The sequence below is a fragment of the Magallana gigas genome, chromosome 2 (assembly GCF_963853765.1).
Source record: "Magallana gigas chromosome 2, xbMagGiga1.1, whole genome shotgun sequence".
NCBI lineage: Eukaryota > Metazoa > Mollusca > Bivalvia > Ostreida > Ostreidae > Magallana > Magallana gigas.
In genome coordinates this window covers 10,083,304-10,201,991 of record NC_088854.1, presented here as the reverse complement: position 1 = coordinate 10,201,991, position 118,688 = coordinate 10,083,304, and the positions used below count along the sequence as shown (strand labels likewise).

The following is a 118,688-nucleotide window of genomic DNA, read 5'->3' as shown; positions in this document are numbered from 1 at the left end:
TAGTGAGTGGACATCGATCCTCCCCAATCTGTTAATCTGGATCGCCAACGATAGGGTGGACTAATTCGAAGTACATGTAGTAGCATTGTGTTCGATAAGGAATACTCGCTAAAGTGCTCGCTCTAATGCTTCAGCGATATAATGGGTACAGATAAGGTGACCACAAAAGAGAGATACCACCCAAGATCAATTAAACAAAGACAGGTCTATTTGAGAAGGAGAGAATGATAGAAAAATACAATTGCACTTTTCACATACTCATAAATAAAGTTATTTATTTGTTTACTTTTTCTTTTCTCATTTCTCCCAATTACGACAAATCCATGAAAACCCGCTTCTTACGATTCAAACTGCAGAACAGGCATCCCCCCAAGTGTATTTGTTTACCATGTTGAAAATGCTTGCACTTGTATTTATACACGGCATCATTTAACACCTGTATTATAGATCCTTAATAAGTGCCATATTTTCTAGCTATACAAATGTTGAATATATTGTATTTTAAATTAGATACATGTATATAAATGTACCTGAATTCTAATACAACTCTATAAAAATGAATGTCAAATCGACAATTTCCTGATTTCAAAGCAATCGATACTTTTATCTCGCTGAACTTCTAAATATTTACCTGTTCGTGTGTTGGTGGTTTCAATATGCTCACCAAATTTAAAAGTACAACAAATGTAAACAGGTCTTCTCAAACGAATGCATTTTTATGCATCTAAAGAAAAAACCATAAGTAAACAAATTACTCAGGTAACGATTAGAGCAAAACCTTTGTAATTCCACCTATTACGCCGTTGATCGCGTAGAATTGAAAAAAACCATGAAAATGCTTATTCTGCACATTGTTGAGTCTTAATTTTAGGCAATAAATCAATTCCACTCAAACCTGGATGATTATTCTGTCATCATAATAGATGTGTACCTAGCATGAGTTATGTGCCTTCTTAAAACTTTGGCATTCACCGAATAGTCTGTCTCTTCAAAGGTTGTTATTCAAATGACGTAATTCAAACGTTAATACAAAAATATATTTTGCAGTGTTTCTTTCTCATTGTTATCAGGAATATTCATCGGTTTACGAAACCTCACAATTGAGTGCAATATTGGTTCATTTCTGCATACTTAGTCTGTTTTCGGACAATTCTTGATTATTGTCACGTAAATGTAGAGAATGCGTAAAAATATGACGCCCGTTGACTTATGAATCATGCACAGAAATGTTTGAACAACGATTTTCAAGACAAATTTGTTAAACATAACCCTTACCATATCAATTCTAGAGAAATTGGAATGTCCGAGATGAAATAAATTTAGCCGAGACAATTTGAAAAAAAATCGATCAATTACGTAACAAGGCTCCAGACGAGTTTGATCCGGCTTATGTTTCTCCATTCTGAACGGTGTTTAGTCTAATCTAAAGATTTGAAAAGCTTTTGACATCAAGTGATTACTTGACTTTTGTCATTTGTGGGCTCGTATTGGAGGTCCTGGAGTGAAAGGCTTACAGAGCAAACTCATGCCTGGAGGAGAATTATAAGTGATGCAGATATATACAATTTTTATAAATTACAGGGGAAATATCAGATTTTGAATACATTAGAACCATTTTAACAACACCTTGGACTTTGGGTAGTTGTGCCAAACAGCAATGTGAATTAGGCCTGTCTATTTCATTGCTGGCCACTCAGCCATGGCTGTTTGAAATCGTCAGGATTTATCTGGCTTTTAAGCTAAACCTACGCAATCGGTGCATATTTCACTTGATACCGCGTCATTTTTAACTTGTTTTGACGCAAGAAATAGATAGCTACGTCCTACCGAAAGTCCATTGTCTTGTTAAAATGGTTCTAAACGAATAATTTAAAAAAATTATTTATTTGTACATAAAATAAACATCCAACTCCAGACCATGATAATTGTACCTAGCGCAAGGACTTTGCGGATATATAGAACCATTTTAACAAGACCTTGGACTTTCGGTTGGACGTAGCTATCTATTTCTTTCGTCCAAACAAGTTAAAAATGACGAGGTATCAAGTGAAATATGCACTGATTGCGTAGTTTTAGCTCAAAAGCCAGACAAATCTTGTCGATTTCAAACAGCCATGGCTGAGTGGCCAGCAATGAAATAGACTGGCCTACGTCACATTGCTGTTTGACACAACTATCCAAAGTCCAAGGTCTTGTTAAAATGGTTCTAATATATGTACATACACCTATGCAATCATGCTTCTACCAATTTGTGTGTACCTCAACATGAATTATATGGTCCCTGCCTCATCTAATTCAGACGACGATTTCTACTATTTTCTTAAATGTGGGTTTTCCACGGATCAACTAAAATTGCATTAGGCCAAATTTTCACGGATTCACAGTCAATTGCTGACCGAATTAATGTATATAGATAAAAAAAAATGCGTACTTTCACATTGTGAACATGTGAGCAAGTCCATCCTCCATAAAGGACACTTTTCCATGACATGTACCTATTTCCGTGGTCTCAATGTGTAATTTGTTTGTTTTGTTTGTCTACATATTGTACCTAAAGCCTCAAAATAATATCACTTGGTGGTTTGAGCGAATAAATTGAACTGAATTTAAATATTTCTCTATTTATAGGCTGATAAATAAAAATTGTCTTGTGTAGTAAAACTACACAGGAAACAAACATAATACGGATACTGTAAAATGTTTTATAATTTCATGATTATAAATTGTATTATTGCACTGTAATATCATTATGTCTTGTAACTAAGAGCAAAAAATCAAGGAAAAATTACAGAAAGAACAGATTCATGTATCAACAACACAATAAACGATTACACATACGTATTAATTCACCAAATATGATAAGATTAGAATGGAAAGTATTGCATTACATCTAATAAACGTATACTAGTACTAAGTTTTTTGTGTTTATAAGATATTTAATGTATGAATATCCGTAGTTATATGTCGTTTAGTGAAAAATAACATTGTATACCATATAATATGATATCCACATGTAAGGGCACATCAGTCTAAGTAGTTGTGTGGCAGATGCTGAGAGTAAACAAAGTGACAAGCACCCTTTATCAAGCAGTATACATGTACTGACTGAGCCTGTGTCAATCAAGTTACCATAATGATAAAAAGGTGTTAGATTAGTGTTTTGCAATGTAGATAGTAAACACACTGTTGTTGTTGACCATTAGAACTTTGAACCGCCTCGGCACCTTTGTCTGTGACAATTCTCACTACTAGTATACTCTGTCCCGAGTTTTTGCTTCCAGCAATTTTCGCTTGATATTTCACTAATCATAAATACCTTTGTGCTCAAACTAGGTTCATCCACTAATATGAAAAAAAAATGTCCAGATTGTCTTTTTTAAAACGCCCCCTCTACGGCCTCATGTTTAAATACACCCCGCCCCCCAGAAAAAGTCTACGGAGATTTTGCATTGCATCAGCCATGAAATTGCCCGGATGATAACGTTGAAAAATTGTGCGAGGTATTCCGAGTGAGTTCCGAATAGTGAAAAGATGTAAAACATTTTCCATTATAAATCTCCGTAAGAAATTTGTTTTCGTTTCTGTGAACTTTTATGAGTTAAAAATGATAATAGGTTAATGAATTTATCAAGGAGTTTCCCTTTTATTGATTTCAACTGTATTTCTTTTTCAAAAATGTGGGGTTTTTTGTATTAAAGATTCTCAAAAAGTGATGGAAGCAAATACTTGGGACAGACAACAGATCTTCAATATTGGTTCACTCTCGTTTCAAACAGTTTAACCATATTTCCAATAAACCTTCAACAAATTTACTTCTGGTGTTAGATTTACACTCTTTTGGGAGATAGTAAGCTAGAATTGTGATTAAAATTTTCATCGCTAGGTGACGTTAAAGATGTTTATCCGTTTTATTATTAATGCAATTAAAAGAGCAGGACGGGGTGGTGAACACTAGCCCTTTTGGCATAGAGACGCGCGTTTTTAAAAAACCCAGTAGAGTAAAAAAGACATTGTTTTGCTACAACGCATCGCTCGCTTTAGGGCGACAGAAATCCCCAACGTCTTAACTTATTCAAAATAATTTTTCCAGTCTTATATTAGAATGTTTAATTTCAACTAGGTCACAAACAACAAACTAAGGCGGATGTGATGGTCGTTAGACTGCATAGTACAGGGAAAAGTTTTGCTCACTTTCAATTCCCCCTCCCATTTGCCCTCATTTTCCGTGGGCAGATTTAAAATTAAGGTTAGTTCACATTGAAACAAAGGCTTTTTATATATACATGTATATGTAGTCAAAGCGTCAGCGATAACGTCGACAAGCTTCGAACTTTGACCCCTGCGTGGCGGCCAGAGCCTTAGAACAATGTTTGATGCTAGTCACATTGATGACAAAAATACCATTTTCAAAATACACTGTATCCATTAGTGACAGCACCCATTGGCACGATAACCTCGAATCCTCGATTTAGTTTTTGTGCAAGTTTCCGTTAGTTCCAAGATAAACATTATGTCTTGCAAAAGAGCCAGTCTTTCAAAATAAACAACACTGGACGTGCACTCATTCAACTCGATTAATAATACAATTGCAACGAATCGAATACAATAAAGCAAAGTGAATGATGGCAAATCAAAAAGATCTGTGCCACAGTTACACAGCACTAGTGCCAATTTGCAAATAAATCTTCAAACAGCTATATATTGACACATAAAAAGCCGAAATCAGGCCAACATATGAAATTGATTCAGGATGCGCTCAAATACATGGATGCTGATAAATGTATTCTGTATCATATTCAGAACTAAAAGGCATATCATTATGCTACAGCTGTTACGTTAATTGCATAAATGCTCCAAAAACATTAATTGAATTGTACTATGTCGCAGGAGCACACATAATTTGACTCAGTTTCTATTAGGTACTGGTGACTTTGACTTTGAGTAGTTTTATTCCCCATTTCTACCAATATTCAAGCAATTTTAGGAGTTGATTTTAATCAACTCTCCAATGCAGTTACTCTGGCAAACTGAAAGTGAAACAGTGTTTAGGCCAAAGCACAAATCAGCATCGCTGACAATGTATAGTTCTAATCGATATACTCGATGTAGTGTATTCTAAAGACTTGTTTTCAAGGAAACTTATCCATAGATACCTTGTAAATTGTCAGATTTTAAATTTTACGAACAATTTAAATATTAATTGTAGTCGGACATTGTATGTATTCCTACGCCAGAGTTCAATATAGATGCTCGACTGTCTCCGTAAATCTCCGACAAGCACAGAGTCTCTCTCGCTTGTCGGATATTAACGGAGATAGCCGAACGTCGATCTGGTTGAAGGAGACTAGAATTCAATATTGCCTGAATCCATGCAATTTCTCAGAACTATTTCGATTACTGATACGTAGTTTGATGGAATTAATTGTTTGAATATTACACAACAAGATTCATATGGGGTTTTCACGAGATTCCTGTCGGAGAATTTATATAATAAAAATATGCGTAATTCAAATAATATAGGAAAACGCTTACCATGCAAAAAAAAACCACAAAAACAAACAAACAACAAAAACATATTGTTTATTTAAAAAAAAAAATCGATAAAATCAACTCCCGTTAGTACTTCAGTACTTTGATTATCAATTAGTGTCGATGACCGATCTGGTCGATTAGTCGCATATAAGCGTTTTTTTTTATCCCGAAATTTTTATTGCTAAGCATTAATAATCTATATTTGTATATTTGAACAATATACCAGCATATATAGAACATAGGTATTTTTGAAAGGATTACTTTTTGAAAATTATAATATTAATTTCTAGTTTACAAAGCTTTATTAATTGTTCAATCTCATATCAAAATTATTGCATGTCAATCCAGATTTAAAACTCATATTGGAAATTATCAAAGAAGGGAAAAAATAACTATACTGCAATCTAATACCGCATGAAAAAAAAAAACACGCCATAATAATGGTCTGATTATATTGATTAAACTAAAAAGTAGGTTCTTTCACTAGAGGGAATTCCATCACACCTGATTCACTTCCGCTGGAAAATGGAGATTTTTCATTATTTCATCTTTAGAAGGAGGACCCAAAGGGGTCGTGAATGTCACAGCATCTCGAATGATACTTCCTTTGTAACATTTCAAAACCAGAAAGGGCTCCTCAGCCGCTGAATGAATGGGATACTGAAATAGTATTTGCTGAGTGCAATGAACACGATCTCTTTTGATTGGCCTCATCACGGACTTCTTTACATCATCATTAATGTCGGCCTCGACACCTATATGGCTAGTTAATTGACACGTTTTTGCGTTGTGTGCAGTCCTATACAGTAAATCAAACATCTAATTGAACTGATGAGAAAGGATTTCGTGACGGGTGGGGTTGGATACAACACAGAACATTTTTAATTATATGTAATAGATTTACTCCCCCCCCCCATCTCCAAAAAAGTAAAAACAAAACCCAACCACCAAAAGTAAAATACTAGCATATACGTACAAAATAAATGTACATGTATATACAAAATATGCTACTAAATAATTACCAAATACATACAATTCTATATCAGTTTTATGAAGTTTATGCCTAAAACCAGTAGAACAAAATATACTGGCAATACATGTACATGTATGTATACTAGTACATGGAACCTGTGGCATCAGGTGGGTTGTTTTTTTTTAAGATTAAGTTTGTTAATGTATATGAAATAGTTTGACTACAATATGGAATTGAAGCAGTTTTTACCAGTGTCCATTCATTTTACGGGGAGAAATCTGTTCCCTTTATTGTTACAGCATTGTTTGATACAGAGAGCCTGTGAATAATTCATCAGAGTAACCATGTAGAAAACTAATGGATTGGTGTAAAGTCCTTGGAATTCAATCAAGAGTGTTTTGCTGGAAATGCAAAAGACTTTTATTCCATATTGTAATTTATTGAGATATTTGATCAAGTGTAAAGCACTTTCAAGTACTTTTCAATTATTCAGCCTTTAGCGACAGTCTCTGTGGAGCACGGGGTATCATTAGGGTGAAACACGCCGAGGGTGAAGACACCCAGGGGTAGGGACCGAACGGTCATTGACCTCAGATATCAGATGTATGTTGTTTAGTATGCTGCAGAGAGAGAGAGAGAGAGAGAGAGAGAGAGAGAGAGAGAGAGAGAGAGAGAGAGAGAGAGAGAGAGAGAGATTGCTTTATGCAATTCTGATTTTTTTTTTGAAGTTTCATAATAAGGATGAAAACGCTTATAGCTGTGATCACTGTACATATACATGTATTAGGTGCAAGTAATTTTCATGTACACAGTCACCACCACACACCACTTTATCAACATTGATTAGATGTAATTTACTGTCATCCATTCATTCAGAGTCATTTTTTGAATCCATTACAAAAATACTCGTAAAGCCACTTTATATCTTGCCCTCCAGTCTGAATACTTTAAGTTAGAAAATATTGTTCCTAAAATGAAAAGGGGTTAATATTTGCAATGACAAAAAATACAATTATATCAAAGTTGTTAACCGAGCCAAAATACTTTTAAAACAAAACTGTCATAACTTTTATACCAGAAATTGAATATAACTACGTGTATTTAACTTGATAAAGACATTTTAGCATTGTTTGAATTTGTCAAAATAAACCTTTATTTGATAACCTCTATAACTTGTAATTCCCGTTTTCATTATGAATTGCTTAAATTCAAACTAAAGAAATTACCTAAACTCGAGTAATCTTTTGTTATGACTCTTCGAATTTGTCCATTTTCGATGTTCTGTTTACTGCATAATCAGATTGCATTTGGAGAAATAACGGCTGTTCTCACACCAATATCACAGCCAGAAGCGAACAGATCGATGGAGATTTACAAGGAAAAGGCATTTCTGGTTTTTGCAAATTTCCTCAATCACCAAAGGTTCGGTGGTAGTTATCGCTTACATCTCCAAGATAACTAGCAAACTGGAGACGGGGGTCGTAAAAATAATATTCAACTTTGATGCCTCTAAAGTAATGAAATTAACTAAGGAACTTTATTAGAAATTGGCGTTTCATCTCCATCAAACATAGCGTTAAATATTTTAGTAAGGTTATTAAACGATTGGCGCATGTAAATATAACTACCCCTGTAATCTGGACTGCTTTTGTTTTGCTAGGCATGCCGGGAGACAAGCGTGACTTCAAGAATGATTAACCCATTTAAGATTGCACGTCCTTTGCAATGGTAAGTCATTGACCATCTGGATGGCACGATGAAGGAACTGAAAGAAGCTGCTCTTGCAATAGTTAAAATACTAGAATCGCAATATGTTGTTTAATGAATTTGCCGTTGATAAATTTGTAGTTTTTCTATTTTTCGATGGCATAAAATTGATGTAGTGTTTTAGAGGGGGTGGCTTGCACAAGAATTATTGATGTTCACTTACCGAGTGTTTACAGGAAAAGTTCCGACCTACTTATATGACTATCACATCCTTTGAGAAAATGTAATATTCTTTGGAAATGCCACCACGTTAATATGTACATAAAAGGCTAAAATATGGATTTCGATTACAACTAGTCAGCAAAAAACTAATAAAAAATAAAAAATAATAATAATGTTTTTTTGTGATTGCAATATTTGAGACAGTTAATTTGTCATAAAAAGTTAATGACCGTCAATTTTGGCAAGGAACCAGGATTTCCTTTTAAAGGTTCACAATGAAAGATTCAGAATATAGATCATATTTCTGAAGCAAAGGTGTCGATCTGAAATATTAGGCTTTTTATTTCGGTGTAGTTTTAATGTCTTGTGTTATTTGATACCGGGGTTTTGTAGTACACCAGTTTCAAGGTCGAGGATATCTTGTTCAGAAAAAAAATAAAAAAAATAAAGTAGGGTGATTTCACCATGCATCGGATGCCCTTGGCTTTTTTTTTTCTTTTTGACCATGCTTCAATTACAGTATACTTTGAAGATGAAGAAAATTTGTTTTATAAGTTACAGATTTTCCCATTGCTTAAGATCATTGAAAGGAAATTAATGACACTGTTTAAAACAGAGGGAAAAGCAAATTATTGCAATATGGGGTTTCGCAGTGGAACAGATAACATTTACCAAGCATCGAACAACTACACAGTAGAGATTAAAAACAATAACAAATTTTTCCTACTTTCATGCAAAAATTCGGAGGTTGTGATAACCTAATATATTAAATTGATATTAAGATTTATGTTAATGTAAACTTTAAATTTGCAGTCAAGAATTGTCACTGCATGTAGTGCTTCTCTTTAAAGTGGTATGAATTCATCAGTGAGGGTTTTTTTTATCGTGCCAGCACCTACAGGAGCCTTGGTTTTTAAAAGCTGTATACAAAATTCAAGGTACTTTTGACCTCATCTCAGTCATCTCCCCGAGTCAGGGGTTTCTGATCCGCACCTCGCCTCACATAGAGAAGGAAACCCAGTATATAGGTAAAAAAAATTCTCAACAGACTTGATTTACAAGTACAATGTATTCGTTTCTGTACATGTGATGACGGGGGAATGTTTGCGCTATGAAACAGGTTGTATTAGGTTGCAACTCTGATTAAGTAACATATTCGTTACAAAAATAACACAATTTCCTGGTAAACATTACAAGTTTGTCCAGTAACAGAAGCGTGGCGTTTTGATCTGTGTGTTAAAATCCATCTTCCACAAGGTCATTCTTGCCAATACCCAATAACAACAGTTTTTTACAGAAGTTTAAATTTGTGTAAAAGCTACAAACATCTTTTATGAAGGAGAAGAATCTTTTTCATATTCACTTTATTTCTAATGAAGAAGAAACGCTGATGCTTGAAGCTGCAAAGGAACATCGTTATTTCAATGTGCATACATCTTCTTTGTCGATGTCACACGGTCCCCTATGCGTACTTTGGTAATGTGACCCAAATGCGACAGAATTCACATTTGTTGGCTCAGTTATTACAGTTGATGATTTATTGATGAAGATCACATGACTTATCTTGATCATTGTATCATGTTCATCCCCAGACCCTGTAAACGGACGGCGCCAGCTTTAGATGCTACAAAGTGTGCACTAGGAAAATCTCAAATTAGCAACATATATTTTAACTCACCGCACTGCTTGACTTGCTAGTTTGAGATTTTTTTTAAATACTGTCTCACTTGTTAGGTGAACAGGTAGATAAAGCTTGAGGTGAGTGACTGGAGACAGATACTGATGAGCAGTTCTTGGCTAATCATTGCATCATATATTGAAAACAACATTTTCTTAAGTTTTGTAGTTCGGCAACGATGTACGCCAAAAAAATAGGACATTAGGTGAATATTGACAAAAAACTGGACACATTTCCCGTCAGATTGACCAGCTGGTGTTAGATGGTGTTATGTCTCCATAGCCAAGCAACGGCCCAGCGGGCATTTCAACGTTGAAACAACGTTGTTTCAACGTCAGGCATCAACGTTGAATCAACGTTGAAATAAGGTTGCATATGAAAGTTGAGGCAACGTTGAAAATGTAACGTTGTTTCAACGTCAAAATTCAACGTTGATTCAACGTAGAAATTGTGTTGAAATCAGGTTTAAAATATAGATATGACAATGAAAAAAAAGTTAAAATTAAGTGATTTTTGTAAAATGTTGTTTATAAACATATCGTCTTTTAATACGTTGTGCTGTTTTATGTGTTTTGACACTTTATTAAAAAAATCCAAATGTAGAAAGTCGGCCTTTATTTAAGTCCTAATAGTATTTGAGTATATCCTTTGCTAAACAGCTTGTGCATAAAGTCCTTGTTAAAAAGTTGAACTTGCAATTGGCATTTCAACTGTTTTAAATAAGGCTGTAGGAATACGATCACAAAGAAACCGCGTGCATTGCGCCAAATGGTGGCCATGCTTGTTTTCCATGACATGAAACAAAGGATGTCAACACAAAAACGTAGAATCCACAATAGTCAGTTCATCATTTGCATTCTGCAGACTGTTTTAAAAAATAACTCCCAAGATATTCCAGTGTAAAATATAAAATAGTCACAAATTAATCGTCCAAAAGCTAAAATCCCGGCATTTTACTGTACATAAAATCTGTGTAGTGACTGCACGAGGTGTACCTAAGAACTGACTTTCTTTGTTCACCAATAGCGTCTTTAGCGGTCAAGCTGACATAGAGCAGCCTGGTAAATTGCATAACTCCCTTGATCAGCAGTGCTTGCAGTAGTGATTGGTCCGCGCATCCCCTTCTCACTGACCCAGTTAAAATGCAATTAGCCACTTGCTGTACGCACAGCTCAATCTCAAATTTTTTGTATGAAAACATTCTTTTTTTTTAATGTAATGTGAAGTATTATTTTAACTTTTCATTTAAAAGAAAATTGATATTTTAATTGGATATGACAATAATATATTAATTTTATTGGAATATATATAAGATAAAATTGTATTCAAATTAACATTTAATATTTGTAAAAACACGTCATTTAATGCTTCCACTTTACAAAATATAAGTAAAACCTAAATTTAACAAATGATAAGGAAGTTTATTTGAAAATATGTGTTCAGTTTCATTAATATATTAAAACGTTGTTTCAACGTTGAAATGTGGTTGATGTCTTCAACGTTGAAAATAAGTTGGGTCTTCAACATGGAATCAACGTTGAGTTATGGTTTGGGTTTCAACGTTTAAACCTCAACGTTGATTCAACGTTGAATAATGGTTGATCAACGTTGCAACTTGATTTCAACCATTTCTCAACGTTGAAACAACGTTGCGTGCCCGCTGGGGGAAGGGATGAGAGGTGATGGCAACAACGCGCGAGCAAGAATTACTCTTCATCAACTTTGAATTTAAAAGAGCAAAGAAAAATATGTGTTTGTGACATCCCCATTCAAACTTGAGAGTCAGGGTTAGTGAAATGTTTGAGAGAAACAGACATTGTCATACAAACAGACAAGATTCTGACAGCAGTGTTGACGGGGTTCATCACACCTAGAAATATCTGTCACTCATCACTTGCCGCCAGGGGAGAATTTTGGTCACCGTATTTTTTTTTTCAACCTGAACGAGAATGACAGATCTAGATCGAGTCAAATATTGAGACTCAATACTAGTACCCTTAAGAGGTTTCGATGGTCATGGCCATTTTAAGACTTTATTGGTCTCTTTAAGAAGAAGAGCTCTATATGAAATTTTAGAAAAGCACCCAAATTTAAAAGGTCAAGTATATGGACTTTTTCTTTAGTAAATAATAGTTTATAGCTTAATAAATCATATCTTAAAAGACAGATTTAATTCAGCCCCTTAATTTTACCACAGTTTTTTGTGATTTCTTTGATTTTCGAGTTACGTTATTTTTTTTTTTAATTTACAGTTTTTCATTTTATAATACATACACCACATTCATACACACATACATACAAGTCATGATCTAATAAATCTAGAAAACTATTCAAGTTGATACAATTTTCCATAAGCTGAAATGAATAAAGCTCTTGAAGTTAAATATTAAGAAAAAGATTTTTCCATTCAAACCATCTATCATTATGTTTATCATAAGAAGAGTATCTAATAGCAACACAATTTTCAATTTCATATCTAAGGATTAAGTGACATAGTAGACCTGCAAATATTGGAACTTTTTTGTTGTACAGACATTGAAAAATATATTGTTTTGTATACAGGATCAAAAAGTTGATGACTAAGTTAGAATTAGAAGTAGGAGTCTCTCCAAATAATGTTATACTCATTAAAGCCAATTCTTTTTGAAACAGCATGATATATATATATATTATTGAACATGTTTTCACATCCTGTTCCTTTGCTTTAGATTTATGGAGTAGTTTAGGTGTGTATATATATATATATATATATATATATATATATATATATATATATATATATATATATATATATATATATATACACACACCTAAACTACTCCATAAATCTAAAGCAAAGGAACAGGATGTGAAAACATGTTCAATAGTTTCAACTTCATTATTACAAAAAGAACATGTATCATTATCAACTATTTTTATCTTTTTTAGATACGATTTTACAGGAAGAATTCTAAGTAGAGTTCTATATTGTAGCCACTGTTCAGTAGTATCTGTTGTAACTTTGAAACATACTTTGAAAACATCCTGTAAAATTAGTTCGGAGTAGCCTCTCATGACAATTTTTGAATTCCATCGAATGATTGAGTTTGGAATAATATATTGGACATTTGTATTGATTAAATTATAAATAGGTTTAGTGCATTTCTCGTACAAAAGTAATTCAACACAGTAAAAGGGTAAAGAGGGACCAACAATATTGACATAGTTCTCCTTTGAAAAATTTGAGTCTTTAACAAACTTTCTTACAGCACTAATTATGCTATTATATTGCACAAAACATACTTTGTTCAAATGAAATCTTTTTTCAAATTCAGATTTTGATAAAAATGACCCATTACGTTATTTTTAGTTCATAGAGAATATTTAAGCTAACAGTCTTTGAGAGTTTTCAGCTACACACAATTGTCTTCTCCCTTGTGACTTTAGGCGTGGTCGTGAAATAAATTTTATAATATAGATTCATATTTCTATAGCAATATCTAGAAGTTTCATGGCATCTTTGGAACAAATAATATCATTTGTTAAAGGTGATAAAACATCAATTTCTCATCCGTTGAAAGTTTTATTGTTTGAAATGATTAATGTTACTGTAGGACTGTGTGTATACACCGCCTTTATCGGTACGTTATTGTTATCCATACACGTCTTAAGACGGACGCATCTCTTTCTGAGAATACAATGCATACATCAATTACTAAAACGCAAGTTTGGACAGTTATGAATTATGAATGAAGAATAGATGTATAATTATCCAATGTAAAGGAAATCAGCGTGCGTTTATTTTCCACCTTTTTCTTTCTCAATGTTATGAACAGTCTGATACGTAAACAAATATCCGAATCTGGTCATTTCAATGTGCGTCATGAATATGCAAATGTAACAATTTTAGTAAATTAGTAGCAGATGTCGAATTTAAATGAAGGTCATGGTCACAGTGAGAAGTAAACAAGAGTAAGCGTAGTCACACATCAACGGCCTGTGCACCAGGTTTTTCCATGCCTGATCAATCACAATAGCGTTCCCATCTTTCTACTGAAATATGTAAAAAAAAATTAGCATATTTTGTTAGAAGAGTTGTTGACATCTTAGGATATATATCTATTTAATACTGTTACACAAAAAAATGCATTATCATTTTGTAAACAAAGTTGGCAAAAAGAGAAAGTAATTTCGAGTGGGCTATTTTATTCGATGTACCTACTTTTCTTTGCCATCACACCCAGTCGCCTAAAACAAAAACGAGCACGCTATATATCGATGATGATTTAAAATCTACATGCACAGTCAGTTCTAACAGTATGAAAAAGGATAATACTAAGGCTGAGATAACTTCTCAATGAATTTGAGTCGGTTCATAACCTATTAGTGAAACAAATACGTTGATGATTTTAGTTGAAGAGAAAGAAATGTATTTTCACTTGAGTTTACTTTTTAAAGAGAGAGAGAGAGAGAGAGAGAGAGAGAGAGAGAGAGAGAGAGAGAGAGAGAGAGAGAGAGAGAGAGAGAGAGAGAGAGAGAGAGAAAATACTGTATTATAAATCCGTTGCTTATTGAACAGAAACATTTTAAACTTCGGTTGCATGCTCTGCATATTCTGTTATTATTCAATATATACAGTATATGCATCGATGGAATTGCTTATAATTAGCGTCAGTCATTAGTGAGAAAATATAGAACTTGTTAAAGCTGCTGGTGTATTATTCTGTAATTATCTGGTTTGAACATATTTTATTGTATATATAATATACAAAGGGTTCGAACACAAGTTCTTGCAACTTACTAGGTTCTCACTCTGTGTCTATCTCAAAATGAACGTCAAATGGTTCAGAAGACTTAAATATTCAAAACTGTTCAAGGTAAAATCCATTATTCTTTTTGACAATTGCATAACAATAAAACCTCTTTCGCGTAACTCTTCTATGAAACCCCCAACGGTGATGATTAAGAAACAAGAAGTATGCGCAGATTCAACGAGAATCAAAGAAGTCAGACTACTTATGGGAGTTAACTATACAAATATTGATGATTCAGTGTCAGTTGTTATGCATACTGCATTTTTATTTTTGATTAAGGACACAACTGAAATTAAAACGTTTATTTAAGGCTACATTTAACTTCGTTTCCTCTCCCTCTCCTAACTCTCTCACACTTCCGAAGTACCGGGAAACATTTATAATATCAAGTAAACCCGGTACAGTACATGGTTCTTGAATCACAAACATTAAATCAAATTTCATAATCAAAGGTCTGATCCTCGAGTACACTGTTTGAGCCCTCCCATACCCTCTCCAACCCCATCCCCAAATTGTAGCCCACTCTCAAGAATTGATACATACATTAACAACCTACACAGATAAATAAGTAATTGATCAGCTTTGATGTTCCCACGCTCTGTCAAAAATTAAAATTCAAGGTCATGACATAGATTAAAAACTTGTATAAGTCTTAAGTTGTACATTGGACAAAGGGGATCTGGATTACATTTGATACCCATTGTAAAAACAGATATAATAAGTCGATTTAATTGCAAACCAATATACTTAGGTGTTTATGATGCAAAATTTAAAACGCTGTAAATAGTTTAATTCAATCAAATATTCACAAAACCTTATAAATAGAGATTCAAAATAGGCTATGCCCAAATACCATGGAATAATTGAAGAATCAATACGTTTAATGAATCTGATTAAAATCAGCGTATATAAAATGTGTACATGTTCGTACAGTGGAAAATATTATGCTGCGTTTCAAATTATCGAAAGATTGGAACGGAAATATCTTGACATAATGTATGATCATTAGAGTAGGGCCTGTTTTCCGCTCAGATCAAGAATTATTTCGATTCGTGCCTTGTACGTCCTTTGGTTAAGCACAGTACATTTCACGCCGTTTTTGAACGATCATACACTTTTCATATTTGTTATTAATTAAAAAATTAGACTATTAAATGCAACATAAAATTACCCGACAAGCTCGCGCGGCACAATCAGAAAATTAATTGTATTTTTCCACTCATTTGTAAAAATCTATTCAATATTGACGTGTGTATACTTTCTTCTGAAAGAACATTAATCTGGACCCATAGATCGCCAAACAAAGTCCGACCCTTACATCTAGGGGCAATGCAACCACTAAAAGTTCTATTTCATTGATTACGAACAGAAACTACTAGCAGAAACTTTCAGAAAGTACCTGACATCTAGGGGCAGTGCAACCATTAAAAGTACTACAGCTGTATTTCACTGATTACAAACAGAAAGAACTCAGTCAACATTACTTAATTGGTGGCTTTTTTTTATCTTAGGTGGGAGAGTTTTACAACTGTTAGGATTCCCCAAATTGTGGGTGGAAAACGTGCTCGTCCTGTTATGTATCAGGAGGAAGGAGGGGGTTAACCCTCACATGTTTTCTTTGATGTGCTGAAATGCAAAAACATTGAACAACCCCTCAGCCTTGTGCAAACTCTTTCAAAAAAAACGCATCATGCATAGCAATATCATAATTGATATGTGATGTGAATGTTTTCTTGGTCTACAACCTGTTAGTGGTTAAGTAACACAGAACCACGTAAATGTTTGAGGAATTAGGTGTATGCACTTCTCCACACATCAATACTGTTTGTTTGCTTACAAACTAAGAAATTCATTGATCTTCCTATCCGAATTTCCCAGTTCCTGCGAGAAGTATTTGTACGCAAGAACTGAATTGAGACACGCCTTGGTAGAAAGAAAAATAAAGTTGTTGTCGCTAAATGCTTGCTTTTCTGAGTAAGCAAGTTTGATTTAACCCTTACAGTCGGGGGGAAAATATCGGACGGAAGTTCAATATTAATCATGTTATCTGAAAACAACAACTTTGATTGGTCACGTTGAGGGAAATCGACTAAAATCGTTTACATATGTTTTCCTTGTATAATAATGTATTCAGGTACATAATTTTGCATTGTTCTTCTAATTTGAATAAAACGTCGACTTAAATTATAAATACTTCTTCACGCAAGTAATTTTAAAACAGCAACTTTCAATTTTACCCAACTTTCCTTACTGTCTATCTGTTTATACATCTTTAATCCAATGAATTTGTATTGGATTAAAACCAAGCTCAAAGAAGACGTCGCAAAGCAGCTGAGAGTTCCTTCAAATAGCAATTCCCTTGACAAGCATAAAAGTTGAATATTTATTACGCAAGTGCCAACTCTCCTATCACTAACACACAGGCATACGCACATTATTAAACCCTTTACAGCTTCATTGCGAGGGGATACATAAAGATTGGCCTTGACATTGAACAATCACAAAAATGTTCTAGCTTCTTGATGTTTGTGTATGAAGATAAAAAAAGCAAAAATAAGTATCGTCGCGGGTTATAACATGGAGAGGTTTAAAGAGTTATTTTTTAAAGGAGGAAAACAAGTAAAGCAAAAAATTGCCAGAGTTTTACGCAACTTCAACCCGAAACGGCTGATATACGTGTGCAGAATAGCAAAACAGGATCTGCGATTAATGCGCAGTTTTGCGGGTTACGAGAACTTTTCTTCTCATTGAGGCACGCATGCATCTAAGTATTTTGGTATCAGAATGTTCCATGAAAAAGAAATCGTTTACAGTGTAGAAAGTGAACCTCAATCAAAAACGAAATGTGTGCAAACATATTTTTTTACTATTGCCTTGATAATGTGTTCAATTTAAAATACACATACATGTACACACCAAAATTAATTACATTGTATTTAGTATTTTTATCTCTAAAGTTTAAATATTCGGATCATGTCTATTTATACGAATCTGTTTTCGAGAGCTCTTTACGTTCATACATGATAAAAAAAACCTGAATATCGCAGATTTGGGACAACTTGTTAAAAAGACTGCGAGACGTTGAAAAGAGTTAAAATTGTGCAAGCACATTGAACCAAGACTTTGAGATCGAAGTCCAATTTACACCAGCAATATGAACCTATGAAGAAAGATAGCGACCTTGTTGTAGGGTTTACCACGCAATCGCTGTGTGCTGTCATCTTCCAAAATACCCCCCCCCCCCCACGAAAAAAATAACACCAATGCCATTTTGCAAAATAAAAGCCATTGCCAGTGTACATCTGAGCTCGTAATAATCGGGAGCGATATCCTTTGATGGTCGTTTCCTCATTTTTCACATGAAAGGTCATCCCAACCTCCACCCAGCATCACGCATTCGATCAGCAAACCTCTAATTACACGGAGAGAAAAATTGGCACAGCTGCTGTCGGTCCTAGGGCGTTCCCTTAGCTTCACCCAGACAATGGGACCACTTAAGGCATTCGTTACTTCTGTTTCGTTTGATTAAATAATATTTTTGTACTATATATTTGGCCTTTAACATGTTCCTTGTGATGATATTGATTATATCATATTGACTGTATCAAATTCACCGAAAGGTATTTTTTGTTATTTAAAAAACACAGGACAAGGTCGCTTTTTCACGCCTCGAAAGAGTGCAATGCTGAGTCAGAAAACAGAACCCGGGGGCAGTATTGTAGTTTTGGTCTATTTCTAAATTTGACAAAATGCATGTTTATTAAACGTGGGCGTACATTAAAAACCGTTTACATTATGTTTTCTAATTACCTTGAAGAATTCTGTTCAAGAGACATACATCATGGTTATTTAGTAAAGGTTAATTAGCATACACGTTTTAGACGAGGTAGCCAGATGCGCCGTCAAAATTACAAAATAGATGCTTAATGCCCGTAAAGTTCTGCAGATTAAATTTTCATCTCGACGATCCGATTTTAAATGCTTCTAAAGATTTTGCTTCAGGTAAAGTTACCTGCATAGATTTCAGATTTTTAAAAAAAACTACGCAAGAATCAAAACAATGCCTAGTCAACTAAGGGGGCCATAGTTCAGGCAGGGTCCATATAGACAAACAGTGTTAAAAGTTCATTAAACCGGGGGAGATTGACAAAAGGACTAAGGTGTTCAACTTTGGCCAACATAGGCCATAGGTATTCTGCAACAATCGCCTTGGGTTAGGTATTTACATGTGGTACTGAATCAATGAAACATATTTTTACGGTTAAATCGAGTTCACGCCTTCTTTATTAATTCCAGGAACTGAAGACTTAAAGTTACGTAACATGCCGGCCCCAACCAAAGCCATAATATACACATTTACCTGGTATGTAGGTAAAATTACCAAATTTCTCAGAACTTGACCCGGATATTGGAAATCGTGTTTAAATCGAACGAATTTTCCTTTATAAATGTAGGTTACAAATTAAGACTCAAACCAAATCAAAAAAGGCCAATCTTTTGTGTCCCTACACTTTTGTTCTAGGAAAAATGAATCACTGCGACCTCAAGAATTTAGATTCTTCTTTATACTATCGAGAAAACTTTGTGAAGAATTCGGAAAAACCTTGATGGTTGGGTTGAAGAGCCAAATGTCTCCGTAAGTATACATAAGTAAATAACAACAAAAGGCAATTGTGTTGAAATATATTTATAGAATTATTAGATGTCCCTTTCCATTCCAACACGGCGCTGCTGACGGCTACAACGCCCACGCTCTCCACATTTATGGGAACCCGAAGGTCCATACACTAGTAGTATATAATATATAACAATTAAAAAGTTTTTAAAATATATCATCTTGTAAACGTTTACAACTAACTACTATAACCATGGCAATGAAATCATCTATGAACAATGATTAAAAATAATGTGGAATATCTGTACACAAAAACACAGTCACTTTTGCCATTTGACGAAGGACCGAGTCACGGAATAAAAAAAAAACCAGTCATCCGATCGCTCATTCTATACAAAAACTTGCACTGAACACTTAAAAGTATTAAACTCTGTCCCTGAAGATTTGAGATAATATATTTAAGGAAAAAAATGTAAAAGTAAAAACACTCCTCGATCAGCTTCGAGCAAGGGGAGATCACTGTGGTTGGTAACACTGGCCGTCTTTATCAAATAAAGGATCCCGTACAATGTGTGCGAAATATCTAATGAAACGGGTATCGGCTCGAACCACGTGCCAGTGACGTCAGAGCCATGGCAGCGCTGATCTCCTTCCAGTGAATATCCTCTTGGCGTCTGAAATTCATTAAATAGGACAATAAAAATTTCAAATCCTTTTAAATCAATCATGATCATCAATTTGATAAATTATTTTTGGAGAAAGGCGCCACTAAAGAGTTGAAGAACACAGACAAACTACAAAAATTGATTAAGTGAAATTCACCTAAAAGTCTGTCTTTTGACCTGTTTTTCGTGGATTTATGCGTGCAAATTATAGATTGTTTGTATTTTAAACTAGACCCTTACCTAACATCTCCTGAGATCCTGCGCCTCCTAGCGGCGGCTTCCAAATCATCAATCGGGTCTGAAATTGAAAAAGGCCTTTTAAGAGTTTGTTCTGATCAAAGTTTAACTTACTATGATTTTAAAAGAGGATAAGTTCTATTTTCTTTCCGACAAATCATAAATCTGAGGCACTTGAATTCCCTATCCTATTTCTTTATTGCAGCAAACCATTGGTTTCATCCATTAAAAGTCAATATGAAATATTGGCGCTAAAATAATTGCAGCTCAAGGACAGGCTAATGTGCATTATTTTCTTATGCCTTTTTGTTGATTTTTCGATAAAGGATCATAACTTGAAAATGTATTAAAATATAATAATTTTTCCTTAAAAAATAACACCATCGAAAATTCGAAATGGAGTAAAATTGTCATTAACACTATGCGAACAAATAATAACTTCATGTCTGAATAGAACTGTGATTACTTTCCTTTTCTGATTTATATACTATTCCCAAAATTTTCTAGTATATTAGCTTTTAATCTAAATAAGATTATAAAAAGAGCTCAAGAACTGGACCAGGAAAATTGTATTTTCGATCTTTGGCTCAGGCTGGCAGCATACTGTATTTCCCCTGACATCGTTGGCGGTTGTACCGAGAATGATGTAAAATTGCAGGAAATAAATAAGTTGATAATAGATCTTATCCTTGCATCATGCACGTGCTGTCCTTGACCTTGGTTAATCTGGATGTGTTTCCTCAAAACTCAGCGATTGAAAGCCAGTCTTTAGTAAGGAAGTTTAACGTCAGTGGTCTAATTGACTTGATGGAATTAAAAAAAAATCTTCACTCTTGATATCATAATCCAAGTATGATTCATGTTCGCTTCCCAGTCGATTAGGGCGTGTACATAAAAGCTAATGCATTCTGACTTTAACAAACAACTCTTCAAAAAGTTTTACCCTCTTAACTGAAGAGCTCGTGTTGTGTTTGGTGAACGTACAGCACTGACTACGGATTGTACAGTGTTTATCGACAAAAGTACTATATCCTGGACATGATGCAATATAACAGATCTGCACCCATGAAGGTCGCATATTCTTATCATCTTAATAGGCCTTGACACTTTATATTGCATCTTTTTTTCCATGATCATGCACTAATCGTGGGAACAATTGCCAAACTCTGCACATGTTGCACAGTATACAATAACAACTTTACTAAATACCGTAGGTATTCGCATTCGCAAAAGATGTCATCACGTGTTTAATAGAAAAAAGAGGCAATATCTTAACATCACGTGTTGTCCGTTCGTGACATTGTCAATATTTAATCCGTAGTGGATTAAAAAGGTAAGTAATACAAACAACCTTTCTGAATAGAGAAAGCAGCCCTCCCCCTGAGCTGCAAGACATGTAGATTGTGTGGAGGATCGGGGCAGGGATCAACTACTTATCACTGACTGTGCCTTGTTATTGAACCAAGTATGTGTCGAGTTCAAGAGGTGTTATCTACAGGATAACCTTCTCAAAGTCCTTCACCAATCTCGGGTTAGCAAAGAAGACGCTCTGCCGGAAAGTTTTGCTAGTATATCCAACTGAATAATCATATGCGTGAAACGCGAGGGCTTCACACAAAATTTCACTAAAGAAGTTTGAGTTTGAATTGAACAAGAGCACGGTCTTTAACTTTCAAGTAAAGAACGCGCAATGTCAGCGCACTTTTTACGTTTTTTGTCGTACATTCTTGTTAGTTGACCTTCAAGATTTTGACTAAAAATGCCCAATCCTTATTCTTGTCTGATCCTCTTTAAGAGCAATGATACGGCAACATTAAGCCTAACGAACAACATACACAATTACTTGCATTTCGTACGGACTTTCTGTAAAGATCAATTTAAATTTTCAATTTCTTTTTAAACTCTTGAAATAAACTTTAAATGCGTGTACATGTAATTTTTTTTACATACAACACTTTCTTACCGTCCATGGGGTAGTAAAATTGACTCTCAGCAGCAGAAGAAAACCCAGAGGCTGTGGACATTTCTTCGTAGTCACGTGACCCAATAGACCCTGATGGTTTTCGAGATCGAGTTTTGTTGAAAGCTGACATTTCCATGTCCACATGTGTGCCCGAAGTTTGGTTGCATGTGTCACTCAAATAACGCTGTAGAATTGTCTGTTTAAACTTATTTTGGGTCCCTTCTCTGAAAGGTCTGTGGAAATCGGAATCCAACCCCGGATGCGGGAAAAATCCGCTGGTAGGAGTTTGAGATCTAGAAGGAACAACCACGTCATCAGAGGGGGGTGGGTCGTCTGCTACCGGACTGAAATCTACCCGCGAATTAGGCGAGGGTTTCTGTTCGTCTGCTGTGTAAGTAACTGAATCTTCTGAAAAAGAAAAACAAATATTCAAATGAGACTTAAAGAAAACACTTTTTGCATGCACACACCGGATTTACTGGTTTACCGTTAGAGGGTTTTTATCCTGTTTAGCATCAGGAATTTGTTTCTTTAATATGCCTTTTTGGGTGCCAGTTTTTAATGTATCAATAAGGAACTTTTTAAAAATGATATTATTGATTTCTTTCTGATAATATATTTACACTTCATACAAGAGAGAATTTCATTTTCAAGTAAATCAATTATGGTCATAAAAACAAACCGGTTTTATCTATTAATACAGTATCGTTTCTTTTTATTTTCCGTATACCATCGGAACATTCTCGAGTATTTAATTTGTCCAATGTCTGACTCTAATCTTATCGAGGCACGCAAGAGAATTTAGTATCCAATTCAGAATTGATTGGGAGTAATTTGATGGAAGATTCGCTTTTAATTTATAGATATATCGAACTAGGTTGACACTATGGCTGATGTATGCTTGAGCGTGGCCAAAGAGGTGATTCACAGCGGAAATATTACTGCAGGGCACACTGCGCGGAAGGTCAACGTATTCAGAACGGAATACATAAACCGGGCTGTGACCGTGTAATTAGACGCCGTCAGTAAATGCAACCTAAGCAGAAATGTATATTTCCCGGTCCTATGAAGCCCTCAGCTGGAATACCTACATAGAAGGGCTCAGTTTTAAAACAGCATACAAAAAGATCAAATAAAGGGGATTATATAAAGAAAATGAACCTGACAACATTCACTATCAATTACATGTAAATAGGACATTTAAAATATGAGAGCTTTTCTTAAACAAAGTCCCCGTAAACAGATTTATGACAGAGATACAACGCAAATTTATAACAATGTACCCGAGGGCCATGATGCTCTCGAACGGTGCATCAACACGTGACTTGGAGAGAGAGAGAGAGAGAGAGAGAGAGAGAGAGAGAGACTTGTGTATATGTTTATTATCAATGTGTACATGTAAGCGATCAGTATTATTTGTACAGCTGATGAGCCTCTTTCCTCATACAGATAAGTCAATGTTCGGGCGTTGGTTTGGCCTTGTTTGGGGGTCTTGCCCTCCCGTTGCACAACCTGCCACCCCTTTATCAGTAAACATTGGGATCTTATCTTTACATTCCTGTTTTGTCACCACATTCCTCCCTTACTTATTCCCGCGAATTTTACTGAAGCACCCTATTGAAAGGTATAATGATCATTTTTATATAGGTCTGTGTCTTACCAATTAATAGTGTTCAATTGTTCATAAATCATAAATATTGACAAACGGAAATTTTTAATTAGCAAAAAAAAAAAAAATAATAACCACTTATGTTCAAGCAGTGCAATACAAAAAATCAAAGGCTAAGCACTAGGACGTTTCATAGCATTTGAATGATCGCAAAAGGCGCGTAACCTTGTACCCATTCAACGCCACAAAGCGCAGTAAATTTGTTTGTCATAAAGGTATACCCGCTAACACGCCCTATTGATTGTTTCCAAAAACTCTGCTTACTTCATACCCCCAGTTCACGTTTTTGTAACAGGACAACACGTGTACTTTAAATGGTCAGAGCCATTTAAAAGTTCTAGTTTCACTCAATTTCCTTCAAGGAAACAATGTTTTCCAAAATATTTACTCTCCTCACAATAAAAGCTTTAAAGCGTTAGTTACATGTGTTTTACATTAATTGGACACACTAGAAGCTGTGTGAGTAACCTTTTTTATTTGACAGGAGCCAAGGTCAGATCACAGCTGACGTCACGGCATATGTTGTAGTCACTAGAAGTCAATGTTCTGTTCCTTCGAACGCTTGACTTTGAATATGTCATGCCGCATGATATAATCTGCAAGATCCAACCAGCCGATGGTAGAAGCCCTTGGACTATTCCTAATCCAATATCTTTGCAACATTACACACGTGTTCTATTGAAGATCGATAAATAGGCCTTTGTCTTTGCCATTATGCAAATGCAGTTTAATAAGTGCAAGATTTAAGTCTTTGACAAATATGCGGATATTGCTCACGTCCCGTACAAAGGACCCCGATGTGCATGTCGACACACAGGTCGCTGTCCCTCCCGTTCTTTCACCTTCACTCCCGCGTAAAAGGGAGGCCTCTTATCACCCCCCTCTCCATCAGTCCCTGACCTAAAACTCTAAACAATTTATCTATTGAACATTCCTGCTTGTTAGAAATTGTATTTACTTAGTGAAAATTATTGCCTCACAAAAGAGAGATCATCTAGAGGTGAAGGCTACCTTCTGTTAACAAACTGGAGAGTTACGTGATTTGCCTGCATTCACGTGGACCGCTATCGACAGAATTGTCTTGGAGAGCCAGAGGAGGGTTTTTTTCTATTCACAATAAACAACAGGCAAAGTTTATCTTTGGCGATGCATATTGTGACTCATCTAATACAGAAATGTGGCTGCCTTTTGTCTTCTCCTCAGCTTTGTTACTGATCCAAAGCTCTTGTAATTCCCATGTGTTTACTTTTATAAAATAGACCAAATAGCAATTACATGTACACAGAGAGAGAGAGAGAGAGAGAGAGAGAGAGAGAGAGAGAGAGAGAGAGAGAGAGAGAGAATTTATATATTTATGGACAAAGAACAAGTTTAACACAGAATTTTTTTCTTGGTTAACAAATCTAATTAGAATCAACAAAGAAGAGAAGTTATCTTTGTTATCGTTCCTTCTTTTGACATTAGGTATTTCTTTGTGAGGGATTTTAAAATGAAGATATCAATCTTTTGTCAGGCCGAGTGTATGGAACTTATCTTAGTCAAGGCCGGGCGTTCTGTGCTCTATTAGACACACGGTGACGTGGGGCGTTTGCAAAAGATCATTATTTACCCAGAGGGACCCCGGTGTCAACTTTATCCCTTTTCCCACTCGGTGTACAAATATTTTTTTTTCACCAGATGATGTAATTTTTCTTTAGGGCTAAATTAAATTGGTAACTTTATGTCTACTTTCCTACAGGGGTGAAGAAAGGCTCTTTTAAATACGTGGTAATTTCCTGTCCAAAATGATGAGTAAGGGTGACAATAGTCATTTGATAAGTGTTTCTAATTTTAGCTATTCATAGACAGATGGTTGTGAACTATAATTTCAATTTTTCAAAATGCTATGGGGCAAATCAAATTAGAGTCCGTGATTGGCGGTACAACTGTTTTCATCTGGCTTGATGTGGGGAAGTCATTTTCCTAGCTGATCTTCCAAGAGATTTCTACAGTGAACCGAGAATTTCAAGAAATTATTTACGGAAGAAACAGACACATTTGGACCACATCCAAAGAAATGTTCGGTACATCTCATAAAGCACCAACCCATTCAAATCGAAATAAGGTTTCTGACCTATTTTACCACCCATAATCATTGGTTTTCTATTCTTTCTTCATCTGTAGCTGATTGATGGCTTTTGATTAGGTCATCTTTAAATCAATCTTTAATGGAGTAGTGCGAGACCTTAAGAGTGAAAGCTCGTCAATGGAGGCCAAAGATGTGACGTAACTATCAGTTCCTGGAGCGGATAAATTAGATAATGACGTCGATTTCAACACTTATCATAAAAACAGGCCACAGCTCTGACAGAGTAACTGTTTAATTCTGTGTGATGTACCTATTTTAGACCATCACAATTCCTTTCCCACTCTAATGAGAATGGTAAAACCCCATATATGTTATGCGAATCCAGAATATCACTCAATATCAGATTACTGCTTCATTTTCTGACCTGTTTGTCAATCCTTCTTACCGTTATCATCCGAATCGAAGAGGCTGCTATCATCAGAACTGATGCTTAGCAACTCTGCGTTGCCAGGCACGCTGCTGTTGTACATTTTGACCCGCTTGGACCAGGGGATGTTGTCTCCCCTGACTGCGTTCTTCAGTCTCCGCCTCGCGTTGGCGAACCAGTTTGAGACCTGGGTGTTCGTCATCTGAGATTCGCGGGCAAGGATGTCTTTCTCCAGTTTGGAGGGGTAGGGGTTGTCCCGATTTTTGCACAGCCACTGTTTGAGAGGCCGAGTCATGTTTTGCATCGTCTGCCTTTTCTGTCGTATTTTTAATTGAAGAGGACGTCTGTAAGGAAAAACGAAATTTGTAGAAAAAAGAAAATGTAAAAAATCATTTTTTATGAGTATAATTCAATTATTGGACTTGTTTACTTAAAGAAAACACAAGATTTCCATCTGAGCCCCAGAAGACTTTGCATATATTGTAGAGAGGACGGAGAATTATACAAAATGTCAAACTGCTTTGTCACCTTAAAAAAATTGTGTTTCCAAAAGCGAGCGCTTTTAGTAATTTGACCTAAGTTATAGTTATGAATACCTCAAGGATATCGGCGCGTTGTTTACAAACGCTTCCAATGCATATGTTTTCAAAGGAAACATATTTGAAGGTCATTTTTAAATACAGAAGCAGGGCACAGGGCATGTTGATATGGTCAAAAATTATCCTTAATTCGTGCACCATCTGCATATTAACCATCGAACGCGATCCCATTTTTACAACAAAGAAAATGCTGAAGCGGCAAGAGTAAATAGAGTTGACTTGTCTTGTCAACAAATGCTGAACTTCGGCTCAACCCTAGCCACACATTAGAAACTGCATGACCGAAATGTTTCAGAGGAAAAAGGCAACCGCAAATTAAATAGAGAACTTTGAACCTCCAATTGCCATCCTAGAACAGCGTGAAAAATAACCGAGATTCACATGTTAATTAGTTCTCTCTCATTGCGGTCGATAATTTGGAAACAAGAATGCAAGGTTGGAAATTAACGTGAGTACAATTTTTCAGTCCGTTACACGATTTTCAAGCATAAACATACAGCAAAACTAGCATTTGTTGACTTTATTTACTACCAAATGCAAATGCGAGGCAAAAGCGGCCGTGATGTCTACACGCAAAATTTTACAAGATGCGTACCTAGGTAACCATAATTCATCTATTTATTTCTTGCTTGCTGTAATCTATGAAGTGATCCGTTCAACACTTTCATCAATGGAATATGGCGGAGATCGATCGGAGTGAGAGCCGATGATCGGGTTGCTGAGTCGACAGAAAATACCCGACAACACCTGCGACTGGGGATCTCCGAATGTTGAAAATGACGTGTTGCATCGCGCGATTGCTGAAACAATCAATTGTTGCAACAGAAACCGAAATAGCGAGGATAATCGCCAATACGTTTGGTCTATTTTAGACATTGATCACGTGTATTTGTTCTGTAATCTTTTATAATTTGTCACCATTTATAATCTATACGAATTTCTTTGAGTTGTCTAAATTATAACAAAATAATAATTCTAGGATTAGGATTTAAAGGATTCCATACCATGCCGAGTAAAGGGTTGGTCAACATAAAAATGTGAACGACCCAGGACCACGTATTGATGTTGTTTATGAGCATGGCGAGTGCGCGGACACCGCTATCCGGTCACCGGCGGTTATGTAAACTGTACTTATAGAGAAGTGACCGCACTGTAGATATAAATGAACACAGTAGAGGAGTGACCGACCGGTGATAGGGCGAGGGACCTGTACACAACATACAGATTTATACTGTCCAGTGATGTCAAAGGCTCATTAAATTACCCAGATACCAGTTTCTACGTTGTCATTTCCTTTTAAGTTCTTCCAATACATGTATTGTATGAAACTCAATCTCAATAAAAAAAATTAATAAAATTAAAAATAAAGACATAAACGTGTCGGAACAAAGACTCAACTAAAATAGTGCAAAACATGTTTTCATGTACAAATGTTTACACAACTTCATCAAAATCTCTAATGCTATTGACACATCCCAAGATGTATGAGGGGGAAAAGCCTTCGTCATGCCCGCGCATTTGGACATATTGCATCAAAAGCTAATCTTTTTTCCACCGGCAAAATTTCGTCATGTTTCGAGTACACTTATTAAACGAAGGTAATCTGGGAATCCAAAGTAATCATCTACTCTAGCTAGTGGTCTGGAATTCGCCCGTATCTAATCTGTGATATGTACGTAGCCTTGAGTTTTCAGCTTTGCTCAAGGTCACACCTAATCGGCCCCGGAGACAGTTGGCTTGCGGGACCAAAGGAGATAGTGGCCTCGCACTATTTCCAGTTTTAGCCCTCTTTATCATATACACCTAGTCCTTAGTCACAGCAAACATACTACAAATACGAGAGCTCGCGGGCAAATAAAACAACAACGGGACGTTCGTTCCATAACTTAAGTTTTGAAAAACAGCTGTAGAATATAGCCACAAGTCAAAAGATGTTTGTCGGTAGTTGATTCGTGTGATAGGATTCCTCGATGGGTGAATACCACGATACGAGCGGTGAACACAGCCAGTATTTGTTTGCCTAACCATACACCACTTCTTTTTATGTTTCGTAAAATTTTAAGGGGAACAGGGTCTCAAATAATGGAAAAAAATTTGTAGCATTTTCATTTATCTAATCGTATTATTTAAAATTGCGTTATTGAGAAATACGTGTAAATTAAGGGTTTTCCACCAGTTTTGACACATAGGTACATGCTGACATGTAGGCACGTAAATTATGACCATTGCCGGAAAATCTATATAATAATTACAACACGTGAGATGGTCGTACGTTTCATGTCGCGTTTTACTGGAGTTCATGTCCATACAACCAATTAATTTGCGAAACAAGTGTTTTGCCATACCGGTGACTTATGATTAGTTCCTGGCTCTGATATACACGCTAAAGATTCCCGCTAATCCTAAAGAGATTAAATACTTACATATATAATAATGTCAGAACTCTTAAATAATACAGTGACCTAATTACATAATACGTGAAACAGTTGGAGGGGTTCCCCCTCTTACCTGGACGACCGTTCCCGGAGGATCCGCCTCGCCGACCTGTCCCCTGGACCCGTATCAGTACCCGTGTCATTGGTAGTATCCATTGTGTACAGAAGTCACGATTTACAAAATAATTACTAAATAATAATAAAACTAATCTGTTAAACAGAAAACAAACACATGAGTCGCACTGTCACAGAGCTTTCCATTTACACACACACTAATAATATCTCCTGCGCGGTACGGGCGATAGCAAAAGACCCCCGACACACGTGTATAATACTAACACTAAACTTCGGATGTTTACATGTTCACGACTTTGCCATCAAATATTCAGCGGTTTACGATAGCTATGTTTATACCAATCTGCTTAGTTTGCATTCGGTGCATGTGTTCCGTAAGTGATATGATAATTAGATCTGCGATCTATCGACTAATAGGAAAGCTCGTACTTTAAAACGTCGGCGAGGAACAAAGAAAATCAGCCGCTTAGCAATCGTCGTCTTTGTAAGAGGCGTTTCAATTGGTTGGATTATGCTTGAGCGACTCTATTGAATACACACAAATTGTCATGCGTGTGTGCTGATCTAATTTGGGAGGAGGTGCCTTGACATTGCAGTCATGCATTTTCTACTGCAACATTGAAGTTGTTACTTTTCTTAAAAACTAAATAAAGCGTAAGTAGATATAAAACTATGATTTAGGTTCATGCCTTTCAATAACTTAGTAACGTACGTCGTATTAATTTTTTGTTAAATATTACGAGCTCTTACTGTTAATTACATGTAAGAAATAAAATTCAAGTTAGAGAGAAACTTTTCTTAAATAAACTTATGGAGCCTATATGCATTATGACTTTTAAACTTCACTCGGGTGTAGTTTAGAATGTGTATGCTGAAATTAAACCGGTTCCTCAGTCATCGAGTACACTTTCTCAAGAAAACAATATTGTTGTATAGGATGAAAGCACAGGAGTCTCTTTCAAATGGTAATTACAATTTTAATGCACAATTTCTCGACAAATCTTGATGTTCAATAAAATGACAATGCCTCAATCTTTTTTCTTTTTCTAAGTCTGGTTTTGAGAATTAAAAAAGCTTGTGATTTTCCTTTGTGATATTATTTCCCAAGGAATATCCATCAATTTTCCTTTTAATTTTTGTACCAGGAAGTGTGGAAAAGGTAAAAAGAGAACAAAAATCAATAAAACTAATAAATGATTGAGATCTAAAAAGAGACTAATCACAAAGCCCATACATTTTATACATATTTATGGAATGCCGCCCCTTAATGTACATATAGATATGTGTTGGGATTTTTTCCTTGTTGACAAAAATTGATAATAAATTTGATTTCTTGAGATAATCGCTACAATTCAAAAGTTGCTGCAAGACAATGACATGCATGGGCAAACATAAACAATCTCTCTCTCTCTCTCTCTCTCTCTCTCTCTCTCTCTCTCTCTCTCTCTCATGATCACCAGAAGGTCGAAACAATTATACCAATCTAGAGAGTATTTATTGTATTATAATCAATAATGTCTTACGTAATTCAATATTACATACAAATATGTTACTCGTGCTATTTTCCTGCATTATATTGATCTATTGTCCACACACCGCTGTATACAAGTATGTGGTGAATAATTAACAATAACGACTGATTCTCCGAGATCCTGAGAGAGAGAGAGAGAGAGAGAGAGCTGTAGCTGTTTACAATAATTAATAATTTGGCATATTCAATGATTATACATGCATGTCATCTATACTTGATCGTAAAAGGTAAAACAATCAGAGATGCATAGTTACATACTATTGTCTACGCGGCCTTGCCGAAAAAAAAAACCCCGAAAATTAAAAAAGCAATTTAATTCATGCGTGTAAATGTTGTAAATTTTTTTCTAGACTTCTGCATTTTACAAATGAATGACATGCTGAAGGAAATACATGAGTGCATATTCATGTTCGCTTTGCCTCAAATATTAAAATGGTCATATAAAGGGAATAGTGCGAAGAAGTAAAGCATTGCTCAAAGGCCAGTTATTTCAATGACGAATTTTTGCACGTAGCGACAGGATCGGGAAAAGTCCGACTCAGCAGAACACATTTTAAATTATCGGAATTCTTCTGAACGGATTGCTGCTAATGTGTAGCGAATTAGCTTAAGATCATAGAATTAAACCTTTTCAAGATTTTGTACGATTCATTTAATGCACAATAAGGTATAAAGAACAGTTGACACGCTCCTCAGAGAACACCTTGACACGATCGGGATTGCGGACACCTCTCCGGAGTAAATAGGATTAAAGTCTTCTGCCCCTATAGTCCACTCATCCTTCTAATCCAGCTAGATGTTGTTTTGCGTTGTGGAAAACTTCCCTTTTTAGGTGGGGGTGTTGGGGTGTTTAAGATATATGATTTTAAAATACTATGGGAGATCAATCGTGAATAGAAGCAGGGGATAGGAAAGGGTTTACAGAAAGGTAATTTTTGAGAGAGAGAGAGCGAGAGAGAGAGAGAGAGAGAAACAAAAAAAATCAAACCGTTTATTATCCAATACCATGTTACATCACAGGTTTATTTGAATATTACCTGAATAGGAAATTAACCTTACAGCGATTACACACGCTCACAAAGAAGTCTCCAAAAGTCGGCATGCATGAAGTTCATGAGGATCATCACATTTAACCCCAATTCACCCACCTAGAATATAGATAAAAACCGCAACCCCCCCCCCCCCTCCCCTTCACGTTACCAGTAATCGGTTTGCTTGTTGCTAGCCCGATTACCTGTTTTAAGAAAACAGCTAATGTCAATTTCCTCAGTCTGAAACTTGGCCATATCAGACGCTCGGAAAAGCCAATTTTGTATGAAAGAACAGTCATGATAATGTAGGCAGGAAATGACCGTTTGTAAAATATGTCCACCATTGACCACCAATGTGAGGTAAATGTTAGGGTACTGGATACATTTGCATCTATTGTATAAAACATGTTTTTAAGGAGGCTAAATGGTCAACAAATTAACGATCAGATCTCCCTTAAACTTTAGATATGATATTTTGGGCATAAACTATTATTTAGTAAGGAAATAACAAGAATATTTTAGCGTTATTTGAATGTATTCCTATATCTTTATACGAGGTTCTTCGCCTATAAGAGTCTAAAGCCATATACAGTCTAAAATCATTCCCTCTAGAGGCAAATTACAAAGTTTATATGTCATAGCAAAGTTAAGTAATTCAGAGAATTCAAAACTATCTTTAACAATCTATGCTTAGTGTAACAATACACGGTGAAATATACTCAAAACTGCACGGACGCAGGGTGCCCAGTTACACTCGATTTGAGAAATGACGTTATTTATGATAATAAAATATGAAGTCTGTACACTGTATTATATAAGGAATAAGGAATCATTCTTTGAGTATTATGAGGTGATAATTTCGGTCGGGGCGTGATCAAATCCAATAAAGCCCGAAGGGCTTTATGATAGATTTGATCACACCCCGACCGAAATTATCATCTCATAATATTCAAAGAATGATTCATTATTACTTATATTTATATAATTTTAAGCAATCGTACCATTATATATTTAAATGATAGATAAGCAAACCCCGCTTGCGCCTCGATTTGGCGTCATTTGTATTATGGGTTATATAGTACAAAATCGATACGTAGTGTTATCACAGGCGAAGACACTGGAAAATGTAAATATATACAAGTGTAGCATAATAAAATCAATAAACACACTCAATTAAATTTGAAGATTTCAATTTCATTTTCATTTACTGAAAGTTGTGTATATATGCATATGTGCATTTATGTTTATATGAAAGAAAATTATTAAAATTTATTTTTAAGTGTCCAGTAATGACGTAAACATTTATGCTGTGATAAACTTTAGTTAAAATGACCTAGCAGCTGTCGTGCGCGCGCGTTGTGTGGAGGGGGGGGGGTGTTAAATACTCAACCCCAAGGTTACACAGAAAGTGGTCAGTTCCAGTCAAGCTTTCAGTATTGTCATTCTAGAAAGAGGGTATTTAATTTTCGCGTCGTTGTCATGAGTACAATCTCCTCACCCGCTTCCACACGCAAGCACACGTATAATAGTGTTTGGTTACGATGGTTCTCTGAAGCGAAAGTGCACTATCATATAACAATCAACTTAACAGAATTTCAATTAACCGATAGCAAAGCATCATATTCGCATTAGAAAGCTTATATTTTATTACTAGGTCCATTTACAGTGTCCTGAAAACAGACAGGTAAAGTACATGTAGATACCCGGGCCGGCTATTGGCATCCACTGACGTCACACCGTGTCCTGTTTTCTGCTGGCTCAGCAAAGTCCTGTAAACCCCTGTGTGGATGTGTTGATTGGATTTCCATGGATTTTATTGAACTTAACGACCAGCTTGTATATGTCTTTAGCGTCTATGACTCACCGGGCTTCCAGCTCCAGAATCTCTCGGTCCAAAAGCCTATGCTATATCTGGCAGTCTCCTGCAATTGTTCCTGGGCGCTATCGATTGAGGGATTTAACCCTTCTCACTGAAACCTAGCGAATGTTAAGGACGATATAGCGGGATAAATATTAATATGATTAACCGACGGTGACCAAACTATTATAAATGCTAGTAAGCTGCCCACGAATGCAAGATATTTGCAATATTAAAAGTGCAAACCAAACATATCACCAAATTAATATTTTTTGTTCATTATTCATGATGATTAAAGAGAAAGTTGAGAGATATATTTTTTTATTGAGTTTTAATAAACAACGCAAATAGATTTTTAAAGATTTTAAAGAAGATTGTTATGCTTCTTTAAAAAAAAAATCATAACCAATTTAATATGTGTACCTCAAGGAATTAATAATCGACATGTATACAAAAGCACAAATATCTGAGTCGGTATGTAAAGAAGATCTAGACATGAAGTTACAAAAATGCACTTTGTTTTCACATGAAGAAAATGTCGGTTAAATGTAAAATAATAAGAGGTTTTTTATTGTATGACGCATTGTCAGAATTGCACAACATTTTGTCGGATCAAAGCATAGTTTTCGTGCACTGCATGGAGTATCTTGAAAATGCAGGCTATGTAAACACTTGAGTGCAGGCTAAACAAACAGACAAACAATGCCATGTTTGAAAGAAATAACTATATGTTAACTTCCTCAGAAATACATGAATGTTTCTGAGGCACGTGTCAAATACCGGTAAGAGGAAGACTTCTTTAAGGAAAGTTTCTGACCCAATTTGAATATTTATGCACGTTTAATCAAAACATTTATGAAAGAAACGATTGTCTAAATTCTATTATTGATTACGAGTTGACCGACACCCTTATAATAACAATCCGCACAGAAAATAGGTCCGGGAGAAAAGAAGATATTGTAGGGTAGTGTGGTGTTATCTTCCCTGATAACAATATATCACAGCAACCATTCAATGAAAAACCTAGATTCCGCCATGCCTTAAAAAAATAAATTCAACGCAGCAAAAAGTATGCTTTTTAACAAATGTGAGATTTGAAAATAGCTGATAATTTTTTCAAAGGGACTTGGACACGATTTTAGATCAAAATTTTTCTTTTCTTTATTTTATGTATAAAATGGTTTACTTGCTCATTTTGAGTGATGACAAAAATTTTAATGTTAAAAGTCAAGTTATAAGAGAGATACAGAGGAAGAAATCAATGTTATGTAAACAAAGCTCGAGTCTATTTATTTGTTTACAAATAATGTAAAGTATGGAATTACCTTCTTTTTTTTACCAAATGACTCGTGGCAAACAAGATGAACTGATTTAATGTGTTCATAGATAAATGTAATATGATATTAAAACAGAAAAAAGCAACATTTGATTTAGACTTATACCAATAAAACACATATGTAAACAATAACAAAGTTCGAGCTTTGTTTACAAAACAAAGATTTTTAAACTTTGTATCTTGCTTATAACTCAATATTTGACTTTTAAATTTTGACAAAGCATTAAAAGTACCCATATTAACCATTCTAAACATTAAAATTAGAAAAATAAAATTTTAAATTTTGAGCTCAAATCGTGTCCAAGTTCCTTTAAGGAAGGGGTAAGATTTGAAAACAAATATAGCAATTCATTAATCAAAATATGTTGATTTAAGAAAAGGAAATTCGGTGTTTATTTATTGAACCCCCTCATAAAATAGGTTGGGTATATATATATGCTTTCAAATGAAGGCTTCAGGATCTGTTAATTTGTACAACATCTCCTTTAAAGCAGCACTGCAACTCAAGGCATTATCTTTTGAAGGCTTGATTTTACTTAGATCTGTCTATAAGGTCAGCCTTAACTAGATGAAATTGTACCTTAAATGAAATAATAAGCCATAAACTAGTACCTTAATGATTTAAATTATTTTGTTTTCCCTCCGACTGAAATGTTACACTTCATTGGTTTAAACACGACACGTGATATAACCGTCTGGTGAGAATTCGGCAATATGGTCGACGCTTGCCTACTCCGCACGACATTTCAAAATATTTAATACCCAAACCGCGCTCCGTTACGTTAAACTCTTAAAATATTTGGAGTAGTTGCCCTTTGGAATTTCTTTTAAAATTATAGAGTAGTTGACCTCTGCGGAGGGAGAAAACGTTTAAAATTGTATAGCAACAAAGTTGTAATTACACAATGGTACAGTGAAGACTTTCAGATAGTATTTTTAAAGAGTTTGATTGAATAAAATGGACTAGATGTAAGGCCACTTTAAAATGGATTTGCATAGATCATCGCTTTTTGTGAATAAATGTCTCAATTGATAGTCCTTGGGAAACCAAAACACTTATTAGATTTGCTACTGACTGACTACAGAAATATATTCCCTCGCCGTCTATGAGACGGATCAACCCGATATATTTGTCTATAGTCAGGAAGTGACAAGCTTAATACTAGTACAGTACCGATCAGACCCAACCTAACAGAAAGTTAACCCCAACTACATGTAAACACGAGTTTACTTTCTGGGTTTACTCCGGGTTTACTATAGTGGACCCAGAATAAACCCAAAGTAAACCCAGAGTGGACACAAAGAGTAAACCCCTGATAGCAGACGCTACATGTGTATTCGGAATGTACAAGGGGCAGGAATTATGTGTACAGACAGTAAGATGGTAAGATAACAGACGGGTCTGCTTCACACTTCAATGCTTACAGTTGACCCCAAAAGTAATTCCCGAGTAAACCCCCCCCCCCCCCCCCCCAAAGACCCCGAGTAAACCCAAAGTGGACCCAATTTTTTAAAAAGCACACTCAGAGTAAACCCCAAAAGTAAACCCGGGGTTTAGTTCGGGTTTACTCTGGTGTTAGGTTGGGTCTCATCGGTACTGTAAGTAATTATATCTGACCCAGTTCTCCTTACATAGTAACACAGCCTCCATATGTATAACTTTACCGGCTTGTTTTCTAGTTGAAGAAATCACAGCCTTTCCCTTTCGTTTCGAAAACAGTTTTTTAACATGTTTGTCGAAATTTTTATTGTTATTTCGATATGACATTTATAAACTGTCTATTCTTTGACATTTTCTCAATTTTTAAAACCCTATAACAACCCATTAATATTTTTAATAATAGAATTCATCAATATCTCATGAAACAACCAGTATAAAGTGTGGAACGCCATATATGCCTTATGTGGATATCTAATGTAAAGATTGTGTTTTATTACTGGAAGATGGTGCTTATTATGTGAAGATGGTGCTTTATTATATAAAGATGGCGCTTTATTATATGAAGATTGTACTTTTTATGTGAAAGTGCCCTATTATATTATAGTGCTTTTTACATTCAACTCAGTCTTCAAAAATAAAAGCAGTTATGAGTGATCACCTTCACATAAAAAAGCACCATCATATAAAAAAGCACCGTCATACATGTATAAAAAAGCACCTTCATAAAAAAAAGCATCATCTCCATAAAATAAAGCACCATCATCATATCATAAGACACCATCTTCTCAGGAGATAACCACATAAGGCAGCTACATGTGTGGCGTTCCAAAATATAGAGATAACGTTGCATGCAACACAATCGAGTGTTAACTTAATTTTATAGTTTACATCATGGCATTAAACTAATGACTCATTTATATATGCATAAAATGTTCAAATATTTTGCATTTTTTTAATGGATGTATACGATACTTCATTTCGCATGTCATCTATTTGTTTTTGAAATCATTTTTTGCTTAAGGTTTTTGAAGAAAAAAAAATTCAAAGCATTAATTCAAAGCAAATTATACAAGTTTTGCTACATTACTCAACACTTTCGGTAAGTTATGTAATTTATCATAGCTGCTGTGTATTTTATATCTTCATTCATTGTCAATTTGTTAAGCATATTCCTGTTTCAGCCAATAAACAAGTAATATAAATTCAATAATGTTTCTCTTGTATTATGCTAAACTATTGGCTGTTTGAACATGAAAGCCTTTTATTTACAAATGAAAGAGAAAGAGTTGAAATGAATTTATATATGCGACATACTTTCTTATAACCTTGTATATGATGCCCCGTGACAGGGTTTTATAGGTAAGCTTATGAAAAATAAAAATACACAAAAATAAAATAAAAACTGTATGTAGTATCCAACCTTTCTTGTTGCTTTTGAATGATAATTATCTACCTAATATCGAAGCTAACAGTGAAAAAGTTATGAATTATGAAAATGTGTTGAAGGAGCTAGGCAAAATTGATTGTAAACTTAAATGCATTAACTCTCTTTCGTACATAGAGGTATGCAGCGTTAGATAAAACTTGCTTTGTTGTGTAATAAACCATCAACACCCTTTGCAATGTCATTGTTCTCACGGAGTTTAGGTGCCTCTGTTGTGTTTGCTGCCCAACGAATTATAATGCATGTGTACATAATTCATAATAAACTGCAATGAAAAATATCGTATTTCATGCAAACTTTCAATTAAAAAAAGTCAAAAGCATTTTAATTTATTTGGTTTTGTTGTTATCAGTTTAGTGTTTAAAGTTTTTTCAAGCCTTAATATTGCGTCCTTGCCACTGAATCTAATCGCCGTTCAGCAATGCAAGTGGATAGCTTCTTGATGACAATTTCTATACAGGACCCCGATCTTTTTTTCATACAAGAACAGTATTTTTGAGTGGTTTAAGAAATGTTTTGTTATTTTAATGACATTTATGAAAGAAACGATTATTAACAAAAAATCTATGTATAATACTTGTCTAAGATTTAACAGTTTACACTCCTGTTCTGGGCATGAGATCTACACTTTATTATACAATTACCGGTCGCAAATGTAGACAAAGTGTTCCAAATCCGCCACATCTATAATAACGACCCACACAGAAAATAGGTCCAGGAGAAAGTGTGGCATTGTAGAGTAGTGTGAAATTTTTGATAGTAATAGCAAACATTCAATGAAAAACTTGAGATTTCGCAATGCCTTCTAAAAAATAAATTCAACACAGCAAAAAGAATGCTATTTTAATACGTGTAGAATTCGAAAATGACCAATCCCTCTCTCAAATAAGAGCATCTTTTTAAGGAAGGGCGAGATTTTTTGAGAAGCAATTCATTAATCACAAGTTAAGATATCTTTGCTTTTTTTTTGTTTCTTTTTGTTTTTGAAAAAAGCAATTTCATCAGTGGCATTATATTGAACACCTTTATGAATGAGGCTTATGAATAAGGTTGGGTGATCAACAGATTACCTATCAGACTTCAAATCTACCTTTAACTTTCCTCTTAATTTTGTAGGCTTTACCCCCCATTCTGCCACTGTGAAATCTCTAATTTCTGTCTCGCCTGAACAGTAGGCTCAAAAACCTATCCTGACTACCCGGTAATGTTCATGCGTCCAGCGTCTACAATTACTTCGGCAACTTGTAAACTGCTCACATTAGCCACGGCATGAACCATTTTTAACCAAACTTGGCAAATTGGGAATGAAAATTAAGCAGTTTAAAGATAAAGGGTCGTAATTATTAATTATTAATTAAAAGAAAAAAAACCCCACAAAATATTTCTGCATGTGCCAGAAATGGCAGTATCATCAATATAGCTTGTTTAGTGTAGATCTAAAATTGTTCAAAACCACCCCCTCCCAACCAATACTTTTAATTTTAAGTTTCTAGTATCAAACAACCTTAATTTTGCAATTACAAGTATATGATAATACAATGTAAACTCTCATGAATAGATTGAATAATTGATGATTTGAGAAATGATCTTTTGCTATGTAAAAAGTGCAACGTTTCTCTAAAATCCTAATACTCTCTTCTACCAATAATAACACAGAGACAATAATAAGAACCAACTTTACCCAATAATGTTTTCAGAAACGTTAAAATCATGATACAAATATATATGAATACGGAAAAACTTAGCAGTATTTGATCAATTATTGGTAAATGCAGAGTTCTGAAGAAAGTGTTTAATAAGAAACCATTAAACTTTTCCAACAGCATCATGCAAGTTTGGCACTGCGGGTGTAGACAAAGTGCCCAGAACTTCATGCAACATAATCTGATCCGGGAGAGATTCCAGACAGACAAATAGTACTTTAGAAATTTTAGATAATATTTTGATGCACTTGGAAGATCTGTTCTTGGTCAAATGACAATTAAATGTTTACATTAAAGTTTTCAAATGAAGTTTCCGGGACCACTTAATTTGTATAACGCATACCAGAATCACATCAAAGTAGCACTGCAACGTGAGGCACCATCTTCTGGTGGCTTCATTTGATTTATACATCATTGTAGATCTGTTAAGATTGGACAGCAGATGAAAATGTACTTTAGATGAAATGATAAGCCAAAAACTAGTACTTTAAACTATTGTATCTGATAAAGTCCTTTCTTTATGTACAGAGAGACAGCCTCCGTCTGAACAACTCCTCTTTGCTTGGGTCCTACTTGGAAAAATTGCCGTCTTTCCCTTTTGTTTCTTAAAAGACAATAAAGTATTTTCAAACTGGTTTTTCAAAATTTCTAATCTGTTTTATCTTTGACATTTTATACATTCACTGAAATTTAAATGCGCAGATTTTTAACTACCTACGAAACAACGCGTTTACATGTATTGGAAGTTGCATGCAATACACTCTGGCAAAACCTTTATGCTAGAGTATTTAACAAATGAATCATTATATGCAAAAAATGTTAAGATATTTTGCATTCTTTTAAATGGATTATAAACTTCATTTTGCATGTAAAATATTTTTGCTGCAGAATTTTAGAAATTAAAAATTTAATTCAAAACCAAATTACAACACAGTATTTTTTTTTTATATTACTAGATGTGCAATAATCGCTATGCATTTTGTATCTTCATAGTCAATCTGCTAAGCATATCTCTGTTTCAGTCAAAAAACAAAAGGAAATTCAATAATTTATTTCTTGTATTAAATCAAAACACAAGCTGTTTGAATTTTTTTCATTTATAAATGAAAGTGATATGATGAAATTGATTTATACAATGTATATGCGACACACTTTGTTATAACCTTGCGACCCATATAAATGTATACCTTGTGGCTGAGTTTTAAAGGTAAGCTTATGAAAAATTAAAAAAAAAATTGAAGGAAGTAATGTATTCATCTCTGTGTTGCTTTTGAATGATAATTATCTACCTATTATTGAAGTAAGCGAAAACAAAGTTATGAATTATGAAAATGTTTAGAAGGAGCAAGGCAAAATTGATTGTAAAGTAAAATGCAATTAACTCCATTTCTATGCTGCATTAAATATAACTTGCTTTGTTGTATTAAATTAGTCAACACCCTTTGCAGTGTCATTGACCGAACACAGCATTGTGTTCTAAGCTTCCCTATGATTTTTAGGGGCTGCTGCTGTGTATGTTGTCATAAGAATTATTATGTGTGTATACGTAATTCTTTATAAACCGCAATAAGAATCCCAATCTTACATTTAAAATGTCACTTTTTGATTGATTCCATTGCTATTGATTGGTGTTTAAAGTCCTTGCAAGCCTATTGCGTGCTTACCACTGCATACAATCAGCGTTCACAAGGACGGTAACTTCTTGGGCACAACCTTTTATCTTGACTTTAGGGTTATTAAGATAGTAGTAACGTTCGAGTGATTAGTGGAAATTTGATGAAAATGGTAGAGTATCAACCCAATAATGGTGACCTTTAATCAAATAAAACATATTGAATTGGACTAGTGACTATTATAAGTTTTCCGGAACAGTAACATGTATGGTCCATGGAACATTCCCGGTACATAACGTGAATTATGTGACCATCAAGGAACAAAAGAAAGGCAATAATTTCTGGATAAAAATGAAATATTCATGTGCATAAACATGATCAATCCAAACCTTGACTGAGATAGATCAATGCAATCGTACCTGATGGTGTCAGACTTTAAAGATTTCTTCTTTTTCACAAGTTTGTTATCTAAACCGCTATCCTCTGTATGTTTTTTTTTTAGAAAGTGGGATTTCAGTGTATGCTTCATATTTTCTGTGAGAATTTCTTATATCTATTCCATTCCTTTTATTTTAAATCTTGCCTAATGTTTCCTCAGTTTTGAAGGCCATCGGACTCGTCATCTCATTAATAATTACATAACGCGCACCTGTAAAAAAAAAAAACCCGTGAACCCAACACTGTCACGTAACGCACTCGGCAAAGTGTCGTTGGATTGACAAAATTTCAGCTTTCTTGGCAAACCTGAACAAACTAAACTTGCATGGAAGATATCACATTAACATTAATTGTTGACAAATACATTGCATCTACATAGGAGCAATGTGCTACCTTAAATGCACTTGTTATTTTTTTTTCATACCACCAAACGTAATCAGTCCACAATTTTATGAAAACGCCCCATTTTGTTAATCACGATGCTGTTTTTCTAATAATAGAAAACACTTCCCCTTTCTGAAGCCGCGGCGGTTTTAAGTAGAGAGCGTTATATATTGAAACTTCTATGTAAACTTAAAAGTGTTGTTATTTTCAGTTGAATACTAAATTCGTCACTGACTCCGGATCCGAGAGAAGTGACTTGTCGTCGACAAGTGTCCTTGTACACAGAGATCCTGGTACATACACCAATCTCATCTTTTGTTCAATGTCATACACTTAAGATCGACCGAGCACTGACCCCATACCTTCTACGAGAAACAATCACCATGCATTGTACAATGACTTACTGAAATAATGTTGCACTATTACATACTTTAATACATAACCAGAACCGCTATGTACTACCATGACTAAGTTAAAATCTTAACGAGAAAAATTGTTGTTCTCTGACTTATTCAACAAAATTTAACACTTAACCATATCCCCGCGCCCATTACCCCATGAAGAACATAATAATCTTCTTTTGTATTTCTGGTTGTTGTCGACCAAAAAAAATTCTCTAAAAAACGTTTCTTGGCATCGAAAAATGCACATGCATGTTCTATAGCTAAACAAAAGCTAACAAGTCGCATTTATTCCGTCATATCGTTTCAGAACACGGTTTTCTAATTTGAAACATTGCATAACCTGGGATTGGGCGCATCCAAATTTAATTAACCTTTCTTTCGTAGGTATTAGCGCCTGCAATTAAGCACGTACAACAATGATCACTAAATGCATTTGCTTCTCTCTATAAATCCTGACTCAGCAAACTGAAGCCATTCCGGTATTGCCATTGTTCCTGGCTATGATATTCGATAAATTCGTAGAATATTCGTGTCAAATGCTACCAACGGTAAATTTGGCATACTCTAAAACCTGGCCTGGCCTGGCTTGGCCCCATTGGCCTGGCCTGGCCTCAAAGTTGGCCTGGCCTCACTTTTGGCCTCAAAATTGGCCTGGCCCCAAATTTTGGCCTGGCCTCAAAAATTGGCCTGGCCTCAAATTTGGCCTCTTCAAAAATTTTTGGCCTCAAATTTATTTTTATATTTTCTTTACATATTTGACGTTTTTATTGATGTTTTATTGATTTATTTTCAATGCACATTAAACATCACTTTTGGTGCCTATAGTGTCTTAAAGTGATAATGTATCAAAAATAATAGTTACAATTGAAAATATAGTACTAACAATGTATATCTATGACTAAAAGTATGTTGAGTAATCAATTCTAACAGATTTTTATTCAGTATGATTTAAATTCTTAAGAACTTAAGAATGTGATTTTGCCCTGCAAGTGTATAACGATGGCATGTTTTTGCAATGTATTTAGATCAAACTGCTCTCAGGATTAGACACTATCTATGCAACTCTTCTTTTACCAACGATTGTTTGAGAAAAAAGTAATGGAAGAGGCCAATATTTGTTTATTCTATCAAAAATCACAAAATGTTCTGCTTTGTTCAAATTCCGATGATGACAATTCCCCATAGGAGAACAATTATTTCCTAAATATACAAGCAACACATACAGGAAACTCTACTCTATAATCAGGAGGTGATGAATTAATGAACATCACCGGGTCAAGCTATCGAGGGATGCAGTGATGCAGTCGTTCGCAAATGCCATTAATTAAATTAGACATGTGAAATGTTAAACGGCAGGATAGGCAATGAATCTGACCCCAATGTAGCAGATTAGGGACAGAAAAGGTTGATATTGAATTTCTGCTGGGGAGGGAAATTTGGGCTTGATTGGTGTTGACAGGTAATGTAAACAAACAGCAGATTTTAAAGTGCATTACACAGTGATAACAATTTAATGCTATGTACCAGCTTACAAATGTTTTGGATATCAATCAGGTCAGTCTCTTAAAATGATGTTTAAATTTTAAATGGGAGATGGGAGTGACAACTTAATCGCTTTAGTATTGGGAAAATCTATTTCTTATAGTAGGAGCAGTGCTGTGCATGCATGTCATAGGTATTTTTTGTGTGTTTAGACATGGATTAAAGTAATTCAACTTGAAAAATCGGTCATCTTGTCATATATATATTTTCATATGATTATTCCTTAAGAATATTCAATTTCTGAAAAAAATCAATAACAATTCAATTTTAATCTAAGAAAATGAGAAAAAAAGAAATTTTAAAATTTGAGGCCAAAAATTTTTGAAGAGGCCAAATTTGAGGCCAGGCCAATTTTTGAGGCCAGGCCAAAATTTGGGGCCAGGCCAATTTTGAGGCCAAAATTGAGGCCAGGCCAACTTTGAGGCCAGGCCAGGCCAATGGGGCCAAGCCAGGCCAGGCCAGGTTTTAGAGTATGCCGGTAAATTTTCCATGAAAACGGATAAATCTAGCTACCTGTTACAGGAATAATGTAATTACACACCGACGCCCTATCGACGCCACAGTTCTTCATTCGATAATGCAAACATTTTTCAACACAAGGAAGATGTTTATGTTCGTATTATCTGTTGTAAATATTTGTTGTTTGTTTCTGTCATGATATATGTGCATTCAACGAAAGCTATTTTATTTCAAATAACTTGTGAAAAATATTGCATTAGCAACCGTGATTAATAAAAAAGAATGAGAACGTCTTAAATGACAGTATTAGCAAATTCACTGCAAGCGACTTTACTTTCTTTATTCAGTATGCGTAAAAACTTGGTTGTAAATTAAATGGAAACATATTTGTCGGCCGAGCGAATATTCATATGTACGGTTTTCCAAGCATATTCTCAACTAACAGTATTCACCGATTGAAAACATATTATTCTGTCACTGTGTAAACGAACTGAAATGCAATCAATGCTCATCATTTGGCTGTAAGTTTGAAAGTAAGGGTAACCATATTGCAAATGACTATTCCATAAGACACTTTCAGTGGAAAGGCACGGATAAATACAAACAGTAAAAGCTTGCATTTCCAAATATTAAGGGTCATATTTAAAGCTCATTAAAATGTTTAAATCAAATTACACAATTAATTATATTCACTTCAGAAGAGGTTAGTAAACTTGGTTGTAACTAACCGAAACGCACAAGAGAGAAAATCATTGTGGTAACTACAAATATCATACCAGGGCATTGGCTTTTAACACTTTGGCCAACATTATTTGAATTAACTAAAAATAGAGGATAAGTTACACAGCGATATTGATCGCTTTTGTAATTTTTCAGTTCTAAGTTCTATTTCCGTTGTGAGCTCCAGCGGTGTTATAATTCAATTGCACTTTAGAACAGCAATTTGAAATAAACAGAAAAAGTAACAACTGATACCTACGTATAAAAGGTATCTTGAAAATAAAATTAGAAATAAAAATAAAGAAAATTCAAATAATATTTTCGTGACTATAAAAAAAGTGTTAAGTATGAACAGAACCAGTTTAAAACCACAATGAACGTAGAATCTTTTTATGGGTGAAAATCAATGAAGTGCAAGGTTGTTTGGCCACCATGCGGGTTAAAAACGAAGCTTGAAACTTCAAGCTTGTGTCACGAAGTGGAAAAGCGTTCAAAACACTATGTTCCTGAAGATAATGAGAGTATCTAATTGTTCTGAAAAAGAGTGTGTTTTGGCTGAGTTAGTGACTGGTTGAGAGTGCATTCAGGGGTTACTTCGGTCTGATTTCCCCATCCAAGATCCATTATGGCTGAGAATATAACAAAACTCATTAGAACTATTACACTGAACGGAACCATTTAGATCATTATCATTCTCGACTTTATTTAACGCATCAACCCGGCGTTTAATAGTCTGTGTTTGAGGATATTATAGATACATTATGTATAAGTTTTTCTAGCGCATACACTACGTAGAATGGCTGAGTTATTGGTGCCGATGGTCGATTTAAAATAAATTTGATAAATAACAGAGGCATACATGAGTACATGTTAAATTTCTAAACTAAATAATGCAATGCACTGTTGGTCATATATGCATGAACATTTAGTCATTAGGATGTTGACTTTATCATTAAACATGACCACCAACTACCAAAAGACCAATTTACCGGTCTAGTATTCAAACACCTTTGCGAGTATCTCTCAGATCTATGCATTTGTTATTATTCAAAAGAAAGAAAGTCACTTGAAAACCCTGGATAAAAACCAGTTCCTGAATTCATACACTGTTTAAACAAAGACATTAAAAGTTTGACAATTTCTTGTTTTGTCCGGAACTCTGGTTCCATTAGTCTGCCCAAAATTATTCATAATTGATAATTCTTTTCGCTGCAATTGACATAAATGCTTATTTAAATTGATTCGTTTGGAAGCCGACGGTAAAACTAATGAATTAATTAAGTTAACAGATGAGTTCATTTAAGGAGGCCGATTTGGGTTTTTTTGCGGAAAAACTACAATAGCAAAAGTCTTTATTTTTTAACCATATGTAATTTAAACCAACTCTAGTTTATATGCGAAGGTTCATGAAAATTGACCGTCTGGTTCTTTTAAGGGACCATCTCAAAATAGAGGTACATTTACTATAGGAATGTATAGGAAACTGTCATTTTCCGCACATCAAAGCAGTTTTAAAAAATACTACAATAGCTTTTTTTCTCAAATTGTTATATATGATAAGTAATATCATTTCCTACCTTATATGTAAAAAACACAAAATTCTACCGTCTGGTTTTTAGTGGGGGCCATCTCAAAATATTAAAATGCACCAAATTTTGCTATATATTTGGATCATCAGGAATGATGATTGGTATAATGGATTCATTCCAAAAATGAGGAAAATATCCTCGAGGAAAGCATCATTCTGTATATAAAATTTCAACAGCGTACAATTTTTTATTTTTTCTTTTATGTTATTTCTTATAACGTACTCCTACAAAGCTTGATTTTTTCATAACGTCATGAAAGCGCAATGGCAATGCTCCCCTACCACACAACGTAAAAATCGTGTTAAAAATAAAAATTTCCTTTAAAAATCTAAATATTTTTATCTGTATTTTGTTTATTGTGTTCAATTTTATAAATGATATCGAAAAAAATTCATAAGAAGTATAAAACAACTGTATTATATTAGAATGCGCAAAAACATGCGCAATGCAAACTAAAGTCGGCCTCCTTAAATGACAGAATAGATCTTTATTTATTTTAAATGAGTTTTTAACTATTTTCAAGGTTTCGAAATGAGCATACAGCAATATGTGTATTGCGTAGTTTTGTACTAATTATTTGTTAATTGATACAACCAATATGTCATTAACAAATGCATATCCTAAACATATTAAATTTTTACTCCACATTACATAAGAGTATATAGAGTATCCTGATCACCTACAAAGAAAGCAGTTTTCAGCAGATGCTGTTTGAGGCGATCAGTGGAGTTAAGCAAGGCGATTCACTCAACCATTGTTGATTAATTATTGCAATGATTTATCAAACCGACAATCTCAAGCTGTTTTTATTCACAAACACTTGCAAGCAATAAATGTGAATATTTTTATGCATGTTGTTCGTCGTGTGTAAGGATGTTCTGCCCCGGGGTCTCCGCATCGACTGGCCTGTGTAGCCTCTCGGGCATTTATTGCATCACTTATTATTTTTACTGATCACTTCCTCGTTAGGAACCTAACTAGTACACGTGGACGTCTTCTTATAAGGCCACGTGAAATAGACCATCTTTATATTCCAATCACATTAGCCGAGCGTATCTAAATTCTACAGTTCAGTTTGAGTCGACACGAGGGACAAAAAGCTTAACATGTATTTGTTTGTAAAGTGTGCTTGTGTGACAGTTTTGGGACTTAACTTATTGTCCGTATGTCTGTCTCTACCACAACAGCAGCAGCAACAACAGCCCGACCCAAGCAACCAGGGCGCCGGGGAACCCCACTTGAAGATTGAGGTCCTGACCCACGCAACGGATTGTCCCCGGAAATCCAAGGACTCCGACATTTTAGTAATTCACTATGAAGGATTCTATGACAACGGAACAAAATTCGATTCCAGGTAAACCATATTCATTCAAAGGTGGTATATCTTTCTAATAGTATCCAGTTTTTTTTTTAACTTGTGACGCTAACTGACACCAGATTAATGTAGATTTCAACTTTCAGTTGACGCATTGTTTATAGCATGTCTTCATAACATGTTGCATGATCAATTCAAATTCCTAGTTTTTGTTCAATTTTTGCACAAAAAATATATATTGTTAAAAGACCTTTAGTCAAATGATTACACCGACGTCATACATCATCTTGATGTGAATCATTGTCGTCTGCTGTTGTACTGGAATACATTCACGTACTTCAATCAACAAACCACAAAATGTCTGCTGTAAGCAAGTTTTCAAATCACTTCCGCAAAGCGGCAGTCAAGTTATTTTCTAAATGTCTGAGGGGATTTTCGGTTTCTTAACCAAAAACCTAAAAAAGCACTTTTCTAGTGCATTTTAATCTTAGAAATGCAATGCAAAATTTATGAATGTAAATTAGTGAAAACCTTGTGATGTTGTAAACATGAGCTTTTTTCTTTGTCACTTTGGTAACTGTATGCTATCACTCTAAACCTCCTACTCGAATAGGAAATCCTAGAGTATTTAATTTAAAGCTTTTTTTTTTTTGGAATTTTTTGCTTTGATAAAGACCATCTTCGCTAGCCAAGAGTTTCTGATCCGCAACGCTCCTCAAGAACCAGAAACCCTTGGCTAGCGAAGATGGATAAAGACATATTATATTAGACCGTGGACATTTTGTGAACAATAGGTAAAAACCACCAAAATTTACAACCACACTACTGGTAAACTTTAGGCATTACCAGTAAACTTTACACCACAACATGAACTCAACGCCTCAAAGCTTAGTACCCTTAACTCTCAATTAGCTTTGAGGTTCATCCAAGGCGTGTTTCTTTGTACAAAACTAAACATCTACCAATTTACAATCAGAAACATTAGTGGTGAACTTTTATCATAGTTTACTGGTACATGTAGTTTGGTATACCAGTTTAGAGGCAAACATTACGTGCCGACAGTAAAGATTAGTGTATATAGATAAAAACCATAAAGCTAGTTCATTGGAATACAATCTATGACATAAACATGATGCACCTTTGAGATACAATGGCTTCAGAACAAGCCACATATTGTAGACACTATTAGGTATTCTAAATAGTCAGGAGTTTTATTACTAAACAATTTTAAAGTAAAAGAAGGACAACATTAGTAACCGGAATATATGTGTATAGAAAACCGCCATACATGTTTATCTTTTAATGGGGAGCATACCAATTGGAGAATAATTGCTTCTTCAGCCTTGAAGATAATAACGAGAAAAATGATGACAGCATTTAATGTAAACATTCATTGTTGGTTTCTTGTTTCAGTCGGGACCGACCGGGAGCCATTCCCTTCCAATTCCAGCTGGGAGTCGGACAGGTGATCCAGGGCTGGGAGAAGGGCCTCCTAGAGATGTGCCAGGGGGAGAAGCGGAAACTGTTCGTGCCGTCCAAGCTAGCGTACGGGGAGCATGGGTCAGGTAAAACTCCAACTCCAACATTGTCATCATTTTAACTGGTTAAAAATTGATGCTATGCAAAGAGCTGATCGCGTCAATAGAATCAGAGAGACTATAAGTGAAGCACTACACACAAGCAATGGCTAATGATCTCTTAACGCAATCTTCGTGTACTTTATCAATGTGACCGGGTCAACCTGTATATCTTTCATTCTATCAACTCCCTGCCTCATATTATCATCCACGCATCACCCACTGAGCATTCGATGACATTTGAATTCCTCAAGCACCTGTCAAAGTCTCGTTCTGACATTTTAAAGCAGTACATCGTAATTCTGTAATTCACTCATTTGACTGTTGTTAGTCGGAAATTCCTCGGTAACAAGAACTTTTAAATCGGCATATCCATGGCAGTATATACTTTAATTTCTATAAATAGCTCCCAAACGTCACAAGTGAATTGGGGCAACAGACTTTTATTGCGTGTAATTTTGCAATTAGATCCAATTCAATAATGGTGAAAACTCTTCAAATTAGCAACAGCCTTTGTGCTCGTACACAGTTTGCAAATGTGTTCCTTTATTTTATATTTATCATTCCCCAAAGAATACCTGGCTAATGGATATGAGTAATGAAATAATAATGTATAACAAAAAAGAAGTCTCAGTGGAAAATATCATTTCATTTTTAATTTGCGGAATTAATTTTTAAAAAGGTATTGCGCACTTATTTCAAAGTAGAATTTTCAGAATTTCTATGGCAATTTACTCTTATACTAGGTTTCTTACCATAAAAGGATAAAAGGATATCATTTAGTTACATAACACTTTGGTTAGTCCCAATTTATGTAATGTTCAAGAAGATGAATTTCATAGTTTGTCTACCAGAGTTAAATAGAATGCCAAAAACAAAAAACGAAAACAAAACAACGTTAACATTACATGTACCACCCCATCACCCGATAAAAACATTTAGAAATTTGATGATTAATTAAATGGGGACTGCAGACAATATGGCCGCGAGTGAAGGACACACTTTTAATGTTGTACGTTGACTTTCCAGGTCCCGTTATTGCGCCAAACTCCGATCTGGTTTTTGAGGTGGAGCTGATCCAGGTACATGACGGTCCCAAACCCCCCAACGTCTTCAAGATGATCGATATCGACAACGATGACCACCTCACCAAGGACGAGGTAAGAAACTCATCGGTGGATCATAATAAATCGGGGGGCGGGGCAATGCAAAATTAAGCAATGCGGTATTTCAATACAAAAATTACAAAGCGTATATACATAAAGCGGGTTATTTTGGCGGGTTGCTTATTTTTGCTTATTTTGGTGGTTAATACTCGTACAAATAGTGTTGCAAAATTTGAAGTGGCCAGCTTAATAATGTAGTGTATAACTTTGAAAAAGCCAAAATAACTTACATCAAAATAAATGGTGTCCCTTTAATTCGTGAAATAGGTGTTGTTAATTAAGTATTAAATTCCATGGAACAAACGGAGTCGATTCTTGTATTTATCGTGAGTAAGAAAAATGAAGGTAAAATTTAACGACGAACATAAATTGTAAATGAGATATAGACTGCGGCGGACGAAAATATTGTCAAAGGTAACACGAATTATCGTTATTTACTCAAATATGCTTACATATGTATGATTAATATAGTGAGGTACATACATCTATATTTCAAGTACATGTACATACTTTAGCTACATGTATACATATAAAGTACACAGTTATATAAATAAGTAGAATATTGATATAAAAAGTCTTTTAAAAGGGGGGGGGGTGGGGGGTGGGTGACATGAATGTTGGACCTTTCGTCTATTTCAAGGAAGATTTTTTTCATCATCAGACATTCAGGTATCAATTAAAAGTCCGAAAATATAGTTTCAGATTTCCTAAATCGTTGTACTGAAAATATACTCACAGCTTGCATTTGTATTCAAATTTAGAAGCAGGACAATAAATTACAACTAAGTAAAAAAAAAAGAAACTCTTGTTATCAAACAAAAATACTGCAGCGTCATAGCGATATTGATACCCGATCTGGTTGTCAGCCATTTGGCTCTTTGATGTATTCCTCGTTTCCTATATCTTTCATCTGGAAAGTTTACAGATTGCGTATCTAAATAAAGTTTTTTCCTCTTTGTCGCCTTTATATTGTGGAGAGAGAGAGAGAGAGAGAGAGAGAGAGAGAGAGAGAGAGAGAGAGAGAGAGAGAGAGAGAGAGAGTCATTTGTTTAGTTTATTCAATCCGCGAGAAACATTAGAAATCTTTTATGGTACATGTATTCGTATTTTCACAATGCTATATTAACCAAGATGACAACCCATAACAAAAAAAAAACACCTTGCACACGCAGATTTATTACCATACACCATATTATTGAAAATTACTAAGTATTTTATGGAGCCAGGAAATGCAATTGCATCAGCAGGGTGCAATTCGTGTCGCTACAGAGGAAACGTCTTTTCTTTGCGTTTCCTTCGAACAGATAAAGTTACAACTCTTTTAAGAAATTCATGACAATATTACGTGCCATCTGTACGACTCGACAGAGGGTCTACATCATATCACCTTTTTTTAGTTTTTATATTGGCCTACTTTCTAAATGAATAATAGATGTTCACAGTTTCATATGACAAAAATGTTAAAATATGTATTACTGAATTCACTCTTGTACATGACCTATTTTTTAAATGTTTTTAAATTGCAATCAACAAGTTCAATATTGAATTAATAGGTTTGGAATTTTGGGCTTTCTCATTTTCCGTCCATGTTTGTATATTTCAAGGACATTTTGTTATTGTAGCGTATTTCGTAAAATAAAAGCAGCTTATCATATTATATCCAAGGGCGTTGCCTTTCATTATCCAACATTTGTTTTGATTGCAGATGAGTATGTACCTTGCCAGACAAGCGCATGCCCAGGGAATCCCTGTTGATTTGGCGGCAAAGCAGCAGGAAAAAGTTCTCGACAACCTGTTTAAATTCGAGGATAAAGATGGAGATGGTAAAATTTCCCACGAAGAATTCAGCGGCCCAAAACACGAAGAGCTGTAGAATGAAGTTGAGGGATCATTCAAAATGAAGGGGAGCACAAAACTGTGATAGGGGCCGATTCAGGTCTCCCATTTAATTATTGTGACATTTTATTAAACTGGTTTAGCGGGTGTTTTACTTTAGTAATGTATCAAATACAGACTTACACAAAAATAGAGATCGTCGTTTGTTATGATATTCTTCACCTCATGCAAGTGGCATTTATTTTACATGTATTTAGGTTATGGGGGCTCTGTGTCACCGAGACGCGCACATTATGTCCCATTTTAATAACCCCTCCCATTTGGTCCCTTAGCTGCCTTTCCCCGACAACTTGCTCTCGAGTGCATTCCGGAGTAATCTTTGCAGAGATAAGGATTATGCATTTAAGACAAAATGCAATTTGACGCAGATACTTGACGCGCGACATATTTGTACTGTCATATTATCCCAAGGTCGCTTCTTTAACACACGCGAAAAACTTAACAATATGTGTTACATGTACAATGTACTTAAGGAATAAGAAATCATTCGTAGAGTATTATAAGATGCATTACAAAATTGATTTGTAATGTTATCACAGACTAAGACACTGGAAAGTGTAAATATACAACTATAGAGACATCATAAACATTCGGTAAAAAAAGAAGAAGTACAGTTTGATCTATTATAAAAATGATTAATCATATCAATGATAGCGCGTGCAAGTAAATGACCAATTTGAATTGATATCATAGACTGTCGAGGAGTCAGTAATAACTGCATTCAGCTGCTCAGTATTGTTTGGCGAGCCACAAGGTTGGACTCTTTGTGACAACGTGTATTTCTTTTCAAACTAAGGCTTTCATCTCTAACTTGGAAAATTCTATTTATTAGAGCTAATTACTTTTTACAATACTTCAGAAAGATCATCAAACAAATAAAGCCATTTCCGCGGATACACAGGAAGTGGCAACCTGAGCGATAACTTCACTTCCTCCTGAAAGAGCGATGGAGTAGAGCCCTATCCTTTGTTATCTACATCTTTTCTTTCTTTCATTGCCCAAGGGTCAGAGCCACCATAGGAAGTATCAACGTGTATTACCAATGACGCAAAATATATCTCACAAGTCTGCGTGAACCCCCCTAACCCCCATCCTTTTTCTTTGGAAAAAAAAATTAACGCGCAGCGAGAAAATGAAATTGGAAAATTTTCTGCTCTTCACAACCCATTAAACAATGACTTTTAATCAGTCCTTGGACCCCTTGACAATGTGTTCACAATGCAAAGTGCAGTGTTCTACTATTTACAGCATGCAGCCACAAAGTCATGCAGTGATAGGACGGGGAGGGGATGGTCAATTCACTTTTTATAATAATTTCCCATTAAAATGCCCATATTGAAATAAATAATTAAACAAACTGCCTTCCCCTTATTAGGTATTGTAGGTTTGGCAAAGATGCGTTGATTATTATATATTTTTTTCAAATATATTTGCTTTTAAAGATTTACTGGGGGTAGGTCTGCCCCCCCCCCCTTGTGTCTGATGCCTGATACAATTGAGAAGCTTGCCTTTAAAATGAATTTGATTTCTTGTTGAATAAAATCGTTTGCACGAACGGTCTTTATCGAGAAGAGAAAATGCCATTATTGTCTGCTCTTGTTAGTTGAATTTTGGCTAAGCACGATAAATATAAATGGGCCACATTGCTCACCTGTGTAACAATATTTCCTATCAAAATGATTTGAACATCCATTGTAGCCACAACTTGGCTAGAAGGAATGTGGTTCAATTTTTGAAACATTTATGTATATAGGAAAGCATTTCTAAATATTAATAACTATTAAACCCCATAGTTTTGAAGATGGTGTCCTTATATATTTTTTCATTCTTTTGCATTCTTTGAGTGGCCGATTACTCTGAGCACTGCAGTTTGAATAAAACTTTATCACATAAGGATCCTTAAAGATGTTAAAGATATCCCAAAGATTTTCATTTGTGAAAATATGCATCTTTCATTGAGTCACATTATTGACACGGGGTCGAGGTTTAAACAAACTTAAATCTACCTAATACATTCATACACAAGATACTTGCATATAATAATTTTACAACGAAGATTTTTTGTTGTTGATTTCTTTGGTTTCCATTGTAATATATAACTATGCATCTCTCCTTACGACTCAGCATATCTCCTTCGGTAATGTTTCAACAAAATTTATCTAAAAATACTTGTTCCAATTTTAATTTAAATTGGTACAATGGTTCTAGAAAGGAAGATGACAATGTGAAAAGCTAACGCCGAGGATAACGGCAACGGTATCGGATCAAACTAGGTCACGGGAGACTTCCTCTCAGGCGAGCTATAAAAAGATGAGAAGATATTGATATTGATTGCATATTTCAGGACAGCTCAGAGGCCTATTGTGTTTTCCCGTCGTTAGTTAATGTTCCGGTTTTTATTGACGTGGAGACTGAGCCAAAACAAGGCAAGATATGTGTTTGTTCTTTTTAAACTGTCTTCCTCATGAGCAAATTCAACAAGGAAATGTCGGAAAGCACAAGGACATTTGAAAGACCTCGTGCGAGGGAAGCCAACCGAGAACACCCGGGTAACGACAAGCATCCCAAAATTACTCTAATGTGTCACAGTTTTAAGTTTTCACAAGTATGTGCAAGTATCATATTGTGCGAAATAAAACAGACTGAAAAAACAACACGCCATCTGTAGATAATGAACTCAAACAGTGCAAAAAAGTCATCACGCATAGAACAACGTGTGCTTAGCTGAGTAGATGAGGTTACAAAAGCAAGCTACTTCACACGCGCTGACAATAACAAAAAAACTGAAAAGAATACTTAATGATACCCCATCTTCTTTTTTTCTTTCCACTGCTAACTGTGATACGCTAACATAGACACAGTTTCCGTGACCTTGCGGTCAATGAGGAGAGGACCATTGTCTTGACAACGATAACATTGTAGTGACTTTGACCTAATTGATAATAACGGTATGTGATGGGACCTTGATTCATACACTGTCAACTGTATACCAACAAATGATATTGGCCCCACGTATTCAAACATTAGTTATATATTATGTGATTGTGGGGAAAAACATTTTAGAATTTATCGTAGTACTTGAAATTGACGCCGCACTGCAATTATGAAAAGATTATTTTAAAAATCTGTTCCGTGACTTGCGTGCCATGCTCGAATAATAGATATATACTGTGATTAGGTAATGACAAAATTGAACACCATTAGAGCCTGTCTCTCTCTTTTTATTGTAATATTAAAAAAAAATCAAAACGCCGTTAACTTCATTTTGATGAACGATGTTAGCGAAACACTTGAACAACACCTTGCATCAAGGAAAAATGCACGAGCTTGTCAAGCATTGAAGTAAAAAGACAGACAATGTTTTGTAAATTATATGGAGCCTGTAATCTCACTGGAGAAATCATAGTCATTGAAATTGTTTGGTTTACAATCATTGATACGTTAAAAATACATAATGGTAGAACAGCACGGGATGAACTTCGTATATGTGCATAGTATACTTATAAAAATTCTTCTTTTAGACTATCTTCATGAATTTTTTGCTGAGAGCAAATTGATGGATAAATCATGTTTTTATTCAAGAGGATTTTGTCAGCACTACAATGTGAAGAAGTTCTAGTGCGCGGCCGCCGGATCCGGCACAGCGCCCAAGGATATTCAGAATCCAGGCTCCATACTACCATGTACGTAAAGTGTACGAAAATTCATCCACTCACACCATTTTACATTCTTGTGACCTTTTCAACTTTTTAATTTAATTTGACCAGAGATTTATTCTACACACACAGAGAGAGAGAGAGAGAGAGAGAGAGAGAGAGAGAGAGAGAGAGAGAGAGAGAGAGAGAGAGAGAGAGAGATGGTTTGACTAACGAAAGCGACGTAACTTGTGCACATTGTACACATACATCTTCTGGTGGTTTTTAAGGACATCTGCCTGTGTAATGTATAATTTCTTTATAAAAAATTCGCTGTGAACAAATTTTCTCCTTTTTTTTTTGTCTCTCGAATATGTCGCCATCATAAAATACGCCTGGACATGGAGCAGAATTAGAATTGTAAAATTTGATTATATTGCAATTAGGAAATATCAAATTAATAAATATATTAACTCTTACAAATATATGTCACGGTCGTTTGTCAATTTTTCTAATCCTCAAATGACCGAAAAATAGTTTTGAGGAAAGGGAAGTATTGTAACATGTAAGAACAAATCGTATATTTCAAGCACCCTTGCACATGCTGAAGTTTTCCATATATAAAAGTTAAACAAGATATTATTTCATATGCTCTATTTCAATAGACACAAACTAGACATCATTCAGATTGTGACCATCTCAAAAGGTCCCCGACAATGCATGTAGGATAAAAGCATTTCAGAGTTTTTGCTATTACATTGACCTATTACTTAGGAATTTTCAGGTTGGCATTGAACTTTTAGTTAACCTCATAAACCCTCACCAACAGGCTTCTTTAAGGTTTAATAGAAGCAAGCTTAAGCCACTGAGAATTAATTGTGGTCTTGAACTGAATTTTAAAGAGATCTGCTATGACCTTCACATTTTACCTTTAAACTTGGTTAAAGGTCGCTGCATACCCTTAACGAAAAAGCTGTTTATATGAAGTATGAACCAGATAATGCTAAGGGAAGATTAACATGCTCTACAAAAATGTTGGGGTGGTTTGACATGACTTTGACATTTGACCTAAAACGTTATTCAAGGCCACTGCAAACACTTTGACAAAAGGCACTCTTTGGGCGAAGTATGAAACATGACCAAGGGGAGAGAATATATGATCCGGAAAAAGATTTTTCAGATAATTCTGTTTTGATCTTAACCTAAGACCTAGAAACATGGATTAAAGACACGGCATACCCTTTACCCAAATGAGTATGAGCTAGATTGAGCCAAGGGGAAAGAACATACATGTATCACACTGGACAAGTGATCTCAGATGGACAAAATGATTGATGGGAAAACTGATAACTATAAGGCACCTGCAGAGCAGCCCTAATTATATTTACGCTTAACAATTTTCCCACAAATTGCATGCGTAAGTCAATACAAAAACAATCCTGATTTTGCATGAACTTGCATTACACGTACGTGTACACGTAGCAATCACTCAACTTTCGACTATTTTAAAATATTCTATTGTGTATTCAAAGGTTGAAATTTTTGGCACACACCAAAATTTGGTTCAAACTAGTCGTACGACAACTAATACCTCAGCTCTGCTGCCTTCTCGTAATGAGCTGAAAGCAATAACATTTTCAAAGCTAGCGTGTCTGCCTTATTTCAAACGTCGGCGTATATATGTTCGCTGGTGTGACCACATGAATTGATATATTACGTCATCACCTGATTTTAATATACATATATACATAAAAATCAAAACATGTACATGTATGTAACCTCTGTAGTTGAGTACAAAGTTGCACCGTTTCGTTAAACTTGCCGATCGCTCAAGCGAGTTTTACTAAACGGTGCAACTTTAAACCTAACTTAAGTCGGCTTAAGACAGTAAGCAAGTATGAACACTACTAACAAGTACCAACAATACTTTGTAAGTTTGTAAGAAATAATAAGGATTTTCCAAAAACAGAGTACAATTAGTCAAAAGCTGACAGTAGCTGTGAAAACTACCATGTAAAGTTTCAATTATCAAAATATTATACTAGAAACTTGGGGACATATGCATACCAGTGATTTATTGCATAGATTAAAGTATTCAGTCAGCAGTGTGTACAATATATACAAATACATGTGTAAAACTTCAGACAAATTTGCAATAAAATTACATGAATTTCATTTATAACAATTACATTAATTTCAACAGTATATCCAATCCAATCACAATCTTGTTTACCTGATCAATGCAAGAAAGGCACAACTTTGATAATAATACATTGTACATGTAGATCTATGAAATAAGGAACTATGAAATCATTATGATAGTTTATCAAATACAGCTGCTTAAATCCTAAATACAATCTTCTATGTTTTAAGTAAATTGTACATGAAAAACAGGATGAAATAGAAAACTGTGAGTAAATTGAACCCCTGGATCAAGTATTAATCAATAGCAGGTTAATGACACTTGATGATAACAGAGAAATGATGTTGGATTGGTCTGTTGTACTTCCTAATGCCTAAATCAGCTATCTACTGCACTTAAAACCATTGATAATTAACTTTACACAAGTTCATGAATACCATCCTTGATAAAAATCTCTTCATATAAATTCAAGGGGTTTAGTGATATTAATAAGGAAACTGGTGTTCTCATGTTAACTGTAGACTGTCCAAACAAAATAAAGAAATGTAGATAAATATAAAAACAGTAAAACACAATTAGTACATCCGCATTAAAGCAAAATCACTGATAAAGCAATGTTTTGGGGTCCCCAGCAAAACTTTGAACAATTCTATGAAAAAGTTTACATAATGATGAACTCCTGATTCAAAAATAAACTAATATATAACAAATTAATTTTGTGTCTTGCTGGGGTTAAAAGGTTCTTGCTGGGGTTAAAGGGTTTTTAGCAAATTTTCAAAAGAAATGTTTCTATTATTTTAAATCGTATTTTAGAACTAAAAAACAATAAGCATGCTTTTTATACAGCTATCTTACACCTAAAATTCACTTGAAATGAGCTGGCTTTCAGCTCTGTTCTGAACTTTTTTTCAATAAATAATCTGTTACAAATTTTTTAATGAATTTTTAGGCTTAATATAAAGGAAATATAGTGTTGACAAGAATTATCCTATAAATGCATAAAAAATTATACTTATAATTTACAATGATATAACATTTGGTTTTAAATTAAATGCAATCAATTACCTATTTTGGTTTTCAAAAAAAGTAAAACATCTGTATTGAGAATTTGCTTATACATTTTCACAAATTTGTTCAACATATATAAAAATTACTTCTATAGTAGAGTGAACCCATACATCCCCAGAACTGTGCTAAATCCTTGTTTTATAGTACATGTCAATACAAAAATGAAAAATGAAACATAATTAACATTTCAGTGATGAAATCAGTAATGAAATCACACATTGGTTTATGTATATCACCTCTAAAACTATTTCCAAAAACCTGAATACCAGGTAAATGTCTGCTGCCTTTGTTAACAATAGAATTAAGTGTTGCCTTGATAGTTTACAGTCATACATATATGTAGTAGTAAAAGTGTATAGGTGTAACAGAAATCAGGATTCAATACTTTACCACTGGTAAGTACATGTACATGTAAGTCAAGAACTGCTAATAACAATGAATACATATACACATATACATCATCGTAATACAACTATTATACAGAATAGAAACTCTGTCTATAAATACAAACTCTGTCTATAAATACACTATGTTTTCATCAGTAGATTGATTTTATCCACTCAGCCATTAGCATTTCCCAATAGGTTCAATGGTGAGTTCATAAGTTCATTCAATAGTCAGTTTTATACAAAGTAAAGTTCAAAAATGAAAACTCACTACTAAGTCTATTGGTATATATAAAAGGAAAACTATAAAACAGATCTAAAGGAAATCTACACATAAAGTGCACATTTCATTTCTACTAATACATGTACACTCAACAAACATTAATTTCAAGAATATCAAAATCTGGTTTTAAGACATTTTTTGATTCAAACTTAGACATACAATAATGATTATGCATGTATATATATGGGATAACACATATTTAAGTACATATTCCTTACTTCAAGTAGCTTATTAATAAAACTGATGCACTCTAAATTGTGATATATTTTATAACGGTACTATCCTATATCTTCTTGCCGTGAAATGGCTGTTAACAAACATTACATAATTCAATAAATATTTCTGACTGCACGAAATCGTACAGATATTTCCTGTATGCCAAAGTCATACCTGGGTATATCATACATATAATTATATATCTCATGTATAATTGCTTTATACTTTGGTGTCCTATACATCTATCATCATTATAAATCAGGTATAAATTTTGTTATTGAACACTTTTCATATATTCCATGCAATATGAAGACTAAAACATTTAAACACAGGAAGAGAAAGACAATGATATTGAGAAACAGCAAACTTTGAACTATCAGTGTAAGTACATGCTTAATTGCCCATTTTAACGGAAAATCAAAATCTTTTGTATGACCTGAGACTATCACAATATTATTGGTTGATTGTGTAAAGGAAGACAGATCTATTCACAATGCATGTCAAAATTAATAAAAAACATTTACATACAACACAAAAGTTTAAATTTTGATTGGAAACTATCCTTCAATTATAATATCACCATAATCAAGATTTGCAGAATGCAGTCCTGAACCCTAACTCATTTTCAAGCAATCTTTTTTCAATAAATAGCAATTTTCCACAGTGCTTTGCATAGTAAATAATTTACATCCTTCTAACCTTGTTGCAAATAAAGCTCGGATTTGGTTCATAAGCTTATGTCCGGCCATTTTCAGTTTACTTTGTTAGAATTAAATGCTGAACAAATTCCAAAAATGTTCCATTCTCCATCTGATCTTCAGGGAGTTTAGAGACCAGGGAACCCTGGAAAATATATAAGGAATAAAGTAAAAAATCATTTTCAATATAATTTGTCTATCATCTTGTTCATTTTAAGCGTACATAAACGGTTTCTAATGATTCATTTCATTTTAGGTCTAAAATTTCACTTCAACATTCAAAATGTAAACAAAAGGTTTGTTAACATAGCAAATAATTTTAAGCTCTGTAACTTGCTTATAACTTGATGAATGACATTCATATTTTGGTTGCTTATTAAAATTGCCTTACTGAGGCATAAGAAACATTAAAACAGGAAAAATAATTTTTAACCAAAATCGTGACCATGCCCCTTTAATAAAACATGCATCCTGTTTTTACCTTTAATTTGTCTAGGTAAGTAAGCGTGGGCTGCCAAGACTGTCGAAACTTTATCCAATCTGGTCCACCGCGATAAAAATCAGTCACAGCTTTCTGTAAAGCATGTAAACAGATTATCATAAAATCATCAATTTCAAACATTGTCCTTTTTTATATAGTGAAATGAGTATAGACAAAATTTGCTTTAGTATTACTAGGGTCCTGACCATTTCACTGAGTAGCTCCTCTGTCACGGAGAGATTTTTCTGTAAGGAGTACTTCACGATCATCGGAATGCCATAGTCAGAGGGCTGATCCTGAGGAAGAAACCAAAAGTTGTTTGTTATATATATTATTAATTTCGCAATTAAAAAAAAATAAAGCACTGACCATTGCTGTTCCAAAAGAAAAGAAAATAAAGTACATATTTTATCATGAACTACAATGTTTTGGAATCATTTTGTAAATGTAAAAATAATCAAGCAATGAGAGAATTTTAATTCATGTACATTTCTTGTACAAATGTTAAAGGTCTAAGGGGTTGATTGATATCAAGAATTTTCTTTAATCCACAATGTGTTTAAAGACTTACATCTAAAGGCGGCATGACCATGTACATTCTGCAAGCTGATTCTTTTTTTGTCCTCTCTCTGTTGTAAGGAGCTATAAGTGTACAAATTTTATAATAATATAACATATCCTATCAAACTTTTAACAATACAAATCGAGTATGCAAAAATAACATGATAGTTACCGATATTATTGCTTCTTGTGTGCCAAAGATTATTGACACAATCTTATTCACTGAAACACATGTCCACTGTAGAAAGCACTTTCGTGTTTCTTTTCTAATATTCTTTAAACCGGACTCATCAGTATGAATGATCCAAAAGTTCTTGTTGCACAATAGACTTCATATTAAGACCCACCCTCATCCTGACTGACAAATTGTACAGTACATGTTGTATAAATCAAGTTACTATGAACTCAGTCTGATTTTCTGGGAGAGCTTCAGTTCCACAGCTAACACTAAGATTCTTTAACAATTATCCCTATACAATGATTAATCTAAGAATAAATATCTGGTATATGTTTTGTAAACACTGCTCACCAATGATGACTCCTACACAGGGGAAGTAGTTGGAGCCGGAGCCCTTCATACACAGCTGGTAGGACATTTGACAGTCTATGTCCTTGACTGAGGGGCTGGCCTGAGAAAAGGGATGACTGTGGTACCACCCCACAAGAATCAGGCCTGAGGCACTTATGGCTTGACGGATCTGTGCAGTTCAAATATAAACACTTATTAACAACAAGCAATTTTTTTAAATGTAAATTCAGTAATTCTGTATTACATGTATGAAGGTCCAGAAACATTTTTGAGTGAAGCCTGAATAATGAACAAATCTGACCTCTTCTTCAATCATGGGTGCCTTCTTGCTATCGGCAAGTCTACATCTGCATGGAAAGGCACTAACAATGGTTAAATCTACAAAAAAGCAACAAAAACAGTCACAATTACAATGATTCTGAAGCAAAATAATCAAACAGCAAACCATTTTCCATTATGCAAAAATTTTCAGGATGTCACACATTTTTTTTTTATTATTATGTATTTTTCTACTTTTTCCAAAACTTTATTTTAAGCCAAGGGCCCTAAAGCCCTATTCCCAATCATCCTTACGCTGTGTCTTCTGGTTCCACCTCCCCCCGAGGTACCCCACCACTTCACTTGTAGTCAGGTGGCAATGGAAATCCTACAGAATTTAAGGTCTAGCATTAAGCAGAGATGCCTCAAAAATCATTAAAAGATAGAATGAGCACATCATTTTCAAACTGTTTCGATACTTATTTTCATAAAAATAATATTTTGAGAGTCTACTCTGGAGACAAAGCCTGCCATGTTAGCAGGGCAAGCCCTTGTCTTGTAATTAAGTCTGTTTAGCGCTTACCATCAGTAGCAGAGCATTGCTGGCAATAGATACTGTGAAAGGCTGAACTTTCTCCATCTCCTTGAAAGATTCACATTCAACAAGGGTCTGAGGATCACTGTCAATGGATTAAAACATTTAAATCTTTGAGACATTTCATCAAATATTGGATGATATGGTTAATAAAGGAATGTCATCCTTCATATGTACATTACCGTGACTCAGTCAATAATATACAGAAACACAAAACTTGCAAGTACATGTACAAATGAACTTCAGAACCACGAACAATAACAATTAAGATACCATGGACATTTAAAAAGTGAGTTAAGAGGGCTTGATGGTCGTGGCCATTTTAAGACTGTATTGATCTTCTTTAGAAGGAGATCTCTATATAAAATATAAGAAAATACCGGTACCCAAAGTTTTACATTTTAAATTTGGCATTTTCTTACATTTTTATGTTTTTTTTCTTTACTATGGTAAATAATAGTTTATAGCTAAACTAACCATATCTTAAAATTTTTAGGTAGATCTGATGAAAATCCCTATGCACTGGGTTTTTTTTAACCTTTTTATCTTGAATCTTCGGATTTCTTAAAGTTTTTTCACTGTCCCAGGTCAAGATAGACAGTTTGGATTATAAAACCAAATCAAAATACAGACTGCACATTTTTCTTTTCTCAATTCAAATTCCTATTAAAGCACCTTTTCCTATGAAAGATCTTCCATATAAGTAACAAGAAGTCGCTCTATTGCTACTCACATGTTCTGACTGCGAGACTTTAGAGAGGCGTGTTTGATACACTGTCTCTCGCTGTGGTTATTATTTTTCTCGGTAAATGATTCAGACTCAGAGTTGTTCCGAGAATCTCTTCTTGGAGGAGATTTGGGTGTCTTTAATGATAAATTCAGGGCTGGAAAGTCAACAGAAATGCATATCATTCAATATTCCTTCCACAATATTTTGTCAGTATGAAATTCGATCTGTATCTTTTTGGGGCATAAAGGTCACTTTTTGAACAGGTACTTGTATCAAATTGTCGGTACATGAATATGCAATAACATTTAGTCGTCTGCTTTTCCATCACTATCAAATTTGAAAGTTTTGTAATCTTTCTGTTAAAAAATCCAAACACTGTTCCGTGTTTTACATACTTTAAGAGCGTATCTGTTCCGCTGAACTATGATGGAACATATAGAAAAAGTATAGATTTGTGTTAAAATACTGAATGGGTTAAACCTATTAAGTACATGTACTAACAATCAGAAAATAAGGAATTACTAGCATATAACAGAAAACACTATCGGGCTTCTATACATTTTCTGACATACTGACTGAATTCTTGGATAACAAACAATTACTGTATTTGTTGAGAAAAGAATGTCTTAAATAGATTAACTACAGTCAAACTTCCTAATCTCGAACTAGAAGGGACTGTTTAAAAACTTTGAGATACCTGGGTATTCAAGATATGAGGGAAAAATACTTTAAATAAGTGGTTAGGACTTCCAAATCACTTTGTTATATTCATTGTATTTGAGATATCAGTGTTCGAGATATCAAAGTTCAACTGTATATATATTATAAAGAAATTGGACTAATAAAATCTGACTTACCCTCCTCTTGAAATCCAACAGTTTCACCATGAAGCCTTGAATGTACACAAAATCATATCATAAAAGCAATTTTTCAGTCATAGCCACAGAAAGTTAAGGTAGTAACTCCACAAAGGGAAACAACTTTGGTTAAAGTGAAAGTTACTACATGTATATCTGTATATTTACTGTTACACAACCACAGTTTAAGGTTCTTGTACGCTAGAGTCAATATTGACAGAGCAATAATTATTGACTTTGATAGAAAAAAAGACACTAAATACATGACATTTCAAAGAAACATTTCAAAGTTAGGTTACAAGTGTGAAATATGTTACCGTTTCGCCTCCGTTTTTCCATTCTGATTGGGTGTACTGGTGTGAGCGGGGCGGGGCATCCCAGAGGATTGAGAATCCTCCGTCAGTCTCTCCTCAGCCAAGCGTGTCATGGACAGTTTTCCGTTTGTTTCTGGGCGGGAATCATTTGCGTCCTCCCGTACACTCCATGGAGACCTGGGAGACTGGTAAAAGTAGGAGATTTCTATAAAGGACCACTTTTACACAATAAATTTAACTTCAATTTATACAATGTTCCTTATGTGAACATGTGAACAATTAAAGATAAACATTTTATAATAAAGCATACATTTGTAAATTTTATTAAACTAGCATATTGACAGAGCGGAACTCAAATTTTCCATTTTTTAACACTTAAATCTGCCTTGAGGCATCATGAAACTGATAACAAGTTTGAAAATATATAGAACATTTTTTCAACAATTATAAGATGTGTATTTCCAATACGCATTACAATGTTTATTTCTTTACCTGGGAATTTGAAGTCTCTGGATTATTACGTGCGGGACTGGATGATCTGTGTTTACGAAACCACGCTGCCTTCCAGATGTCAAGCTTTCGTTCTTTGTACATCACCTACCCAATAAGTATGACATAAATATACTGGTGTGTAGCTTTTATGTTAAATACTCTACTTAGGAGCTTACACTGGTTTAAGTGCTTGGTTCTTAGCTAATGAGAATCAATAACTTCACTCTGAATGGGAAGATATTTTTTCTAAAACAGTATCTATGTTCAGTTGGGTGGACTGAGAGAATGTGAATAAAGAGCCTTGTTTAATGTTTAAGGCTGAAACACAAAACACTAAAGACCATATGCCCACATAGGGATTTTGAAACCGCACCTTTCAGTTACTGTAGATTGCTTATTTTCCGTGAGTATACAATTCCATGATTCAACTGTTTTCAATCAAATCGCAGGAACATGAAATTGCGAAAACCGAATTTTATCATAGTTTCGTGAAGTTTACATATGTCCCAAAAATAAAATCGAGATTTTAAAATTTGCGTGATGTGCTTTTCGCGATTTCACACATATATTAATTCATTGTAATAGTATACACGTATGCAAGTAAAGTATAGAATTCATTATTTATAGTTTAATGTCTTGGTTTTGAAATTTAATCCAAAAAAATGCCAGCTGCTTACAGAAGCCCACCCACAGCCTGACTTTTTGTGAGGGTTGACTTGTTTCTTGCAGTGAATGGCCCAGGCACTGGGAGAAGTAAAAGTCTCTTTTGTTCCAGGCATCTGAATTTTGCCATCAGGCAGTAAGTCAGCAATGAACCTTCGTCCCTGAAAATAAACAAAACAAGTAAAAACACAAAAGTTGATTCATTTGGTAGAGTCATATTTCAAAAAACTCCTGGAATCATAGTTTAACACAAATTACAGACAATATAATTTTATGCAGCTAAACTTATACTTGTAGGCATTTTCAAAAACGTCATATCAAACTCATGATGGTACACTGTATCATATCAATAAAGGGTTCCTGTCACAGAATAGATTGTAACTGTTACATGCACACAATAGTCCTTTACCAGGTACTTGAGAGAGAGCAATGCTGGGCCAGGTTCGATGATTTTCTCTGATATTAGCATCTGTAATGTGACACTGCGGCCAGTGATGGCTGCCTTGGCTAGCGACCCTTGTTTGTCTTCCTCCATATCCTCCTCTGACAAATCCTCATCATCTTCCATGCTTTCATCGTGATCTTCTTCATCCTCCTCATCCATATCTTTCTTCTGGTCAACTGCTTCCTGGGCTGAAGTAGATACAGATGTATTGTGTAATGTAAATATTACCAACAAATCAATTTGTATCATGAAATATTTAAAAACCTTTTTTTTAAAATGTAGTTCAATCATCAATGTATTTACTGAAATCAAACTATATGAAAAATTAAAACTTAGGATTGAATACTGTACAAAAAGTCCTAAAGCAATATCTAAACAGCCAACTGACAATTACTATAGCAAAGCAAGTGTAAGTCAGTTGTACTGTACATATAACGACAGATTAAAAAAGCAAGAGTGTGAAGTATTAAAGACATTTTTTACTGGCTTGAAGACTTTTTTACAGACTTGAAGACATAAACTTCTACAAGTACATATTTTCTTTTTCGGATGAAAACAAAATGTATTATCTTTATACTGTTCAGACATTGTTGTGAGTTTGAAATTGAATAAAAATACATATTAATAAAATCTTTAGGTTATATCAAATAGAAATAATAAGAGTTTACCCATTCTGAGCGTTCTTGTTCAATTTTTTCAATTTGTAAACAACTTTCTTTGTTTACATGTGCTTCCGGTTTATACGGTAAGAATACCAAACCCGACCAAAAATATAAGATGGGGAAGGGGGGGGGGGTGTTATAATTGCGGAGGAGAAAAGAGAGAGAATTTGAAATCAAACTAAATGAGTTTTTATCTGGGGATATCTCCCTATTTATGAGGAAAATTACTGGATCAACAGCCGTGCTGAATGCCATACACATTATAAAAAAAACTGTAGCGTTCCGATGTCTTCCTAAAATCCGTAAATATACTCGAGCAGATTTCCAACAAAAGTATAAAATCTAGTCCGTTATAATGAATCCTGATAAAATTGAAATGTCATGCTTGTTTGTGTATTAAGTTGTTATTGACCAGAAAAAGAATCTATAAGAGTCCATGATGTTTTAACTTGATCATGTGAATTTTAAAATGTACATACGTGTCACTCCTTGCATGGCTTCCAAACACATGAAGCATGCACCCCCCCCCCCCACCCCCAACCCATCCCAACGTATAGATCTGTTTAAATCTGTATACACCAGAATCAAGTGTCTGTATTCAATAAGTTGAGTTCAAGTTTTTCTTATCAGTACAACTGGCCTGGGTGACTTTTGTGGAATTGGATTGTCTCGCATTGCGTATTGTGTATATTTTAACTGCATATCAGACCCCCCCCCCCCCCCCCCCCCCCGACCTCACTTTATTTACTTAAATACAAAGAACATATAATATTTTTTGGACAAAATTATTCAAAACACTAACATGTCATCGATTTGTACCCCTCAAATGTGTTCAATACTCGGAATATGTTGACTTATATGAAAACCTCCAAATAGTGTCATTTTTTAGAACTTCAAGGCCTCTCTTTTATAAAGTGGGGGGGGGGGGGGGGGGGAGGGGGGGGGGGGGGGTGCTCCATATTTTTCTCACAATCTGAATTAGGTCTATAATGGAAAAAAAACTGATTTCAATATTAATTAAAAAAAAACGTGGAGAGAAGACCCACTATACAATAAAAATATCATTTTGTATACCAACAATTGAACGTTTTGAAAAAAAATAATTCAAGTCCGTAAATTCGTCACACTTCTATTATTATATACCATATTTGAATAGATTTAATGGGAAAAAATTAAATTCAAAATTGTATTTCACGACTAAACCGAATGAGCATCTTCAAATTTTATCCACTATATTCTTCAGAAATTTTTCTCTTTATATTGTTTTACATTTGTAAATTGGAGCCCTTTCCAATCATTGCCCCTTTATATCCCCAGACAATTACAGTATAAAAAAATAATAAAAAAATCCTTCAAATGAGGTTGCTTCCATATCGATTTTAATAATTACAACCTCCTTGCAGAACTCTTAAAATTATTCATTATAGCATGCTTGTATGAAATGTAACAGTTTTGTCCCCTCTTTCCTCAGAATTTTTTACGAGATTGAACCCCCTTCCCCCGGTTGTAAACTCATTAGGGGCACTTTCTGACACTTTTGGTCATGATTGAACTTAACTGAATTTTATAATAATATGCAAAACTAAACATATAAGGAAGTTTATGTAAAAAAAGAAAAGAGATATTCATGGTTATGTGGTTAAAAAGAAGAACACTTTTATAGTGCACCACATTTATTTAAACCACGGTGACCACATCTTCATTTAAATTAATTAATTAGTGCTTATATCAAACTTAAAAGGGACTCATTGAGTCTATATCGTTATACTGAAATAATTTAAAACCTCACTGACACAAAAACTACATGGTTTACCATAATCTAGAAATACACATGTATGATATCTAGCACACAAATGATGATGCTCCAGTCAACTTGAAAATTACAAATAGTTAAAATCTTAATAATTCACTTTATAGATATTGGATACATGTAAAGTATTACAATTATCCTCAAGTGAAACGATGATTTGTTTGAAGTCGGGTAATGTTTTTGTACAGTTTTCCTAAATGCAGTTCGCCGCATGAAGTGAATACCCCAATGAGAATTTGCATAATTTGATAGAAAGATAAATATAAACCAATTTTCCAGCGAATTCTTCCCTGCCTACAAAAAAGACGAAACCTTTCGTTATCTCAACAATAACAAACCAAGCGGCCGGGGAGCTGTGGCAGATGTTGGGGATACCGAATATTTTGGAAACAAATCAAGCATATATTGTTCATCGGGGGATAGCATTCCCCTGTGTTGAAAAAATAAACTGGAGTTTTTTTTGTTTCTTTGACTTCCGCGAGCCTACACAACAAGAATTTTTTTTTTCGTAAAAAAATCATATAGGCATGTCTGAGTGCATTTAATTACGACTACATGCTTAAAAATATACGAGGTGTAATTTTAGTGTTATAAATCCCGATTTTATAGCGCTAAGGAACATGTCTAAGTAATAGAAACAAGAATCTCTTCCAAGTTTTGATACAAAACAAAATCAAACGTCAGTTACTGGAGAAACAGCACGTTTGTGGCTAAGAAACCCCAAAAGACTTCTTCACCAGCTTGATTAATCTTCTAGCGATAATACATGCCACCACTTGTCAGATACTTATGTCGACTTGTCAGATAATTATGTTGACTTGTCAGTTCTTTATGTCGACTTGTCACTTATTCGCGTGTTTAATAATTTAACACTATAACCTTTTCACGCCATATTTGTGCCATCCAGTTGAAATAATATTTTCTGACAAGTCGACATAAGGATCTGACAAGTCGACATAATCATCTTTTAAGTCGACATAATTATCTGACAAGTCGACACAATTACTTGACAAGACGACATAACATCTGACAAGTCAACATCATTATCTGACAAGTCTTATAATATGAATGATAATTTTCTTTAAACTAGTGGCCATATTATTTTTTCTGTCAGATAATTACGTTACCTTGTCAGATCGTAATGTCGACTTGTCAAATAATTATGTTAACTTGTCTGATCTTTATTTCGAACTTTCAGATGATTATGTAAACTTGTCAGATATTTATGTCGACTTATATGATATTATGATGCCAAGTAAATGGCAGTTAGTGGCACTAACACGCTTTATCAACAACATATTGAGTTTCTAGTCAATATGGTCATTTTCTGACATGTCAACATAAAGATCAGACAAGTTGACATAAATATCTGACAAGTCGACATAATCATCTGACAAGTCGACATAATTATCTGACAAGTCGAGATAATTATCTGACAAGTGGTGGCAGATCTATGCCACCATATACATGTAGTTATTTGAACACAGTCAATTTTAAAAGCTGTAGGCAGTTTCGTCATATTTTTTTATATCGCTCATTGGACAGTGTGAACAAAAATTAAACATGAGGATGAAAATAATCTGTACTTTCGACTGATATTTCTGGTTATCCGCAAACAAAATTAATGTACTTAGGTAACCGATTGTCTCTAAAACATAAAGAATTAGTTTTTATACTAAGTAAGGCATATAAAACCATGGCTGATCAAAATTTGTTGAGTGGCGTTAATCTATTACAACTATTTTCAGGAATCTTTTTTTTAAGTGTCATAACATATGCTGTTGTAAGATTAAAATTATTGCCCTGGAACACACCAACTTGAAAGATTACTTTGTAAGCGGCGCCATTTTTTTAAATCATATGATCAAATATATCTGTTTAATTTTACCAGAAGTGCTTTGTTTACAAATATAGTCACGATCAATCCCTCTATCATACTTAATTTGACACAATTTTATTTCTTTTGCATCACATTTCGTCAATATTGTGTAACATTATGTTTACAATTAACTCTAAAAAACCAAATAAAACTGGTAAAGTTAAAAAGTTCAACTCTTAGTGCAAAAATAAATTGTCATGAAATTTTGATCATCAGGAATCTAAATTGTTGTAAAGGGCAGGTAACAGTGCTAATGTATGTTTTACATATTCATTTCTAACTGTCATTCACAAATTTTGAATATCAAAATTCAAATTCCTTGTAAAGGACAGGGCCACAGATAATAGACATCACGTTCGTCACTACGAGAAATCTTAGATCATCTTACAATGATCTTAATCACTTTTGTCACTACGAGAGATCTATAATAATCTTTAGATGATCGTATCTTGTATCTATGTCAACATTGCCACGGTTTTTGTTATTGATAAAACCACCAACATACAGAGAAGACATCGTAAATGGATAATATTCACCATCTTACGTACGTAAAGGATATCACTCATATCAGATATTGAGACGAAAATTAATCTGTGGTTACGACAAGTTTCGAGTGCTAGGGCAGATTATATGAAGTTTTAATCACTGTCAAAGGGCATAAAAAGCACGAGCACTTAATGCAAACGCGCTTTTATTGTCATTGCTGCCATTAACAAAAGCCCTGTCTTGGAGTGCTTACCTCATAATGAGACAGAGGGACCAAGGGAATGAGCTTTTGCGGATATTTCTTTTTAGACTATTGCTGCAATAAAGACGAGTGCCAACAGTCTTAGAGGTCACTATCTCCTTCATATGAATAGAAAAAGACAAGAAAATGACCCTATTCAGAGCATTTCAAAGTCGGACCCATGCAGCCATCTCGGCTAAAATTGACCGAAAGAAATAAAAATCCCCCCCCCCCCCCCCCCCCCCCCGATAAACCCTGAGACTGTTGACGAATACGACGAAAGAGTGGGAAGAAAAAGATTTATCCCACTGGATAGACGCAGAGTCTGGAAATAAAACACAGAGATCATAAAAGTCTGTTATCTAAACAGCAAGTGAAGGGTGATTAAGGAAAGAAGGAGCAATTCAAGGGGGATAATCATGAATCAAGGGGAATAAATCTGAAGCATGCTCAAAATTCCAATACATGCAGCATGTAATTAGTGTTTAGCGTTTTCACAAAAAGTCCGAAGAATAATTAAGAAAAGTTGCTGGAGGAAAATAATGACGAGAGAGAGAAAGAGAGAGTTTGAATATTGCGTCTTATGTGAGGTGCAATTAGTGTTAGAACAACAACTAATTTCTTTCTGATCATAAATGCACGACTTAATCATATTGACGAAAACCACGCCAAAGGGATTTATTTCAGGTTTGTTTTTATTGTGCTTATTTACACGATGTAAACAAATTTTTAGCAGAAAAAATGAAATTGGTATGTTAAACATTTGTAACTTGAAACATGTCAAGAGCATCAAGACATAAAGAGTAAGACATAGAAAATTCAAATAAAAAACTCTCAATACAACTATTGAATCAAAAGAAAACCTATAAAATGTTTCTTTTAATATACCCCCCCCCCCTTTCACGTTACCCACCCTTTCACTTACAAAACCATTGGTTTTTTGAATGAAAAAGCAGTATTTTAAAAGCCAAAAAGCCAAATTAAGTCTTTCAACATGTGCATACAAACACAGAATCATGGACAATTATTTCAGCTACATCGTCAAAAGGTGGTAAAAATAAAACGGAAAACCCATCCTGTGACATTTTAACAGCATCCAATTTTCCTTTGAATAAAAATATAACAACATTAACAGACGAAATCAAAATCACCATCAATTACAAACCTCTTGAGTTCCTCAAACATTGTCAACTACCAAGAAAAAAGAAAGGTTGTGAGCTATTAGGGACCCGTGATCTTTTCACAGAGAGAGGAGAGAGGGAGAGGTGTCGTTATTACACACAATATTCAAATTTTTGTTGGAAAGTGGCCAACCGTTAAAAAGAGAGAAAGAAGAAATGATGGAGGACGACAGAAATTTCCAGGCCGCTCATCTTTGGAGCTTACGTCAGTAAACAAGAGAAAGCGCCAAACAGTTCGTGTTTTATAATATTGTATAAAACTATCTGATAAACATCAAAATGAATCCATTTTGCTTAAAAAGATCGCTTGCTCCACTTTCGAGACCGGAATCGAGATTAAGGAATTATTACCGTCTGGTAGTTTAAGAGTTGGATTTTACTTTCCGCTTGGTGAGTATGAAGTTTTAATGATTATACCCTGATATATTTCTATGTCCCCTTTTTGCCTCAAAGCGATTTTCTTTTTGGGTGATACATCAAGTGTTGTTTTGTGGAGTTTTTTGCATTTGCTAAAAAAATCCCTAAAAGCTTTAAGGTTTGTATTTTTATATTTATCAAATATGTTTATTCAAGAAAAAATAACCACATTTATTAGGTCCATTTTAAAAAACAATTCGATAATCAAAAAATTCAAGTGGGCCTTAAGACACTGCACAGTAGTTAGCCGAAGACTTAAAGACAGCGGGCGTTCGATAATGACTGTTTTCCGACTCGTGCTTTTGGAGTTTTTAAACAGCGCCACATTTCCATAGAAAGGATTGTTCTCATCAAACAATCTTGACTTGTTAAGGTGGAAAACACTCGAACACGTATCCGGGAAAACGTTTTGCGCATGATATGTCACAATTTATCCTCAAATTAAGACTGGGTAGAACAGATATTTCGTCAAAACAAAATTATTAGCAATTTAATTTATTTGGAAGAGAATTCGACCGTACTCTCTCTCTCTCTCTCTCTCTCTCTCGAGGAGGTACATGTAGAAGAGGGGTTCGTCTCGGTATGTTTTGTCACCTGCGATAAATATGTGACAGGAAGAAATAATTAAATAAACAGACGACAAAATGTATTGCTGCAGTTGGAAAATGTCAAGGTCAGATCAGAGGTCATAATTATAAATAACTAAAGTGCCTTTTGTTGATCCAAGATCGTGTTCAACCTTACAGAGTATAACAGGAAATGTGAATTGATCTTTTTGCATTGCGTCTTTGAAACTTTCAGATGCAAGTTTACCGCACTAGAGTGACGACTGAAGAGTTCGTTTGTACTATTATTCCGAACATAAATAGCAACTTTGAAGAGTGGTTTTATTGCATGAGCAGTAATACAAAGACATTATAGCAAGGAATAAAACAATTAGCTAACGATCGACTGCGCTTTAGGAAGAAGAAAGCCTCTCTTCTCTACCTGTGTACTGGAAGTTGAAATATGGAAAAACACACACGCATCGGTAGATCACCAATTTGCAATGACTTTGTATTTTTCCCTTAAAAAGTAATAAGTTTGAATGAAAGAAAGCTTTCTCCATTTTTGTTAACATGCGATTGATCTTCAGTGTGAAACGATAATTTCTTGCCTTTTCATTGCAGGCGAAAAACCTCTAAAAACTTTGCGCGGAATTTGTAATGTCTTATTTTCTTTTGCACATAGCCTGTCTGAGTAGGTTATAACAATAACACGTTAGAGAGAATTTATCGAATTTGTAAGGCTGCGAAGGGACAATTTGAAAACGACTGTCTTTTAAGGTAATTTACATATACTAATACAGTATTCCTTTTTGTAACAATTGACGTAATACATGTACATCAGTTGTTTTTGCTAGATTGAGAGAGAGAGAGAGAGAGAGAGAGAGAGAGAGAGAGAGAATTCATTCGTAGCATTTTTAACTACATTTATTTCAAAGCTTATGGTTTTGCAATTTGTCACACATTATTACTTAAGCATTGTTCGCTTGAATAATCTTTTACAAAATCCCTTTCTTTCTTTGATTTCTTATTTAAAGTCTTTTTAATTGATTTTTTTTTCAAAATTCACCACCTTCAAAAACTATAATTTACTACGATAATGTTTTCCAAAAGGGAAAACATAGGGGGTTCAAACCTATTTGATTTTTTGCAATTCTTATTCAACCATTGTTTGAAGCAAAATGACTTAACCATAACATGTTAGGACGGTTTCAATATTGAAAGCTTAGTGTAACAATAAACCCTATTCTTTTGACCAAATGTGGGACCTTGGGGGAATGCAATTTGTTAAATACAAATATAAAGGGGCCAACTTTAACATTCATAATATTACCACGCAAATAAAATAATGTATAATTGATTCAAATGCGTTGAAACCATAAAAATGACAATTGAATGGCTCCCCAAAGAGTGTAAAGTTTAGCATAGCTTAGCTGTATACAGGGAAATATCTTTAAAATATTTTTTCCAAGATTTACAATTATACATTTTTTAAGTACTCAAGCATTCTATTTGGATTTACATATATATTGTTTGTTCAATTTTTAAAACCACTTCCCCAATCCTGCCCTATCCTAAGTTTAACAATTTCTATGCAATATATAGAAAGAGACACTATAACTCATTTAGAAAAATTCTAGTGAGCAATGTGGCCCACGGGTCTTTTGGTTTAATGGTACTTTATCAACATGGACCCCCTTTTTTGGCATATTAAAATGTTACCTATCTTTGAGCAATGTTTTCTTGATTACCTAAAGTTTTCTCCCTCTAAATGAGAAAGATAATCTCGAATGGATTGGAAACAACGCTTGATCAAATATATTTTTACGAACTGTCAATTTTGCTAAAGATGGTCTTTTCATCGGTTGTGGTAAAGCATTGATCCGAATATAGCTTTAGATACAAATTTAACTGTTTCGATGTACCATATATAAATCTACTTAGCCAAATGATTAGTTTAAAATCATCAACAGTAAAAATTGGTTACCATTCAATCGTTATCGTACAACCAATATCTCAGCAACCCAAGACCATTCGTTCCACCTCGTAACATGTTGACCTTTGAGATATCAAATTGCAAAAAATATGAATACGCGACAGCGCCAATTAGTGGCATAAACAGCTAAATGTTTTTAATGTCCTTATTATCATGACTGGTATATTGGATGCAAAATGGTACCAAAAAAAAACTGTACTCGCAAAGGAAACTAACTGTATTCATCAAAGTTATTAGAAGTTTCTTATGTCGTTTAAATATCGAACTTAACTGAAATTTCTATGGCCTACCCAGAAATCAAAACGATTTCACCATTGGTTGGAAGTTTAAACAATGTTTAAGTTGGAAAACAAGACTATCTTTTTGATTGCGAGAGGTTGCCTTAAAAATCTAATTGTAACCAGAGCAAGAGATAATTAAAAATGGACATTGGAACAAACTCGAATAGATATGCTGTATTGCGTCATAAATAATTTACAAATAAAACTCAATGGATATGTTCAATTGTATGAAAGGCCAACCCTCAACCCAACAGCTTTCAAATATCGTATTTCTGCAGCAACACTAAACTGCCATGTCTCCTTGTATAGCTTTAAAAACAATCCTATAACTGAAACTCGATGTTTCACATCGTAGTCCACACTTTATACTATTTCATCCAAACGAGGAAGTTAGAGCACGGAATGCATTATATTAAAACCTGGAGCTAGACAGAAAGAGAGCTCTTATTAGTCTCCATCTGTTGTCATCCCTGATTAGAAGGTACGTTACGTTTCTTTATTGTTTTACAGATTAAATAGTATTATCCGAACAGTGAATAATCGTGAGGTGGTGACTAGGTTATGGTACAAATTAAGAGACCACTTTAGAACGGACTGCTCCTAATTTAGACACGGGTTTTAACTAAACATCATGAGAAAGACATTGAGCGTAACGATACAAATCCCTTCGTGATATATGACTAAACTTCAACTAAATGGGTTATTAAATCTTAACATAATAACCAACCAACCAGTAAACAACTTTCGACATCTATGTTTTTTATTGATCATACCGGGGTAACATTTTGTGACCAAAGATCGAATCATTTACCTTTTGTTTATTTGTTTGTCCTCCTCTCTGTTAATTTGACAAATATATGTTTTTCTGATGTACATGGTTTTCAAGGTCGTCTTGTTCAATGTCATCTGTCTGAAGGTCATGTACAATTTGGATAATTTAAAATCTTGAGCACAACGAACATCTTTAGCTAATTTGCTTTACCACAAACTCTCCTTTCTAAATATACACAAAGACATACAACTAAATGTTTCGTTGAACACACATCTTGCAGTTGTGACATCTGAAGTATCTTGCGTTTCCCTATCAATTTAAAATCAGGTAACATCATGCACGGTTTATGATGTTCAATGCCATTATATCTCCCTAAAGCAACGTAATACAATGTATCTGATAAAGGATACAATTATATACATTTTAAAAATACATATGTGTCACTGAGAATTAACAATGCTAGTATGCATTTTGCGTTTATGTTTTTTTTAAAATCAGTGAAGTCATACATTTATTTGCAACAAGGTAGAAGTATTGTAAAACTTAAAAAGATCTAGATGTTTTACTTTTTGACCAATATGAAAAAATATGCAAAATTTCACTATACGGAAGGTTTTACGCATTATAAGTCAACACCTATGAGTTTACAAGTTGTTAAACTCATCCTGAATTGCATGTGTTAACAAACAAAGTTGTTTTGGACATTGCTTTGAGTGTCACGTGATTGCGATTGCTAAAAATGTGGGATTGACGCATTGGAAAAAGAGTTATAATTTTAAGTTATTCAGTGTCTGTAGCAATAGATATGTATTTATAGAGAGTGCACCTTATAAATATATACTTTTTGAAGACATCGGGTTTCATAGAGAGGCCATTAGCTCATGATATATGCCACGCTGAAGTATTTACATTCCCCTGCGTTTGCGTGTCTATGGAACGGAAGGGAAACTCTTAAATTTATGTGTTGACCCAACGAACAATTCTATTTCTCTCATTTTTATTCGATTTATTTATTTTTGTATACCGTAATTTCTCATAATCACAGGTTCATCTTAAAGATATATAAAAATGTGGAAATTGTGTTAAAATTCGATATTTAGTAAATCACGAGTTTGTGCGTCACCATGTCTTTTAACAAAATGAGACAAAATAAGAGATGCTTGATATAAATGTCTTAGGCATGAATAATAATTTGAACCCGGATGAAACAGTTAATACAGTAATAAATTCAAACGTGACTAATAAGATCAACTTTAGGTGCAAAAGAATTATGCAATATGTATTACACGGAACAAAACCATGCACAACTGCGCAATAAGCACCTGTTTTGAACGGATGTAAACAGATGCAGAAAGGTGCAACAGGGCAATACAAATCTAGACAAACTCCTTGAAGGCGATAAATACTACTTTATTGCCTCTTATCATGTTGTGATTTCTTGTCCTGATTTCAACAAACGCAATTAAATAATTTTTTCTCGCCATTTGTAGCCTTGCTTCTGAAGAGGTTTGTATCATTGTATTGATGAAAGGGTCGAGAAATCTCTTGTAGACGATGAAAGAATGATAGAATTCTCATTTTATTACAAATCAATCAATAATGCATTGCGTAATTTATCGTTTATATGTGTTTTTGACCAAGTGTTTATGGATTATACGGTTTCTGGTTAACCGAATAGCAAACCAGGAAAATACTCCAATTTGAACCAATCGTAACAGATTGTACATTCTTTAACCTTGGTCGGTTGGACAGAAATTTGAAATGAAGAACATTTGACTTTGATGTCAGATAAGAGCCCAAATCTCTGAATTAATTATTATCAAATGGTACTTTAGATCTTAAATATCTATAAATGCTTAATTCAACATGAAGGCCAAATCATTAAAACATGTAATTTGAAGATCGTTGAATCTTTAGAGGACATGCATCTTTAACCTTCAAGGAATGACATGATATAAATTACCCCTCTTTTAATACTAAGGGGTTCTTTAAATCATTCTGTATTGAATATGCCGAAAACAGTTTTTTATGTTAAAAAAATCTTGAGTCTTTGAGGCCCGTTAGAGCCAAAAAACTGATATTTTTAAAAAACGTGTATGAGGCATACATTTTCTTAAACTATTTTATTTGATAAATTTGTTCACTTTCCTGAAAATCCAATAGGTGAAGGATATCAGACCTGTTATATACTGTCTAATATGATTTTTTATCAGACTGACGCTAAGCTCACTTACCTCAGCCTGTTTGAGGTAAATTTGTATACCGTATAACGGATAATTTTTACTGCTGTGATTTTTTACGAATTTGTCTTAAAATAGGGCGATTTGAATTTTTACGCGTTATTTTTTTACGAATTGGACATGTCCTTAAAAATTAAAATCATTTGTGGTAAAAAGGGGGGGGGGTTTCGCCGTGACTTTGTTACAGTTAACACACATACAAATCAGAAAATCGTTTTCCTGTTAGCCTTGTATCCCCGTCATATCTATTGACTGCGTAATTGAAATCTAGCATTATACTTAGTTTTAAAAAATACTCAACACTGAATAGAAAGATCTGAACTGTTATCACCCCGTGACCAAAAACGCTCAAATATACCTACATGTACAGCCGTCAGGGACTGAGCTGAAGGTCATGAACATTTATTTAAGAAGTATTTTATTCAAGTATATAAATACATTGAAATGGATTGAACAGCAGGCACAATGCCTATTTATGTTCTCTCCTGTAGTCAAGGTATAATATGAGTAATTATATAATTTTATATAAGATATATATACATATATATTGCAATGGAATTTTGTATAATAGATAAATATTATAAATAGCATTGGAAGGAGGTACAGTGCAAAATAATAAACAAAACAAATAGCTTATGATAGGAAAATGAAAATATTAAAAAAAATAGAAAAATAATGGTTAATTGCTAAGGTTGAAAATAAAAAAGTATATGTAGGGTACAGAAAAAATGAGAAAGAAAAAAAAACATGTAATAAAAACAAAACAAAAATTAATAACAGAGTAGAAAAAATGGAAAGTTTGGGGGGATGGGGTGGGAGGGGGAGGGGGAGAACAAATAAGCAATAAAAAATGAAAAGAAAGGAGTGTAAGGAAAGTCAGTGGTACCCATTTTGATACATTTTTTATACAATGTGTACATTTTTACTTATACATTTACTTACATGTAAATCTGTTTGTACTTTTTATGTAAAACTGAATTTTATCAAATAATAGTAAGTTATTTTGAAATGTTAGTTTATCACTTCCAAAAAGTAGATTCTTAATTGTGATTGGTATGGAATTGTCGTTCATATAATCAAATAGAGATTTTCTTTGGGAGGCATATGATGGACAGTATAAGAAATAATGTTTAGAGTCTTCCACTTCAAGAAAGCACTTCTGACATAGTGGAGAAGCAATAAGGTGGTGTGAGTGAAGGTCAGCATTTAAGTTGCTACTGTTAACTGACAATGCCAAATATTTTCTAATCTTTTGCCATGGTTAAATAATTTATGCATATGCAGTTTTTTACTATTAATATTTTTGAGGCTGTTCTTAAATGCTGAAACTGTAGTTATATTTTTTGTATTTTGAGGTAGATTGTTCCACAATATAATTGTAGATGGTATAAAACTATTGAAGTAAGATGTTGTTCTTGCAACAGGAGTGCGATAGATGAAATTGTTTCGAAGATTGTAGGTATTATGTGGGGGGAAACATTCACCAACAATATTAGATAAGTATTCAGGGGTATACTTGTTTAATATTTTGAACAATAATATTAATTTATGGTTATTTCTACGTTTCTTAAGTGTTTCCCAGCCTAATTCCTGATATAGGTCATGAACATTACTCTCATACGTACGATGTAGAAAATTTATGTGCGGTGTTTTTTTGCATCTGTGAAAATTTACGCGTGTTTAATTTTTACGGATTTATAAAACTCGTAAAAATTAGCAGCACGTAAAAATACCCGTTATACGGTATTACAAGAGCAGATGAATTACACATGTAAATATACGCAGTGTTTCAACTGCAACTTTTGATTTGAGATAAATATTTAGAGTTCTCATTGTCCGCGAATCAGTATAATCATTTCGTTTCACCAACTTTTGTTTTGTTGGCTTATATCCCATCGAGAACGTTTCATACATGCCGATGCGTCGATTGTTCATGTGCATGTGTCTTTATTTCTTCTCTCTTGGTCACTTTGTTTAACGAGTGATCTTGGTTATACTTAACTCAGCCTAATCCAGGAACTAAAAAAACTATAAAAAAAAAAAAACCATTTGTCCAGGTCTTGCGACGATAAGGCAAGGTCGATATAGAGGGATCGGGCCAAGGCTTGAATTCACTTCACCATACCATTACATGAATACAGAAATCAAATTATTTTCGCACGAACACACCAAATTTTACTTCATATGATTTTCTAAAGTTTTAAAGCATGTGAAGGTAGGTAAGAAATAATTAACTTCATGTAACAACTTGCCTAGAATGATATTGTGTCTTCATTTGTTTTTTCCGACTCAGAATAAACCGAAATGTTGAATAACTCCGCCTTTAATATGGTAAAGTGATTCAGTATGATAAACCATTGCTTAAAGAGTTAACAACCACCTTTGTTTTCACTGACTCTCACCTGTCAGGTGAGAGATTTACCTTTCAAAATTGAATATCTACAGGAAATAATTTTTCCAATAGGAAAAACGGTATTCCTATAGGAGATTTGAAATTTCCTATCGGAATACAAAAACTTCCAATAGGAATTTCAACTCCGATAGGATTTGATAAAGTCCGATAGGAAATCTTAATTTACTACAGGAAAACTACCTGTCTGAATCAAATTCAAAAAAAGGAAATACCATTCTCCTATATGAAATATAATTCATATAGGATTTTTAGAAAATTCTATAAAATTGTCAATATTTTCTGTAGGTGAATCATTTCTCCTATTAGAATTATCCTTTTCCTATGAGATATTAATTTTAAAGGTAATTATCTTACCCGTCAGGTAAAACGCACTAAAAGCAAAAGTAGTTATATACACTCAAAAATGCAACGTAATTATCGTGCACAGTGTTATTTATAGAAAAGATCAAAAATATTTTGAAGGCAAGTAGGGAAGAAAAATAACGAAACTAAAATTTAGACACTTTTAGCATTTTAGTATCTGCTGTTCCTTCCCGCGCTAAGTGTAGTAATACTGAAAACGCTATCTCTCGTTCAAACAAGCAAGATCAAAAGCAAGATATAAGATATAAAGATATAGGGGTAAGACTACTATGGCATTGTTTATATATATATATATTACGAATCTGAACTCAATTTCATATGTAAACAGATTCACGCCATATATAACCTCAGTGTAAGGCCAAAATTTTTGATAAACCTAAATCATTGAAAGTTTGTAAAAGGGAGACAACTTGAACTCGAGTATTTCAATGCATTGATTTTTAACTCTTGTTGATGGACAGTAGAAAAAATAAATGATAATTTTTAAAAAGTTGACAGATGTAGACATTTTGTGCAGGATTTGACTCTAATAGATAAAGGAGATTGAAGACTGCAACCTGCTTAGTACAACTGCATACACCTGATAGGTAATGGTGTTGTCAACAGCTTACAAGGCAATTTATTATACATACACATTATATATACATTTGTAACAGATAATATTATTCTTGCTCTTTGTATATATCGATTCCGTGTCATATTGACAAAAGTCAAAGTCGCTAGCAGAAAGCTGAAACAACAGCAGGAAGCGGTCGGAACAGTCTATGATAGTATGATTGCACTGAACTTGTTAGTGAAATTACGCTATCAAGATCAGCCCCAAGTCGGCTGAATATTCACTGTTGTGATAACATGTTAATATAAAGGCATTTACTGATTGTTTTTCCAAGGTTTTTATTATAATTTTTTATTGGATCAGCATAACTATGCCGAGAAAGCCATTACGTCATGAGACGCAATTATCGCTTTTTCCGGAAGTCTACTAACGAACACACATATTTTCATGAGATAGCACCAGCGAAGTCCCCAATTTGCATCTCCGTATCATTATGTAAAAGAAAGGCAAGATAAGGACAAACTCCATTTATCGCGAAGCAGGTCACGGGACATCAAATTGTGAAAGACTTGAATATTTTGTCAGAAGATATTGAAGATCATTGCTATATTAGAACAAGGGCCTACTTACAATTATGTTGCCCATTTATATTTCATCGTCCCCAGAAACAGATTATCGCAAATTACCTCACGAAAGATAGTGCTTGTGCGAAAATATTCAAATCGTTGCTATAAACCATATAGGATTGCGGGAATATCTAAAGATTTTGTAATTAACAGAAATTGTATTGACATCCTGAAGTTTCATAACCAAGATCAAACGTTATTTTACTTCCCATTTCCTCTTATCAAGGCAAGTGAGTTTTAATGGGTTGTGTCTTTTAAGTCAAAAGACCCTGTTTTGATGATCATATTCATTTTTAAATCATATTTTTGATTGTTATACTTTCATGTTAAATACTGAAATCTGATTGGTTAAGACGCAGTTAATAATATTTACTATTACCCTCAGCGTTAGCAACGCACTTGGCAACGGGTAACATTAAAAAATGTTACATGCGCGAAAATTATGCGCGTACGGTTCGCTGTAGAATTCACGTTATTCCTATATAAAAGCAGTAAAATTTTCTTAAAAATTTTAAAAAAGACATTCAGTATAACAAAATAAATAGTGCCTGTTTGGGAGGATAACAGTTGAAATTGACACCCCTCGAAAACCATTGTCAACCTCCGCTTCGCGTCGGTTGACAATGGTTTTCTCGGGGTGTCAATTTCAACTGTTACCCTCCCAAACAGGCACTATTTATATAATATTGCATCCCTTCCTGCATGAATACTGCGGAACTGAAAACAACGTTTATTTGTGTGGGGAAATGTGATGTTTACGAGGATTCTCGATTCGGCTATACAGCGAGTCTAATGCTGGTTTCAGATTTTCTAAAGGTCGGATTCCCGAAACAGAGAAATGTTTATCATAGATAGAGCGCTAAATTAATTTGCCGCGAATAAAAGTTGGTCAACAGTAACAGAAACAAAATAATGATTATTATTGTATATTTTTTTTCAGTTTAATTCGAAACGGAAATAATTAGGGAAAGTTTTTGAGGTCAAATTTCTTCCCTCCTGAGTTGCATTGGATCCTTCGTTTTCCTTAGCTGCTTACAAGGTAAGAGCGCTGCTGATATGCTAATAAAAAATGTTGGTAAAACATACTGTATCATAGGAGTGTACAGTAAAACATGGTTAGAGCGAACACGCTTGTTATGAACTGACGCCTACAGCAGTGTTTTTCATTCCCTGTGACTTTATTACCCGTTTTAAACTTGACGGATATAAAGAATTATAATTATAAGGAAGTTAAATCGCCCGTCCCTGGCACTTCGCTATAAGCGTGTTTTACTGTATTATCTTTTCAAGGGCCACTTGGTCATTAACACTCGTTTGTTTAGAGATCCCTGGCTAAATATATGTGAAGAGCTGCTGTATTCTCACAACGTCGCTAGCTTTGCTTCATTTCTCGCGGGAATTACCTACAACAACAAAACAAACATTAAAACAAGACTCCTATTTTCAAGGAAGTTAAATCGGAGTCCTGCTTAAATTGTATGAACACAAATAAAATTTAAAAAAAATTCGATCACAAAAAGAACACATAACATAAATGAATAATAAATGATAAGGAAACTCAATTCCGTATCATCGGATTGACATCCAGTGTTTTTTTCCAAGAGAGAAACAGGATAAATGTCAAAATTGAACAACAATCTTCAACCGATCCTGACACGAACATCGATGCATTTAATGGATTTGTAAACGATGTCTGACACTCGATGCTGTTTAAGACTTGACTTACAAGTAAAAAATGAGCGTTTAGTGTCCAGTTAAGACAGCCTTTTGCTAATGTCTTCGAATTAATGTCAAGTATTATAGCGTGGTTGTCATTATTAAAAGTAATCTTCATCAAAAAAGAAATGTTGCCATGCTTGAAGTTACTGGAATGAAATAGCTGTTCGGCATAACTATTTAGATGCAGTTCATCAATCGCGTTTAAAACTCAAATACACAGCAATGCGGACACAAGTAGTTATTTTGATATATATGGATTTTGTTTACGGAGAAACTTGGCTTTCATGGAGAAAAAACATATTGAAGGATACAATTGCTGTAGAATTTGTACTTTGATTTTTGAATGAAGACGCATCTGTGCAACAACTTGAAACTGTCCTCTAGTTATGATTTATTTGTAGAGGACATGCTGAACTGTTTACATTGCCATCGATATAATTGTCCCATTCACTTTGAAATTGCTTCATCAGTTATAAGCACAGACTATGTCTTTTTAAAACTGTTCCTGATGTGACTCTATTATGTATAAAAGCACTTTTCTAGACCTTTCGTTAATTTGATTATCATCCAACATCCAGCAAAAGTAATGTACATGTACTTTCATTAATTAATATGGTGAGTAAACTTTCGTCCGTAATGCCTCTGTATATAGCCTGCATATAATTGTATGTTTGTCTGGCAAAGGAAAAACTGACAACGATTTGTTTTTGCAAATCGTTAATAGATAAGCTGCATTTATCAAGTTTTATAAAAAAAAAACAATCTTAAAAGCGTTAAGAATTCATGCTGGTGGAAATTTAAGACTTTCAAAAATTGCAAGGTATTCGATATTTTTTAGCATTGAAATGTTATTTTTTTCAAACCTCCCACACAGAATTACATATACCTGTAACACAAATTTTGGCGAGCGCTCGCTCTTTCAAACAGGCCTATGGTGTCCATCTGGGTGTGTGTGTGCACGTGTGTGGGGGGGGGGGGGATGTCGTACCTTGTCCGATGTATAAAATTTACTAAGTTTATAATAAACTTAACCTTTTTTTCAAAATCTTGAATACAGAATGCTTTTGCTCGCATTATAAATCATGATTTATACTAAGCTGAATGATTCATCACAAAAACTGAACCTGAAAGGGGCATGGTCACAAATTTGGTCAACAATTATTTGTCCGATTTTAATGTTTACAATGCTCCAGTAAGGCATGTTTAATGGGCAACTAAAATTTGAGTATCATCCGTTGAGTTATAAGCGAGTTACAGAGTCACAATTCTTTGCTATGTAAACATTGCTTTTGTTTACATTTTGAATGTTGAAGTGATTATTCCAGTTTTAGACCTAAAATGAATGTGTGAAACGATAGGAACTGTTAATTTATGCTTAAAATGAATAAGAAGATAGACAATTCACTCAAAAAAGATTTTTTACTGGTATATTGAATCTACGTAAACAAAAACAGGGCACGAGCCTTGTTTACATCACAAAGAATTGTGAGCCTTGTATCTTGCTCATAACTCTACGTCTTACTCAAATTTCACATGATCATTAGAAATACATTCCTAAAGCATTGTAAATAATAAATACAGCAAAATTGAAATTGATCAAAATTGTGACCATGCCCCTTTAAATGTGAATTGTTTGTGCAGTGCACGATGTTTGAAATATGTCATATCTTTAAGAGTGCGCTATGATACTTGAGAAGATGTACTTAAAATAAGGAAAACAATTCAGTAAATCTCAAGTCTACAAGAAAAATGTAAAGAGGAAGTTACTTATATAACATTGTTTCTACACAATGCAACTTATTTCTGTTTAAATGAAAACATACACTCAATAGCAAGCCATACTTTCTCGTTCAGGCCCACTATGGGCGTTTGTCAGCAGCAATATGGACGTACCTGAAATAATTAGATTCCTGTTGTTCGAGATTTGCAATTAATTAAAATTTCATATAAATGATCTTAATGCTTCCGGGGTTTTTACCTGCTGATTTGAAGAATGGTTATATGACGCATATTTTAAATAAATAATTTTGAAAGTTGAAAGATGAATTATTAAAACGTTAAATGGGGCGATGAAATTTGATTGTAAGGTCTGCTCATATATGGTTAAATACACGCTACTCAAACTTCAAAAGAAATTTGAATACTGATTAGTCGTTTATAATAAAATATTAAGTGTGAAACTATTTTCTGCGATGTTTCAAAGCAAACTATTCTCTAAATTAACACAATAGAATCACGTAAATTTGTTCTACTTGAAAAACTGTGAAAAGTTCGAGTGCAGTCGGTGTTAAGAGAGCACCATTCCACTTCTTTGGATAGGTGAAGATTTAACTTCTTAATTATATCTCAAGAGAGAATTGCAAAAGGTTCTCTCAGGGTTTTTGTTTTTACTTGAACAAGTTAATCAGCTTACTGGTATTTTTCTTTACTAGGGGCAGTGTGATGCATAAATGAATGGCAGCGATCTTTTAACGGAGAAAAGATGCGAAGTGGAAAGATCCAATTACTGCAATTTTCCACAGTACGGAATCTCTGTATCTATGTCCAGCGTCTAATTGCAAAAACGTGATATCTTTTCTAGCAATTTTGTTTGAGACACAGAAAGATTGAGAGCAAAGGTTATCAAACTGGTCATTTAATAATTATAAACATTCGAACACGAAAACAGATTAATTGTTTCATTCGAATCTTATCACCGACCGTCCATTAAAAGAGGATAAATAACTCGATCTGACGTAGGGAGGAAGAAAAATGACTTCTGTGAGGTTAGAGAGCGCCTGGGCGCAACAGCATTAGGTTTTAATAGTTTCATTTGTGCATGTTTGTGAATTTCCATAATTTTAACCATCAATTGTAAACCTAAAATTTCCCGATGGAAAAGCAATGAGGGCATCCTGGTAAATGTTAACATGGAAAACAAAACTCAGATGATACTAAGTCAGGCGAACAGTTGTCTTACCGGGGTCATTTATCATCAGTTTGAAAGAAAGTCATCTTGATAACCAAAATATGGATGCAATATTTCAATTCGGCTATCTCGAACCCATTTTGGAATGCATCATCCCCAGTGTCCTGATTTGAACCAAATTTTCCAATTTGTAAAACTCATAAAAATATGGGTTTAGTGATATCAGCCACATTAGCCATGATGGTGTATTAATATATCTGTGTGTGTAAATGCACCATTTGGAGAATATTAAAACAACCTACGTACTTCCTGTTATGTTAACACTGACAAATAAAACATATAAATAATGCATTTGCGATTCGACACTTAATTTGATTATCATTCATATTGGGCATAAAATATCTATTTTTGATAGCGACACCTACTGGATGAGACTCGATCCATATTGTGTTCATGCTATCATTTAAATGCTTACACAACGTGTATAGTTATATAAACTGTATTACAATTGTATTTTAAATTGTATTTCAACACCTCAAGTTGAAGCATTACTACTTTGGAATTTATTTTTTATAGGTAGGGAAATTTTGCCATAAGTTGCACAAAATATTTTAATTTAAAAAAGACCCAGGATTTCTAAAAGGAAGTATGGCTCAGGTTGTAAGTAAAGTGATAAATACATGTCCGTCAGTTGGTCAGTAAAGGGCAAACGATAAATTTTGTAAAGTTGGCTTTACTCACAGATGAGGTTATCAGCTATTTTAGCTAGTGTAAAACCGTTACAATTGCCAAAGCTTTGATGAAATAGATCGAAAAATCTGGTTTGTCAGTTCACCAGAGTCACAATACTGTTACACTGTGGCGGTCAGGGCGTTCAGAAACGTTAACTGAACGAGAAAGAAATGAAAAATCTTTTGTTATAGACATATTGTATTGTCATAAATTCTAATTCCCGCTATCTACTTGGGGGATACACATTCCATAACTAAAATTAACCATTAGCCGGTATGATGTATCGACGCAAATCACGGCTAATGTTGCAAAAAAGGGATACAAGGCATGTTGATAAGAAAATAGCTGCGCTCTCTCTCTCTCTCTCTCTCTCTCTCTCTCTCTCTCTCTCAACAATAGAAAAACATTCACTTTAGTGGGATCTACAAGTTCAGACCATCCATCAATGTATTGGTTTATATCCTTGTTTTTGTTGGATTGTATGTCATCTATCGGACTCTTGATGAGGGTTAGTCCTTATGACGTCATCACATTTACTTTTGATTAATGTTTTTGTCTTTGAAGTTGGAATGGGACAGTTTTATTTCACAAATCTTTATAATGTTACGCTTCATCAGCATATAACATGAATGAATCGGAGAATAAAAACAAGTAAATAACAAACAAAAACCCCGAAATTATCTGCTCAATAAACGCAGCTTCTATTTTATAGCTTTATTCACGGCCAAAAAGTGCAAGAATTTAAAAGAAAACGATTTATTAATCAACACTATTGGCAAAACCCCATCCGTGGTGGAGTTGCTGCAGATACACTATGTATTAAGTTTCGATTATTTCAAAGAAATGTTTGACCTCGAGAAAAACTATTTTACTTTGTTTAAGATACAGCAATGGACAATTTGCCAGCATCATGTTTTCTATACTCTACAGCTCTATCACCAACGTGTTGTTAAAATACATAAATGTGAGTCTTCACCAGTTTCACTGTTGTTTGAGCTGTGTCCAACAAATGAAAAAAGTAGTATCGGTATTTCTTACACAACGCAGGCAGGATAGTAGTCATACAGTACATTGTAATTACAGTTAGTTTTTGTCTTCACGTGAAAATACCTTTCGGGCAGTCCTGACTGATATCTGTTTTACTCATGCAAGCATGAATTGATTAAATAAGTAACCTTCATTTGTGCTAGTAATTGCTATTCTCTAACAGCTGTAATACGTGCAAGGCTTCGTATGTTCTACAGAATCCATTGCTACTTCTAGATAGGAAACTACTGGGTGAATTAGTGACCACACAACTGGTTTGAAGTCAAAAGAAGAATTAATATCTGAACGGTTCATTTCCAAAAAAGTTACAGTCACATTTTTTACCGAAAAAAACCGATAGAGGTCCAATTTCATTTTAATTTTAACTATTTCTATTTTTTCTTGCCATCCTACTGAGAAACACACATTAATTTGGTGGTTATTCCTAACATCTAAAGACCCCCGTCTCGAGAAGCTGACAGGGAATTTCAGTTTGTCGAGATATTTGTCAAGATATTATCAATTATTCCGGCTGCTAATGTTCCTAATGATTTTGAAAAACACCAGAAGTAGAGGGGAAACGCATTGTATTACATAATGTTTTTCTTCTGATTTATAGATAAACTATAGAGTTTGCTGTTTCGTACTTTGCTAATATCATGTATCAAAACTGACTGTAAAAATATTTCGAATCTGAAGAAATAACACCATCGTCTGTTTAAGAAATAAATACTTTTTAACCTGATTGTGGAGATTAACTTTATAAAAATAATTCTCAAGATTAAAGGGATGCATGCATGTATCTAAATATTTTTAAAAGTTTTGCTTAAAATCCAATGTATTTTTTTTATTCGGCCAAGTATTTTTCTTTGGAATGTATAATTTTTTCGGGAATATAGAATTCATTAGTATTTTTGTTCATATCCTTCCGAATCTGCATTCCAACAGAAAGCCAAATATTTCAGCATGGAATTAAAAAAAAATCGCGATGTGAGACACAGCAATAACAAGGGATATTATAAATATTTCAAAGAAAGGGCTTATCGTATGAGACATTTCTTTATCATTTTTTAAAACCGAAAATGCACCTTTGATGGGTGCAAGGATACCTACCTGGCACTGACATAGTTTTCAGAGGTTTGATGGCAAATGAATAACAAATAAACAAATATATTTCGGCATTTATTAAGATGATTTTAATATTTCATAACTGATAAGTACAAACCAGTGTCTATTCAACAACCTAATTACAAGTACATATAGAAGCAATTTCAAATCGTCGCAACACCCGTTGATTGACTGTTATATGTCAAGTCCAAACCAACGGGGGAAGCCATAAAGTCCAGATTTCAATTAAGGAAATGTCGCCAATGTTCAGAATTATTGCCCTCGGTCTCCTTCAGAATCATTACACGACTTATTAGTGAGTCCGGTTTGTCGATTTCTTTAATTTGGGGTAGAACACTAAACAAATCAAACTGGGATCATCTGTAGCTGTCTTGTCGTGGCGGATACACTCTGCATGTAGACTGAACGCTTCCTCGCAATTTGCATTGCAATCATCTATAATGAAGGTGGCATATCTTAAAATCCGGACTCACTGGCATGGAAAATTGGCCCAACCTGGCTTTAAAATCGGCACAACCTGATCGTAAAATTGTCCATGCTTTCGGTTTTAAATTTGGCACAGCTTGTTCTCAAATATAGCCACCTGTTTAATATTGCTTACATCTTATTTGATTTGTTTAATTTGCAACCAAAAAAATCTAACGATCATTTCTAGAGCTATAGAAATAACAATTACATTACAATTACCAGTAAAGTCATTAATCAAAGTTTAAAAACTGTGCGAGTGTAGGCTCATAATTTTTCATTCATAATCTGTATAATTAAAACATTTATACTGCATTAAGTATAAGTCATAATTAACTCTCAATGCATGCCACAGGCATTATTTATGAAACTTGGACTAAAATAAATATTCATTCAGTCAGACATTATAGATGTACATGTATTTTTTTATAGAAAGATTTGTCAAACAGTAAAGGCCGACACATTTTCTTTTTCTTATTTCATTGAGATATCAATGAAAATCTTTAAAAATAACAGAGTTAAAATGGGTTTTTTGTATTTGAATTGAGGCCAAGAGGTTTGGTCGATGCAGGGGCCAGGCAACACCATTGTGGCTACTTCAAGTTTTAGAGTATGCCATAAAAGTAGGAAGGTGCTTACCATTCCGCTACTGGTGACTTTCATTTTTACGTTAGCGGATTGTGGTTTCATTCAGCTATCGACAAAAGAAACTCCCCAAAGAATTATTAAGTTCACAACTGCGTACACCCAGTTGTCATCTTTATACCAATTTTTGGCACCATATTTGATTATTTCAGGCAGTCGCGTCTATCTATTTTTCACTATACATTGGAAGTAGAGGAATATTGTACGTCCGGGCTACTGGAATTGAATAAAACTAAATCGTAATATTAACACCTGTCGTAGACAATGTTTCTGCTTTATCATTTGCATATCGTATCTGGTTATGAATGAAAAACACTGCAAGATAGAGATATCCTTTAGTTTTCATTATTAAATTGTGTTCCAGCATTACTTCTGCATTTTATCACGTCTGTGATTTTTTTTGTAATGCTAATAGTGTTCTATTTTTGGTAATACTAGTAGTTTTCTTTTTTTTTCATGCGTTTAAAAAAAAATATGTAGATAAAAATGTTTCAATCATATTTTTTTTCCTACAGCACGTGTACGAATTGCAAAAACAAAATTTGAACACAGGCCAGGGCTTACACAATGATTGGCTTTGGATTTTGATGTACGTTTAACTCACGACAGAAAAATATGAAACGTTCATACAAATCGATATAAGAAATCTTTTCTGAACCTTGCACCATCTGAGCCACAACTCTCTCAACTTGCAGCACATAATCAGCATGATGTTGACACTGCAAATCGCACACTCGCTGGTTGCGTAATACACTTTACTATTCGTAATTCCTCTTCTTTCAAGAACCGGACAAAGTCGACATTTGGTTTGGAATTTCTTTCGCTCTCTAGCAGGCGCGAAAAGCTATCAATCAAATTTTACCAAGACTTTAATAATAAGGATGACAGTAATATATTCCGTAAGATGATGTGTTGTTTATTCAACAAATTGATTGCGAGCTTTAGGGTTTAGTGAACGTCAGAGGATACAGATGACAAAGGGATCATATAGATAAGTCAATACAACCTTTCTGCGTGCAACATCCTTCACTTTGTGTTTGTGAGCAATTTTATACAAAACTTTGATCAATTGAAGCAATATGGCCCGCCAAGATGTGGCGTAATTTTTACAGTAATTGTTTTAAAAAAAGAAGGAGTTAGATTCATTTACGTAAACATTTTAGTATTGGGTCCAATTACTAAATTTGAAAGTTATGACTTCTTTCAGTTAAATATGAATGGACATACAATGCTATTGTTATTATCTGATTTGATCACAATTCTCTTGATAAATCCAGCTGTTTGCCATGCAAACATTTTCGATTATATCGTACATTCAAAACGAATTAAAAGATTCGAAGATATGCATCACACGCATGCTCAAACTAATGGTGATATGGATATTCTGTCTTGATTTGATTCCGAACCTTTAATCAATGACATTCTATTTCATGCATAAATTTCAATTAATGCATAATTTTATTTAAAAAAATCTTCAATCATCCAATATATTAAGTTGTTTACAATACATATTCAACTTTGTTGATTGTTTCTTTTGGTCTTGCCTTCTTCAGTGCTTTCGATTTTATTGAACATTTTACTTTGACACCTTGTTATGTTAATCCTTATGATCACAATGATTAGATGTTGTAAGAAAACAATAAGGAGAACTTTTAAATTCACGAAAACATGATAAAATGAAATTCGTCAAAAAGATTTACATGGAAATAAAAATAAGTCTTAAAAAATTGTATTTGATATGTGACATATATACTTGCACGGGTCTAAAGGGCTTGCGGAGGAGGGGGGGGGGGGGGGGGGCTAAACATGCTCTGGATCCGTGCATATGTTTGTAAAGTTAAGCGATTTTACTGTTAAAGTTTGTTATGTCATGCGAATTATATCATAGCCTATAACGCTAAATTTGAACCTATAAACGAAAGTGAGCATGTAATTTCAATTTAAACTTCAAAAGAAAAAAAACATACGAATTCAGAGGAGCCCTTTTGATGTAACGAATTTAAAAAAGATTTCTTATATCAAGTTCATCCTCTATGTATGTGGACGTCCAAATCCACTCTTACCAGGTAGAAGACGAACATGTACGGGTTATTCATACGTATAGCAATCAATCTTATTCAAAGGGAAAGAAAATAATTCTTCAGTCAATCATACCAGTAACTCGTTTTCGGTGAATTTTTTTGGCATTGCTGCAAAAACAGTAATCCCTCCAGGAAGAAACTGATGCTGCAGGGATTAATTTAGCAGTGTTTGGTTTTGGTGAAAAAACTACGTTGCCCGCGGCATATATTGCTCCCTCATTGATGCCATTGGCCTTACATTTGTTTACGAAGAGTTCTGGAATCTATAAAACAATATACCCTTGTACTGTCAAAAACTTACTCTGCCAATGTCATACATGTACAGAGAAATTCCGATTTTCATTTGTCCAGAGCATATTTCCTTTTCCATAGGCCAAGTTGGGTTAATCCTTTACCAAAACTATGCGTTATGTTTAGAATGAGAAGTGACCTTGAAATTTTCGAAAGCACCGGTCTAGGTAGAAGACCTTTCAAGTTGGTGTAAATCCATGTTAAATATTTGTTTCAACATTCAAAGCTGAGCATTTTACTAGAACTTTCATTTCATTTTCGAGTAAAATGTTAATTTTGTTAACATCTGATATCTCTCTTTATTCGAAATGTAATTCGGATCCCTTGTCAAATGGTTGTGCAAGATTTAGAAATGTGATTGGGATGATGAAAACCTATACCATAGATATCCTAAAAGCATTACCAAATTGCTATTTTTAATTCTAGAATTGAAATCTATTTCCGATAAGTTTAAAAATTATACACAGCTATACTTGGGTTCCACTCAAATCTATTAATTATTCAAAATGCATCATTCAATTATATGCTGTATATATTGTATATGTCGAGACTGCCTATTTGAATACAGTGTCACGTTTTGTTAAAGCAGTCTCCTCTATCTTTTCAGTAACTCTATTATTGAAGATGGGTTTAATTAACTGTGCATTTCGACGTGTGCGAAATCCGGACTCGCGAATACATCTGTCTCGATCTGTATCCAGACAATTTACGATAATTATACTGTACTATTCGCAACCTCTCGGGTTTTAAAGGTTTGCGGAAAGACTCCATCATCTTTAGAAGATTCGATAGAGATTATGAATGGCATGTACGATTCTACATCCTGGACTGTAGAGAACGTTGTTTTTAAACATTTTATCAATTTCATCGACAAGCAATTAAACCATGTTTATTTCAGAGGAACTTTCGCCAAGCAACATTTTGAACACAAAACACCTGACTCATACAAAATTTTGAAATATAGCTACTATCTGTGCTTGCTATTTTTTCGAGTTAATGCTACATGTATGTGTTTGGTGCAATTGCATACCTAATTCACCCTTATGACATTATGCTGCTATGACATTATTATTTTTGATAAAAAAAAAAAAAAAAAATTCAACATATAATATCATTGAAAACGGCAGTGGTTTGTTGTTTGCCTCTTTCTTGGGGAAAACCCTAACAACCTAACCCAGAACAGGCGAATGGCCCGAAAACAAAAACGTCTGCCCTTGTCATAATTTTACAGAAATGACAACATTTCTCAATTTTTCCAGGTTGTTTTTCTTGCAATGATCTTAGAGATACTCAGTGTATCCTTTCTATTATGTGTAGACGACGAAAAAGCTAATAGATAACATAGGGATCCTCAGCGTGTCCCAAACAATAAGTTCTCTTTTCTATTTTCCAGATCAGGACTGATAGACCTTACGAGTCGTGACTAGTTGGTGTTCCATCCTTCGGAGAAGGTTAGCAAAAACTAACAATTTACAACATCTGGCTTTAAGAAAGTTAATACCTCTGATTTGTTTTTGGCAAATGCCTCGCTGGTTCGATATCTTGGTAAGCTGATTTGAAACTATGTATTGAATTAGTTCACAGCTTGCGTAATTCCTCATAACTGGTTAATTAAGCTAATCTACCAGGCTTTGCCACTAAATGCTTCGTTTACACAGCTTTAAGTCTGGTATATTAACATTCAATTTAATTTGAGATTCGAGTTAATATTCAATTTTATGAATTTTCTAAACCAGGAAGTTGATGCATACTGTAAATCAAAACACCCATGTTTATTATTAAATAATCTTTGAAAAAACTTTGTGTTTATGAATGTCATGAAGTTAAGTTGCTGACTTTTTTAATATTCCATTGATCGGCCATAAAGTATATTAATGCAATATAATGGCGTGTACTTTCTCTACCTGTAAATTGCGAAAATTGTACGATATGTATAAGTAGAATTTATCTTTTTTTTATTGTTTACCTGTGTTTGGCTGTTATTAGGTGCAGATCAATATAAAGATGCGACCTGTCAGGGTCCTTTCAATAAAAACACCAAATAAATATGGTACACACCTTTCAAGAATAAGTCACTTGTTGACCCCATTCTAATGCTTCGCTACGCAAAAGCCAAAAAAGTTGTAATGTTTGTAATAAGTTGTGACAACTCTACTTGTTGAGGAGAGAAAGAGTCTCCTATTGACAGCTGATAGCGAGAGAAACATGTTCAGAAAGCATAAATCTTGGTGTGCAAATGATTGAATTCCTAAGAAAATAATGCAAAATAAAAGATATTCGATAGCTGAGCTGCCACGAGATGATGTTGTTAAAGAGATTTGACATTCGTGTGATGACGTCGCCACCCGGGAGACAGTGAATTCTTTCATATCCCAGACACGCGTTTCTCTAGCAATTCCATCTGTCAGGCTTGAAACTTAATTGGAAAAAAATCCACCTTGAAGTAAAAACGACCCCATAACGATAAAACCTCCTGTCTTGTCTTCCTGTTTTAGTTAAAAGTAACGAGGAAAATTTGGCAGCATTTTACTATGAGAATGTAAGAATATCGGTATCAAGAACGATGTAAATTTTACTCTATTGTTTAGAATTTAACTCGATGTAATGCATTATAGCATGTAGGGTGTTTAGTTCAATATCAAACACATGAAATGTGGGGGGAAACCACGGTCGGTGGGTCGGATGATAACTATTATTAATTCATTTTGACATTCTTTTGTGAAAATAAAAGACAATGATTTCCTTTCGAGTGAAACCCCAAAAGACTACTTTCGGAAAGACAACATGTTGGTAAAGACTTTTTGAGAGTGAACATGCAATTAAGGTTACGCATTGTTTATTCAATGGCCTAAAGCTGAAAAGTTCTTCCTATTATGCAGAGCTGAAGTTGTATCGTAAAATCTTACATTTCAAACTTCATGTATTTTTTAGTTACAATTGTTATCTACAACATTTTGATCTTGCATGGGATGTTGATCTACAAAACTATTGCTTTGGTAATATTTGAGCTGTGCCTATGTATTCAGTAGCTGATATACATGTACATGTAAGTCGCGCGTTACGATAAATAAGAACAATTGTGGCATACATGTATATGGAAAGTAATACATGTAAGCCCCTTTGCTGTACTTTTCAACTCGTACTATATAAAAAAAAAATTGTGATATACTACATGCGTGTACGAAATAAGAGTTTACTTTCAATATTATTGATTATCAGATACCGTTTTCATAAGAAGGCTATTAGTGTACACATTAGATTTTACAAGATTTCAGATGATTTTATCCAATGATACAGTAAACTGGATTGTTACGTCATAACTGACCCAGACTAAGCATAAAAATACGTAAACTCGAACTCCACTTTTTATTATTCTATCAAACCGCTAATGTCAATTCATCTACAGCATTCATCCACAGCCGTCAAGGATTCGGCATGATTGTAACAAAACAACTGGGTGCACTGCGCTCAAAACATTAAAATTATTGAAATTATATTCGATTCAATCAGTTCTTCGATGGGCGTGAACTTTTGGCTACACGAAATAAAGGGACGTGTTTCCCCTTATACATGCTTAAGCTGGTTTCGACGTGACAAAGTACTCTCATTAATCATGCAAGTCATCGATGAGTGTGGAGATGGAGGGGAGTGTACAAAATTATAAACAGGTTTTTCACTATAGACTTCTAAGTCAAAGGAAAGTCAAGGTTTTTTTTTCAATTCCGTTGCCATAGAATGCAAATCAATGCCATCTGTTGAACTTGGGACTTTTAATACGTGGGTTAGTGCAGTATATATGGACTCGTTTGTTTATTAACCATTCCGGTGATGATTTGAATTGACCACTGCTTCTGATAATGTACGATGCGATAGTAGGCGAGACCAATGGCCTCGGAGACAGTCTGCTGGACTGATTCTTCATGCGAATAATGTACGTATGACCGCCCAGAGATGGTCCCCAAAGAACGAGTTGTGATTTATTTGATATACTCGAGAAAATAGATAACATTGTTCCAAAATAAATATGTCTTGACAGCATATATTTGGGTAATGAGTATTGATCCGGACGCGCTGTATAATCTTTGCGCTGTCCTTCTGTTTCGTTGAAGCATTGCTGTCGAATCAACGTCGCATTGCATACCAATAAGCCAGTATTTCCAAGACCTCTACGCTAACCCTGACTAGCTTTACTTTGATATTATCAACCTCGGAACGAGCTCTCTATTATCTTTCCCCTTGTCTCCCTCTAGAACTATTTCCCTTTGCAATCGTAGCCGTTTCGTTTCATCGAAACTTGAACCAATGCACTCTCCAATTGACGCGATACATTTTGCAAGGGTACATAAATACATTCTTATCGCATTTCAAAACAACGAATTTTCCTCCCCCTCGCTCTTGGGGCCCATGATTTTTTACTCTCAACTGTTGTAATAAGTATATAAAATTACCTGCAACATTAATCATGGAATGCATATCTGAAGCGCAACGCAACCTTCTCGACTATGACTTCACCTACGAAATATTGTATAGTATCAATGTTTATATTATTTACATGTAATACGAATTGTCACGGTTATTTGCAGTCAATTTGTATTTCAAATGTTAAAATTTGTTGTATAAGCAAAGCGAGCCTCTGGATACAAAATAATGTGTGTAGCTGCACGCTGAAAACAGTGTATACTTCTTAGGGGTAAAGCAGATTCAAATATTGTTCTTTGAGTAGAATATAAAACAGATGCTTTGAAAAACAATAGTCTGATAAAGCAGGTCAAATAATGATTTTGTTATGAATTTGTACCTTTCTAAAAGGATCAATTTGATAATAGACTGTAGAGCATAGAATATTTAGGTTCGAAAAAAAATTTAGCTTTTTATCTTTGCTCCTGTAAATACGTTAGTGTTCAGAAACACGGAAAGCTAATATACTCGGCTAAAAAGCATAGGTTTACATCTACATGATCAAAACGCGCGATAAAAGTAAGCGCACTTGACTGCATGCTTGAACGTAAAAGGAGAGAGGGAGAGTGAAAAAAGGACTAATGAAGCGATGTCAAAGTCACATTCCGTCTCGCATCTTTTCATACTTCTACGATGATCCAAGAGAATGCATCAAAACGCATGACTGATGTGCAAATGGCAAGGAATATTGTCAATACGGGGAATAAACAATTAAACCAACATGTATTCAGTGCTTTGAAAAAAAAAATACCCGGTAGCATTCGTGGTCTCTTTTTTTCATGAAACAAAGCTTTGAAGTTTATATAGCTTTTGAATATGATGGATTATTATATTTCTAGAAAGGTTCTAAAACAAAAAAGATGATCAAGGTATATTTTTGAACGAAAGCTTGGTGAGGATATTGACTGTATGTCGGTATAATGCTTTTGAGGAAAATCCGAAGGATCATTTTTTTGGCTTAAACTTTATAATTCATTTACTCTCGTTGAGTGTCATCAGTTTTTTCATTTTCACCCGATATAGAACTCTTTAAAAATTGATATGAATGACTTCTCTCTCTAAAAATTGAATTCATTGAGCGAGACACCCGGTGCACTTTTATAATCTTTGATAATTTTTATTTTTCATTTCGATGGATTTTTTATTACTAAGTTGTATAGATAGAAAGCTAGTTACCCGGAAAAAAATTAATACGCCCAGGCCGTTTTTTTTAACAAAAAAAAGTGTTTAAATCTAGTAATGAAAACAAAATTTAAATGCCAAAGTAAATGCGTCTCTTAATAATGAGCAGATATTGTTCATTTTTTACCGGTAGTAAATCAACCTCAATTTGTGATTTAGATCTCTCTTTCCTCCCTCCTCCCCCTTCATTTAACAATAACTAATCCCGATATAAAAATAAATTATGATTCGGACGAGTGGCGAGTTTGCGTGAGTCCAACGCATGATACCCCCCATCAATACGGGACTCCCCTCTTTTTGTGCTAGTGTGGTAGGTTTCTGTAACACAAGCCGTTTTATCGAATTAAATAACACTGCTATTGATGGTGCGCAAAGAAACCGTGTCAGCGGTGCATACATCATATTCTAGTTGAACAATCCGGAATCAATTTCTCTCTGTTTTCGGATGGAAAAAACAACCAGAGTTATTTCTGTTAGATGTAAGTATTTATTTTTTCTTTTTTTTACCGAAAATTATAATGCTGATATTTATTTGATGATAATTCATTCGCGTTACCTTTGAAAATTATCTTTAGATTCGCGTCCTCTGTTTTATGGATATATTTGAAGTTGTTCAACTAAATTGGGGGAATAACAAGAAATCGATTTTTCTTTCCTTTATTTTGATTTTAACGGGACTATAAAAATTGATCAACTTTATTGTGTATTCTAACAAGATCGAGTTTTTTTTAGCGGTTATCATCGCCGATGTATCTTGCATCACATATTTTTTGCCCAAAAAAAGATAACTAATTCAAGTTGTTTGCGAGTGTTGTTAATAGTCGATGATAATCGCTGTAATTTTCGGTTGTTTTCAAGAAAAATCTGTCCATAAATATATTAATGGTTGTACGATATCGAAAGAAAACCCATTTCAAACAACAAGAAATCCAGGCTTAATGTTATTTAATGTCGCTCGTTCTGCATCTTTACGTTTGATGATTGGGTGTCACTGTGGAGGTTTAACATCCCGTGTCGAATTATTCAATATCGAATAGTTTGGTTGAACAAGGCACTTCTAATAAGTTTGACATTTGATTTCATTTCCATTGTATAAATTTGCACGATAATTTCCTCTGTGATATCAAAGAAATGCTAATTGCAGTTGTAATTTGCCATTAACAGGTCACATTTCTACAACATTTGTCTCCTGTGTAACATGAAATCCCCGTGTTAGTGAGGTTTTTTTCGGTTTGCCTTTTCGTGGTTTACAAGAATATGTACCGTAGTTCTATTCAGAGAGAAAAAGTTACGACTGAAATTTTTAAAGGATGAGATAACCCAGAACAATTAATGACATTTAGCGAAAATGACGATAACATTTGACAAATAGATAAATAGGCGTCAATTGTGACACGCAGGATCTATCAAAGTACAAAATCTATAAATAACTTCGCGCAAATGAATGATTGTTGATGCGCTTTAACAATAACACAACACAATTCAGCATCATCGTTACAATACAAACTTGCATAAATAAAGCAGGGTCGGATGACACGGACCACATCTCCAAGTGTAAAATAGAGAAAAAGTTCTCTGTGAGTCAATAAAAGTGGCCACGTCCTTTTCTTTTTAAGTTGAACTTTCTCGTGGATTTTTTTGAAAAGATTCGATTATTTTTAATGCATTCAAATTACTATGTCAAGGTTTATATAGAAGAATTGTGTATTGTTTGTTTTGGCCTTGAATTTAATTCCGCAATTTCATTGCAACATTGTATGTGTAATTAATTGAAAATCTAAAGGAAAGCAAGTAAGACCTGATAACATTATTTTGTATACAAGAATGAAAAGTTACTTTAATCAATTAATCATACACAGATCTATCAGAATCAAATTGGCTTTTGATAAGAAGAAAAACCTTCATTTGTTTCATATATATATACTAGTATATATATACACCAGTATTGCATCAGACATTTCTGATTCCCAACCATTAAGAATTGTAAAGTGTACTGTGACTGTTTACTGTAGTTCTAGCAAAGTAACATTATGAAAGATTCCTCAATGAGATTCAAAGATCTAATTTCAGCTGAAGGACATTATATATCATTCAATCTTTGGAGGGTAAAGTCCTTTGCATTTACAGTTCAGAAGACTATTTCTAACACAAAAGTAGGTGGAAATGACGATGTCCACAGTCTAAAACAATTGATTTTCTCCCATGCCTACAATCCCATGCATAGATATCTATATGAAGAAGTCAAGTTGGGCTGTACATTTAGATGGAACTCTATAACCACTAACAACACCTGTTTGAAGCCGGAAATGAACAAATCTCCCATATCTGTTCTCTTTTTTGAACATTCCAGCAAACACAATAGAAAGCACTTAGTTCTTATTCTAAAAAAGAGTAATGAAACATATGAGAATGATGCGTGGCTCACCGGATACAATGCTTCCAAAAGATGGAAAGTAGCGGGGAACTCTTTTTTATTGTTACGCAAATTGTACTTCGGCATGTGACGTCTTTGTGGAACTCATTGATGTCAATTACTCGGTAACGAGTTTGCTAACGAGTCTTGCAAGGCTCTGCCAGTGTTCAGATGTCAACAAAAACTAAATGCTGCTAATGAACTTTCTGACAATAAACCTGATATTGTGTAAGGGTTTACTGTATAATATTGACGCACAGGTCTCTCGCGCATTTTTGTAAATGTAATTGTAACACAAATAATATATAAATATAAAAGCCTAAATTAACGAACTATATACGTAAATGCATAAATTCAATTTTCACCGCGATTTATTATAAATATCTTATTTTTTATCCGAATGGAATATTTTTAGAGCAAAGAATGGAGAGAACATGAATTTTACATGAAATAATGGTTACAAATGGAAACTCTCAAATGATACAAAAGAGCGTCTATTTGTAAGACTCATTGATTTCATACATTTTCTTCAGTTTTGAATCATCATACGCCATATTAATACATCTGTCCGTCTGTCTGCTGGAAGCTTTTGTCTGTATGTTTGTCTCTTTGTCTGTTGGAATATCTTGTCCGTATGTATGTCTCATTGTCTGTTGGAACCTTCTGTCTGTCTGTATGTCTGTCTGTTGGAATCTTTTGTCTGTATGTCTGTTGGAACCTTTTGTCTATGTCCATCTCTCTGTCTGTCTGTTAGAACCTTCTGTCTGTATGTATGTCTGTCTCTATCTCTCTGAGTGTTTATCGAACAGTGAACGAATAATGTGTCAGCACCACTTAAATAACACATTTAGCGTTGAATACAATACGATACTATGACGGATACCTGTAGATTTTAATTAAAATTTCAACCCCGTTAATCAAATTTCAGAAAATTCTGTTTCGCCACCAACTGATGTTCAATGCAAATTGAACCCACGCAAGTTTTGCTTACGGCAGGAATTTATCGTTTGCGGAACCCTTAATGAGCTTAGATTCCCGTAATCCAACACGCTTGCTAAAAAGAAACCAATGAGAATCCTTGATTTGAGCAATACTATGCTAAATTGAAAACGATTTTCTTGGTATTTCACACATTAGAATTCTGAACCACAGAACAAAGCAAATTACAGGGGCCTGAAGTAATATTAACTTCCGAAGCAATTGGCTTTAAGTGGATTTACTTTCTTAAAGAACTTGAAGGAAACTTGTTATGCTCAAAGCTAGAATTTGGCCATGCAGATCGGTAACCATTTGCTTATTAGCCCAAACTGAAATTGAATATCAGAATAATTAGAATGTACATAAAACCGAGTCTCTCGATTGAATCACAAAGATTTAAGATTTTACCGGAAAATATATCGTACCCATAACATGTTTTTGATTGCGATATCATCCGATTGAAATATTCTTGATATCTCAAGATTTTGAGAATTTGAAAGGGGAAAGAAGTGAGAAGCGAGAACAAGATCGAAAAACCCCACTGCGCACGCGCACTTTTTAAAACCCACTTTTAAATAGCAACTTCCTGCAATCAAGCCATATAAAGCCGTTTTTGTTGATTTAATCAGATCTCCGGACTATTTTCAGGACATCTGTGAATAAAACCCTCTGATGCCTTAATTGCATTGCATTTGATTTCTCTCCTCCCGTATACAATTTCGATTCACTAGACTGCCAATTAATCTAATAAAGACTGGGAACTTAATATACATTACCGCAACGCAATCTGGAAGGTCATTTGCACATCCCTATCTGGTTACATACGGCAGCTCTATTATAAATTTCTGTAAATTGAACAAAAAGCTTCAGCTAGCGAAAAGATTGCATAACTTGATAAATTTTACATTAATTTTCCGCACCACTCTTTTTCATTTCAGCTTCTTCTACACTAAAAACACAATCATAATTACAAGGTAACGAAGACCTGCTGTGTTTCGGTTTGATTTTGCTTTTTTCACCGCGTTGCTTTTGAATGAGTAATTCCCAAGCGTTCGAAAACATAGGGCTATTCACAGATCCTTTTAAATGATGATAATTTAGTCGTGTCATAAAATAAAACATACGTATGATAATTTAAAAGAAATATGAAAAAATACTTAGCATTAGATGCGAATTCCGAAAATTCTTACTGCGATCGAGAAAGCGACTTAAAGTTTTTTTTTAAACCAACCTTAAATTAAAAGTCCCTTTAAATCAACACAAGTGTCGACACGGAGCGTTTGACCATTCACTTATTTGTTAATGAAAAATATATTTAGACTCTCTCTCTCTCTCTCTCTCTCTCTCTCTCTCTCTCTCTCTCTCTCTCTCTCTCTCACGCAAGTAAGTTGATTTAACAAATGGTTTATGTTCTTGGTGTATGCTGACTTCAATGTTGTACATACTTCTTACTGTAATTTTCGAATGTTTCAGTATAGCATCTATGGTGGTTTCAGTATAAAATGAAAATATTGTAAATTATGCAATCGTGATAACTTTCAGTTTATGATTATAAAACAATCTAGGTTGAAACAGCTCAGGTATTTGCACGGTTTAAAAAAAGATGACGAATGGGGTTACTACTAAATAAACCCCCAGTGGGTTGAGTCGCATTTTATTAACACAGATGTAATACCAAGTTTTAGTGGATATTAATGATTAGCTCTCAATAGACAGATTTGTCTATGAAATATGTCAGTAGATATTCCGTTTTGAGATTTTCGTGTGGCTTAATGCCTCGTTGAGACTATATAATGCATACATTTCTTACGAAGTTGTGCAGCTACTTAAATCACGCTCTTGTTTTATGGCAGATAGAGTTGAATCAATCTTGATTCCCAGTTGGCGTTTGAATTATATTCTCACTTGGTTGTATTTAATACCGACACTAATGACGGAAATCAAAACAGAAAAACGCATCTTTGATGCAGAGGAAATCGGAGGAAAATAATAATGATAAAAACCAGCGCCTCTGGAGGTTCTTTAAGCACTTGATTTGTTTTTATAGAATGTATATTGGCTCCTATTAATTCAAGACACTCGTCTTTCTAAGAAATATTTTCTTCAAAGGTGTATATTCAAAGCCAGATTTTTGACGCCAGATTTTCCCTATCTAAATTTGATCCGTCTGTGATTACCCCAAAATATGTTGTAGAACTAACTAATATTTATTATTGTGTAGAAAATATGCATAATCACGTGCAATTTTTTCGAGGCATATTTGACTCCAAAGAGGACCAATCTCCAAGACACATATATAAACTTCTCTTATTTGTATCATCCCGAAGTTTGGGCTAGAGAAAGACGATTAGGAAAACGCATACGAATTGTCTCAAATATAGACTTGTTGTCTAAAGCAAAATGCCCAAAACATAAATTGAATCCTAGGAATTCTTTAGTTTAAAACAATTTGTCTGCAAGGGTAAAGTTTGTCGAAAGTGGTTAATTAATTAGAATACGGACGAAGAGTACTGGTGCTCCTTTGTTGCTAGTTTAATTTTCTAGCAGCTTTAAATGAAACAAGATGAAACATGAGTAAATGAAATTCCGCGATCACGACAATGTCAACAGCTCCGTAACTTGAGTAGTTTGTAAAAGATAATTATTGAATGAAATATTAAAATAAAATATATTGATTTCGAGAATATCTTAGTATGAATGCATATTTTGTTAGACAAATTCTTAACATAGCAGGGCTTTTTAAACAATAAAAGGGATTGCTGACATATGAGAAAAGTACATAAACAGTTATTTCATAGATGATAAACAACAATCTGTTTTCCTTCTGTATACTCAAGTGAGAAATTAGTCAATGGATGTACATGTAAGAATTTAAAACATCTTTTTAAACAGTTCAATCTAAACATCTGACGCATGCACACACTCAATAAACACGTGATGCCAAAGTTACCTTAGACACACGGTTGACTGTAAAGGAGGTCATTCGTACAAGTTTGACCTTGGCCCAGAGGGCACTAATATACCTAGGTAATTATGAAAGACGGTTACATTTCTTGCTTCACCCCACTATCACTCTCACAATAAGGAAAACTTGTAATTTTATGTCCATACTTGTAAACAAATACTACAAGAGTGTTCGAAGGTTGTGGCCATTTTTAGACTATTTTTATCTTCTTGAAAGGCTCAGAGCTTTTTATAAAAATAGAGAAAAATCAAAGGTTCACATTTAAATCTTAATTTTGCCGATTTATTTTTCTCTATATGGTTATCATAGTTTGCAGCTTAAAAAATATATCAAAAAATTTAAGGTGGATCTGCTGACTAATTTGTTAATTATAACCACCTGTCTCCTTAAGGTGCCTCACTACATCTTGAAATAGTTTCTCAAATCACTAGAGAATTACTTGATTATGATAGAAAGCATGATGGATAAGAAGTATATATGTCAAATCGGCGAAAAAATGTGCAATTTTAGATAAAAAAAGATCTTTTCAAAAATTTCATTCAGTCAACATGAACAAAAGCCCCAGGCGGATTCGAACTCATGATCTGCAGTTCACTGAGCTATGACGATATTCATTTGAATGGATTGATATAAACAGTTTAACAAAACATTAAATCGCTATCTTGTGACGTAGTGTCTTAAAAAGTATAAGTCTCGGTGTAGTGAAGTACCTTAATCTGCCTAACGTTATATTATCTCGGAAATAACTGACGGTCCTCTTTTTCAATCATAACATGCCGAGATATGAAAGACGTGGGGCATGTTTTCTAATGTTATTATGATGATAGTACATGCATGTTACAAAGATATATATTTAGTTACACAAAACAATCGGTGTTTAAACAGTGTTGAAATTGTATCAGCTGATAAATCCAGATAATACAGAGACCAACTGTTTAGTTATAATTGGGCCTTAAATAATGTGTGAGAACATAAACACCTGATACACATTTTTCTCTCTATCTCCTCTCTCTCTCTTCTCTCTCTCTAAAAAAGAACAAAACGATTCAGTGCTTCGAATGATAGTTTTTCGACGAGGTAAGTTTGTTTATGCCCTATGCTTTTTATCCACTTTTAATTTCATTAAATTAATTTGACAATTCACATTCAATTTATGGATATTGAATTACGTAGACGATTAATTTACCTCTCTCTGTATTGAAGCGCCCTTTTAATGAAGTTTGCTATCTGATAAACCGAAGTTTAAATGTAACAGGTTTCATTGAATTCTTTGACTAGTTAAGTAATACAGATAATAGTTTTTTTAAACAAACCTTTTTAGACTGTTTACCTAGCAATGAATCTCGGGCCATTAGATTTATAGATTCTGTCAATCTAGAGCTATGTACAAATCGCTTCGTCTTTCCCGGGGGTTGACTCATCTCAACTACATGTATAGCCCCCACCCGAACATTTCAGCTTATAGGTACCTGCCGAATCCTCTTGTGCAACACAAAGTGACAAAGTGATACTCTGAAAACTTAGTAAATAAGTAAACAGTATCAATGAATATTTACTTTTTAATACTGCATTCCGATTTACCGATGTTTGGCAAACTAAACAGATGTGGACGCATTATTGGTAAGTCAGATCAATACAAAACTCTATATATCATTGGATTTGGTTGGTTCCTGCTAGGAAACACACAGAGAGCGAACGCTCGGTGTCACAAGTCTGTCAGTCCCTCACTTTGCTTTCTGATTTTGGAATCAGGTAAGAATCTTAGACGCAAAATTTGAGACCTTCCGAAGTTATGTTTTTTTATCTTGCTTAGAAAATTAATGCGTTTAAATTTTATTCTGCTCGATTATTAGTTTAGACTATGTTTATTGTTTTATCATGTTAACGATAAAACTCCTTTCGTGAAACAGAGTTGTTATTTGTTTTCCCTTTTTCTAACATTGTTGCTTTTTACAAAATTTTCGTGGATGATTTCCGTTCAGTAAAGGAAAAGATTTAGCATACATTTAATTTTACAAAATGATTATAGAAAAGATAAGTCAAAATCAGCAAACAGTACTTTGATATATTTTATACGCCTTTAATTTGTGATGAATTAAAAATTGTTTCTGAAAAGTATGCAAATATTTTTTTAAGGATGTATCAGGTGCATTTATTAACAAGAATACAAGACTCGCCCTGTAATTTTTTCCTTGAACATGCACCCGTACATGTAACGAAAGTTGTAAAGCTCAACAGACAGTTTTCATTATTTGAACGCACCGAAAAATATTTCAGCAAAGACAGAAATGTAAGATCTGTAAATAGCCAAAATAAATGGTTATGAGCCTACAAAATGCAGATCAATCGAAATTGTAAATAAGAACCATGTAAAGCGGTACCTCACCGATATCTCAATGTCTTTAGAATTCGGTTAAACTACAACCCCTGTGCTTTGTATCAATGGATAATTAATTAAATATTAACGACTGACGATGAAATGCTAATCAACAGAACGATGCACGTGTATTCTGTTACCTTCTATTTTGTTTTATAAGGAGATTATGATAACATTTGGCAACTTGTTTGGATCCTCAAAAGTTCCAAGAATAATTGGAGCAAGATTCGTGTGTTGGAGACAAGAATCAACGACCGATGACACTTTGCGAATTCATTCGTATTTTTAGAACAAAAGAGCGAATTGTTCACAATGCATTGTTTTATACAATCCAGAACTCCCACTACATATTGCATCATCGGAGAATGAGAAAGCTTGGAGCGATGTAGCCGGGAAAATCTGGACAGTATGGTGTTACTTTATCCTGATTCGCATGTTTTCCCTTTCAATGTTTTTCACAGTTTTAACATTTATTGCCGATACTTTTTCTATTGTATTTTGTAGCTTGTAGGTGTTCTGTAAGATATGACATTGATTACAGTTGATTTCAATTTATTTTGTCTAGACTTAACGCAAATAGGGTAATTTGGAACAAAAATCTTTTTCTTTTTTTCGGCAGATGCTTCTTTAAATTAGGAATGTGAGAAAGTGTATGAATTGTGAAGTACACGTTAATAATGTCATATTCCAGACGCTTGGGCATAAATTAATCATTTAAGCATAGAAAACTTTGAGTAATGTGGCACTTTAACTGACAAGCACACCGACGCATTGATAAATAAGTTGTTTGCATAAAGTTATAAGGAAATCGTACACAGTATGTGGCTCGGTGATAATATACTACTGTTTGGAGCTTAAGAAAAGTGGATAAAAAAACACGAAACAAAACCTTCCAGTGAATCATATTCTGATTTTATTTCCATGCATTAGCTAGCTTGCAAGATAAAATGCTTAAGAGGAAAGCTTGTAATGTTATAAAATTTCACATTTAATATAAATGTGAATTTGTATTCAAAAACATTTAAAAGTACTTTTAAAGTGAGACATACGTGTTTAAAATTCCTGAGATTCTTTTTTCTCCAAACATTTTAATAAACTACAAAAACAGAAATATTTAACACGATAGTCGAGTATTTTTTGTGCTTGAGTTCCAATTAAAGAGTTTCATTTATTTCATAATGTGAGAGAGAGAGAGAGAGAGAGAGAGAGAGAGAGAGAGAGAGAGAGAGAGAGAGAGAGAGAGAGAGAATCTCGTTGTATGACCCTTTTCCTTTTTTAGCGATACAAAATAGCACTGATAACTATGTAGTAATAGCTTGTCCATTATCCGGTGTACTTACTCGAACTTGTTAGGGATTGATTTTTATCATGTGTATTGAACATAAATTCAGCTAATATTGAATGATTAATAAATAACATCTTTCAATCGTGGTTTTACCAAAAAATAAAAAGAGATCACACTTCATTATATTTTTTTTCTAAATTAATGTCCCGAGGTTTTGTTTGCGATGTAAATTAATAGTTTTTTAAATATTTACTTTAAAAAAAAAGATAACGAAAAATCAATGTGTAAATGAATACTTAAGAGCAATTAATATCGACACCAACCGTTTTTGGAAAAGTTTGATTCCATTACAACTATTAGGGCCGATTGTAAAAGCTTTCAATTGCCAATAGATTACCAGTAAAACTACGGTCGCCCTACCCGAATTATCTCCATCCTGAAAACGTTTTGATAAAATGTCATTCACAGATAACCAAATTGATAAATTTACTATTGTTGGATTTAATGAGAGATAATTTTGCCCTCATTATTGATGCTGATAAGATTATACGGCTTATTTGACGTGAATGAAGCGTTGCTATGCGTTAGACGATATCCGTCTTGAAATGCATCATCCCATTTTAATAGATGTACGCTGCTCCCTATTTTTTCATTCACACAAACCGGTACATAGTAATAAAAAAGTACTCGTGAAACCTAGACCCACCTCATTTCTCTAGATTAATTCTCAATATGATCAATAACAAGATTATTCCAATATCCCGATTTAGTTTATATGAAAAAGAGTGTTGGATTTCATTTTGACATGAACGGAAGCTCTCTTCTCAGATTTTAAATCGTGAATCCTGATTAAAAAAGGTTAAAGTGTGAAAATTCAGTTTTTTCACTGAATGTCACCGCTATCATTCAAACTAACACAACAGATCTTGGCAATCATACAGTAATAGATAGAGATGTATGATAATCAAATGTTTACTAAATTGTTCAAATCAAACTTATGACGTAATTTTTAAATTCCGTCATAATTACTTTTCTAAAACAGAAACCCATGTAACGTGTTTTGCCCGCAACATAAAAAAGGCCTCAAAATACACTTAACATCGATGGTACAGTAATCTAATACAGGGATATATACATCATATCGATGTTACGGTAATATATTTAGTCTTCTTTTTTACATATACCGGTTAATATCCAAACTATACTAACAACCATTGGGTGTTCAGCTGATAATATGTAATTTGGGGGGGGGGGATATATTCTTGTGAAAATAAAAATAAACATGCGAACAGTATGGAATGACCACGTTTGGAGATGGGTCAAAGTCAAATTCGTACCGGTTCTTACATCTAACACACTCATAAATAATACTTGTACGATATTTAATCATTAAACAACGATTTGAATTTTTGACTATAAAGAGCCTCGAAATCAATTTTTAATGATGTCATTCAATGGCTCTAAAATATACTTCATCTCATTAATGTGACAGTAATTAAATCATAAAGATCTACGATTACTCTTTTCACTAGAAATTCATCGATGTTGCATGCAGTAACGTCAGTTTCTCCATCGATACAATTTTCATATCGGCATTACTTTCTCAAACAGACAACCTTTTATCGATAGTGTTCCAAAAACTTTTAACATTCTTATTTATGTTACACTAATGCGCATGTAAGCATTTTCAAGCATACAAGTTTTCTTTGATATAACAGTATTTGAACTACATGTAGGGTTGTCTCCAAATATCTTTACATGTAGATATACAACCGATATACATTTGTACATTGTACATGTAGATGTTACAGAAATTCAGTGTTTTCTGAATGTGTCTTGATAGTCGTAAACTTCTTATCAGTTTATATAAGGATATATTTCGGTTTTTCTCTAACATGCTGCTTTATGAAGGATGTCCTGTCAATGAGGAGAGTTTCGATAATTTTGTGCTCATGAATAAACGGACTGAGTTTTCCTCGCTACTTTGTATTTTGTTGAAGGTTGCTAGGAATTTTCTAAAGAATCAAAAATCCTTGAATTGAGATTGCATGTCAGGAAACATTACAAAGCTTTTCCAATAATATGGGTATGAATTCAGGACCAGCGTTATCAATATTCATTTACGCCGCATACAAGTTTTCTTAAGCTTTTCTTTAATAACTAAGATGTGGTTGTACGCAGAAATCAATGTGGCTGTGTGAAAACTCTGGTAGTAACTAGTGTGGGAAAAATGTAAATCTTGGGGTTACTTAACATCCTTTCTTCCAATAAGCAGGCATTATCAATTGGTTTGTACAATATAGCAATTAATTATTAAATACCAAGGGAATATTGCCAATCTCTGTTTAGGTTTTTCTCATGTGGAGTTTTGAAACTTCCACGAATTCATTTTTGCATTTAGAAACATCATATCAAGACCTTTCTTGATTTGCAGATTTGGTAGAATTGATCAATTTGTCATTAGTTAACAAAACCAAAACTAAGTGGTTTTTTATCTTTCAGAATCATGGAGAATTCGACGTATTCTAGTGATTTATCATCAACTACAATGAACTACAGTGAATTATCACCAGGATTTTTTGAAATATTTGATCAACTGGCTCCCCAGATTTCTATCATAGATCGCGTCATTTCACCCATATTCTACATCATAGGACTAACCGCTAATCCAATCACAACCAAAATATGGCTCAGCCGAAAAATGCGCAAGAACAACTCGTCTGCCATTTATGTCGGAGTGTTATCAATTGTTCATACCATTTTTCTCCTGCTACACATTATCCAGGAGTTGAACTACGCTTGGGGAGTGAGTTCTTACACCCGGATGTCAGTTATGTGTGAGGTGTTCAACATGGCGATCTTTGTACCGCAATACTACGCTCCTCTCCTTGTTCTTGCCTTTACAGTGGAACGATACATTGCCGTGAACCATCCCTTTGTGAAGGAGAGGTTTTGTACGGTCAAACGGGCCATCCTTGTCTCGATTGGCTTGCTCATTTTTTCTTTGCAAATCGCATCTCTACAAACCTACATCTGGCGCTACCATCCGGAAGAGGGAATGTGTTATCCACCGTACGAAGTGGAAAACTTTGAAAAGATTTGGACCTTAACAACCGAGCTGATATTGTTCATGTTTGTCCCTGTCTGTGTTCTTGTGGTAAACATTTTGGTGATCAAAGAAATTCGGAGAATTACATATCAAAGTGCACTACCCCACCAGACGCGGGGGTGCGGCGGCCATACGTCCACCATCACACTTCTGTCGGTTTCCTTTTACCTGATATGTACACTACTTCCGGCGTCCATTGTGTTTGCACTACAAGGAGTAATTAAACCCGGACAAACGGCTGATATGGAAACCATGGCGGCAGACCCAGTCTGGAAGAGATACCTACAGTACATGACAATAAGAAAAATCGTGGAGGAGTTATGTCTGTCCAACTATTCTTGTTATTTCTTCATCTACTATATAACCGGCGAAAGCTTCCGTAAGGAGGTTCGAAAACTATGTTGTTGGAAATTCTTCAAATCAGAGAAAGATAAGAATACAGTAACTAGCAAGTCGGAATATACCCTTGTGACCACAGACAATGCCAATATCATCAAATCAGACAAGGGAAGAAACTATGCGGCCAACAGGCCTGAGTATATAATGATAACAAAAGACAACACGAACAAACACGAAAACAGTACAGCAATGTGATGTGTTCAATTCTCAACTTTTCAGACTTGTCTCCCTTTATGGCACCCTCTTATGCATAATTAATATTATATTTTACGGTAACACATTTTATATATTGTCATTTTATTATTCATGTCCGTTTTATTAATATTAATTCTTCATGAAAACATGACACGGTTTATAGAAAATCTAAAATAATGATACATAATTGTAATTTCGAATAATGTATATTCTTCAGAATGAACAACTACATGTATTCGTGCAATACCCCTAACCATTGAAAACTTTCAATTTATTTTAATCTTTTGTTACATTTACTTTAATTATCGTAATATATAATTTAATTTTTAACTAACTATGATTCAAATGTCATATTTTACATTCATTTATAGTGAATGAATTTTCTTAAGCCATTCATTGATGTGTGTGATTCATTTATTTACGATACAGAGTTATGTTTTACGTGGATGAAGTGTGATTTATGAGACGCGTCTGTTTCCGATAAAAACCAAGGATTATCAAGCTAATAGATTACGGTTGTTTGCAAAATACAGCGTTGTTTTTGAAAAGGTGTTAAATTGGACATGTATTACGGTAATTATGCAGTAGATTAACAATATATATATTTACTTAAAATTTAAAGTTAAAGTTGTGCATGTGTAAGATAATGTATTCCTTTTAATTGTGTTTATGCTATCATTGCCTGCTTTAAAAATAAGATCAACATTGCAATTAAACCTATATGAGCTGTATAAATTTATGAAATGAATTTTTTCTCTACTAAGGACTATTTTGTACACGACGACAATACTTGTATGGTAATTTTGCTAAATGGGTCTGTAAGTAGCTTTTACTACAGAAATATGACCAAAAAAGTTTATAAAGCAGTCTTTATAGTCATTTAGAAGTAATTTACAATTTTACAGTAAAAAATTCCGACATGAAAGTTGCAGCTCAAATCTCTTAATTTCTAGTTACATGGATGACAGGGATTTCGCGTTTTTATAACTTTTGATCAAGCGATTTAATCAAAGGAAATCTATTAAATGGAGTGCAAAACATCATCATGTACAAAAGTTGATGGCATTTTTGTTCAACGATAAATGCTTTATTAAGGATCTGTAAACGTATTACATTTGACTGTGTATTCTTTTTAGCGTTTTTGACGGAAAGCCACTTCCGCTAAATCAAGTTCATTGCTAAATACCATTCTTATACATGTATGTATAAAAATAGGAACGTTTTGAAAAAAAAAAACCGCTTATTTAAACCCATCTATAAAATTGTTGAGAAATAATTTTCGGTCAAATATCGTAGCCGCTAAATATACATGTAATAGGTTTACAGTATATCAGCGTCCATGTTTATGATTTCTCATCTCTTTATCTCTCTAGAATAAGTCTTGAACTACTCATTAGAAAGCGGATAATAATACACAATACATTACAATATTAAATACCTTATTATATTGCATTATTCATTAGTAAAAAGAAAAAAAGAAATTTTTAATGTTTTTATATGGTTTTAATGAAGTGGAAGAAATGCGAATATTCAAACCCGGGCATTGCATAAAACTACGAGATCTTACCATTCAGAACGATAATGAGTTATGTTTGTTAATTGGTGTACCAGTTAAAAAAAAGGAAAACATAGTGAATGATGAAATAGGCGGGTTTTGTATAAGATAAAACTTTGTTTCGATTATTTTTCAGTAGATTATGTGCAGTGCCACGTATTGTTTGTCAAAATGTCACATTTGTTTGAACTTTTTTAGAGTCAGTGTAAGATAATTGATTGGTTGAATGATGATTTAATTGAAGATTTAAGTAGTCAACATATCAGATAATTACAATGTCAACAGGATAGAAATGAGATCAATACAAGATTTGACTTCAATCTATGACACTTATTGTTCAGGCTTTAGATGTTTCCCTACTAAATTAAATCTGCGAAATTGATAATATTGACACAAAGTGAGAATCACAGACAAAAACAACACACTCTTACTGACTTGTATCGAAGAAATCGTTAGCTGCAACATATCATTTTATCGATGTAATTTTAAAAAGAGATAATTTTTTTCTTCGTTTTCTTCAATTCAAAGTAACGGTGAAAGTACTATTTTTTTCCTGATTGACAAACACATATACATGCATTACTTTTGATATGTCTCAATACTTACCTAATTCGAAGCAAAAGAGTCTACCTGATACAATTTTCACAATATACATGTACGTGCATGTTATAATGTTAATGCAATATGATGAGAGGACGACGTTTAACACCTGAAGAAGAATATTTCTGCACAGTTGACAGAACAAACACTAACTCTTCTGCAAAGGATATACATGTGACTTAATCATTGAGATATAAGAATGACATCGAGTTATTACCCTTAGTTGGCGATGATTGTGAGGGTTTTTTTTAGATAAAGATATCGTTTGCAATTTTTCACTTGAAACGAAGACTATCTAAGCAAGCATCACGAGGGTTGAGGTAGACGATTTGTCATCCTATCGCTTTTTTAAACGACCACAAGCCTCCCTTGTCATTTAGCAGAAACCAGATCCATTAGTGTGGACGAACGATGGCTTCGTTAACAGAAAATCTTGAGTGCAAGATTATATTTCCGGCCAATAACCACTTCAGACAGATGATTTCTTGCAGAGGCGGAGGAAAATCGGAACAAATCAAGCAATCCGACTGCCGGACACCAATTCCCACAAACAATTTTCAGCACCTTGTAACTATTTGCCTCGATTTGATTGTGCTCTTGTAATTGTATAACTCTTTATAGTGTGTTTCCGATTACATTACATATAACTATACATGAACAGAATGTCAGTGATGGCTACAGTGAAGGGCCACCTGGTCCAGGTCAAATCCAGCCAAAACGACTTTCACACACTTTTTATCAATAATAACATTTATTCTACAAAATAATAGAAGTATTTCGAAGTTTTGATTCAGACTGTTACGCTGTCATAGCATATTATTATAATATAGCATTCTGCTTTTGATGTTATGATAGAGAACACACACAAATCAAGGTGTTTTTGGTCAATATGTTCGTTTGCCTGTTTTTTCTCCCTAGATAATTGGTTTCTTGACTAACATTAAATTTGACCGGCCGGCGTCTACCATATTGAATGTCGTCTGAGAAAAAAAATAACGTGAACGGGAAAATTGAACAAATTAAATTCTCGATTGTTCCTGATTGCCATCCCATCTCGTTATCAGCTAATTCTACACGAAAACATGTTGAATAATATCAAATAAAGGGACACGATTTATTCTTCTTAAATATTTTGAAATCTCTTTATCTATAGTCCGTATCATACGAACCATTGTAACACGCTTTATCAGCTTAATGAAGCTCTGTACAACGGAAGCCTAAACGAAAGCCATATATTCTTATCATTTAACAATGTTCAGATACAATTTGCAACTTTGTAACTTAATTTGCGCCTTCCGTGTCGGGGACTACGTCTGTATTGTATAAACTCAGCGCTGGAAGGAAGGATTCCGGGCGATTCCGTGCCGTGCTTACCGCACGGTTCTATCTGTTGTATTCATACACAATGACCCAACAGAGTCCGAACAAAACACCTCCTTTTGCGTACCAGTGGGACCAAATTAATTCAGGTTGAATTGAAGAAAAATATTTAGAAGGGTAAATCAAATTGGTTTCCAGTCATCCAAACGGTCCTAATAGGAATTAAAGCCGATTCGGAATTAAACTTAAGTTTTTCTCATGAAGTTGTAGGGGCTTTAGTTTGCTGGTCCGGTTCGAACGTGCTCCTGTGTTCTATGTTTTTACTTTATAAGTTATAAACGACAAATGAATTTTCGTTTAGAGGAATTTTTGAATAAAGAATAAGTAAACACTTTCAGTTCATGCATCCCTCAGGGAGAGGGGGTATTCACTCATTTTACCGTGTCGTTGATACTAAAATCGTGTTTCATCTTTATTACACATAATTAGCAATTTATATCGTTCTACATTAATGAATAACGGAATAATAATGCTTCGGGTATCATCTGATATAAGAATTATCTAATTTAAAACATGAAAAACGTGGTTCTAATTTGTAAACAAACTTTTCTTCCACTGTGTTTTTTAAATACTAAGTTTTCCCACACTCATGCGCAGTGGCGTTACAAATGGCGGATCACATTAATATTCATCAGATGTGTAGCAAAGTTTAGAGACAAATAACTAATCAAAGAACATGTTTTACGGACCCAGAGTTTGTGAAACGTCTAATTATAAGAAACATGATGTATATTTTTACTCAAACTCATGTCAAAAATTTTACTCCAAATACGCCATATATACCCTTAAGCTAGGATAGATTATTCTTATAATGTTATTTTTTCATGTCCAATGATTGATTTTCTGATGCTAAAATCTGTTTTGTAAGTT

General features: G+C 34.2%; 4 protein-coding genes across 15 annotated transcripts; 2 read left to right on the top strand and 2 right to left on the bottom strand.

The window, feature by feature from the left end:
• Positions 1 to 19,576: 19,576 nt before the first annotated feature.
• Positions 19,577 to 30,014, bottom strand: LOC105319734 (homeobox protein Mohawk). The gene is made up of 5 exons (XM_011417385.4): positions 29,657 to 30,014; positions 26,568 to 26,893; positions 22,386 to 22,793; positions 20,426 to 20,483; positions 19,577 to 20,194 (listed from the first exon to the last, which is right to left on the bottom strand). The coding sequence occupies exons 1-5, from the start codon at positions 29,737 to 29,739 to the stop codon at positions 20,104 to 20,106; spliced, it is 966 nt and encodes a 321-aa protein (XP_011415687.2). The 5' UTR covers positions 29,740 to 30,014; the 3' UTR covers positions 19,577 to 20,103.
• Positions 30,015 to 48,105: 18,091 nt separating this feature from the next.
• LOC105319736 (peptidyl-prolyl cis-trans isomerase FKBP2) lies at positions 48,106 to 53,239 on the top strand. The gene is made up of 4 exons (XM_011417386.4): positions 48,106 to 48,505; positions 49,880 to 50,031; positions 51,073 to 51,203; positions 52,915 to 53,239. Exons 1-4 carry the CDS (start codon positions 48,258 to 48,260, stop codon positions 53,080 to 53,082), a joined length of 699 nt encoding a protein of 232 aa, XP_011415688.2. The 5' UTR covers positions 48,106 to 48,257; the 3' UTR covers positions 53,083 to 53,239.
• Positions 53,240 to 60,697: 7,458 nt separating this feature from the next.
• On the bottom strand, positions 60,698 to 68,246 carry LOC105319737 (MPN domain-containing protein). Its single transcript, XM_034444801.2, has 15 exons — positions 68,128 to 68,246; positions 67,424 to 67,647; positions 67,029 to 67,175; positions 66,352 to 66,456; positions 65,863 to 66,044; positions 65,546 to 65,580; positions 64,692 to 64,842; positions 63,947 to 64,043; positions 63,679 to 63,751; positions 63,407 to 63,483; positions 63,106 to 63,274; positions 62,587 to 62,657; positions 62,222 to 62,311; positions 62,016 to 62,108; positions 60,698 to 61,679 (listed from the first exon to the last, which is right to left on the bottom strand). Exons 1-15 carry the CDS (start codon positions 68,129 to 68,131, stop codon positions 61,593 to 61,595), a joined length of 1,605 nt encoding a protein of 534 aa, XP_034300692.2. The 5' UTR covers positions 68,132 to 68,246; the 3' UTR covers positions 60,698 to 61,592.
• A 5,555-nt stretch (positions 68,247 to 73,801) lies between these two features.
• LOC105319738 (G-protein coupled receptor 35) lies at positions 73,802 to 114,679 on the top strand. 12 transcript variants are annotated; one of them, XM_066074932.1, is made up of 5 exons: positions 77,282 to 77,438; positions 84,868 to 84,966; positions 96,316 to 96,373; positions 109,631 to 109,701; positions 113,083 to 114,679. In XM_066074932.1, the coding sequence occupies exon 5, from the start codon at positions 113,087 to 113,089 to the stop codon at positions 114,281 to 114,283; it is 1,197 nt and encodes a 398-aa protein (XP_065931004.1). In that variant the 5' UTR covers positions 77,282 to 77,438; positions 84,868 to 84,966; positions 96,316 to 96,373; positions 109,631 to 109,701; positions 113,083 to 113,086; the 3' UTR covers positions 114,284 to 114,679. The 12 variants fall into 12 exon arrangements, with proteins under 12 accessions (XP_034300689.1, XP_034300681.1, XP_065931006.1 ...); XM_034444793.2 differs by having other exon boundaries at positions 109,456 to 109,701; XM_034444790.2 differs by lacking the exons at positions 77,282 to 77,438; positions 109,631 to 109,701 and adding an exon at positions 73,804 to 74,108.
• The last annotated feature ends 4,009 nt before the right edge of the window (positions 114,680 to 118,688 follow it).

Coding starts and splice junctions, on each gene's coding strand:
- LOC105319734 (XM_011417385.4), bottom strand. CDS start 29,739: ATGGATACTACCAATGACACGGGTACTGATACGGGTCCAGGGGACAGG. Junction 22,794..26,567: donor CTTCGATTCGGATGATAACG/GTAAGAAGGATT, acceptor TTTCTTTTTCAG/AAGATTCAGTTACTTACACA. Junction 20,484..22,385: donor ATTTTACTACCCCATGGACG/GTAAGAAAGTGT, acceptor TTTCAATTTCAG/ACCCGATTGATGATTTGGAA.
- LOC105319736 (XM_011417386.4), top strand. CDS start 48,258: ATGTATTTGTTTGTAAAGTGTGCTTGTGTGACAGTTTTGGGACTTAAC. Junction 50,032..51,072: donor GTACGGGGAGCATGGGTCAG/GTAAAACTCCAA, acceptor TTGACTTTCCAG/GTCCCGTTATTGCGCCAAAC. Junction 51,204..52,914: donor ACCACCTCACCAAGGACGAG/GTAAGAAACTCA, acceptor TTTTGATTGCAG/ATGAGTATGTACCTTGCCAG.
- LOC105319737 (XM_034444801.2), bottom strand. Junction 65,581..65,862: donor GGAAAAACGGAGGCGAAACG/GTAACATATTTC, acceptor TGTACATTCAAG/GCTTCATGGTGAAACTGTTG. Junction 61,680..62,015: donor CTTACCTAGACAAATTAAAG/GTAAAAACAGGA, acceptor TATATTTTCCAG/GGTTCCCTGGTCTCTAAACT.
- LOC105319738 (XM_034444798.2), top strand. CDS start 113,087: ATGGAGAATTCGACGTATTCTAGTGATTTATCATCAACTACAATGAAC.